We start from the raw sequence: 144,179 nt of genomic DNA on the forward strand, positions 1-144,179 counted from the left end.
TACTCCTTACTTGGTAAGATGAAACTTCAATTTAAAATTAGAAACTTTGAATTAATATTCAAGCTCAACATGTTAACAAAACTAACCGATCGTATACTTACTATTAAAAATATGCAATATATTATTTTGAAAATTAATAATGTTAGATAAAATGTTTCAAACAAAATTAATTATACTATAATTGCATACAATCAGTATAATTTTTGAAAACTATTAATAAATTAATTTGCCTTGAATTTTTAAACTGAATAAAATTGTAACAATAAAAAAAACACAATTATTTTATGCTTATTTTATTTCAATACGAATTTTAGCTTCATGACATAGTCATTCATCACAGTTTATTTAAAAAAACAAGATGATTAAATATATAAACGGGGTCATGGGTGTCTACCGGTATATCTCAAGCCATAATATAACATATTATATATGACTTCTCGGAACAAAGAGTTGATTTAAATAATAGTTTGTATGATATATCGTATTTGTATAACTCATGTTCAGTCCTAATACTAAGTTCCGTCTCGTCATAAAATGTCACATAAACATAATATTTAAGCTTTTAGTTAGGTGCATATTTGAACTTTGTTTCAAGCCGAGTGTAATATTATTTTTGTAGTATCGCTATGATAATACGTAACAGTCGTAACTCAATGTTCCACGGAAGTGATCCATACAAAACTCACAAACATTATTTTCATAAAATATATTTTATATTATTTCTAGATTTTAGTGGTATTAAAGCAGTTAAATCACTTAAAAATATAGAAAATATATTAAATGATAATCATGGTCGGTAAGCATTTTAAACAAACTTAAACAACACGTTGTGGTAAGTAGTGCTTTTCGTTTTAAATAGTATGATATACAATCATTAAAGTTCTCAAAGGCTTGGATGTCAAAATCTTTTCTTTTTTTTTTGTTATTCCACAAGAGTTGTTATATGTGTTAACTTAATCTGGTTTCGCATTCATAACCTTTGGGAACAGCTGTGTCATACAGGCGCGCATCGTAGAAAATAAAAAGGCTGACATTTTAGATTAACTATATTAGTGTAATACATTCAATAATGTTTTTCAGGTATATTTTTTATACACTAATTTCATAAAACACACTTTTAATATACGCACTCTTAAATGGATTGACTCGTCCCTTAATATTTTGCGAACTGGTTCAGAATCATTTGTTCGGCTCATCATTGTTTTCAAATCCCCAACACAATCATATTTGGACACTTCATTAAAAAGTACCTCTAAAAGCGAGTAGCCTGACAGAGTTGAATTTATCAGAAACCTTAACGATATTTCCGGATGCGCACACTATCCGATCTGCGATTATAATCATTCGCATTCTTTTCGTACTCATTATCTAACTTAATGAATCCCTTTATGGTACGGTTCGTATCATCTAGTATACGCTCGTCTTTTCATTCTTTTGTCTTGAATATTTGCAACCCAACGTTATTATTATTACTTTTTTTTTTTTTTTAGTGGTCCTTCTACCAATACTAGTTAATAACAACTAATAATAATATTATAAAAAATAATGTTATTATAATATTACAATTAAATCTCCGAGTACACGACATTTCATCAGTGAAATTTTTTCAAACGTGTACACAATAAATGTATAGGGCTCAGTTTTAAAGTTTGTAGTATATTCCAAAATTAACGTTCGCCATTTAGAGGTGGCCTCTAGGGAAGGGGGGTTTCACTTTGATATGAAATAAAGTATATTTAAAAGTATAAACTGACTGATATTCACTCAGAATTGTTTTTCATAATATACGATGATTCATAATTTAATTTAATCACATCCGTCATAGTAACCTAACTAATGAAGTGATATACTGAATTCCTATTATAATTATAAAGCAAAGCGAGTTTTTTTTTACCATAGAGTTGGAAGAATTAAAATTTGATATAAAATTAAAATAAAAGATAGTGATTGTTTTGATAATTACTACACCAAATTTAAGAATATTCAGACGATTAGAAATTAATTTAATTAAAACGTCATGTCTTGGTAATATAAAATTAATCTTAATATAGAAAAATTTAAATTAAATTTAAATGATTAATATTTAAATAAAAATTAATGAAGTTCAAATTATTTAAATATAATAATCTTTCATTGTTTAAAACTAATTATACATAATTTTAGTTAATAAAAAAAAAAAACACAGAAAAATAATAAATATAAAAACTTTCAGTAGAAATTATACAGTTATTTTTAGTGATGTTTTGTTTCAAACTTTTAAATAATTGAAATAATTTCGAAAATTATGTAGTTAAAAATAAAATTTGAATACATTATACGGATTACTTTTATAAACTTGAAAATTAAATAAAAAATATTTTACAGCACATACTTTTAAGTACAAAAAAATATTCTACGTATTATAATTTTAATCTGCTTTTTTCTAAACACGTAATAATAGTATTACAGTTATAATATCAACATAATTATTATTTATACAATTTAATATGATGATAAAAATGATTAGCAATAAAGTTGTATAATAAAATTAACAGATACGTAGCAGAAAGAAAAAAAACCATCATGACAATACTGTGCGTGTGTACCGTTCTCTGTAATATTATAATCACGTCGATCGTATTATACTAATATTGTTTTGTGGTCGTACGCGTCGACTGCGTAGAGATGTCACGATTTACTATAATATGGATCGGACTTTGAAAAATGTGTGATTGAAAAAAAAAAACCTTCCTTGAAAAAATGACTACCTGGTATATAATTTATGCAATTAATCACGGTACATAAATATTATTTCGAAGAACCCTCATTTATATATATATATATATACATGAAAAAAAATTAATAACCGTTATCTTCTTTAATGCTCTTCATCAATTCCAATCGCTATGGCCTTGTACCACAGCAGCTGTGACCGTGTACATGTGCCGGGTATACCCAAAAACTTTACGCCGTCTCGATCGTTACAATAATCATAATAATAATAATAATTATTATTACGATTTTCGAGCCACGAACCCATATGGTATATTCGCACGTAGTAATGACCCGGCGGTGTTGTCCGTGGTGTGTGTGCCCTAACCATCGCCACCGTCGCCCGTAGTCGTCGTCAATACGCGTTTTTCGCGCGACCGATCGCCTCCATCCGTCATCGTATCGGCTTTCACACACTGATTGACTGAGACGTTACGCTCGCACGACGGGTGGTTTTACGTGATGTAAGTCTACGGCGGCGTGCTGTCATGTTTTCACGTGTGTTACGCGTATTACGCGATTGGCTGCGGGTGAGGTTGAATACCGAGTGTGTGTGTGTGTGTGTGTGCGCGTAGAAAGCTGCACGGAAAATAGGGGTGTGAGTGTGGGTGAAGATGTGAGCCCCACACACACGAACCCACCACCACCATTCCACTCTTAGTCGTCGTCGTCGTCGTTGCCGTCGTGTCGTCGTCGTCGTCGTCGGTGCAAAGCCAATTTGTCAGACTCGAGTAACTCACGGGCACGTGTGCGTGCGTACGAGTATACGTGTCAAACCGATTGGCAACATCCTTTTCCGTTACTCCGCAGACCGGAAACACCCGGACGTAGAGAATTATTCGTATTTTTCTTCGTCTTTGTATCCGTTTGTATTTTTGTTTTCTTTTATCTTATTTCATTTCGTTTATCCGTCTTTGGTCGGATCACCACCCCGTTCCCACATACCGTAATATAATCATGGCGTAGTACACTCCACCGTGAATATAACCTGGGACCCGAAGAACCGGCTATAGTAAAATCCCATCTCAAGAGAAAGCCACGCACCCGCGATTTCATATAGACAATATTATTATAATGAAATTTTAATAAAATCAATAAGTAGTTTATTGAGTACGGTAAAAAAATAGAAGAGATATTTGAGGTGTCACGCATTGTAGTAGCACTTAAATCGATTTTTTTAAATTGTTTTAAATCTTAAATATTTGTTTATATTATATCACCTAATTTAATTTAACTTTCAGAACCTTACTCCACTCGACTTCTATCAGGATAGTTATTGGTTGTTGTGTTAAATGCAAGATTAAAATATTTAAAAAAAAAAACGGTTTGGCGGAAAAAATAACAAAGAACCCTATAAGTTAATATCATATTTTATTTCGTTCATAAATATGGAAAAATTCCAAAAACAATGGAGTCATTGTGAACAGTTAATTAATATACAAACTGGGTAAATATATATTTACAAATTAAAATTAAAAGAGGGTTGTTGTTAGTAGCACGCATTAGGCGAGTGATTGGAGAAATTTTAAAGTAGTTGGCTGAGCATACAACAATATGGCATGTAAATGGGTAGAGCGACAAGGTACTTTTAAATTAATGAAAACTTTTAGTGTAGGTTTTCGATTTTTTTGATTGGGAAATTATAGCAATGAAACCAAATATTGTCCGTAAAAAAGATAATTTTTAATGAGCAACTATCATTTAACATAACTCTTAAAAATAAAAATAATTTCTAACAAAATTCTCTTCTTTTAATACTGAAATTTTGGTTTTATTATGATGTTATAATTGTGCCTCATGAGTCCTTTCCCTCATAAAACTGATTTTAACAAATAATGGGTGTCCTTTAATTTTGTCAGCATTTTACGTGGAGACTACACCTTCGATGATAGTGACTTATTCCTTCAACTTTTACAATCCACACAACCTGTACATTTACGAACTTGTATGACAGCAAACGGTAGAACGAAAAACATCCGTTGCTTAAAAACAGGGTATTTTACATAATTTAATCTGTGGTAAAAAGGGGTGATTGCATTACCATCAAACACGTTTTATTTATTTAGTCGTTGTGCGTGTGACGCGTAAGACAGTATGTGCGAAAGTATTATACCAACTTAACGATATGGCCTATCGTTGAAGTTTCAATGCTGATAAACTGCACAAGAATGCATATGAATTATCCTAATTTGTAAAGATGTGAATCAGTAAAAGTTCTTGTGTGCAGTGATGTCGCGTGTTCTCCGTATCTTATCAAAACTATAATTTTGACATACCTAACAAACGAGAAACACAAACTTTGGGCAAATATAATGTATATATATATTAGATAAGTATAGGTACAACATGTGTAGGTATACAACAAATCGTTACATTTTTTGTTGTTGGAAGCTTTTAATATTTCGAAAGCCCCATTGAAACTTATTTGAGTTTACAATGTTGTCTTAACCATTATAAAATATTACAACTGTTGTTGAAACTTAGATGCAAACAAGTTATATTTTAGTGATATTGTTGTTTAACGGTGATATTACGATACTAATGGTTTTGATTAATCAAAAATTAAAATAATTATAATAACATAATACCTGTATAAAGTGTATACTTTTTAATTATATATTATTAAAATATATTTAGAATGCCAAATTAGTAGATTTGAACTTAAATCAAAACATATTTAAAACAAATCTCATTTTGGTGAATAATTATTAGACATATAACTTATTTTTTTAATTCTTTGTTTGAACAAACTAATAATATTATTCTAATACCTAATTTAAAAGTTAGCAAAATAAATTGTGTAAGTTGAAAAAAATTTATTTGCGATTGTATAACAATTTATAATAAACTCGTTTTTTTAGTCAAATAGATATATACAACAATTATGTAACTAAAATATGTAGAACGTAATATTTTATTAGTTTAGTATTAATGTCATTCGTTGGAAAATTTAATGATAGGTTGTGGTATTTAATGAATTGTTGGTGGTTCATTTACGAGAATTTAATGAATATGTATCACTGACAATAAATGTCAAACTTTAAAGTCCGCCCATGCCGGTTAGATTATGGCCATTAAGTTAAGTCAATATTAGTTTTTAGGTAAATTACTAAATGCTATGTCATCGAATATTAAAATCGTTGAACTACTTTTACTATGATATACGTATTATGTATAAAAATCACTAGTTATCAGAAGCTGCTTCTTACATTTATTTGATCAAGAAATCTGCTCTTATAATAATAATAATACAAATTTATTTTATAATTATTCAAACTTATTTAACCCCAATACTGGTTCGTATAAAATAATATATCCATATTCAACAAAACATTTTATAAAAATACGATGTACAATATTTTCAAGACAAATAGGATTACCAAACTCGCAACAACATAACATTTTAAAAGCCCACTTTCTTCACTTTCTCACCAGTCACCGTATATTATAGTAATGTTTGTATTAAATGCTAAGCCGGTGGATATAAGGTATCGTAGAAATTAACAACATTAACATAATATATAGTTCAGAACTACTTATCATGTATCAAGGAATGTCTCGGGCTTAATTATGACTATAACAATTTTACATAGCTACTATATACTTAAACATTTTGAAAAAAAAAAATGAAAAATGTGTAATGCTTACACTCCGTTTGAGAATAAACAGTTGAAATCAGTTTTTAGTTATTAAATCATATCTAAATTATATTCTATGGAGACTCATTTACAATTTCAGATTATGGAACTTGATAGATGTAAAGGTAATCGAATTATACTTTTAACCAAAATTAGGGGAATAATCGGCTATGATTATTCAAATAATAAGTTTCAATTGGTATATTATATTATGTTATCAATACACAATCCCAATAGTTAAATACTTAATTTAGTATTATGAAAGACTCGCTTAGTCCCGCAAAATTTTTTAATCAGCTAGTTGATGTTGATCAATAATTGTTGATACTGAATACTAACAAGCTGTGATGAACTATAAACACGACTAGTTATTATAGAAACAACACAACTTGTAATATATATAGTATTATGTACATTTTACATACTACATATTATCCAAATAAACTTACAATAGGTAATTATAAAGACAATAGGTAAATTAAAAAATTTAATTTACCATATATTCAATAAATATTTTAAATTAATTATTTAAACATGCACGTATGTTAATTATGACTATAATTATTTTATTTTATTTCTGTCAGACTTCTTAATAGTTCATGTTGCTACTTATTTAGTAATAAATAATAATAAAACTATGTTACAATAATATAATCCTAAAACTTCACAACCCCAGATAAATAACTCTTATCTACTAGAAACCAACAATATTCATTGGTAAGCATCCTTTTCAATGTCATTATCATACGTTAACCTAAAGCTTTATTAAACGAAAATCTGTTCTCAGAGCTCAGTGTCAAAGCCAGGCGTGATACGGATCTAACGGAATCATCAAATAGTCGCATTATCGAAGCAGATTTAATTAGAAAACTTAAAATAGAATACATCGATTTGCACTAACTAATTAAAAACCAGATTTTGTTAATAAATTTATTCACTAAAAAATACAAAAATCTATTATGCCAAGACGTCCAATATACTAAAATTTCTTAATTCGAAACTAATACTGTAAAATAGAAAAAACCGTACCTTTATTTTAAATGATGTAATGGGATCCCTGCAAAATGTGCATAACATTATTTAAATTTTATAATTAAATTAACACATAAAAAGTAATTATGTTAATTAAATCCACCTTTCACAACTTTGTTGGACTTAAAATTAATATTTTATAATATTTATATTTATCTGAGCTTATTCAAAAATAAACAATAGTATTTATTTTTACCCCAAAAAAATCGATTAAAAATATATTAAAAATGTACCAATTTTAGAAAATTGGTATAAAAGATATAACAATACAATCATCATTTTAGTAAAATATTTCAAAAAATAATGATCACTATCTTTAACTTATTAGTAGTTTCTGTAATTTATTTATATTAACAAATTTAACAATTTATAGCAAAACTTTTTCTTTTGCTTTTCTTCTCTATGGAAACTAAGTACATTTCATTTATTTACCAAGTGTAAAACAATCAATAACGTACCATTTAAAATCAACTAAAGTGTATGGAAAATATAGGTCTGATTCATATAAATTGTTTTAACTTTCATTTTTAAATTTATTTTTAAGGGACATAAATCTTTTTAACATGAAATATTTACGTTTATAAGATTATTGTGATTTGTTTAAGTTTCAATATTTCATTAGTAAACTAGCTATTCAAATTTAAACAACAAATGCACTTTTATACATACTATACAAAACAACTAAGTTCGTTTTAATCGAACATCATATCGTCTGGACAATATAATTTATTCGTTTGAATTTAAAATTAATTGCAACTTGTTAGTCACGTCAGTTTTCAAAAATATCACGTGCTCGTGTCTGAATTGAATAAGTCGTTAGGTCTGAGCTGACGAGAAAATATAATATATCTCTTTCTGTGTTACGAAAATATGAAATATTTCCCCTTCGAAAGTCTAATTTCCAGACGGGCCCCGATCCTGCGCTGAAAAAGCAAGCCCTCATACATCCGTCAAGAAATTGGCAACAGCAGAAAATCATTAATAATTCATAGTCCGCTGTCCAATCTTGGTGAAAAATATCACGAAGGGGGAAAGGAGGTACAACTATTTTTCTTAGATTTTGCCCCGTTTTTATGGTGGTGTTTTTTTTTTATTTTTCCAAACGAATTTCAAATTTAGTTAACGTTATAATACATCATTTATTCGATTTTTTTTATTAATAATAATAATAATAAGTTATATAATATCCACATGTAACAATAATAAAATAAAGAGGCCATACCTGATTGTTCGCTACTAAATCGATGTTACTTTTTAAATGTGTGCTTATGCTACTGCTAAGGAACCAAACTGATATTGTTAAAGCATATTATCTGATCACCTGTTGTCATACACGTACTGACGCCTACGCGTTGCTAAAGTTTTTTTTTTTACTGAATCCTAGACCATTTTAGGCTATAGCCATTTGTCTCATTCGCGTTTTTAATATTGTTTGGTCGTTGACCACAACACATCCTTTTTACTATTTGAGTTCGTTCCAGAATATAATATTAAATATTAAAATTTAAAAGGATGAAAATAATTTAATTTACCAATCAAGAAAATTTTAATTTTTTAAAATTATTACTATTATTGTTGTTGTTATTAATATTATGTGTGATAAAATAGTGGATGCTCTTTTATTTCCAATATCGCCTAGTTAGGAATTTAGGATCACATTCCGTCAGCGTGGTTTCTTTGTTAGGTATACGATAAAATTTGACTTTTCCTTCGTCTGGTACGTCGTTGTCATCGAACGTCTAATATGTGATACCGCCATTCACTCGGCCGTCTTTGGAAAATTATCTAATTTAATTGAAATTTAATAATTATTCAAAACAGTGTATACTTGGTCTGATATTTTTTTTATAGTCACTTCTGATTGGCAGGAATTTCTTACTAATATAATTAACCAATTCTTGTGTCTACAGAGTGGTACGTTTAATGTAAGGCACTCATTAATTCTAAATACATCATCGTTTTTAAAAATATTTTTATTACATAATTTTAAGTTATTATTAAACAACGTTTTCATAAAAAAAAATGATTATTAAAAATAAAAACATTTGATTTATTCGAAGTATTCCATTTTATAAAATTCAAATTTCAGACAAGTTGTTTATTAATTTTCAGTATTTACAGTTTAAACTAGCTGAGTAATGTTCGAATACTGTGTGGTATCCCTGTAAAATTCTACACCACTTATCTATACTCTAAATATTACTTACAACTTATAAAATATTTGTAAAAAAATTGATGGTTTTTGAAATAACGAATATTTAACGTTAAATTGTATACCTGAATATCTGACTAATTTTGTATTTGTTTTATTGCTTGCTTATTAAAATTATTTTACAATACATTGTAAATTATAAATTCTAACGCAGGACACTTCTAGGTACACTTTATTAAATTCTCGATAAAAAAGAATAATAATTATAATGGTATTTTCATAATTTAAATTCGTACCAGGAAAATCCGGAGTTGTATAAATCAGTCATTCGAGTTATTGACACTAGTGTAGCGGATATATGTATGACTGTATAAATTGGGGAGTACGACCAAAAGTCGTCATCAATAATAAACGTCAAAAAAATTATTTTATTTTTGTCAAACAAGTGTGTATTATATCAGAGTCAAAAGATTAGTATTACAAAATGTCATAAAAATATAAAATTTTAAGTAAAAATCATAATCGTCCAAATATGTACAAATCAGTGAAATGAAAACCGATAAATTTGATATGTTCATATTATTTTTGAATAATCATTGAACAATAATCTAATTTTGATTTAAATAGTGTTTTCATTCTCAAGTTAAATTAAATGTAATTAATTGTATTTCTATTTTTAAAATAATTTTATAATTGTTGTACTATTTCAAAATACAATTAAAAATAATGGAATTTATAAAAAATAAAATTATTTGAACCATTATTTTGACATAAATATTAAATGCTATATGTATTTTAAATTTAGAGTTATGTCATTAAAAAATAAAATATATGTCATTCACCAATCAGTACCTATAATAAAAAATTATTTAGTTATTTTTTTTCTTATTTTCTATAGTTATATATTTAAATTATCTATGCCAGATATCAAATTAGAACAAAATAATACATATTTATAAACCTTTAGGTATAACTGTACAAGACTGCATACAAATGTATTGATGTTTATTAGTTAGAAGGTTTGTAACGAAATAATAATAATTAATTTTCAATATTAAACTAACGAATTTTATTTTTTTGGCTAATTTCGATTTATCATTAATATAGCGCACAATTTAATAATTCTTAAGAAAAGTAGCTAATAATAATTTAGAATTTAGTGTATTCAATGTTGAGCTCTATTTACATAAAGGTTAGGCATACCAATACAAAATATTAAAACTATTTATCTACTTGTATTCAATCGGTCTTTTTAAATAATTGTTCTCTCTACTAAATTCAACGAAAGTATACCTATCTACCGAGTTTTATTTATAAAGTTTCATCTTCGACCAATCAATTTTTTAAGTATATGTGGAACGATCTTATAGACTTGGTTGCTGTTCGCACAGTTTTGGGTACAAGTGCAACATTATAAATCGCAAGATGGACCATGAAACTTTGAAACTCGAAAAACGACACTCGTCGTCTAGTCACTGGACCTGCCTAACCTCGTTATCAAGTCAATTCTAAATCTATACACGTAGTTCTTCACACGTCGTCTGTTCAATTAACATCAGAAGAAGGAAAACGCAATACGCCATGTTTGGTCACCTACAATAATAGAAAGTAACAAAAGATAAACAATTTTCTTTAGCGTATAAAATGGGTGGTGTGGGTACGTTGGATACTAATTACATGCCATTTGCTTAGTTAAAGTATATGCTATTTGCATGGGGTATTGTGTTATACATTTTAAAATTACAATATCAAACAATTTGACAGACATGTCATCGTATAAAAACACGTTTACAGATTTGTTCACAAGACATAATAATCATAACTGTAATAATATTATTTTGTTTGAAAAATACTTTTATTTTAATTTCATTATATGTACATGATAATAGTAAAATAATTTTAAATAACATGCAATATGTAATTATAAGAATTATAATATATTGAAAATGTTACTGTTTTAATGCATGAAACCATATTTGATACCAGTTCATGCATTATAAATATTATGTTGGAAAATAAATTATTCATACATAATCTAAAAAAACAATAATTGATGTTATATAATTAATAGGTACTACTATTTACATTAGACATTATATTTTTTTTTAACATAAACAAAACGATTAATTCAATTTTCATTATTATTTTGTTTTATAGCTGATTTATATTTACATAAAGTTAATATATTTTATGATATTAGATTTTTTAGTAATAGCATTATAAACTGATATATATTATGTAGATTTTTATGTTTTAAATTCCTATTTAAATTTATTTATTCTCATTAATACAGTAATGGTTAATATAAGTTTTAAGTGCTTTTAATATAGTATTTTGAAATATTAAAACATTATTTACTTCTACAATAATCTTGGGATTACAAAAAAGTAGTTCAAAGTATCTTTTAATTTGTAAAGTAGAATTATAATATAGTTTTAATGATTAATTAATATATAAGAAACTCAAACTATACTGAATGAGCTACCGCTATAAAAATATTGAACATTAGTTTTCAAATAATCTTTTAATATGAAAATAATTGATTTAAAAGCATAGACTCTTGAAAAATATTTAAGGAATAAAATCTTTTTTTTATTTAAGAAAAAAACAGTTTTAATTTAAAATAAACTCTATATTTAAAACATATATTTATATTCAACTATTATAGAAAACGTTTATTCATAAAAAACAATATATAGCTAAAAAATCGCAGAATTCATAATATAATTTAACTATTTATTAATAAAAAGTTACAACGTTAAGCACTGTGTGATTATTATACTTAAAAATAACAAACAATTAATTAAATCAAAGTGATGGAAAAATTTAACTATACTAATTAATTTCATATTTCGTGCATAGTTACTTTTTAATATCAAACACTATATAGGTTGGTGATATAATATAATATCGCTTTAATTTAATTAAAAATAACTTATATAAAATATAATCTAACTAAAAGATGATTTTTAAAAACATGCATGATTAAAATATTATTCCTAGAAATTTTTAAAATATTGATTTTAATTTCAATTTTTTTCTAATATTGAGTCAGTCAATAAATAAATAATGCCCGTTTTTAAAAATTTGTGTGATATAGAGAATAGTTGCTAAAAATAATGTATGAAATAACATTTTAATTATATATAATAAAATGTCGTAAATGAAAAATATCAGAAACGTAAATACTTAGTAGTGCTTGGTTTCGCAACGTAATTTTCAGAATTTAATTCGAAATGTATATTTGTTAAAATGCAGTGATACGCTTTAAATATAAAATAAATTGTTAGTTTGTTAACAACGTTAACGTGCTCTAAAAGTTTGACGTAACATATTTTATTATATAATAGTTACAGAAACTGGGATGGTATAATGATTTTGCTTTGGGTTGACATCAAAGTTGTGAAATTCCCATTATTTGTCTAAAAAAGAAAATTCAACAACTGAATTTATGGTTCAACCTTTAATAACATATTATATTTGACTTTTTTTATTCTGTTCGTACCATTGACTAATGCATTGAAAAAAAAATCGATCAAAAAAATATTTCCCTAACGTCATGACCGACAAGAACGAAGGTTACTCAACAACAGCGAATTTATTTTCTACTAATATTATCAATACACTTAACTTTATATTTATAATATGTGAGACGATTAATAATAATGTTTAGCAGTGATGTCTTAGTCAGGGAAGTTGAATGATGCATCTCCTTCTCCAAATAATTTGTATTATAATATTATGGACGCCATCCGCCAAGGCTTTGCGACTAATTTTAGAACCCCTCTGCATTACACAATTTTAAATCTTGTCCACGTTACCGATTTTCGAATTTAAACTAAACGTATTCACTCATTTAAACTTTTGATATATTTATATACTATATAATATATATAAAATGTGCCAACTTCCCAAAAAATTGAATCCTTTCTAAAAATCGGACAAAGTGACAGAAAGCTACTTATGATTCAAGAATATTAACTTAAATGTGAATGAATGGGAAAAAAGATAATATAACTAAAATATTATTAATGATTAATGAATGAACAAATTATTTAAAGTAAAATATAATGGATTATAACCACTACTGAGGATGTCTATTACAGGTAATTTCCCTAATTCGATTAAAGATAATTAGTGAGATAAATATTATATAAGCACCGTTGAAACAATGTAATTAATTAATTATAGAAGTATTATCAACTCGCAAATTAAAAATATCAGACTCTCGTTATTGTATCTATTCATTTTAACGACTAAAATAACTTTAATAAAAAAACTTGAAATTTAACAAAATTAAAATAAATGTTTTGTACTTTTATATATGCTTGTAAAAAGTGGTTAAATTGCAAATATTACACTGTAACAAAAAATTGTTAAAAAATATTGGTTTTTAATTTTTAAATTAGAAATATCATATTACTTTAGTGAGTCAAATTAAAAAAAAAGTTGATATTTTTATTTTTTATTCGCAATATCCGGCTAGAAAGATAACATAGGAAATTAATATAAACAATATATATATACATGTAATATGTATGTATAATATAACGACTTAAAAATTATTTTGCTACTTTTGATGTATGTATTATACTCTAATCTAATATAAACGAAGTGGATTACGAAACAGCACGTAAATGTAGTTTTATAAAATATCCGCTTTTAGAAACCGTAGAGTCGTAGCTATAATATATAATAGGTAACTATAAGGTTTAATAAATACAATATTGAACATAAAGTTCAAACCTTTTGGCATTATTGAAAATATAAATTGTATTTATTTCAAATATGTAGATGGTAAAAAGATGCAGAATTATTATTGTAATACTACATTGAATGTGAAAATCAAAAGTAAATAAAAAATTAATTTTAGCAATGAGCCATGATATTAATATTACTAAGAAATGTTAAGAAATAATATTGTAATATGTACGTTCATAAAATGTATTTAAAGTATTTAAATTAAAAATGCTTTTTATGGAAACAGTTTACTGCTATAAAATAGTAGTGATGCGTCTGCCATTTATACTACGTAGGTTTATATATGTATTTATGATTCTTGTTTAAGTATATAATATGTACCTACTTGAATGATTGAAAACTTATCAACATAAAATATAATAAACTTGGCCTGCTTCATTATAATGTAAAAATAGTTTACATACCTTCATTGTTTTTAATAGGATGAAATTAAAATTTCTTAAGATTTCACCATATTTTTAATGGGCACGTGTCTAGTACATAATAATTTAGATAAACTATTGAATAATCGTTAGTAGCTAAAAAAAAAAATAAAGTAAGTTTCAGGGTTCAGTTATGTATTCTAATATTTAAGACAGGTACTAATACGAATAATTTATGAAGAATACTGTTTCTTATCAATGGAAGTCAAATACTATTAAAAATACACTTGACAATTCTTAGCAAAACATATTACGTTAATGTTTATTTCAAAACATATTATAATATTGTTATTTATTTTCAACCACATAATATAACACGTATGACTTAAGTTAAGGAACACCGAAGTATTTTGCAATATGCCAATACAGGAAATACATACACATTATTAGCATTTGAAACCAAGGAAAGCAAAATATTGTTATAAAATAATTACCCCTAAATAATATTTTATACTAAAGTAATATTTAATGCATACTTACTAATAAAGTAGTTAACAAATTTTAGAATCTGTTAGCATAATATTAAGCCTTATAAATCTTTATTGAAATATATTTTAACAGAAATGTTTAAAAACATATATTAATGTACTTCAATGGACATAATTTGGCATCAAACTAATTCTAAATAGGTGAAAGTAGATTGAAACAAATTATGTATCTAATAAATATTGGCAAGAAAAAAATTACAAAAGTGCAATTATAGGTACATCATCATAATATTTTTTATAAAATATATTATGTTGATTGTTGATGAAAACATTGACAATTTTACATATTCACGGCATCAGCATGCTAAAATTATTAAGGATTATATAAATGACAAATTATCAGTGACACCCCTCCCCCGAGTAAAGTCTTGGCTATGCACCTGGATTTTATTATCGAATATTATTATAATAGATAAGAAAGAATAGAAATAGGTTCTTTGACAGTGATCGTGTGATGGAGTTATTATACATTAAAACAGTACCTAATCAAAATTGTTTTTAAAGTACGACAAGTACGAGTAGTCATATACAAAAAATAATTGACGTATATAACAACCTATAACTTATATGACTGCGAATTTTAAGTGTATTTCTTTCGCTTATTTTAAAATGTAGATTTGTTAACAGAAAGTTTAAATTATGTGTCAACAAATTCAATTTAGAAACTTTTATTTTGCATTTCTTTACTTTCTTTTTCTTTTTTTCTATTGCATTCAATATGTTTATTTTTGCATAACAGGCATATTACATAATATTATATCAATGGTTTTAACACAATCAATATTCTTTCTTTGTTCATAATTAGATTCTTATGTTAACGATAATAAATGAGAAAATCTCAAAACCACAGCATTGTGAGAACCATATCATGTTGACATGACTTATATCTAGTAACGTAGACCATCACTTCGTGAAATGCTTACATACTTAGCATTACTGGAAAGTGTAGTCTAACACATATAATGAAATTTATTTATTAGTTTGATGCATTAGGATCATTAGACTTACATAGTTATATAACTTAAAATTTAAACTTAGTATGTGGATAATACCTAAGCAACTCTAAAATAATTAAAAAACAAAAATAAAATATTTTACAAACCACTTATTTTGATAAAAACTATGAGATCAAATAACGATAATTTCCAGTTATCACAGTTACATACGTAGATTTATGTTGGAAAAACGATGCTAAATTAATTCAGCTAAATAAAATTAGTTGTTTGTATATTACGGTTTTTATTTCAATCTTTAGTTGAACAGAAAATCGCTTAAAAGTTTGAGTTTATACCTTCACAGGACAGATCAAAAAAATTAAATATATTTATGAGCGTGTAATATTGATATCTGGTCATTGGTAATGTCCTAGGTGTAATATGCGTGCCACCAATTCAAGTAAACAGTTGGACAACGTTTATAATATTATTTTCTATTGAAATGAGAAGAATATTTGTTTTTCTATTTCTAGGTAGAAGTTTTATGCCGGTTCAAACCTGTAATTAAAAAAATTGTTTTGTCGAAAGACGGATTCCTCAAAATAACAATTGTTTTGAATGTATTCTTCCCTCTAGAATATATTTTCTTTTGGAAATTAATACTTGACATTATGCATGACATCAATGCTTCCACATATAATTTTCCCTTTTTGACTTTAACAACAGCCATTAATAATATTTCTCTGTAATATTATATTAGTCAATATTAAGGTGATACACTTTTTTTTTGCCATTTGAAAAATTATATTTTTAAAACATTTATAAAAAAAATAAATATAAACCTTGTGACTATTTAAAAAAATTCTTATCTTCCGCAATACTTCGTTTAGATACTTGATCCACTTTGGGAAATTCAACAATTCATTATAAATTAAAAACATTTTTAAAAACTTTTTTTGATTATTATTTTATGTATGATTTAAAATCAAGTATAACATTATATTTATATTTTACATATATTTTTAATTTAAATACAAATAGAAAATATCAATATGTAAATACAAATACATATATTTATATAACTTTAAAATTAGATGTTTGTAAATTACGAGAATGTTCTAATAATAATGTATAATCATAGTAATTAGTAAATTCTTATAACACGGTAGTCACGATAGCGTAAATATTTGAATGAAAAATATTAAGATAGTCTTGAAACCAAATTCTGATATTATGAAAATCACAAAAAAATTAAAATACAAAATTAAAACAACAAAATATTTGAAATATTGCAGTGCTTACTGATTACTATTGATATGCAGTAATAATATTGTAAAAACAAGAACCGAGACAAGAAGATGGTTTAACATAGTATAACATCATATTACACTAGTATTTGTATTATGCAGTGTATTTTTACTTAACCTACCTTAACGTTAAATATAATCATCAACTTAAACATTATTTTTTTTTAAATATATGTCTGTATAAATATAAATGCTAACATAATATCCCATTAAATATGAACCAAACATTTAAGGATGTAAGTATTTTAATTTTTGGATTTCCAAGGAAATCAAAATTGTTTATTGTTATTATCGTTGAACAACAAAAATAGCTTTTATTAACGAAAAGTTAGTTAATCGAATTGGTGCTTGAGAATTGTTGTACATTAACATATTATAAAGATCTTTACTGTTAAATTTAAAATGGACCAATACAAATTGTCTACCAACCGTAATATATGTATATATATATATATAATTATTCGAAGTATATCATACATTAATGCTGTATATTCGAAAAGAATGTTAAGCACGAATAAAAACTATCCTAAATTTCGTTATTTCGTGTGCGTTATGAAATCATAAAATAATAATTATAATAAATGTTTCTTTATTAGTTAACCATTTAAATATCTATAATTTACCACCGAATGGCCACTACTGCCGCGGGTTTATTTAATAAAAAAAAAAAATAATAATAAATAAATACTGTTATGTAAACTCGACTTGTTCTTAGTTACGCTCAATTTTTCAATACAAACATGTTCGTCTTTTATAAATGTGATACTGATAAATATATTAAGCAAATACAATACTGGAAAAAAATTGTATTAAATAAATTCAATGCAAATTATTAAATTCTTTTTCAATCTTTCATCATTGAAAAATAATAAATATTAATATCACAGACTTTCGTACTAAGAGGTTTAAATGTATAGAAAATAAACTTTGCTTTATTTAAAATAAAATTAATAATTTCTAAAAAAAATTACTTTACAACATAGTTATGGTGCAATCTTACTATAATTTAAAATCGAAGAAAATAAAATAATAACCGAGAATAAAAAGTGAAGTAGTATCTTTAGAACTTTTAGGTCCTTTACTGAAAATGTTTACATCATCATTTTTTTTAATGTTCAGTTTTAATTAGAACAAACCTAAATTACAAGACTTGACGCAAAATATCTTTGTAAATTTTTAGATTTGACAATCATTAAAAACCATTCATTACGAAACATGATTTCTCAAGAGTATAAAATTCCTCTCCTAAATAATTTGATATTATGTGATGACATTTTTCGATCCGAGACCTCGTATTTCCATCTACTAATTTTTTTTTTTTTTATATTCACATATTCGATTCCCATTGCCACCAGATTGTCTACATCATTATCCATTCTGTCAATTCATTGGTGGTTAGATCTACCTCTTGACCTCTTTCAATTTGGCTAATTGATTATGTATTAACTAATCCTTTGCTTTTAAAGCGTGGTCAACCCATTTTAAACTTTTATTTTTCAAAGAATTTTGTATTCTTAATTAAAATAAAATACATGATCTACTCAATTAGGAAATTAATATTATATATTATCCCTATACGATATACCCACATAACTATATTTAAATGTATATAATATATGTATACTATGAATAAAAAACCAGAAATCTGCTCTATTAAAATAATAAGACATATTTTTTCTTCCCACTATGTTAATATTCCATGGTTATAATGCATTACATAAATGTATAGTAATATTAATAATAAAATAAAAACACGTACAACTTTGTTTATGTAATATATATATATACACACCATACGTGTTTTTTTTTCTGAGGAAACAAACTCATAAAATCGTCGTCACAGAGCCTAAATCGTAATTTATGTATGCACGACGAAAGGGAAATTATTCTTAATACCGGCAGAGCCTGAACAAGACCATGTATCATGAAACGGACGGTGGCTTTTTGGATCTCTGTATTATTGACATTCGGTCCAAGACTATTTGTTATAATAACACAGACCATATTTTACGAACTGACAACATCCAGTGCTTTTCCTCGACCCCTCTCGTTACTCAGTTCTCGAAACCTGCACACGCACAGCATCACATACACACTCGTGCACTTTTACTTTTCCTGGTGTTATTCGCTCTTTTTTATTATTATTATTATTTTTAAAGGAAATTAAACCATAAATAAAAAAAAAACTGAAGATTTATTTTTCCTCACCGTTTTTGTTATAGTTTTTAGGTATTGTTTATACGTCGCCGTATATTCGAGTGTAGTAAAATAATAATGTGAGCTGAACGTGTTCCCCCATAAAAGTAATAATTAATTACGATATGGTTAGGTACCTATACCTTAATCGCGATAGATAATATGTTTAATACAATCAATTCTGGTTGAATTTCATTCATGATACATGATTTATAAATATTTTAAATACTCATTGAACATATTTATTTTTTTTTTTTTATTCAATTCGTAAAAAAATATCTCGTCGACTTGTCGTTACTTCTTCGTAACTTACAGATATAAATGGTTAAGCGTAGAAGTTATATGACTTTTTTTTGTAAAGCTCAAAAATATTTAATATTTCAATAAAGAAATATGAATAATTTTAATGTACCTATACGTATTGGTGCAAAAACAACCGTTAAAAAAGTCATGTCTGCAATGTGTAAGCGATACGTATTGACTTACATTTTAGTACGAGGCACTACCTATGAGCTAGTCGGTATGTATTGAATTCTTCTTTTTTGAAACCCAATATATGTTTGTTTTAATTTAGTCCAAAATCAAGAAAGATTGCAGAAACTGTGCAGTGCCGACCTTGAAGAATTGATTATTGTATGCGCTCTTTCAGAAATTACTGTTTGATGGAAACGACCTTAACTAATTAGTATAGAATCTTAAGAACAATTTGTAGTGTTTTAAAGTTGAAAAATGTTTTTAACTTTCATACAATTTATATGTTTCTTGATTCTTCGTTAAAACTATGAAATGCGAGTATTATGGAATAAAAGAGATTTTACCGCTTATAGGGTACTCGATTATTTAGCTGAAAATAAAAAAAGTCGTGGTTAATTACAATATAAACTTTTTGCAACTTGTAATAGTTTAATGCGATAGTAAAAATCTTTTTAACGGTATTTTTAATCAACGACTTTTTTTTAGAATAAGTAAGTCTCAAATTGCTCCAGTTTTACAAAACAATACCGAATAGTTTATGGTAACAACAAGGTATGCATCTTGGTTTTTACAGCCAAAACATAAAAAAAAAATAGATATATTTCTGCTTCCTTTAGTGTTGTTATTTTCATTTAAATTAAGACATCAGATTAAACAACAAAGTACTCTTACTTTATATAATCAGCCAGGTACCTAATAAGTACGGCTTTTTTATTGTTATTATTCTGAAAATAGAACAGAGTTATTGGATATTTTATAACAATGACATATGTAATTATGAATATCAAAAAAAAAATATATGATAATTTCGCGTTTTACGAAGCATCTCTGTGATACAAACTTCGTAAAACAATCATAGGCCGTAAATATTATATTTTTTCTTGGATTTTTTCTATATGTTATTCGTCACTTCAATATTTCATATTTTATTTCTATTAGCTTACGGCCTTAATATATTACATTTTATTAATTTATTTGTGTGTGACAGCCCTCACATGTACAATGCTAAAATATATTATTAATTGTCATGTATAAACTAAGCAGGTACTTAAACAAATTGTGTCGAACTGTACAGTGAGTTAAATAGTAAAGCTTAAGCGATGTTCATTTTGTGTTACACGGAGTAAGATAGCAATCGGTTTAAAACACCAACAAAAATGAATTGAACACTAATGTAATTAAAATAATATTATGTTTTAATGGATGTACTATGATATTAATAAATAATCCAAAATAATGTTTATTTAACTAGAATATTAAAAATAAGCGCCATATTTGTTTTTAATCAACTAATGCGGTTAATATAATATTATAATATTTTATATAATATTTTACTTGTGTACTAACTACATATATATATATATATATATATATATATAGAGAGAGAGAGAGAGAGAGATAGTGAGAAAAGTGTTTTAGTTTTAATAATAACTTGTAAGTATTACTATCGTCTGGTATTTTTTAACAGACATCTCATTGAGAAAATAAGTATAGATTTTTGATTATACATAGTATAAATTATAGTACGTATTTTATGATAATTGTATACGTTTAATCCTTATATTTTTCATTATGATGATAGTACTGATAGAATGTTCTTATAATATTAACAACGATATTCGATGACGATAAAATAATTGTCCTTGAAATCATTATGACCACTGTGTGGTTTTCTGAATTTAAGACACGTTTTTATTTTTATTTTTATTGTAAGTAATATATAGACAGGTGTTGGGCTCAGTTTATCATAAATAGAATACAGCGCGATATTTATTTAATCAGAAAATATATCTAAGACCCTCGTGACTTTTACTATTATCGGGAACTATACTTTTGGAAAACTTTAGCAGACTAATCTTCGACAGCAAACGTGGTCTCAATACACAATGAAAATCAAGAGGCCTAACAAAATATTAATCTTTCGAACAATACAATTTCATTTATAAATAGAGACGTCATCTTCTTTGTATAGTTAGGTAGAATAAGACGATGAATAACATTCGTTAAGGAAATATTAACTTAATTCTATTGCGATCTTAAACATGTCAACGAGCTAAGAGAGAGAAATTGCGAAACACAAACACACTGCGAAATTTGGTAGAACAATACAATTTAAAATTTAAGCTACTATACGTAACACCCCTTGAGAAATATAAACTTCCCGAGAAGAAATTATTGCTAAAACTCTGGACTAGTCTACGAAGGACAATAAGGCACAACTAAAGCGAGCCAAATGTAAATTTTTGTAATGTCTATTGGAATAAAATTGGGTGCTAAAATTTCTTGAAAACCAACTTCGAATATCATAATATTGAGGTTATACTTTATTCTAAAACAACAAAATATGTAGCCATGTAACCATCCAAAATTGTCTATGTCCAATTTATTTTTAATTGTATATTTATTATTTATAACAACTAAATATGAAATCTCGTACGTTATTTTATTTTATTCACAATTGTCTGTTCAACTGACATAATTTATACGAAACTCTATGTTTTTGTTCCATCGTACATAAAATACATCGATAACAACATAAATTCCAAAAGCGTTTGTACGCATTTAAACCGTTATTTCTGAAAAAAACTGAAATATTACTTTTGTATTGTAATACCTTTAGAAAATAATTGTACCATTCTATTACAAGCACTACATTTTATCTATCTAAAGAACGTGATATTTGATTTTGGACAGCATAGATGTTAATCGTAGAATATCGTATGGTTTAATTCGTTACCTAATTGAACGTTTTTAACTGCGTGTTTCCTTATACATTACATTACTTATTATTATTATTATAATTGTTATTATTTATATAGGTAATACTATATTTTTATTTTAAATCATCCCTGCACGTCAATTACTGAATTCATACGAAAATTATTTTATTTATATATTTGTTTTATCAATCATTTGACACATTTCATATAATATACGCATTCGATAATGGTATTGGTGATGGTAGCACTCGTTATAGTATTATTATAATAACCATATTATATTCGAATATCTCTAGCTGCAAAGAGTATCGATTATTTCCGCCCATAAATGAGGAAAAACGGACGTTAGACATAAAACAGTAAAAATCAATTATATTACACAGATGAAACCATGATAATAATAAAAATATTATAATCTAATCCATACATGCTGTCAACTGCCGATTTCTTGAATATTATCTGAATATAATATGTTACTATCAATAATGTAATTTATAGATAATACCATAAGTAACAATATTCATTTTTATTGATTTATATGAATTTGTCATTCGACTTTTATACAATACAATATAAATATATATAAACAATTTATTAAATAGTATAATAATTAATAGCATTAGTAATTACAAATAAAAATTGATGTGGTCTTGGTGATTGATCGTTATTGACTGTGCACATCATTTTAGTTATTAGTGAATTTTTTGCAACATTTTTCTCTACGCATTTTTGGATAAAAAGAACCCTGTAACTCAGTATTACCTGGGACACAAATGTTGTTCTAGCAGACAAGAAGCGTCAATGTGCACTTCTAATAATTTCTTATTAAAGTTTACACAAGATTTATTACGCTGTTCTGATAGCGGTTCGAACCTAAGTATTTCGTTAATGGGCCCATAATCGTGCGGTGGGTAAGCAGTATTAAGACAGTGACCAGTGAAGCTGAGGAAACGATTCTGAACTTTATCAAGTCGTATTATATCCTTTTTGGTACAAGGAGAGAACCAGACAAATAACATTAATTCTTAAAATAAGTACTGGCGATTTCGTCTATATCTAAACATTAACAAATAATATAGGCGATGATGTAAAATCAAATATTTTTCTATATCATTTAGAACTGTGGCTAGAAAATTAGCATTATGTCTAATACTAGTAGACAATGTTAATAATATTGTTTAATATAATATTGAAAATGAGTTAGAAATTTAAAATTACGAAAATCGATCAATTATTATAAATATATAGGTAAGTACTACATTATATTATGCAATATGTTTATAAAAACAACCGTTATAACCGCTTTCACGATTTATATTGTATAGTCATTAAATAGATGTATCCGAAATATATATTCTGGGGGCTTAAAAGTATTGTACAATAGAATCTACTGACTAAATACATAGATTTTATACAACGGGACTGTTTTTAAATTCAATTAACATTTTAATAGGTTTGGTTAGGTTGATAAACGCCAGAACTATCGTCATTGCCTATGAAATATTACTAAATGCATCATTGCCTTAAAGTAAATGGACATTAACGTTATTTTCTAATCAATATCGTTCACAGTCTAATTTTATCGAATTACATCGGTATCAACATAATTTTATATGTACAATATATTTGTAAAAGACAATGTATGTATAGTTGTAATTAATAGAATTGATTAAAAAACTGTTGAAACGATTTGACGAATATTTCATTAATTGATTTTATAGATATACAAACAAATTTAGAGTAGTTTCAAGTACAATTAATATCGCTGACGGTAATCAACTTTTTTTAAAAAATATTTTTGTTAATTAAACGCCATATAATTTAATACATGTAATACATAATAAATACGTACATGGTATATTGCTACGAATAAACGAGTAGTTTTTTCACACGGGCTGATGGATACGTGCCGTCTGGGAGTTCGCGTTTTTTACGCTATGATAATTTATATATATTAATATATGTATTATTATTATTATTATTATTTTCTTAGAATTAAACAAATTTCATTTTTCGTTTTTATTTCGTACCTGAACTGTATAAAATATATAAACAACGCGGGGACAAGCGTTTAACTTACTGTGTATAGCTCTCTAGTGGCTTTACTATACTTTTTAATATGTACATATTAATATATCTTACTGCTGTTTACACGACTTTCATTTGGTGAAAATGAAAAAAAAATGAAACAAGACGAGGATTCAGAAAAGGTCGTTAAAGAAGGGTAGAAAACGCGTTTTTCTGTATAAAGACTCTTGTGTTCGGTCCGCGTCGAAACTAACGTTCGTTTTTTTTTTTTTTTTATTTTTTTTAGTTGAACATATACTATACCTGGTTAGTTCATTGTAAATTTTTAATTAACCGATTGTATTCCGTTAGTAATTATTATAATCTGACAGTATTTTCTTCCACTGTCCTTGCTCTTAACTCCTGTCATATTGTCTAAATTAAACGTCATCCCCGCAATAATGGCTCCGCGAATAAAATTATTATTATTTTTGTTTTGTTGTTTTTTGTATATATATCATAGTCAAGTCTTACAAGACATTAATGATAAATGGATGATAATTTTATAATTAATCGAAATTATTATTATCAACATCAAACAAATTAATTAATTTCTTGCATAATATGTGAACCTTCACCGTTATGACTGTTAAGTTTTCTGACATTAAACACATATACCTATATATATTATTATTAATTTAAAAACCTTTCAAAATTAACTCTATAAAACCCATATCAGTATAATTAAAACAATAGTGTTCAATTAAAATATAACTAAGCCAACAATAATTTATTTAGCGATAATCGTTTTCGAGTAATTTTATGTAGTTTTTTTTTGGTTTAGTGCATAACATTAATTTAACTGGACTAAAGTATTGATTCATCAATTAAAATTCTAGTTGAAAAAAAACATACTTCTTACTTATGTTATATAAACACTATGCAAGTAGATTAAATAAATAATAATAAATATGTATAATGTATCAAACACAAAAATGTACAAATAAAAATTATAGAGTTGTCGCCGAAAATCACTGACGCAATAATTTATACTAATTAATACATATTATGCTGAAAGATATTTTAATAAGAAAATCATATATTAGTATAGTAATAATCATTGTTGAATCAAATTATGTTCCATTAATCTTATTTCAATGTTTCATTTGTGTTTATTATTTTACTTACATAAAGTTACCATTAATTTATTCAACGTGTTACACTAAATTGTCTGTGCTAAATATTATGATTTTGATCAAAAAAAAAACCAATATTTTTTAAACTCATTTACTAATTACTATACATAAATAAATATATATATATATATACATATTAAACGGTGTATTGTATAATATAAGTATTATAAAAGGATATATTTGATTAATACATATACAGTAATTCATATATAATATCATAACCATAATAATAGTATGACATCCATATTATGTGGAAGATTGAAGCATGCAAAACGAATAGGTAACGTACTGAAAGTATAAACTGACAAAGCCAAAATAACAGTTTCAACATTAAAACCCCATTTAGATGGAGCATATTTATTTTTTGTTTATTCTTAAAGTAGATGAACAAATTTATAATCGAAAAATAATAATAAAAAAATCATTTTTTATTTGTTAACATTTGATTTGATTTACACTATAAAAACAAAAAATAATAATAATAATAATGAACTAAACAATAAAACTGATAAATGGGATAAATGATCGTGATTGGCAACAAATCGATATAGTCAAATACTTAAGTTTTAAGTTTTGTGAAAAAAGCAAAATTGCGTTCATAGAAATGAAAATCTCATTAAGATTATTTTTAACAACGGATCTTTGCTATAATTCAATTATCTGCGCCTTCTTGATATAACTCAATTTTATACTAAACCTGAGTGTAAAAATATATACATTTATTCTTAGTTATTATAAGTTACCTGCAATAATTTATAAATTAATCAGAAATAATCGAAATTAAAAATGTGCACACAAATAATTATTAGCGCATCAACCATTATAATTTTCGACGAGAAAGAAAGTGACATAGTCTTATTTCGAATGTTTTTTAATTTTAAACATTTATTATATTTTACGCTAATTGATTTTTTTCAAAAATATAAATGTCTACGAATGATAATAAGATTTAATAATTTATTTTTGATTATCTGAAAAACCTTTACGATATTGTATTTTTTTAAATTAACTCAATATGGAATGTACTAAACACTTACGATATTAGTAGACGTATAATGTGTGTTTTTAAGCCCAAGTAAACATTTTGCAGATCCATTTTTGGTTATCTTATAATGAATTAATTATAATAGTTAATATAATAGTTTAAACTAAAATGTTTTATTTTAACCAACTAGTTAAGTTTGTTCTTATTATAACAAATATATTAAACATTAAAACTTTTATTTCAGAAAATGTTTAATAATGAAAAGTAAAAGCAAAGTTATTATACTATTATGTATAATTTTAATAAATACATTTTTATTTTGTTTAAAAAATAAACTATACAAACTCAAGCAGCATTTTATTTCATTATTCGTTATGTATGTTAATCAGTATTTGTAACTTATTAAGGTTGTTAATTTCCAATAATCATAACTATGTAAATAAAATGTATATGTTTAATGTAAGGGCTCTACTAAATTAGAGTTTTAATTTATTTGTAATATTACCGTATTAAAATATTAAAACCATTATGCATATGGAGTGATCTGTAAATAATACAACATAATCTACTAAGTATTTCCTTTTCTGTATCATAAACAACCAATAAATGTTATACTGTTAAATATTTTTAATTATTTGGACAATTATCGTAAGTGGCGACAATTTTGCCAATGTTTGGTGTTCAACCTAAAATTATGAAAAATATGTTGGGTTATTTAATATCAGAAGTAATAAATTAAGTAAACAACGTTAAATAATTTCGGTTAGTATTAATAATCCCAGAAACACGAGCTATGACCAAAAAAAAAAAATAAAAATAAAGTTCAAGTTTTAATAAAAGTTATTATTTTAATCAACTATAATTAAAAATGATTATCTAAAAGCCTTGTCCTATATTAAATTCTTAAAACATTTTCGAGCGTTGAAAAAACGAACCACAGATATGTTACTTTGTTTGAGCTTATGTATACATTATAATCCTTAATTTTTTTCAACTTTTAAATAGCCACGTATAAACAAAAATAAAACGGTTCTTATTTAACATTATTTGTACATTTAAAAAGAAATAAAGTAATAATAGGTCAATTTAATTACATTCATTTTTCATATCTTCAATACTAGTAGTTCTATGTGTCGATTTTTTTTTATATCTAATTGTATTACTTTAAGTTTATTATGTTTCATTCATTCGGTATTTAATCAAACCGCATGCTGGTGGTACTTAAATGATATAAACAAGTGTTGTTGAATGAGTGTTATGGAAACACAGGTTGTGTAAACAATAAGTAGGTAGTCAAAAATTTTCTTTTTCTCTTTTCAAAAATAAAAGGCCATAGTTGTAAATGCAAATTTCATAAGAGAATGAAAACTCGAATTACAAAATACTCTAGTTTTAAATAATTCGTTTCGGTTCTTGAACAAGGATATCCGAACAAAAGATCCTAACAATCTTGATTTTCCTCTCAAGGCAGTAAATGACTTTGTACTGAATTTCCAAGTCTTCTTATCGGCACAAAAGAGTTTTCGTCATAAACGCCGGGAACAGGAAACTTGAATAATTAATTTTCTCCACCAAAATATCTCTTTTCCTTTGAATACGAAAAAAAAAGATACACTAAATAATAAAAGATGATTCAAAATATTGAGTATATATTATTGGCATGACTTACCAACAACTTTCGTTTACAAAAATGTACTTACTACGAACATTTAAAATATATTTTGATTCATAAACATAACTATTATATTCGCCAGGACCTATTATTCGAAATATTAATGTTAATCAAGCATAAGTGCTCTCTCTTTATTAAGGCAATAAACTAGGTAAAGGATTTTTAATAAAAAAAATATATACAATATTTATAAAGAATAATATGCGGAATAAAAAAATTACATCACGTTTTTAATTATAAGTAGTAAATTTTCAACTAAGGAAATGAGTTTTGTTTCATTTCAATAATTAAAAAAGGTGCCTTAAATATTTAATTTTTGAAGTTACATAGCAATGCAATTCGTTTTTCTTTAAAAATGTTTTTCAGATGAAGTAAAAATAAATTAATTTATATTTCCAAGATATTATATAAAATTGTGTTCGTGTAAAAAAATGTTAAGAATAAATTATTATCAGAGTATAAAAAATAAAAATAAGATAATTTGTAGTCGGATAATTATTTAAATTTAATATTATGTAATGATGATTATTTCTATTTATTTTATTTTATTTTATTTATAAAAAACCCTAGGGAACATGAACCAATAAATGTACAAAAAGGTTATGAAAAAAAAAAAAAGGTTATTACATGTAAATTGTATAAGACATTAATTAAACGTTGCGTCATATTATATTGTATACTTAAAATAAGGGTTTAAATAATTTAGTTTGAAATTGAAATAATTAAATTAATGATGTTAAAAATAAAATTGATTTAGAATGATTGTGTACCGTGTAGTGGTGTTTCAGTTATTGATTCGGAAAAATTGGAGTTTATTATGAAATTTATTAATAGTAAGTATGTATTTATTAGCTACTTGGACAGTGGACCCCGCAGGTGCTATTAATACGCATATTTTGTAGAGTAGTAAAATAGGAATAAAGATATTTCTCAGATTATGAGCGAAGCGATGAATATATATGACCTTTTAATGATATGTGTTTTTTTTTGTCTATAAATATCATCTGCCACACAAATTATAACAAAATTATTTCTTTGGTTTTTAACTGGGCGTGGTTTATGATAGCGAGTTGGATTTAGTTTTTACTTTTCAAAATAAGATTAAAAAAAAACAGGTAAAACAGTAATATTCAACAAAATCAATTTTATTTATTTTATTGTAATCTAAAAATAGAGAATCGTAGAAACTTTAAAATGAGAATATCGGATACAACCATTAAAAATATCATTCATAAAATATATAGATAATAGGATTTAATCTATCTACATAATATTCTTTGAAAGTAAGCTAAATATATTATTATGGATTTTTTTTCATTATTATTTATTTTTGATTATTTCACCGCATGTCTTTAATTAGTCGTTTAAAAATCAAAAAGAAAATAATTACAAATGATATGAATTTAACTGTTCAAAATTAAGATGGTGATGCACGGTAATGTCAGTGACAGCAGATAATTTTGGGGGAAGGCGTGGTTTCAATCAGGTTTTTATAATTTATTTCCTAATCTGATAGTAGATAGTCTTTGACTGATGATTGAGTTTTAAATTAAATTTGTTAAATTGATCTTTGATACAAATGTCCAAAAATTGGAGTTGCTTGTTACTCATGTTGCGTGGCTCATCTACAAGCTTTTAGAACTATTTTAAGAAAGTATTTGAATAAGAATACAATACTGAATAAAAAAAAAAAAAATTATAATTATATTTGATTATATATTACAATAATGTACTAAAACAAAATAATTAAAAATGTGATCAGATAAATCCACTGTTTTTCAAATTTTCATTTTTATATACTAACTCTATTCGAGTTTACCAAAGCAGCGTTTTAAAATCCTGTCCAACCTTTTTTGAAACATTTTATAAATTACAATTTCGCTAACCCAGCGTTTCTTAAATGTACAGCATTATCAATTATTACCATTTGTCTTGTGAGTTTCGACATTTACGGCAAACTCTACAGTAGTGTATTCGTTATCAATACGAAATTCAAAGTACACTTTGTACGGTATCTGAATATCGACTCGTACTGTTTGGACGGAGATGGAGGTTTTGATACGTAACCCGAACGATTTGAACGATAGCAGAGTCTTCTACTTTTGTACAAGTAGATTTGACTGGTCACGAGTAAGATCTAAACGGATCCAAGCTATCCGTTGAGTTTGGATGGACGCGTCTGTTCAGTAAAAATACGTAAAAAAAAATTTTCAAAATTTTCACATAGCCATTGTTCAGTTTGTAGTTCTAAGGTCACGAGGGGACCAGAACGATGTCTCCTATTGTGACAAAAGGTCAGCTATAAGCAAGTAACGGCACCAAGTTTAATCCTCCTTACCGGAAGATACCGTGGACCAATCCGACAAGGAATCGGCGTTGCGTCTCGTAGCGGAACGCGGATGAACGGAAGGACGAGAGGTGCGTTTACTCGGCGTTTTTAACCATCGGCGCCGTCAGCATCCGAGCTCCTTGCCGGCGATCCGTCTGGACCGGATATACGGGCGGCTGTACGGTCCCAGTGTAGTGTGGTTCCGGTCGGTTGCAGTATATGTATAACGGTCGGGTGCGTACGACTACTCGAAAAAGTGGGCGGTGACGACTGTCGTAAATTTATTATGAATAGTTAGGATTACGGATAGTTAGATAACGCGCGGTACGTGCGCACAATCAGTTTGCGGTGGAAGTATAATAATAATACAAGAGGGTATTGTAATAATACTCCTTTGAAAGTCTTAAACTCGACACCGCGATCCATTGTCAACGAGCTCGTGGCCGATGACGACTTTACAACGAAATAATACATCCAACTCTAAGCTTTGTCCGGATTCGATACGCGTATATATTTTTAGTATAATAATACCGGTACGTTTTTCCACACGACCGGACGATAAAATGGCAGTATTTTTGTTATCACCGCATCGATACGATGTCGGTTTTTCGCGTATGTTCGTTACATCAGCACAACCACGAACAATTTTCTTGTATCTTTATTTGTATATGTAAATAAATATTTTTTTTTTTTTTTTTGCAATTACCTAGTAAGTAAAATCAATTCGTATGAGTTTGTAGGGTTATCGATAATTTTCCAAATTTGTTCGCTTTTAGTTGTTATTGTCAGAAAAAAAAATTGTGGGTAGAAAAACACTTCACCAGTATCCACTCCGGCGATTCATAAACAACCAAAAGCAGAACCAGAGTCCATTTAAATAAACAATAATTTTTACGACTATTTTAGGTTTTTATCTGCTTTGTAAAACAAATGAACATCTATATCTATACTAATATGTATTATAGAAAGGTACATTTTGTGGATTTATTTATAAAAAGTAATAATCTCTGGAACTGCTGAACTGATTTTGAAAATTCTTTGTCCAGTAGAAAGCTATATTATTCCCGAGTGACATACCTAGGCTATATTTGATTGTGATTAATAATGTTTGCCAATCTATTCCGAGAAAACGGGCTGATGCGGAGATTTATCGGCGTGCGCTGACTATAAATTAATATAATGTTCTAGGTGAATGTTCAAAAATAATTTTCTTTAGTAGTTCTATACAAAATTTCGTGGCACTGCATATCTATCTTAAAAAAAAGCAACTATTATATATTAAATTTAAACGATTATTATGCAGTAGTAGAGTCGATGATATTTTATATTGAGTAAGCGCTAAAATTAACTTGTGTAATATAATAAAAGTTTATTGATAATGAAAATAATCGGAAAAACTATTTGTATTACGATCATTATCGATAGAAACTTTGATGAATACTTAAAAAAATATTTAATCCGACACCAATGAATCGAGCAAAAAATATTATTTCTTTTAGTTCTGCTTTTATACAGTCGAAATTTAAACGAGCAACTCTGTTCAAGACAGCAACGTGACGTTGATATGTCAAAAATATCATTTGTGACTACATGATATTTTACACTAAATCGGAAAATCAAAAATAGGTATGATATATCCATAAGTGTTACTCTTACGTTAAATATTAGCAACCAAATTTAACACAAATGCATTTTGTACAGACAACGAAGTGCTCGGGACAGCTAGTTTTAAATAAATTGAGTTTTATTTTAATCCAATAATAATTTTTCATATAAATATTTTTGTTTAATTATTTAGCTAGTATTTAACTCGGATAATAATCATATTGTACAACCGACAACGATTAATTTACCAACGGGTCGCATTATTCATTTGCAATATAGCAATAATAATAGAGCAACAATGATTAGTTTTCCTACGAGTTATTATGGACAATAATACTTAGTCGTGTATAGTTGTATATTCCATCTCTTTGTCTTTTGCCGCGGTATATATTTTTAGCGGTAATTCAATTTAGTCTAATTATACATTTTATTCGTTATCAAATGTTTAACATCAATATAATCAAATAATAATTACATTTAAATTAATGTTTTTATCATTCTTCGAAATTTTAATATTTCTATAACTATTGCCGATTATATTATATTATAATATTTACTTCTGTGTTGTTTCGTATTTTAATATTTTCAACATGAGCCAAGTTTCAACGCCCATCGTTAAAAAATATGTTCTGCTTTCTACAATCGTTTTATACAATTACTATTAAATAGGTACAGTTTATTTATTTTATTATTTTCTACAAGCCTATAAGTATTTATGATGATGCAGATTAATTTATTTTCAATATCTATACTACTATAGCATAAAATCAATATCTTATTTGTTGATAAAATAATATCTATTAGCTTAAATTAAATGTACGATAGTGATCTATCAAATATCTATCTACACCTTTGTAAAATTTTATGTGAAAATATACATTTTTAAGAATCAGTAAATACCGGTTTTAACGGAACCGGAACCCTTATTTAATAATTTTAAGAACCGGAATCGTAAAGTGAACATACTTATTTTTATTTTTAAAATTCCGACCGGAACCGGAATCGTAAAAATCATAAAGGTTCCACTCTCTGTGTCGAACTTGCAATATTTTAATATTTACACACCAAGTAAATAATTATTTCCAACGGTCATTGGATCGCGTTATTAAACTGTATGGGAAAATAAGATTTCATTCCACAAAAGTGACATTTGATTTCAATTTTCACGAAGTGGGACTTCATATAACTACCGTTTTATTTGACATCCAAGCGGTTTTGTAAATACGTATAACAATAATGTACTCCCGAAGGTATTTGCCCACAGCACTCGATTGTGAAATTCGTTCAATGAGAATTACCAAAAGCTTGATCGATTTCTTGTGTGACACGCAAACAAACACGGCACATAAAACGTGTCAATTTAACCAAAAAAAAAAAAAAAAGAAGAAGAAAGAAGAAAAGACATCGATTTCACGTCTGACAAAATTTTATGGGGTGTACATTAAAAACGGAGTAATAAATGTGAACGTCGAAAATAATAAAATGACAGCCAAATTATCTACAACGTCAACGTTGAAACGTTTCGCGTTATAATCAATTATATTTTTATTTTATCGGAATGTTAGTAAATGATTTACTTTTTCACATATATTTGTACCGACGATCAATTTACACTATCGATTTTATGCAACAATTTTTTACAGTGCCAAATAAAAACGCATAGCTGTGCGCAATATGAGTACTATCATCTCAAATCTAAAAAATTATAATCCAATTCCAAGACTTGACAAAATCATAAAACACACGAAAACATCTGTAGTCAAATATTTCACGATTAAACACAATAGTTACAATCGTAGACTCAAGATAATTAAAAAGTATTTGTCTTACAAGAAATAACATAAATTAAATCAATTTATTTTTGCACTCAAAATGTATGAAATATTTTTGAGGAGCCGTATATATTATTGTTCGTATAAGGTTCGAGTTAAAACCTTCAATTTCCATGTTTATATGAATTAAAATTTTACTGTAAAACAATAACAATATTGTACCTATGAGGCTGCAACATAATAATATATGCAAATATTTAAAAGAGGAAAAGTAGGTAACCACTCTTTTATACAGTAGGAGTCAAATGTAACTTGGCATTAAATATGTTAAATTTAATTTTAATGATAAATTATTGGATATAAAAACAATTCTAATCGGAAACGGTCTATATTTTAACGGAAATATTTTTATGTTAGTTATTATAGTAATTATTTTTACTCTATTATAGTAATATGATTTACTTAATAAATAACTAATGTCTACTAAGCAATAATACACAATCAATTTAAATATTTTGAAAATATTATTGTTAAATGTCATAAAAATGAATGTTAATACTAATACCTATTCACGATTAATATTTTTTAATTACAAAAAACAACTAAAATCGTCATTCTACATTTAAATAATACATAATTTCATTTAATATTTTGTTCATGTACCTATATGTTTTAGATTTTTTTAATTTCATTATTAAATACTTATGAGGGATCTAGAATTAAATTGCCAAGCTTCAGATATAAAAATAAAGCAAACAATACAAAATAATTTTCAAATTATTATTTTTCCAAAATCTATCAAAATTTAAAATATTATTTTGTAATAAAGTTTAAGTCATATTATTATATTGTATTTTTACTTACAACTATAAATTCGTTATCAACGTGAAGTATTTTTACATATTATATTTTAAATGAAACCATTCATTTACAAACATTACGTTACAACATTTTAATCGAAAAAAAAACTGTCAAAATCTAAAATACACAATGTTTATATAAAATATTCATGATGTAATTGTTTGGTAGTTAAAAAGTAATAATAAATATTTGGACACAAAAATTATTATTTTATTGTTAATTTGTACTCCTCAAAATATATCTATGAATTAAAATAATTTTTGGAAAATTGTAGATAATAATATTTATTCAAATTATCAAATTTTAAATCATCTCTTTTTATGTAAAAATATGAATATCTAATATGAACAGATAAAAATCTGTACAAAACTATCAAAAAATAAAAACTAACGATAGTCATCATATTTGTCTATTTTTAATGTTGAATATCTAACAAACTAATCAAATAACTTACTCACGACGGAAAAACAACAAACAATGGTTATTAACTATGAGTTTATTGCAATACAATACTGAAAACATATTTGTAGATAATATTCTACATTAATTGTTTTTGACGATTTAAACATTTTGTATTATAAAATTGAATTATAATAACCAAAAATATATGGACCAATAAATTAACGAATGCAAATAATATTGTGCAAGTACAAAATACTTATATCTAATAATGTAATAATCTAACCTGTATACAATTCCCTATACAAGGCAGTAGTATCCGTGTTAAATAAACATAATTGAACACTGCAAATTATAAAAATAATAAAGTGATTACCTATATTGCATAATTATATTGAAAAACTGCCTTAACATTATTCTAGTGGCATCATCCGATTTTATTGTATTAATAAGTTTATCAGAGGTATTTAAATATTCAACGCCGTCACTATTATATTATTTTAATCTTTATTAAAATAGTATAGCTAAATTTATTTTTACTAACTAATAATGAAAATATACCAGTATATTTTAATTTTTAGCGGTAATTCAATTTAGTCTTATTATACATTATATTCGTTATAAAATGTTTAACATCAATATAATCAAATAATAATTAGATTTAAATAAATGTTTTTATCATTCTTCGAAATTTTAATATTTCTATAACTATTACCGGTATTGTTGAAAAAATCTGACAGATTAACACACTTATTGTTAGTAATTTACAAATTAAATTAATTATTTTTTAATTTTACTAACAAATACATTCAATTTTATTGAATTTATTTGATTACTAGATAAAAGCTTTGTCGATTTAAAAAAAATATATTTATTATTCACAAACTGTTTTCATTGTTAGAAATATTTAATTTTCAAAAACTTAAAGTTTAAATTAAAAGGTACCTATTTATAGTTATAAATAATTTTAAAATAATCATGAGCAATAATGTTTATTTTTCTCAAATTTAAAAACCTAATACTTGGCGTTTATACAGATTATTTATTTATAATGTCATATTTTCGTCGCATATTATCTTAATAAAATATAAATATATGAGATTACCTTCGTTGTTATGATATTAAAGTGACTTAAAGATAAAATAAAATATTTATGATCATAAAGTACAAAACATCTATATTTGTACACAGCGTAAAATAAAATAAAATAAAACTATGAAAATACCTATATCATATGATTATATTATTATTTACTAAGTCGTTGTAGGAACGTATAGAGAAGTAAATATTCCTTTAAAATTGAAAAATTTAACATAATATAATCAGTATATAATGTGTTACATTAATATTATATATAATGAGCATTGGTTTTTTTTGTGCATGATTTTAAATTTAAAGTATTTTTAATAATAATAACCTTAGAATAAACTAACTAAGACACGCTTGAACATTTATTCCATGTTGGAACAATATTGGTATTAAAAGAAAAAAATACTTTATAACACGCATTGTATTCTGACTACGTGAAAAAAATTCAAGCCTGAAATTAATACTTAGGTATAGTTATTATCAATGTTAAAATAAGATCAGCGTTTTTTTAAGTAAATTTAAAATTTTTATGACATTTTTCAACGCTTTAATAGCTCTTTTAGCAAAATCATATAAATATAATAACTATAAATTTATATTAATAATTGACACAGTAAAATATATTATATACTAATATCATATTACTTACATGCAATCCTCAATATGCTCGTTAAACGTGCTGTTTTATGAAGTAAACTACGCACAAATAATATAAGTTACTTTAATTGCAATACTAATACATGTCTTATTTTTCATATAGTTTTATACACTTATATGAAATCATATAAGCCATATTATGACAATAAAGTTGTTTATATATTTCTTCAAAAACATACTCACGTTATTGAAAAAAGCATATATTTTTTTATTTTTTTTTCAGCAGTCATTTGTTTGCATTTACAAAAAATCAACAAAACAATACTATGCATAGTTTTTAAGTATTTTTTATTATTATATAATTTTATTTCAATAGCAATAAACAACAATAATATAACAACAATAATTTCAAACATAACTGATTACAAAAAAAAAAAAAAAAACGATGTCAATTTTTTTCAAGCGATATTTTAAATTACTAAAATTCCAAACTTGTCTTTTAAAAAAAAAAATGTACATAATATTATATTGTAAGGGGATATTTTTTTAACAAAAAGCTCGTCATTATGATTCAAGTATGCAATATTTATGATAATTATTTCAAGAAATAAAACGTCCAATTATTATTATTTTTGTTATTTTTTTGTCTATTGCGCGATTAAGGTTTATACGGTTTTAACATGTTTATCCTTAGAAATATTGATTGTCTCAGAAAGCCAATATTATATTTTGTTCGTATTTTAATAGATATATTTTTTTTTTTTTTCGTAATAGTTATTTGTTCATTTTGTATTGCTATTGTTTACACGAAATTGCAATATGTAAAACGCTTCATAACAATAAAAAAAAATATATTTTATAATAACAAGCTCCCCACAAGCCCCCCTGATTCCCCCAATTTTGAATAAATAGAACAGTGATTTTGTAATTTCAACTATAACACTTTAATTTATATATAACTATATATACTTTTTTTAATGAACTTCATTTTAAGTTCATACAAAAATTGCGTGTAAAAAAACTTTTAGTGCCGTTGTAGTGATTTTTGAAAATATTATTATGATTTTTAACAAGAATTCATAAACAGCCGCGATTTATGATGGTTATAATTATAATTATAATAATAATGATAAAAAATCGTACTAATTTAGTAGATGATAAAAAAAATATTTAAAATTAAGATATAGCTGCTCATGAACGAAATTTTTTTTTCTCAAAAATGATAACTTTCAGACTATTGAAATACAATTATAAATTCGGTAACGCAGTGTATAAAATAATGTTCGAAATTAATAATGTACAGTTATTCAACTTACACGCTAAAATTTTTTTTAACCACTTTACATTTGATATTTACAATTATAAAAAAAAAAAAAAATGACAATTTTGTTTTTATATATATATAGAATTTTCTAAAGAACATTGCTGTATATTAGGGTACAGCATATTCTGATACAATTTTTTTTTAGTTTTTCTTTTTTTCTTAAATATTTTTTTTTTGTAAATTGGCTCTCCTAAGGTTTTATCTTATAACTTTTTTTTGTATAATACATAGGCGATTATAATTTTAAACTACACTCTTGATAATAATAAAACATTATAGGGTACAACGAGCGTTATACATATTCATTTTAACTTTTGGTGTTCTACATAATACACATTATTATAATCAAATTTTACGATTACAAAACAATTATTATAGTATGAACAATAAAGTAGTTATTTAAGTAAACTATTACACGACGAGATTTTATACTGTACAGAAAAAGTTACCAACGGGTGTAGCGCTAACACGTTGTCCGTTTGTCGTCTAAATCGCAGCGGCGAGGCTCGAAAAGTGGGGCAACGCACACGTTGTGTCAACACGATCGAATAAAATGTAAAAAAAAAATTCGGCAGAAAAATATAGCGTAAAGATCGGAGATGAGGTACGTAAAAAGCGAACGTGAAAATGTATTTCCGGGCGACGTTGGTCATAGGGACAAACGATGTCATCCAGTGCGCTAATCGAAACGAAAGTCCAGATAGGACTTGACAGTACTTTTGATAAAGGAAATGAAAAATCCTGACTAACGCACGGGTCGTATTGTGTCCTCTTTCCTCAAAAAATATAGATTATCGAAAACGCGCAGAGCAATCTCCAAACCATTAATCTTTCAAACAACACGTACATACATAAGATTTTCAGGACGATGTACTTCAGGACTCACTCATACACTCATAAATACGCTAACATAATCACACACACACACACACACACACACACACATATATAAATACACATATGAATACCTTATGTGGTCGTTTACCGTATAAAATGAACGTATGTATACAAGATTGATACAATTTTACGTCTTAGGTTTGACCCTAAGTTGTACGTAAGATTTAAACAATCCATTATACACACGTACATCGTATAGGTGTGTGTGTATGTGTGTGTATATGCGAGTTAGTATAGATACTCGAGCGGGTGAGTGACAAACAATCCTTACATGACGATTGAGTGTATATTTTGTAGGATTTAACTTGGATTGACGACCACGTACGTCGATGCTTACCAAACCGGTGTCCGACATAAGGTCGACGATATCGGAACAAATAATTGAGTGGACAAACAACATAGCCGAAAGGCCTGTGGTTGACAAGTTTTCGTTCACGTTGTCGATTAACAGAAGTACAATATCAACGTTTGCTACAGAAAACGAAAAAAAGAGATGACACGAAGAAAATCGTCGTAGTGTCGCAACGTTCGGTGGAGGCGTAGGTGTCGGAGGTCGTGGTGGTTGTGGTTGTGGAGGTGGTGGTGGTGGTGGTGGTAGTGGTGATTGTGGCGATCGTGTTTGTAGTGTGTGGTTGCCGCGCAATCGAGTCCGGCCCCGTGCGATTTAGATGTACGAATACGGACCGTCTGTGAGAGCGCTACAAAGCAATAGTCAGGAGTTGTCGTCTTTGGCGCGTCCTCCGTTTCGGCTGGTGGGCTTGTACTCGAGCCCGGGATCAAATTGCATCAGCACAAATACCTGCGATGCATAAAAAATAAGAAATATTTTAAAAAAAAAAAAATGATTAAAAGTCAATAGTCGCGGCCCTATTAATCCTTGATGATATATAGCGATGTCGTTGTCGTCGTGAAAACATAACAATATTGTCGTTAAATTTCGAACGCCGATAAGAATAATAACAACCGTGTTTCGTCGGATTTCGAGATTTTTTTTTTTTCAATTTCGCCTGTTAGCCTCTCGCCCCCATCGCCCATAAATAATAATAATATACATTCCTATAATAATTATTATGATATTATACTATACGTCTGAACGCGCCACCGCAGCATTCACGGCATAATAACGGCTACCCCGCTTCCCCTCACTATGTGGCATTTAAAACGAACTATCCGAGCATGCCGCACTGCACTTGCGCACGCGGGCTTGATGTCGCGTTGACCGAGTGCCAAGTTTCGGGTAAAAGAGTACGCTGCGCATCGTTGAAAGCTGTGACCCGGTGTAGCGCGCGGACCAGAATAGAACGCGTTTTCGAATCGTATTGCCTGCGAAAGCCACCGCGACGGAAGGCTTATACATTTATACGTGCCCGAAACTATTAGATTGTGTGAATCTTAATCGACCGTCAGCAACGACGACAGAGCACAGACCTGTCTGACAGTCTGTCTGTCCGCATGTAGAGGATCGAAAAAATAATAACTAATGGACGCCGTTTCACGGTGGTTTCGATTCGAAGCGGATTACGCGATTCAACCACGCGTATAGACGATAATTTATTTTGACTTCCTACGGTTTAATTTCGGAACGGTGTTCGAGGATTCATGTCGACTTACCAGCAAAACATATTTTGTACGGTTCGCGTTTCGTTTACATAAATTCGAGCAATCGAGAAATAATCATTTACCAGCAAAATGTTTTGCGAAATCAATTTGCTTTTTACATAATATTGTAAAGAATTTTTACAACAAACTTTATAGAGTGTTATAAGTATAACAAGGGCATGTCGTATCAATATAATAACGATTGCGGACGGTCTGTTAAATCACACCTATCTGTAGTATTGGAATCGCCGCGCATACACTCGAAACGAAATAATAAATCTACGATAACAATAATTATATGTTATTATAAGGGTTACCTGATCCGTGGGCATCAGCGAGAAATCGTCCGGTGGGTTCGTGATGACGTATCGTTTCGACGACGCATCGCAAGACGAACTTCTGTCTCTGAATCTGTAACAACATCGAAGAGATCGGATGAGAATAGCGACGTTCCACCGCCAGCGTTGCAATACGCAAAAAAAGGACGACACACATCACAAACAGTATAATTTAAGAGTACACCGACACCACGGACATACAAACAGACACACAGTAATGCAACCAGGGACAAGGAGGGGTGAATTAAAAGGGGTCCGGTTTGAACAGAAAAACTACAAGCGGAAAATTTTGACGGTCGAGTCTTAGGCAATATAGTTTATAAATTGTATTTTAAATATTTAAAATATTAATGACAAGAGCCGAGTGATCAAAAAGGGTACTGCTCAACATTTTGGTCCATTACTTCACTCATTAAAACTTAATATAATTCTTAAAAAGTATAAACTTCTCGTCCAAATTGGTTTTAAAATATCAAAGTATATCAAGAACAATTTTTAAATACGAATAATTTGAAAAATTATTATGATAGGTAAAAATAAAAATGTATATTTTGAAGTCATTTTAAAACAACATATTCATAAAAAAAATATTTATAATAATATAACAATCATTTTTCTTCAATAAAATAACCACTTTTTTGAGAATAAAACTTCACACTTCCGTTTTTCTCTCACGTTATTAGTGAAAAAAGCATCAAATATTTGCATTAATTATATGGCACCAACACCTATTTTTGAAAATAAAACCACTGTTGTTTGTTCAAAAAATATTGTATATCTTCGAACGTGTTTAGATCATTGTTGACTCGGCCCTGACGAAAAAATAATATTTTTCATCTCCTCGACAGCATATGGTTATCGTAGATAAATCAATAAATTATCAAAACGATGATATTAAAACAACAATTTACATTTTGTACACACACGTGTGCACCACATCCATTGCCACCATTACGTCTATGAATAAGAATAATAAGTGTATTTGATGATTGATCGGACGCCCATATTTCGTGACGATTTCAACCGCAATTAAAAAAAAAAATTCTAGATTCTATAAAATCATAGGTCCATTCAAATTTCGTATATCGTGACCACAATAACATTTGTAAGTAAAACAATTACAACTTATTGTTGAACTATGCTCTAACTATACTTATTTAGTGAGACAAATAATCGTCGTTCTATCAGCTAAGCTTAAAAGTTATTCCGAATAATAATTATTGATATAATTTAACTTGGCAATTAGATTGCATTGCGCTTTTATACTTTTATTTTTTTTTTAACTTTTGATCCCCTCCTAAGTAAATCTATCTACTTCCATTCAACTATAGTATTCATGCTTCATATTAAAATTATAATTCACTTACAATTATCATTACTATTTTGTATCGACGTAGTTTATTATAAACTATAATACGTTGCAATTTCATTATTTTGATATAAAATCGTATGTTTGCATCTTAATTTTTAATTTAAACCACGTACTTAAGTCTTACAATAAATCAGATCTTTATTATTTTTCATCACATACTATTCATACAATAAATATTATTTTTAATTGACGTTAAATCTATCTACTTGTTTAAGAATTTAAGATTATCATTCTTCAGAATTAAATTCGATTTCTCCCGATCAATCTAAAATCTCGTAGTTACGAATTATTGCAGATGTGATTGCGATATCGTTATAAATATTATGACGTAGTAGCATTATGGCAGTTATGCTTGCCAGTAGTGATGTCACGTGTTCGTGTTTATATTATAATAAGATATAATAATACCTATGTATCTAATACTGTTTGCCGTCGAGTCGAAGAAACAAAATTACCGTCGTGATATCATATCTACAGAGGCGGCAATGTTTGCACATCACTAAAATCATTTTAAATTTAAAATATGTTTTTTTTTTTATTATTATCATTATCATTAATAACAGGACCCCTATTAATTCGTTATGGCACTTAATGTTAATAGCAAACTACAAAACATGTATAGTTAGTTGTTCATACCGGTACCTGTATAGACCAATGCACAACATCCCGTATGACTTGAGGGCGGACACGAACAGGTCGCCATACTTGCCGGCTTCGCCGAACTGTGCCAACGGACCGTCATACAGCGAGATCTGACCGACCCGGCACCGGTCTCGGTTGGCCAAGCTCTCGTCAGTGCTGAAAACCCATACAGCATTATTAAAATATGAAAAACTAAGACAGTGACAACGAAATCGACTTTATATAATATTTTAGATTTAAGATGTTGTTCATATTAAAACTACACCAATTACATAAATATTATAATATAAAATGTTTATTTTTAAATATTTTGTTTCATAAAATGTGTTGCGTATTTGGAATATTTGATAAGTCAATATTTAATTTTTTAATTCATTATACAACGTTTGTGGGAATGGGTCAAATTAATTTTATCTTGTAATGTTATATCTATGGATATGTAGGTACGTATAAGACATTTCAAGTGTAAAACTCTGTTTGCCCAAAATGACCTTTCGCTTTTCACCCAAATATTTTAAAATTACCTTTTACCCCAAGAACATTGTAGCACATTTTAACCACATTTTTATATTTATTTTAGATATATATTTTTTAATTTATAATATTTTTAACACAAATAATATACATTATTTAACACTATATATTGCAATAAACAAATAAATAAAACACAGTTACAAATTTACAAATACATAATATATTTTTGGAGAGTAATAAAAACCGCCTCCTCATGGTAATCTCTGGGTAATGCTTAATGACTGTATAAAACTAATTTACACAAATAAATAATAAAATGATTCCCAAAGTACCTACATATATTATAAAAATGTGGTTAAAAAGTGCTATAATATTTTTAGGTGAAAAGGTAAAGTAGTTTTAAAATATTTGGACGAAAAGAGTCTCGCCCGAAATTTCATATTTTAAATACATTATTTATAAAAATATAATTAAATAAACAATTTTGATTGCTTATTTAGGTTCTTTGTACCTTTTTTTTTTTTAGGTTTTTAGTGCTTTTTGAATAGAGCTACAATAAACATTCCAACACGAATAATATTATATTCTTACAAATTATATTATTTTTATCGACACTCGATTTCGATACCGCCATATCGTTATTATTTTCACTATAATAATAATGGCATAGCACTTAAAATATTCCGTGTATATTCTGCGAAAATCCAAAAAACACGATAACCGTCTGCTGACATGCGGCATTTTATCGATGGTGCAGTAAGTATAGTAATAACCTCTGTTATGTTATAATGCTTATAATAACGCTAGGCAGTTTGCGTGTTTGAACTACGTACTCATAAAAAGTCCCAGGAGTATATTTTAACTCAAAAACTTTACCACACGCGTAATTATTATGTATTACACTGGACCGGCATAGTTTGATTTGAGATCGAGACGCTTGATTGTTCAAAATTAAGTCGTCAAAATATAACAGTAAATATGATTCTACAGAGACAAATGAAAAAGTAATAACGACGTTTTTTATAGAAATTAAGAACTTATCGCTGGCCGCTGGGGTACCATTGATAACATGGCTTTGTTCAATTTCTTGCAACGAAAAAAACTACATTGAATTCACTATTTAAAATACAGAAAATGAGCTTATCAATATAAGAAAATATACCTACGGTAACTCCGTAACAATTTAAAAAATTAAAATAACCGTGTGTAATATGAATTCAACAAGCTGTAAATCCGCTAATTGTAAAAAAAAGCTATTTGGCTTATTTTATTAACTATCAACAATACTAATTCGAGTATTAAAATATAGATATTATTAAGTTAAATTAAGTTTCTATTACTTAATGAATAATGAATATACAGTAAATAGCCTGTTGCTTGTAAAAAAGTAATATAATGTTGCATAATTACTAAAATCGATGATTTTTATCTTATTTTCTAAAGAAAAAGGTTTATTTAAAATCTATACAATAAGCAAATTATATAATGATGCAATTATAAGAGTAGAAGAACAGAAGAGGGGGTCCATTGGTAACACCCTAGAATCCACGATTTAAATTTAGGTAATGTGATACAATTGGGTTTGTATTACCTATATAATAAAAATAATTTTTTATGTGTTATAATTTAGTAACTTAAATTAATTTAAGGTGGTTTTACTTTTCTAATACTTTAGTAAGGTGTAATTACAATTTTATCGTTTAGAATGTTTTGATCAACTATAATAAAATGACCAAGAGCTATATGTATTTTAAATCGTTAGATATAACATTACTTTTGTAGAACAAAACACTTAACGATATGCATAGGAGGTCCATCGCGTGGTTCAACCGTTAGTTGTTGGTTAAGAAACAAAATGCTTAAATATACTGTATGCACAAAGATAATTATTAAACTGACCTATAACCACCGCGGAGACCAGCTCCTTCAGCTAAAATGAGTTCAAGTTCAGGCGTCGCTCCACCGGTAATCAGCGATCGGATGAGCGTCAACGCGTTTTGATTGAAATACGTCTAAAAACAGAAACAAAATAATACTTTATTACAATATACACGTGGATTCACCGTTATCAAATATTAATGTCACACACCTATCATAACACGCTACTACAATAACAGAGTTTTAAGTACGGTAAACACGATCAACAGTTTATACAAATACAAATGTCCTACGTGTTTAAATATTGTCGACGGATGTTTTACATTAACATTTTTTCCTGGCGAGCGAACATCCTATGACGTAAGTTTTTGACCCCGATCGATAACTGATAAGGGGAATCACGGAAAGCGCAATGCGATAATGACCCACCTAGTCAGGGTAGGGTTGAAGGTGGCACAATAAGGTAAATTGGCAAAGTATAATGTGTTCTTAGATAATTTATAGTTACTATATTTATACAATCAAAGCAATATTTCTTATTAATTCATATATATACAATTTATATTGGTGGAAGGGTTAGTAAGTGAGAGGTCCATATTCAAATACATATTGTTTCGTTTAGATCGCAATCATGCATATTAATATTATTTTTTATGTTTGTGAAATTTTATTAAATTATTATATATTATATTATTACTTACCGTCGACATGAGCGAGTCCAAGACACTGACGGCGAAAGCCGTACCGCACGCAAACGGCTGGGTGAGGTACAACTCTGTGTCGGGGTCGTCGTCGTCGTCTTGGTCAAGAAACTGTACGTTGCTGTCGTTGACCAGTTCAGTAATCATCGGAACGTTGGCGCCGTACACTGACCCTCGTCTCTGCAACACTATGGGTCCACCAGCGCAATTCAGACCATCCGGATCAAATTGTTTGGTAACCGCGGTTTCGTCTGCGCAACAAATCAAAAGCAAATCAAATGTGTATTTATTTTATTTTTTTTTATGTACCTAATTAAATATTTTTATGTTTAGGTGATATATGAAAAAAAAAATAGATTTTTCAAAAACATTCAATTACAAAATCTTATATTATTATGTATTATATTAGGTATCATACATTCATACATACAATTTAGATACATACAATTTGTATTATTATATTATTAGATATATTTCCGAACACAGAGACATTGTATAGATGTTCTGCATCGAAAATTAACATGTTTAGATTTCGTTTTATTCAATGGCGTAATTGGGGGGGGGGTCGCAAGTGCGACCCCAAACATAATCTAAAGGTTGCAAAAGTACTATTTTGTAACCCCTGAAATTTCCATGTTTATGATTTATCACTAGATATTAAAAAAAAAATAATAATAATGAGTAAGTAATTATTTAGTTCAGTGGACGTAGTGCCCGCATGTGTTTGTCTCAGTTTTACACACTCAGGACATGGAAAAATTTCATTCACTAGTTTAAATATTGTACTGTTACTTTTGATATAAGAGTGAATTGACTTATTATAAAATGTAAAGATAAGATTATTATACAGGACGTTTTAAAATGATCATAACTTACTTAAAAATAAAAGGCTAAAAGGGGTCCTGGATAATAATCTTATCTTTACATTTTATAATAGGTCAGTTCACTCTTATATCAAAACTAACAGTACCTACAATATTGAAACTAGAGAACAAAAATTTGCTATGTCGTGAGTGTGTAAGACGGATACGACACATGCGGGTACTAAGTCCTCTTAATTTATTATGAAATGTTGAAGAATGAGAAAATTGAAATTAAATATTAGCAATACTCGAACAATAAAATAATACAATTGATTACAATTTACTATAATAAATTAAATACAAATTAAGGTAAATGTATCAATCATTACTATAAATACATTAAAATAGAAAACAATAATAAGACTGCTAAAGCCTAAAATTTTAAAACTGTAAACGATTGATATTATTTATTACATTATAATTATAAAATATTATGTGATTTAAAATTTAAATAAAACTAATGGTTTTGTACTATATATTAATTATAAAAATGTTAAATATATAGTTTTTAATAACATATATCTACAAGTATATAATATAAGAATAATTATATAGATTAATTATTATAATGTTTTTTATATTAATATAATATATTAAGACATTGTTTGTTTTTATAATGTTGGGGGTGTGGGGGCAAAGCCCCCACGTTTTTTGAGCATCTTGAATAATTTTTGCAACCCCTGATATATTTCACAAATTACGCCACTGGTTGTATTTAATAATGATTTATTATTTTAAACTTTAAGATTTATCAAAATCAAAAAAAAAAAATGTCTGAAATACAATATCTGTAGTAATAAAAACAACTTTGGTGTGATATTTATATCATTATTACTAATTTGGCCAATATTTTACTAAAAAAAATATACCATAACTAACTCTTATACTAATTTATGGGAATGTGGTCGAAATCAAGATCTCTACATTTTTAGTTTTGTGTATCTTAAAAAAGTTTAATTTATTTATATTTATATAATAAACAACGATGAGCGTAGTTACAAACTATGCACAGGAGAAAATTGTACATGTCGGGATAAATTACGCAATCTTTAATATAAAATTTGATCGAAATATAATATTATAATGTCAATTAGAGCTTAAATAATATCAATAGAAGTTAAGAATAGTGCAAATACACGAGTAATGTAGAATCATATCGGTTAAAAAGGTTTTGCAATCCAATCTTTGTCCCATAAACAGTTCCATTTATTTCATTCATGTGGTAAACAACTTAAAGTGGTGTCAAATACAGCTTCTATTTAGTCATTAAGCTCGTTCGGATGGTCTACATTGTCTACAACTTAATAAAACCATATTTATTATTAATTGAGAAAAATTAGTATAACCACTATAATACTGAACGAATTTAAAGAAAGAATGTGTAATGGGCACAGAGATAAATAGTAAAGACATTTTCAAATTTAATCGGAAATTGATTGTGAACTGTGAATTGTAAGTAGCCGATGCAATTTATATACAAAATATATTTTCATTTACATACAGATTAAATAAGTTTTACAGTAGTACGTATTATACTGCAAAAGATACTATAAAGGCGTTAACGGTAACATGAAATATTAAATGACGCTTCTTTATGTGTAAAAAATACAGTGTCAGCTGTATTTGATTTTCAATGAATATTTAACATACCTACGCCTTTTATAATTTTTTTTTTTTTACCTTGCGTGAGCACTCCGATGGTGTCGTCGAAAGTCATCGCTTTGATGTTCAACGACGCTAAAATGGCCTCTTTGTCAGCCAACGTAGGGTCGTCATTGCTAGGAACTTTTGCCGACAATATCACACACATATCGCACAGATTTACATTAACCGCTCGTAAGTCGGCTCGACTCAGTGGCGATCCCTGAAAATGTAAAAAAAAATTTATTGTTATTTGCAGTAAACTTTTTGCAGCCTGGTGAAAACGCAGTGAGGGTGTTGATATTATATTTGTGTTTTTATAATGTTATTTTATTTAAAAAATTATATACGACATACATTGAGCACAGAAATTTTCGGTAAATTTTGTAACATTTTCCACTCGCGGCGAATATAATCCACAGCGCCGACGATCACCACGTGCTTGAGCTCGTGGTAGTGGAAATTTGATGCACGTAGAGGCATAACTAAATTCCTAAGTCCGATCAACGGCGAATCCGGATCAGCAAACAGGCACACCACGACATGACCGTTCAATACGGTCATCGCGGCTTGGTTCCTGTCCTGAAAACATTGAAATTTCCAATATTAAAAAACGTTCATCAAATAATATAGAATTTTATGTTAATACTTACCAGGATGCATTCTTCAAGGCTTTTAGCCGAACTCCAATGAAACATACCAGTGGAGTCGTACTTCATTTCAGTCTTTTCAAAATCAAAGTCTTTCGCTTGGTCGTCTGCGATACCGATTTGAATACCGTTGCTATTTATGTTTGTGCCGGCCGATCCTCCTCTGGTCGTCGGTCTTTGATCACACATAGAAATAATGAAGATTTTATCAATTAATTTTGTCTTAAATACAAATCACTATGAGCGAGTTTAATAATAATAATGTCAACATAATATTTTACACAGTAAAATAATATTGCTGCTACAAAAAAAAAATTAAATAAAAATAAGTAAATAAATAATAATAAATATATATATTAAATATTAATGACCTATATAGAATAATAAATCAATTTTAACAAAATAGATTACATACAATAAAAAACAATACGTGTTGAAATTAGACGTAGGTAAAACGTATTTTGAAAATAACACGTTTTTAATTTTTCAAAATTTTGAAACGACTTTTCCAATATTGTATCTTACTCAAATTTAAGTTAATGATACAATCACACTTATTTAACTCAAGTTTTTCAGTTCTAAAAATTTACTATTAACTCGAATCGTATAAAAATCAATTGACATTCGTTAAATTAAAAATTAAAAAATTAAAAATATTTTTTAAAAGTAACTCAAATAATCTAAGTGCCAAACATTTAAGACCACTTGTTTGTCATAAAGGAAACATACGTCTAATGAAAAAAAAAACATATCGAGCTACAAACGTAAAATATATCTCTAAGGCAAGCGAATTAATATAAAGCAAACAACATAGGATTGAAAAAATAACAATATATAGAAACAAGCAGGACAAGATTGGTGGAATAGTATAATATTATATTAAGTAGAAAGCGTACAATAATTTTTTAACTTCGTATGCGAGTTGATATCCGGCGTAGCTTCCTTCTTCTTGTTGAGCTCTGCAATATATTCAAGACGACCACGATCAAACATTTAATTTACACCGAATAAAAAGGAGAGAAAATGGAAAATAATCATTAAAAAAGAAAATAATAATAAACCACATGTGGTTATATTGTATGTGTATATTAAATGTGTTAGAGGTTGGATTCGTGTGAGGAATTAATGCAATAGAATTTGTTAAGAGTTCGTTAGTGTAAAAACGAAAATGAAAAAAACAACAAATAAACAACAACAACAACAAAAGGCCGAATATATCGTTCGTATGTCATAGTATTAATTCATAATAATATCGTGTTCTTTAAAAATGCCATGTATCTCACCGGTTGTAATTTTGGTTAGGCGACCCTTTGTCCGCCGGACGGTTGATTGGCTTCACTTTGTTCACTTGTTTTGCCGCCGACATTATCGAATTAGGCATTGCCGTTGGTGTATTTTTGTTGCCCAACACTGAAAATATAAAGCATACATAACGTTGCAGAACTCGTGAACGATTTTATTTATTCTCTCTATTTTAGATGTTTTTCGTTTCTCTTTCGAAACATCCTATTTTTACCACCAACACAATAAAGTGATATATACCGACTCAAAACTTTTACCCGCGACTCTGAGCTCGATCTTCTCTCACCACTAAATTCGAATTAACAATGTACCAAACAAAGGCCGTTGCAAACGTCGAAACTATTCTCTGTTGCTGCTATTGTGCGTCGTTTCCCGGCTAAAACTGTCTGAACTAGAGCCGTTAATTTATCTCTCCCCTTAATCTTCTCCGTTTTATGCCCCTTAGTATTCCAACCAGCACCACTACCTACACCAACTAAAGTAGACGTATTACTCGCCAACGATTCATCTCAAATACCGTCACCCTGCCACCATCCCATACAAACGCACACACACACACAGTATTTCATTGTGAATTTCGTTCCTTTTTTGCTATTTCACGCCAACTCTGACATCAGCACATTTTTCTAGACACTCCTTATATTAAAATAAACTATATTATTCACCGTACGCCACCGATTTGCTATTTACATTATTATTATTATAATGCTATTTTTGGCCGAGCAAACTATAATGCGCTTTGCCGGCTCCCTTTAGTACACTAAACTATGAACATCTACGGTTTAAGTAACGGTAATCAAAACTGTTCCGCTTAATATCGCAAATAGTCTATGGACATAAGGTAGGGGCCTTATAAATAATCGATAGTAATTATCGAAAAATAAAATATTACCATAAAACTAACAAGTTAATGGAAGCCATCCTGAAATTCTAATGAGGATATAAAACGTTAGGACGACGATGGTATAAAGTATTGTTATTAATGCGTTATACAGCTGGCACAGCGGTTCTAGTTACAGTTGTATTTTAATATCCTATATAGTCTCTATGAAACAATGTTAGATAACCTAACTAAGGCATGGTGCGAATTTAATGGCGTAGGTAGCTGTTTTAGAAACACTATAGTTTAGAATTACGAAACAGCGATTAAATAGTAGTAGCGGTGAAAACAATTCGTGTTATAACACGTGGATAAAAAATCAAATACCTACTTGTGCAGCTTTTTTCAACTTTGTATACTCGACGATGGCTTACGCAGGAAATGAAATATTTCGTTAAGTATGTGTAAGCAACAAAATTACAATAATATTAGTTTAATAATCCAGTCTGCTCTCGTTTACACTAAAGGTAGGCACTTTGTATCGTACATGAAAACCTAAATATCGAAACAAAAATCCCAGTTAAATTTCCGCGTCAAACTTTTCCAATCACCCCTTTTAGAACGATAATTTTATATCGGTTATAAGTTGAAACAATGAGAAGATAATATAGAACACCGGTGTGTGAGAGAGATGGCAAAAGAGTAAATAATTGAACACGCGCAAACTGTAGTTCCAAAATATTAGTAAACATTTCGGTATCGATATCGTCGTCCTGCAGTTTATAAAAACCTCCCGGTGATTGAACAGCTCGCCACTGCACTTTTGAGCTTGATGTGATTCCACGTGACCGCCATCTATAGTGATCGAAGTGACCCCACGCAAAGTTTACGAATTAACTAAATAAGTGGAAACCCCTCTTCATCTCCCCGCTGACCGCTGATATTGATCCACTTTGACCACTGAACGCCTCGCAAAATTATACTACAACCTACTGTAAATTCATAATTTTATATCATGTACAACTGCAAACGAACATAATCTATTAAACGCGCGCCGGCAATGACCCACTCAGATGATTTTTGTTTTATTGCGCATTTTGGTATTTTAGTACGTCCATTATGTATTTGTTCGTGCGGTTTATTTCAATGATAATTTAATACGATATCGTCCTACACTAAAGACAAACATTTTTCGTGTACATTATCCCTGCCACGCACTACGGGTGATTTTCGGTTCCCATTAATGTTATAATATAACGGTCCATAAACTTTGCGACAACGGTCACTATGACAGCCGTTTACTTTTTTCAAGCGCGCGGCAAAGTGCATTGTGTGAACATTATTGGCTATATAAAAATGTAATTTACAGTGCTGTATGGTGACTTACGTGTTATTTCCTTTTCCTTTCCGACGTCACCTGAGAAAAGGTTGAACAAAAAAAATACAAAGACGATTAAAAAGCGTTAATATAGAAAGTAAGAGTTTTAGTAAACGTCAAATACACAAAATAAAAACACTTCAAAAAACCAAAAACAAAATTACAAACAAATGTCACGAAAGCGATATTAACAAAACCCAATAATAATAATAACAATAGAATTATAATATAGTTAAGGCCAGCGCATATCAAGCAATTGTAAATATTATGGCTTCAATAAACAACGTTCTCAAGAGCGATTAATATTGTAAATAATAAGTAATAATAATAAATTAGCGAGTGTAAAATATTTCGCCATACATTGTTAATTATTATGATGCATAACATTGCACACAGCATAGTTGACGTATAAATTAATATAATAAATCTACTGATTGATGAAATAAATACAAAAAAAAAAAAAATTAAAACAATGTTCAAACAAACGGGAAGATACATTTTACATTTCACACGGATAGGTAAATATGTAAACATAATATGTTGATGGAATCGAATAGATTAATTGACAATAATTTTAATCGTGAAAATTAGCAGAAAATTGTATTGTCGTGTCGCATAATGAGAGTTTGTATAATATATAACATGTGCTTATTTATTTTATGTTTTTTTTTTTTCATGTGAACAAAAACACGTGTAAGGATTAATGTATTATAATATGTAAGATAGATGAAGGGATGAAGGAACCATCAAGAGTGCCACGTCGAAGACACAATGCACTTAAGACAATATAAAGGCAAAAGCAACAGCAGTTTGTTTTGTTTTTATTGTTGTACCTCTGATATTATGTACTCTCTTTGGAAGAGTTGGTGGAGTTTCCGTGGGGGGAGGATGATCGTCTGAAAGAACATACATTCCAAAATTCACTAACCAACATAAAAGTTTTTATTTAAAAAAAAAAATTTAGAATGTTATATTCAAATATTTTATTATACTTTCATCATTTATCCCCAACAAACACACGTGAACAATTAATCATAGTATTTTCATACGCAATTTACAAAAACCACATAATTTGAGCATCGATATATTTGATAATTATTAAGAATTTAATTTCGATTCTTTATCGAACATTTTATTGTTTTTTTTTTTTTTTTTTTACTAAATCTGTTGTAGGTATACGTATATCTTGCTTGAAACCCTAACGTGACGTATATTTTCAAAGGATAGAAAAATAAATATTTAACTATATCAACGAATACTCTTAACTATAATAATATAGTAACATAATATTATTTGGTAAATGTAATTCAAATCTAGTTGAAATATATAGATAGTAACTGGGAAACTACAACTTTGTATTCATATTATAGTTTTAACTATGTAGTACTCAGTTTGCTTTTATCGATCCAAAATACAAAGATGTCGATATTTGTCTGCAATTTAAATTCAACAGAAATACCTTTAAGTTTTGTATTGCTGACTGTCAAAAAAATTGAATGAAAAAGTTTTTCGATCTGTACAGTTTTATACGTGAAAACTGAATATAACATTTATGTATTTTTTTTTTTTTTAACGCAAAATTTAATAAAATAATTAAACTGTGATTTTTTTATTCGATAAATCAGATGTTAACTGATATTTTTAAATAAATATAATGGAATAGTATAACGACGACACCCGACACAGATTACCCGGAAAAATAACTATTTTCAGCGCGAATCAACCCGGAAAAAAACTGCGCAGATACAACAATAAGAAAGCATATATACCTCTATTTCTGATTCGCGAAAACATCTTCGATAAAGAATCATATAATATTATCTGTTTGCCTGCACGTTGTCATATCGAGGTCAAGCCAACGCGCGTTCAGTTCTACCCACACCTAAATCTACGTTATTTTTCTTCGGTTTTCAATATATATTATTATTAACTTACTTCAAACCATCCAACTCTGTTCCGAAAATAATAACAATAATAATAATAATAATAATAATAATAAATATTTAAATAACAAAACGGAAACATAAACAGTAATCGATAAAGACCGCATGCAACTCTAATGCCAGGTTATCACAATATATAACATTATGCGTGCATATCTTCAGCAAACACGTAAAACCCATCATATAAGTTTTATATTATTTTATCGTTGAATAATAATAACGATAATAGTTATGGTAATGGTAAAAGTAATAGTAATCAATCTCCGGGGTGAATGTGAGTTCGGCAGCAATCGCATTCGTATAATAAAGGTACCTACAACAACTGCATATAATATAATATATGGCCGGCCGCCAAAAACTTTGTGCGCGCCGTATTCGTCGTTGTCGTCGTCGTCGCAACCGCCGCCGTCGGGATCTCCGTCCGCATTGTCTGATACACACACACACACACACGAAACGGCCTCGACAACTCGGTATTTTATACTGTGCACTTTAGCCGCAGCTCGATTCGATGTTACGACGACACTCGAAAGTGCCAATAAACGTCGTATGTGTACGTGTACCAATACACTACAGAAACAGTATTGTACGGAAACCAAGACGGTGTGAATCGGCTTTCGCGTTTCCATTTCGACCGACTAAATATAGGCGTAATGACCCGTGCCCGATTTAAGTCTCAGAAGGCCAGGGTGCAACTATACTAATATTGCAGGTCCCTTAAAAATTCCTATTTATAAGTCAACTGATGCATTAATTAAACATTTTTTTTTTTTTGTTTTAGTAAAAGTGAAGATGGGTTTAAAAAAGAAAACATTTTAATTGGGTAAACCTTTGCTCGTGTGTTTGAGTCACAAGTAGGGATAAAACTGAGTCCAGAACACTTAACAATAAGCGTTTGCGTGTAATTTCTTTAAATACTATCTTTTTTTTAACGTTATTCAATATTCTTAATAGGTTATTTATCACTTTACAAAATTAAAAAAAATCTAGGACATCAACCTGAGCTCCCTTAAACCAAACTCCTAAAACCGGCACTGATGATGATATTGAGTAGATACGTGATTTTCCCATCATGAACCTGTTCCACTGCTAACGGTAATTATTGTTTTATCAAAGAAATAACAATGTAGAATAATATTTTTTATACACCTACGTTAATAAATTATTAACGTGTCGGTATATTGTTTCCGTCATACGATAACGACGACTGACCGCCAGTGTAATATTAATTCGAGCACGGATATTATAATATGATAACCGATCAAGACAATAATATTATGATCTATACCGTGAAATTTCGTCAGTCAAGAGTATCCGTTGGTATTTTATAGTAGGAATACAAGGATAAAAGCAAAGTCAAAGAAGATAATAATATATTATGCTTTTACACGTCGTTGCGGACTTTTATAAGACACGTTGAATTTAATAAAATTTTCTGAGAACACATTATCCGATAAACACATAATACAATACAATCAATATTTGCGAAAAACTGTGACGTTGTGTTTGAAAATAATAATAAAAATAAAACTAGCAAATACGAATAATTATCTATACCGGTCGACCAATAATAGTAGAAAAACCAATATTAATCATAGTATTATAACTTTGTGAATGGTTTTCATTACTTAGGTACCTAAATATTACAACAACATGCTAATCCAAATCGACCCAACTAATATACCTACAGAATAATATTAATAAATAAATATGAACCTAATATGAAAACATGCAGCAGCCATCCCGAAACTAACTACGATAGTTGAGTCCAAAAATAAAAAAAAAAAAATAAAAAATGATGATTAATTTTTCATTTCGTAATGATACTTAACTACTCGTGTGAGTATAATATAATTTAGCCTGATTGCTTGTAATAATAACTATAAATTTCCTACTCGTTATGTAATCTTTTTTTTCTTTTTTTTTTTTTATTGAACAAAAATCATAAGTACAACAAAAAAAAAAAAAAAATTGCTCATTACGAATATGTAATCGTTATGTTATTATTATTATATACCTACGATAGGTTGTGTTGTATGAGGGTTAACTTGGTATTATTGGTTATTTCAGGTAGAAAGCGTAAAAAGGGAAAAAAACAAAAACCACACAAAGTAAAACGTTCAACAGCACAGAAAATACGAAAGAAAAATAAACCCACTGCCGATTAAAAACCAAGAGGAAAATACATTTTTATTAAATAAATATTATTAATAGGTATATATTATATTCATATATTGTACACATCAGATATACACACATAAGTAAATAAATATGAATATACCAAATATATATATATATGTATATATTATATATATATATATATAAACAATATTTTTGTTAACTAGAAAACCAGCTAAAAATTAATCAAAAAGGCATCAATTCGTAGACAAACAAGAAATTTGATTTAAGGAGAATTTGAACGTACTTGCCCGTCCGACCATTTGTATAGCGCGAACGCCTTTCCGGAATGTCGCCACTGTGTTAAAATTAGAAAAAAAAAACAAACAAAAATTGAAAACGTGAAAATTATTGTGTTTCATTGTCATTTATACGCTACTGAAAAACGTTTATTAGTTTCAGTCCAAATACACACAAAAATCTCACATTTTTAGTCACGTGTATATAAAACCAGAAAACCTCATTTAGTAAAAGAAAAAAAAAAGTATATATATATATATATAATGTATATTATTAACTAAATCGTCAATAATAAAAAAATAAAATATATAATAAAAATGGGATCGTAATTTAGTAGGTATTTCAATATTAGACTTGCAATAGACATTCGTACAAGATACACACACATACTCACGAATAAGGACCGGAGGTTGATCACATTGACTTAATTGGTACGTCCTTCAAATTTCAAAACATTTATTTTAAACACTCAAATTTATTAGTATATTTTATAACAAAAAAAAAAATATTATTCAGGAAGTGTTTCCAACTACAAATCAGATTAATATTACTATAAAAATTATTAATCATCGGTTTTATAAACAAACAATACAAATTTTCGATTTTGCTTGTTTTATCAACTTAAACAGAATTTTATTGATTTAAGTTGCATTATTACAATATATACAATTAATTTACATTTGAATAATATAAAATTTAAATAAACGAACTATAAAAGTAATTGCCACTTTTTAATAGAAATAATTATATGACATGTAATTTTCAATCGAATGCTTATAGTTATATACTGTACATTCGTGCATAATTTAATACGGAATAGATCATTAATACAATAGTGTAAATAGGCAAAATAAAATTGTATAATTTTATATATTTTTTTTAAAAACCTAGGATAAATAAATAATAAAAACATGTTAAAAAAACAATTTATTGGTTAATATCCCTAACAATCAATTTAGTGTCAATTCACTTGTACACAGATATAATAATTACGTGTATTGAAAATATGGGCGATATATTTACAAAAGTCTCAACAAAATTCAACTTAAGGTATAAATGAGATAAGGGGACTTTGGGGTGGTGGGATATATTATGTTAAATAAAATATTACAAATCTCTTTATAAAAGTATGTGTAACGCACATAATATTATCATATTTAATTAAAATAATAGCCACTTGATTCAACGGTATCGACATCCGGACCTTATCTCGATGATATTACGGCTAGTTAAAATTGTACAAAATTAATTCAGAACCCATCGATATCCGTACGGTTACGAAAAAAAACAATAATATTATATTATATACGGACGATACGCTGTAATTATTGGTTAAAATATTATATTAAATTGTTATTGACCAGGTATTTATGGACGTATTCAGGCAAGCGGACTTCAAAACACAAACACATGTAACTTTTTATTATTATTATTTTTTTTTTTTTTGAAACTTTTATAAGTACCCTCGAAATTATAATTATGTGCCAACATTCCAGTCTCCATCATAATCATACCGACATCTGTAACATGGTGTCTCTCTCTATAATACTCGAACGTAAAAGTAAATTATGTGATAAATAAATAAATAAAAAACATAACCAATATAATATTGTTAACTGGGGATTTTTTTTATGTGTACAAATCGTTTAATATTAGGTTTTTTTTTTTTAATTTTAGTTCAGAATATTTAGGATATTATCGTACCTATTTTATTTGATGATAATAATAACATGTGTTAAAAATGTAAACAAAAAACTATTACAGGTAGTGTAGTAGTCCTGTTGTTACATTACATGCAGCATATATTATTACATAGCTGTGTAATGGAAGAAAATAATAAAATTCTACGATATGTATAAAAATAAATAAAATATAAAGCTGCTTAAGCTCGTAAAACGTGTGATCGTCGTGAGCGGTATTCAGGTAGTGGACAAAAAAAAATAATATGTATATATATGGCTTATATTTAATATATTATATACACAACATACAATATACATGTATATAATATTATATACGTATATATTGTACATACGTGTAAAATGTATATATATTATATAGTTAAACAAATAATAATATGTGTATACATTTCGTTCTACATTGGAGTGCAAATGGGCAAAAGTGTTTTTGTTTTGTATTGAAAAACAAGTCAATTTAATATGCGCCCGAACTTTAAGTCTTAATACACACATAACAATACTGGTCGTAATTGTATGGTCACGTGATTCGAATTTATGAATTTAATAAGTTCGTGTTGCATTGTTCCGGCGCACATTAAATCGGTCTACAGCGGCGGGGGATGGGTGGGCTAAACAATAAACAAAAATAAATTTAAAATGAAAAAAATGTGTTTTTTTTTGTTTATTTGCAAGGTTGCATTAATATATATATATATATATATATATGTATATATATGTATATATACTAATACATATATAAATATACAGTAGGTATGCGAGTAAAGGTAGACAATGAAGATCATTTATGTCGCACGAAAATAAAGAAAAAATAGTACAGAAACCTTATACTTAGGTATATATATATAGTTTTGTCGACCAGTGCATTTGAAGATTCACATACACAATAGGATTGTAAAATAAAACTATCGCGAATAATACTCACAGTTTTTGCACTTGCATTTCTTGATCAGCGTTTCGTCTCTAATTTCTTCGTGACATGCCTTACAGTAATACCAAGCCCTAAACGCACATAAATAAAACATTTATAAAATTATACTATTTAAATATTGAAAAATTATATTAAAATATATATATCAATTAACCATACAAACCTTTTGACTTCGTCAGCTGATTGAGCGATAAAGAACCCCTGCGTGCTCGCCTGTATCTTGGAACCTCTGGGGTTTATTGATATCTTGCTGTCCCGTCCGTCCTCGCCTTTTATTTCAATAGCCAACAACAGAAGTTTCAGCTTCGTGAAGCACAACCTGCACGTTTAAACATGGACGAGCATTAGATGATTTATTTCGGAATCATAAAGAATTGTATGTGATTATTTTATGTATAATTTTTTGTCAGAATTTGTGTCGGCTGTTGAAAAATAAAAATAAAAATCATGCGCAAACCACACGAACACAAGCACGTACGACGACGATACAAAACGTTATGCACCATGCATTCATGCCGTTATATGCGTTTAATAAACAAAAAAATAATAAGCCATTTTTGTACATGCTGATTAATGTTTTCATCATGGAGTTCTTGACCGATTATTATAGTTATAAATAATAACAATTAAAACGTTAATGACGAGAATATTATATCCATCGAAATATGAATTTATCTATCATGCTGGGTTGTTTAAAGCTGTTAACCTCACGTACTTTGTTAGGGTTGGAAATCTTATTCGTGACCTGATATATACAATCATATATATAATATTAATATTATAATCAAACAATTTTCAGAGGTAATCAGCTAACCCGTAAAAAACTATATTAGTGTTATGATTATCGAACAAAAAACTAACAAACAACGAATTTTATAATATATATTTATTTTATTAAGTACGTAAAGTAACTAAAAGAATCATATTATTCGTTAGATTATTGTGTTTACGAATAATTTAAGTAGCGTGTGGATCAATGTCTAACGCGATATTGCCTATTTATAGAAATCGTAATAAATGTAGTTGTTTGTTTAATTAAATTTTTCATATTTTTCTTTTTCTTTCAACGAGTATCATAAAACATTAATAGTTTAATTTAATAGTGGTAAATATTGCAATAAATCATCGATTTAAACATGTTTAAGAGAAAACTTTTAAATATTTTTACAAGCAATTTAACGTAATCGAAAAACGTTTAATACTAAAATAAAATGCAGTAAAAAAAAATAATGATAACTATATAATATAATATTGTTTATTTTTTCACTATATTTACTGTATATTTTAATTAATATAATAATAGATATATAAATTATAATGTATGGCTAGAATAATGACATTGTTTTGGCTTAATATTCTACCGTATGACAGTATATTGTTATAAATTATCAACTATTTTTTTTCACATGCAAATACCGTGCTTTATATACACGTACACGGTACACGATATTATACGTAACATATATTTATAATATGGTATTGAATTTCATTGTCACATATATATCATATATATAAATATATACATACAGGGTATTTCACCAACCATGGTCACCATCCCTCCTTTATCCTTTAACGACGAATTTATACAAATTATATATAAATGTAGGAATTTTTAAGTATACCTACTTAAAGACCATATTTCGTCCTACTTATGATGATATAAATGTATTTCAATTGTAAAGGAGGATCAACCTTATTCACTATGGATTGTTAGAAGATTATTTGTTGAAAAAATGTTAATAAATTTAATTAAAAATGTAAACGAATAGTTTTTACATTATTTACCTTTTTATACCCACAATAATAATCATTATGATATAATGTTTTTACATAATATGTAAAATTTAGTTTAGTACGTCATGTTATGCACGACCAATTATTACAATCATAAAATGCTAATACATAGAATATCGAAATTAAAATCTATAATTTTCAATTTATCATATCTCCCATATCGTAAAGTGAACTATTATTATTAATATTATGATGTATAGAATTAAATAACTGAGAAACTACTGTTTAGATTTCGATTTGCGTAAAAATAAATATAAAAAAATCTTCATGGCAATTACAAAAAACTGTGGTTTTCATTTGAAGTTTTAGTTTGTTTAAACACAGGCTATTCATTAACTGGCGACTGAAATACAAATTACCAAAATGTTTGAAATGTTTGAAAATATGGTCTTTATTAATTGTGTATACTTAAAAATTCAAAACATCAGTGTTTTAATCAATTTATCATCAAAGGACAAAATTGGGATGAGCATGCTTGATGAATCACCGTGCATATAAAACAGCCTTTATTATATAGAATAAAAATCTAACAAGGCTACCGGCAGCAGAACTACCAACATCATGCTTCGTTACATCGAGAAGTAAAGAATAAAAAAATTTAAAAATGTTTTAGACTCTTAATAACCTGGATATTATTACGTCAGATATATATTATATATAAACATATATTATATATTATGTATATATATCATAAGTTATTTTAACTAATAAATTTTCACCACACGCTACTGACACACCGGACGCGGTATTAGCGGCTAATTACGCAGTTCACGAAAAAAATATTATTACGTTTAATATTCGAATGGTAAAAGCATAGTTTTTCAGCGTATAGATGAAAACTTGGTTAATAAATTGCGAAATATTAATAACAATAACTGAATAGGTATAATACCAAAATGGTGGTACCTACTCGAAAACTATATACATTTTATAATAAAAATTATAAAACAAAATTAATTTGTAATTTTAGATATTGTTATGCCGGATAAAAAGTTGAAAAATAAGGTCTTTAGAAGCCTGGGTTAAAAACTATAAATAAAATTCACTATTCAACTAGGTACCAGTATATACTCTATAGTGTATACTATAATCTACACATTTTACTTTTACTCTATGTTCGTTTACGAAAAGCCGTTTATTTATATTTTGGACAAACTTAGTATATATAGGTATATAACGTATATTTAAATAATATAGTAGTTCCAAAACGATTGTATGTGAAAATGAACGGTTCAAATTGTTATTTATATTGTGAGGAAGAAATGTCCACGTTGTGGGAGTATCGATAAGTATAACAATAACATATGGGTTTTGTTTTAACGCGAAGAAATTTGGGAACAAAAACGAGCGCAGATCGTTGGTAACATTTTATTTCCATTTATCACAATAATATCAATTATCAACTAGTAGACAGTTGTAGTACTGAGTAGGTATACCATTTAATTACTTCGCCGCGTGTATTTTTTATTCCTCCGTACATACAGTGTCGGGATGGAATGGTAAAAAATATGAATTCCAGTCATGAAACAAGCTTAAAATTATCATTTTTAATATTAACGCTAACGATAACGCGTTAAACCCCAGTTGTGTTTTCACAAATGGCGACGTTTCAAGTGGAAACAGTAAAAAAAAAAATGGCAGCCAATCGGATTTTTGCGCGTCTTGAAAATTTAAACGAAAAATAAAAACCACTCGTCCGATCTTTTCAAATGTATTTTTAGTTTTAACGCGACCCCAAGCACACTACACGTGTGTACACTTTCACTGTTTTTTAACCTTTGAATACTATGTTTACACTCGTCGGTCTACCGCATCCATACACGTTCTTATAACCTATACCTATCGAATATTACCGACGCAAAAATGTTTAGCTCGGAACCGCGTCAAACCGTTACCGCGTCCAATATAATAAATAATATTAAACTATTAATTGTATAATGTATATAGTATAACTAACTTCTAATCCAGTGTTACCCAACCTATGGAATTACCACAAAATTCAATTTATACGTCACGAAGATATTACTAGATTAAAAATGAAATGAAATAATTATACAATATAGTACCTATTACAGTAAAATAATACTACTAATAAGATTTTTTTTATTACGTATCACCTGACAAAAAAATTCTAACTTACAGTGGGTCAAACGGTTGGGGAACACTGGTCTAACCTACTGAAATAATAATGATAAATACTATAAAACAAAATATATATATATATATTTATAAAAAGTTCGTTATAAATTATAATAAATGTTAATATATTGTCTATAATTGTTATTATATTCAGACAAAATTAAAAAACAGCTCTGCAGGAAATCTAAGAGCATAATATATTTATATACGTATATTGTATAGAGTAATGTATGTGTAATGTATAATGTATATATATATATACACGTGGTGATCCAATTAATTACGGCTACATTCGGTCTGTGTATCAATTTTTTTTTATTTTTAAAAATAAAAATAAAATTGTATTAATATTATATTTAAAAAAATAATGATTTGTAGGTTTTATGTTTATTATCGGTAAATTTATATTCTTATTTTATAAACGAAAGAAGAATATATAATTTAATTTTGAAATAGACTGACAATTAATATATTTAAGTACGATATATCAATGACCGTTTAAATTTTAAACGAATAGTTTCGGACAGTTATTTTTTAAGATATAATTTGCAATTTTATTCCACCCATAATATAAACCTATTAATTTAATAAAAAATGTGTCTAATAATTGAACTTCAAGACTTTTGAGAATTTTAGATAGTTTTACAAACAATTTTTATAAGCTAAAAAATATCGATTGTCGTTTAAAAAAAATCTTAAAATAGTTATAATAATATTATAAATTATAATATATTTAAAAAAATGTTTTTCCTATATGATTAACGCATAAAAATAATATTTTTTTTCATATTAAAAAACCCATCTTCATAAATTATTTTTACCAGTTAAATGGATCAGCCTGTATATTATGTAATATGAATGTTCTATGAGATAACAGAAAGAGTGTTCTCTGATTAGAGCTGTGGTAATGTGTGTAAGTGTATGTATGTTCTTAAATGTATCTAATGTATGAATGTGTATATATGTATGTCTGTGTGGCACTAGGAGGGACTTACTCGCTGGCCTGCGGAAACGTCATGCCGGTGAATGACGGGGACAGGGTCTCCGTATACATCTCGCAGCCGGTCCCCTGCAGATAGTCGTTCTGCCACGCTTGCGTATCCGGAGACTGAAATACACCAAACTCCACACTCTTCACAGGAACTATACACGGTATCAAACGCTCTATCACATCTCTACTCTACATCACATTCATCGGGTCGCAGACCGAAAATAAAAAAAAATGATAGAAAAAAAAACAAACAAACAAAATCAAAATCAAAAAATCGTAGGTATAATAAAAAAAAAAAAAAAAAAAAAATGTGGAAAATAAAACAAAATATGTAAATCATATCATAACAATAATAATTTAAACAAAAAGTGTGGGATAAAAAAAAAAGTGTTTGGAGGTGGATATGTTACATTTTATTATTTATTTTTTGACCTATGACTTGATCTGAATTATGATACATTTATAATCATAACATAATTTAAATGATGTAAGCATATTTTTCATTAAGAAAAAGATGGATAATTATATTGTACTGATCGATTGTTTTTTTATTTATATTTCAAAGGTAAATAATAATATTTTCACGAGTTTCGTCAAGTATAAAAGAAACGTTCATAATACTCGTAATATTATAGATAAAGGTAACCGATGCAAGAAAAAATATCCCAGCACAAACATATTGTGCTGTGCGAGTCACGTTGCTATTCGTATAATATTGCTATGAATTTCACGGAATACACTACTACGTGCAATGAAAGTAGAAAAAAATGTTTTACCCCTTTATCTGCCGTGAATCGGAAACTAGGCACCTATCAATATAAATAAAACGTATAAAACGGGTAGATTTGGAATTTTCTACATTGTTATGCGGCGTGTCCTTATAAATATAATATCATCGAATGCAATGCTGATGTTGAATATTACTTATTCGATCGAACGTAAAACGATACTATGTTTCTGATCCGGTAAATATATAGTTTGTATTGTTGTATAGTTATACAGTTCTTTGGAACATTTAACACGGTCTTTCTATTCGTTGTCAAACCTATTGATTTTAATACGAATATAATAATAAGTCAGTGTAATATTATTATAAGCGGAATGTTGATATTTTATGGTGCAGCGTATAAGGTTATCAAGGTTTTTGGATAGAAACAAAACGATAAGTGAAATAAGTATATGAGTATATGCATAAAAAACCAAATAGATTAATAAAAACAATAATTAAAAAAAAAAAAAAAATTAAAAATTAAATAAAACCGAGAGGAACAGTCATGTATACGATGTGCTTCGAGTTTTGATAATATTATATACTAAAATCTATAGGTACACATATTATATTATCTACACTCTACTTAGAACAATCTATAGGTATGATATGTATACATATTAATATGTTTTGCGTTACGCTGTTTATTGATTCACAAAAGTACTATAAAACAGTCGTACCTATACAACGTGCATGGGCGCCCATTGACGGTTGGGGAGTAATACGAGGCACTTCCCCCCTTAAAAATAATATAAAGTATAATTTAATAAATACTACCATATGATATAAGTGATATTACATAATAACCTAGAATTTAGCTAGTATAAGATACATTTTTTTTCTTAATCACCTGAACTTGAACAAAGATAGTTTATTCAGGGTGTCATTAATATTTAATATGTTTAGATGAAACGAAGAAATTTGCTTGTTTTATTGAACAAAACTGAATAATAAATCTGTTTATATTTGATTTTTGATGTTTTTAAGAATTTATAAAAATTAATTTTCATTAACTATAAATGGCGAATGTATAATACAAATATGAATTATTTATACATTTAAATGTTGACAAAACATTAAACCTTTATTTAGCTACAATTTTAGAAATTTTTAATTTTGCTCCTCTCCTAAAATTGTACCTGTGACCTATGGGCGCCCATGAGTCAAAGTGTATTATAATTGTACACGCGCGCGTTACATAGTCTAATATAAATATTAAATTTAGTTTTCCCCTTTCATTTTGTTCGACAACGCATTCATTTTTTAAGTGGTCACGAAAATCCACCATGATAAAAAAAATAAAAAATCAGGACGTGAAACCGTCCACCATATCAGATGTAAAAATGACAAGCCAACGTACGCGCATACGTGTGGCGTGTACGACGCGCGTACGTACGTGCAATAATAATAATAATAATAATAATAATAATAATGGTAATAATAATAAATATTTTAAGACAACAACAACAACAACAACAACAATAACAATAATAATAATAATAATAATAATAATAATAATAATAATAATGTATTATAAATTTGCAAGCTGTATTTTTTTTAAAAGTCTCGCAAAACAGCAGTGTTTTTTGCGCGTTGCTTTTTTTTTTTTGCAAAACAGGTCCGTTTATCCTGATTTTTCAGCTGCGTGTCAAGATGAAAAAAGAGCCAAAAGCGAATCTAATCTTAGGTCGTTTTTAGTTTTTAGTTATTAATTTATTATTATTATTTCATTTGTATCACGTACGCAAAATAAATATAAACGTCGTTTTTAAAATGAAAAAGAAACATTCAAAGGATCTCTACTCGACCACAGAGTCAACCAATATTATACGTATTGGGTGACAACGATATGGGACTAAACAATGCCGCCTAGTATTCGTTGCATCTAAATAAGAATATTCACGAATTAAATTCCCGAAATAACACCCGGGAAAATATTTCTTAAGTAAATATGGTTGAAGAAAATATATTCAAGGTTTCAAGGTAAAAAATTAAATGATAAAAAATTACCACGGAAAATATATCTAAGGTAAAATAAGGGAAGTACCAACAACATTTCGGAAAAAATAATCTGTACGACAGAAAGAAAAATTGTACAAGAATTACAAGAATGGTATTGTTTATGCCATTGCTCTTGAAGAAAAACAAATTATAATCAATTAATTGATTATACTACTTGTTCTAAACAGTTCTTGAAAATTGCTAAATAAGATCCAGTAAGATCAATCACAAAAAAACTTTATTTGATTTATAGTGTACATTTATTGCTAAGATGTTATATTTTTTCTGAATTTTTTAATACTCGAATATATTTTTCTTGAAATTGTTGACTGGATACTGCTTTGACGTAGTTACGCAGCGTCACGCGTCGCTGGTTTTATGTATAAATCCTAATCATAAAGAGTAATCGGATTTATATTCTGTAAACGGCGAGCAACAACTACTAACAATATCGTATTAGTGCTATTATTGGGTATACGATTATTGTTTAATAGTACCACTTATAGAGGCACTGTTGTTGTGGTAATAATTTTATGATAATAAAAAATGTTGGTATGTTTTATGTACCTGTCGTGCTTGTACACAGTGTTAGGTAAATTCAATATATAAAAAAATATATTAATATTAAATATTATTTTATGTCACATACTCTTTTAATCAAGTGTCATTACTCTATAATTTAAAAAAAATAGCGACAAAGGGCGTTAATTATTTTTTCCAGTATGCAAAAAGTTTTTAAGGATACGAAAAATTTGGAAATTCTCTATAGAGCTATGGACTTAACATCTCTTAATTTCTCAAGTATCCTAGTTTCTTTTAACACATGCCTAATAAATAATAATTAATATTTTATATTGTTGAATAACGTGAAATATAATGTGTTATAATTCGTGGAAATTAAATTTTAAAAATAATGTCGCCATCTGCAGCGATGCGTCTATCAGAATGAAATTACTGCTGCAATACTGAAAAAGTAATTTATTCATGGTCATTATTTGTAAATTACATAACTATACCCAACACCATTTGTACAATATTACAGTATTCTGTGGTCCAAGTCGAACTCCTTTGAACGCCAATTTATTAAATATTATTGAAATATAGCGATATTGAATAAAATATCATAATTAGGCTGCAGATCGTGGATACATCTAATATTAGAGGCGCACGAAAAAATAAAAAATAAAAAATATATAAACACGTGGGCATAACAACAGACTTGAGATGCACAAAATCATGTACAATTTCCGAAGGATAAAAATTTGAAAAAATAAGTTTAAAAAAATAAAAAACAACAAAAACAACAACAAAAGTATCGGCCGCCGGTACAACATTTTGGACACGTTATTTAAGTCCACTTACTCAGTGGCATGCGCAAACGGCATGCCAATGAATGTCGGGCTCAGCGTTTCGGTATACATCTCCATGCCGGTACCGCGCAGATAGTCGTTCTGCCACGTTTGTATAGCATCCGGTGCCACGACGCACCTCGTGTTCTGCTAACAGACATCGTCTAACACGCTTATTCACCACAACCGATAAATTGGGTTCATTTTTTGTTTTAGTTTTTAATATGATTAGGTTCGTTTTTAAAATATTTGATCGCACACGCACAAAAACGTACAAACACACAGGAGAAGAACACCAAAAATACTTAATAATGTCAGTGCAGGTATAATAATATTATGCTATTACAACAAATACATAATTTGTATTATCATAATGATAATGATACGTAGGTTGGGACGATGACGACCGCTTAGCTTGAGTCCACAGAATTTAACGGATCGAAAACATATTATTGTTGCTATATCATGTGCATATTAATCTCGATAACTGAATGGTAACGATAATCATAATATTATAATTTTTCTTTTTCGTTTGAGATTTTTTTTTTTTTTTACATTTGGTTTCGCCTTTCTGGATGGACGTGAGCGCGTGCGCGCGACAAGAGTTAGAGAAGTGTTTTCTAATAAGCAGAAGCGTACTGGTTTAGAATGACTCACCGTTTTGAACGACCTCATGGCGAATAAATTCGCCATCATTGTGGAAAATCCTGGCGCTAGACAACTCTGTGCGATGAAACCAAGTTTCAACTCCGCCAAGCAAATCACGTCGTCTCCTTGTTTCCAGTCCCACGACGGAATGTTGAGTAAATACGCCTGCCAGCCAAATCATAAACACAATTATGTAAGTGTCACTCATTGACGAAAAAAATAAGTAAGCATTTCACGAAATAAAAATCCTAATGATATCGAATTGGTTATCAAGATCCTATACCGCTGTCCAAAATTGGTTTAATATCATATTTATTTTCATTCGGCCGTAAGCCGAATTGGTTCCCTTTTGATTTTTAGATCCATATCATGTATTATTAATATTAAAAGTAAAATAAACAAATAGATACATATAATATATATAAATCATAAAAATATAAGTTATCAAGATTCTGTTGAATAATATATGTTTAAGAAAAATATATTTTACTTTCTCAATATTTGTATTGAATAATAATAATACATAAATAAATATTATTTTTTACATAATATTGGCTATTGACCAACAAAAAAATCATTAACTCGAAATTATAATAAATATCAAATTAATTTAAATGATTGATATAAAAATGGATAAAATAGTATTCAAATATTAAATATTAGAATATTTCTATGTGAAAAGTGGGAACTAATTGAGCTAACCTTTTAAAATACCTAATTATAACGACAACCAATTCGGCAACATTCCAAAATCTGCTCTCAGCCTCTTAAATAATTTATACGTAGTATCAGGGGTGACCAAATTGCGGCTCGCGTCATAAACTCATGTGGCTCGGATTTTATCGTAAGATACAATACAAACATTTTTACAAAATATATAATATATATAATATAGATATATATGACCTTTTTTAATTTTGGCTCTTCCAAATTTATTAATATATTGGGCGACTCGCGGGTCTCTTCTCGCTAGCCACCCCTGCTATATATATTTTATTATATACCGATATTATGGAAAAGTCTAATATACGGTGACAACATAGTAAACGATAGATATCACTGAATTTTTCGAGCCTGTCGGATTCCAATATCTAATTTAAACAACCCTTTTATTTCGTATAATATTTTTATTTAATTCATAATAATTTTGTTCTGTGAAGTATACTCACTTTATTGTGATACTGCATGAGTTGTATAATGACCCTTATGTCGTCCGAGTAATTTTTGATAGAAATGACCCTCATTATGTTCGCAGCGTCTTCGGCGTCCGGGTCCTGGCAGTACTTGTTCGCCAACACCAAACAGGCATCAGCCTCGTGGACCTGAAACGTCATTATCGGGCGTTTTACACTGATCTCATGGCTTCGATACATATATATATTGTATATATTATACAGATTACAACAATAGCAACAACATTGTTCGCATATATCGAATATAGTTATTACTTTAAGTTTAACTTGTGTACGTTAAACTTAAACACTAAAGCTCATTTTCCAAATAATAGTATAATAATATTATTTAATATTATGATGAGTTCAGCTACAATAAAAACACACGCATGCATTATGTTATTATATTATACACACACAATACATAAAACAGATCAATATCATGCAGACAACAACAGACTACTATGATTACCGCAAAATATGTCTACAGCACTACACAACGCGTATTATTAATATTATTATTATTATTATTATTATCATAATCATCATCATCATCATTTAGTTTATAAGTAAACTATCAAATTTTCAATTTATGAACACGTTACGTTAGTACAACATAATTTTATGAGAACATAAATGAGAGTTAAGAGTATAATAATATTATAATATAACGCGTGTGAGAGACAATTTACACTACTATGTAACAAATATATAATTATATATTATCATATGTGTACAAATAATACAGCTAACTATGCGATGATTGTATGGTTTTAATTAATATTGATGAAATGAAATGATGCGTTTTCTGGGCAGTGAAAATGTCTTATTTTGTCGAGTACAGTAAGGTATAAGTATTAAGTATACGTTCTGATCGGTTGTCGACGGTTGTCGTACATGGTTTTTTTCTTCTCAATAGAATACAATATATAAAAGCATGCGCCGTTAAAACGAATTTTAGAAAAACATCATACTTATAAACAAAACAAAAAAAAAAAAAATCATATAAAACACAGTCGTCGTTTAGTGTTAAATATAATATATAAACAGTTCAGTTCGTTTGATTATTTCGAGCTATGTAAAATGTTTGTAAGTTAATATATATATACATATACACTTATATATACATCGAATATTATATATTATGTATAAATATGTATATATAAGTATACATGTATACATATTTATTTTTATGTATATATTTGTTTAAATCACAAAAATCCATCACCAGCGTCATACCAATCCAAAAATTGCAACCGTCATTCAATTTGTGCTAAAGCCATTTGTTTGGACATACCTTTACCCTTTGCAAATCAATAGGGTTCATTATAGAACCTTGGAAGAACTCGACAGTGGTAAAATGTCGCTTGAAAAGTCCTTCCAGTTCCAGGTCAGGTGGCTTCCTACGGTTTGGAAAATACCAAAAATAACTAAATTGAAGCACAACTAATACTGACATGTCTTCTATGTATTGCACACTTTATCGTAATTATTTATAATATAAAATATCATATAAATCAAGTATAAACAATATAAAATCTATGGTTCAGAAATCCGTTCAAAGTATCTAACTAGTCACTAGGTGGTAAAACAGGTACAATATTTATCAATAAACGGCTATAATATAAACGCTATATAAATTATATAATTATAACAAATCTTATTTTTCTTTTTCTAGTGGTTATAATAGCAGCCACAAACGGGTTGTTATATCTCTGCAAATTTAGACCTGCACACATGTATAATATACATATAAACTATATATATATATATATTATAAGGACAGTGTATCGATTTCAGAATAATCATTTTTCCAACACTAAACTACTTTCTTTTTGTATAAATTATATATAGGTGTAAAACAAAAAAACTCATCTACCTGGTTCAAATAATAATAATAATAATAATAATTAAAAAAAAAAAAAAACATTACCATCGTCAAGGTCTGTTCAAGTTCCCGTCTTAAGTGTTTAGTATTTGTATTTATATATAAATATATATATATATATATAGGTGTATATATATAAATATATAATAAATGACAGCTAAATACATGGTTCAAAGCAAAATACATTAACACTTTACAGTTTCAACGGCTTTGTTATAGCCTGTACTAATATGTAAATACTGTTTGATCAAGAGGCTTAACAAATCTAAATGACGATAATAGTTAATGTTCGGTGTAAATAAATAAAGGAATATTATTTAAAACAAAATTTATGAATAATAATATAATATACGTATCTATATATAGGTATATATTATGTATATATTTAAATACTGTACATACATACGTACGTATACATAGTATTTAATATAATACTTGGTAATTTTTTTAAAATTAAACATTCATTTTTTCGAAAAGCATTTGTTTTGGAAAAAAATGTATTTAAATAATTTAAAGTCATTTTTATCAATATTATTGTAGAACTGTTTATTACTATCATATTTTAAGTTTTTACTTTGTTGAAAGAATCTACATAATTTAATTTTCTATCCAAAATAGCATGTTTTCTGGAAATGTCAATACATAAAAATTTATTTTGTACGAGTTGTTAATCAATATAAGTTATGAGTATTTTAAAATATGTTAAACGGAGTAGTTGACAAAGCAACATATAGAAATATTCCACTCGTTTAAACTTTAAATATACTTATACTTAATTGTCTTAATTAACAACTGATTCGAAATTTGATTTTTAAACATCAACATTTTCAGAAAAATATTTTGTTTTGAAATACGATATTATCTATACCACCATTCGAAAAAAACAAAATACATTAAATGCATTAACGATGGGCAATAAAAAAATAAAAATTATAATTGTTTGTCAAAAATTGTGTTCTGTAATGACTTCAAATTATATAAAAAAAAATTCCAAAAACATTAATAGTTTTCAAGGAAAATAGTGTTAAACTTTAAGAAAATTAACTTGTATATAATATAATACCTATACACAATATATTATCTATCTCTAGAACTAATAAGAATTGTTTCTATTTCGTATCAGACTACATGTAGCTGTTATAATAATAATAATAATATTGATCTATGTATGGAAACTGAGCACAAATCGATAAGAAAAATGTCGACAGTAAGAATCAGGATGAGAGTGGGTATTTACCTTCACCCTCTCTAGATCTACTGCGTTCATCATTGTACCCTGAAAAAACTCGACAGTGGTGTAGTGACGTTTGAGCAGCCCTTCCAATTCTAAATCTGGCTCTTTTCTGCAAATTACATACAACGTCGTACCTAATTTTTCGACTTAAAAACGTTTATATAGGTATATATTATAATGATATACATGATCATGTATTATAGTTTGGCAGTAAAGATCTAAAACGTGATTTGAACAGATATATTAATTGTATCTCATATTTTTTTTACCATCGTTCAGTATAGATTATTTATTCTTTTGTCATTATAATTATTTTTAAATAAATATAATATTATATTGAATTGATTTTTCATACCTGTGTAAGAATACCACTTCCACGTCTACATCCTCTCTGTCTTCGTGTAAAAAATCTTTCAGAAAATGCGACACTGATTCGTAGGTGATGTGTCCGCAAACGACGATGTGCCTGTTTTTATAGGAATAAAATTATATTAATGTATATATTTACATAATTCTAAAATAAATAATAATGATTAAAATAAAAACTGATCAAAATAAAAATAAGAATTAAAAATATTGTATATGCACCGACGAGGGGCACTACGATCAAATCCTAAAAAAAACAGTCAGGATAAGACTACGTTATGTATTACGTTAATATTATGTATATAAGCATGATGATTACTCGGGTGAAGTGCATTTTTGATAAACAAATAATAATTAAAAACAGAATATAACTAAATTAAAAAATTACGAATTCGTTATATGTATTTTGTATAAATGTATCTTATATTGTGTGATCGTTACGTTCCGCAGAGATCACACAGTTTTTTTGAAAACAAATTGATAATAATATAGTAAATAATTTATCAAACTGCTTTAAAAATGTTATATTAGTTTATGCAATTTTTTCCTAAAAAATATAAATAAACATATAAACAATACATTTATTGATACATTAATTTTACTATTTTGCCATCGGTATAGACACTACGGATATAAGCGTGTTTACTGAATATGTTCAAGCTACATAGTAATAATAATAATAATATAGTTTGTATATTACAATCAATGATATTTACATTAATATTAATATTTTTGGTATAAAAATAGGGTTCAGGCAAAATTAATATTATTACGTGCAGTTATTTTAAATAAACAACAAAAATTAATACACTTTACTATATGTATACGTTTTTTTTCTTCAAATTTAACCTATTGATTTACGAATTTTTGTTATTCATGACGTTTTAGCCACACAACAGTTGAATTATATTTAATTTAGCAACTCGGCACGGTAGCTAAAGTTGCATGGTAATCCGTAAACAGTGTAAACATCGTACTTGGATCGTACAATACTCGTATTAGGTAATGTCCATGTACACATATATTACATGGATAATGTAAAACGATCGTATCGTATTAAATATTATAATATCATGTTGTGATGACAAAGAAGAAAACAATTTTAAAATATAGAAAAACGTGCTTTAGTTTAACTGACGCTGAATATCGTAGGCCTATAAATCCGTAGAAAAATATTGTTTAAAGCTTGAAGCTTAGTAAAAAAAAATAAAAAAATAAAATAAAGTACTTAATATTATATAAAGGTGTATAAATGCTAATAATATATATATATATATGTATGGTATGTAAAATATTACCTCCTTCCACGTTCATTCTTCAGGGTTCCTCCGTATTTTGGTCTAGTTCCGATCAGGTCAATTATCTCGGGTATACAACTCGCAAAAATCGCCTAAGGAACCCCAAATCATTCAAGGATAGTTCAAAATTTCAAGAAACATACATGAGAAAATTGCGCCACGTTATAATTATTATTAGAACGTACATTATTATCACATAAGAACCTATTTAATTTTTTTTTTATATGGTGTTTGTGTGAATGTTTACATTTGCTCGTACTAGTGTATATATTATTTTGTATTTATATGTAAATAAGTGTGTATGTGTAAATATGTGTCAATGTGTATGTGTATTTGTGTGGTTTTTGACAGCTTTAGACGAGTGCACGATGACAGACGCACACTGAACGAAATGAGAACAGTTAGTCGGAAACATTCGGGTAGGATCGTTAAAGTTATGTTCAGTATGCATCTGTTAAAAAGCCAGTATTTTATAATTATATTTTAATTTTTTTTTAAACTTTTTACGATTAAGTATTTTTTTGTTTTTTTTTTTTTTTTGAGATCATATTGTCAGTTTTTACCGCCAATAATAATACCCTACAGTTATTGTATTTTTTGAAATTAAAAAACAAAAATAATAAAAAAAACGTACATTTAAAAAATAATTTTAATTAATTTGTTTAAGGAATAAAACACCTAAAGAGAGCACACCTAAAGAAACGTGGCTTGTTAGCGATCAGCAGTAACACTTTGTTAGGTATTTACGTAAAGACAACTATAATACATCGTAATTTGAAATTATTTCTATACAATTTTGATATAATTTCAATAAATTCACGCTTACAAAACCTTACGAAATATTTTAGTCTTGTTAAAATAAAACGATTACATTCCAAAAAAAATTGTTCATGCTTTATTTTTTTATTTTTTGTAATAGCTATTCTATCCTAATTTTTTGGTTAGATCATGTGAGTGTATAATTATTATTGTTATGATTCATTCGGAAATCTACCAACGAGCCAATGTTTCTTGGTGTACAAACAAAATAAAATGCAAAAAACAAAATATGAAACACACAACAACTCATAATAATGCACCTGCTATTTTAATATTTTGAGTTAAATAATAATAATAATAATAATAATAATAACAAAAAAAATAATAAAAATAAAACTGTGTGGCGGAAAAAACTGTTATCTCATTTTAGGCACCTTACTTTTGTCAGCGTCTTAAAAATACGAAATAAAATATAAAAATTAAACTACCTTTATTTTTACTAGTAAAGCACCTTTGCCCCTGTGTTTCTTTTAAAATCTATCTAGTTATCAAATTTTACTATTTTTTTTTTTTCATGACGAAAATAAAATATTTTAAAAATATATATCCGCGCCGAGTTGTTTAAAAACAAAATTTATACTTTCATTTCATTTTAATTTTCAATTATTCAAAAAAATATTACAAAAATAATAATAAATAAATAATTAAATAAATAAAATATATATGGTTAGATATTTTCTACATTTTTTCATGGCACGTAATTTCGAAAAAATTAGATAATAATGCTTAAAAAAAACAAAAATGTTATTCATGAGGAAAAGTAATATCCTATGACAATAATATATTGATATTATGTATATTATGTTTTTATTACTGACAAAACTAATGAAGCTATTAAGTGCGAATTCTACATGTATTGGGCTTGCAAAAAAAATAGAAAATAAATAAATAAATAATAATAATAATAATAATAATATAACGAATCTAACATCTAAATTTTAGATATTGTTTACTATATATATATATTCTAAACTATTTTTTTTTCGACTATGTTAGGGAATATTTTGTTCATGCCACCAAGATAACTGATTTGGCTACGATGGTAGATGTCGCGTGATGTTTATGTGACAATGTATTTTCACGGCCTGGCTGAACAACAAACTAATATTATATTTTTAGCTTGAATCTCTTATACACGTGACGATTACACCTACTAGTCCACAGATTAACATCTGTTTTTACGCTTGGCCCTCAGAAAATCACATTTTATTCCGAAACGACCGTTACGGCAGCGGCACGGCGGCAGTCGTTTCGGAAAATACGTATCGCGCGTTTTACTATAATAACAGTCATAATAATAATAATAATAATAATAATAATACTAAGTATAATAGTTTTAGTAATAATAATAGACAGTAATAGTTATAGTAATAATAATAGTTATTATAATAATAGCATTAGCATTATCGTATTATCTATTGACCACGGAAATAATAAATGGATTTCCATTGGTTTTAATTAATTGGTCATATATTTTTTGTATATTGTAATAATAACAACAATAATAGAAATCAAATAATAATAATTCACATCGATTGATTGTATTATTATTGTAGCAGTTATTATTGTTGTAATCGTTTTAAAATACATAAAACACGCTCCAAAATATTTAGTATAGGTATACAAACCATAACAATATTATTGTCAAACCGTAACACTTGATAAAGGGCGTAATTTTGGCATCATAAATGGAAACACCCTAAGGACGACCGAGCCCAACGTTTTTTAACACGATTGTCGTTTAAAAAAAACATTAAAAAAATACATGTTCATAAAATCGTATCGTAGAAAAAATACTCCGTGAAAATACATTGTTTCCATTTTGCGTTATACTCCAAATTTAAAAAAATTATATATATAATATATATATATATAATATGTATAAAATTATAATATATTATGTAGCGTTAAGCGAACAAAATGCAATCTAATCGATCGTGAAAGACTAAAGGAAAATATTATTAACCCCATCGAAGCGTATAACAAATGCGGTCCGAGTTATTTCAGAAGATTACTTTTTTTTTTTTGTAAATAACAAATTAAAAAATAAAAAAATAAAATGATAAACATATACTATATTATATAATATATATTTATATATATTATATAAAATATGTAATGTACGAAATACGAAAAAAAAAATAATAGTTCATTGGCGATTCTTGCCTTCGCCTTTCTCGCTTGTACTCCCCACCATATCGCTTCCTGTTGCCAGCGAGCTCGGTGATTTCGGGTATCCAGCTTGCCATCACAGCCTATCACCGTTCGGTTAACAATACAATATTAACATGATATTAAAAAAAACCCCAAACAAAAATAAAAACAAAACAAAACAATAACCAACAAAAAAGAAAAACAAATAATAATAATAATAATAATAATAATAATAAAAACACTATAATTATAACAAATCGTGAACATTTTTCTCTAAGTTCGTGTGAGTAAGTGAGTGTACATTATTTTTATTTTTATTTTTTTGCGCCCATGGTCCGTCCGATTACGTCGAAAACGAAGAAACATCATCTATCGACGTGACCGATATAATATATTAATTTATATCGTAACAATCGTGCAGCTGATGGGATCGACGAAATGAGTTGTCCGTCGCTGTACTGAGTCCCGCTCGAAAAGCCATTAATATCTTTTAAACGCGATCGTGTTAAGTCTTGGCCAGTTCACGACGTTAGGCTGTATAGAATTTTAAAGGATGATGAAGAAATAAAGAGGGGGGTAGAATAAGAAAGAAATAGAGGGTGACTAGGGGTGGGGACTAGAGATAGAGAATAATGGAATGGCGAAATAAAGAAGATTAATTCCGACGTAACCGAAAGAACCGATTAATTATTATTATGAGTGTACGTTGTAAGACAAGTATCGTATCGGCTAAACTTCAGGTCTACAACTAGTATAATATAGTATAGTATATAGCCAAATAACCATAAAACATTTAACATGAAAACGACATTGCAATCATTTATCAGTGACGCGCCAAAGACGTTTTGTCGTCGGTATCGCCCCGGCTCGCGGCTGGTACGACGACCGCGCAGCAAACCCCGGTGACCCATTTTTTCTTTTTCTTTTTTTTTTTTTTTTAATAAAAGTTTAAAAGGTTAATCGCACGTGGAGTTATACAATATATTTAAACTTTGTTCATTGTGTATACAGACATACAAATATATGTTATATTGTTATTGTTGTACATAGTATATAATATTCGGTGTATATAAAAAAAATGTAATAGTATTAGCGTAGTTAGTGTTCTATTAGTGCATCTATACTTAGTAACTTATTTTTCGTGAAAACCCACGGTTAGTACTTGATCAATTCGCACAAAATAATATGCGATTTTCAAATCTTGTTTGTGTATTAAAAAAAAAAAAATATAGTAATAACAATAATAATTTATTTAAAAAAATAACATTAATGACTCCAAATAATATATTACACTGCTCTTTATTTAAAGCAATAATAACTAGAAAGTAGTATTATGATTTTGTGTTTATGTTTATGTTCAATAATCAAAATCACGTTTAAAAACGTGATTCTGATGATCTATACCTGTGCACAGAGTAAAAGGTCATTGATAGCTATTTTATTATTATACAGTTTTTGCATTGCTTAACGAAAATCAATAATAATTGCATTTAATTCTTTGTAAATTATTATACATCGATTATTTACATTATATTTGTACATTTCTAAAATCAAATTTTATCAATGATGATACTTTAATTTAAATTCTCATCACAATATTATCATGATATATTACCTTTTATTGTATATTAGTCCACATTTTGTGTTATTATACCTCAATGTTTTATGATCTTCGTGTTTAACTATATATATATACATATGTATGAGGTTCAAATATATGGGGGTTAATGCATCAGACAAAAATCATACTGTGAGATAGAAAAATAAAATAAACAGGGCATAACCAAGAGTAAGAAAAAAATTAAAATTATATGAATTACATGCAAATAGAGGTTTTTCCATTATATTAATTGTATATGCAATAAATGGACGTCGATCGAAAATAATAAAAATTCCATGAATAGTTATAATAATAATTATAATATTATCGGTTAGTTAAAAAAAAAAAAAATCAAACAAAAATAAAATTTTTAAAATAACTGTCTTCATTAAAATATAGGTCATTGGCGAACCAACGGTGAAATTAAAAATGTAATTGATATGATAAAAAATATCTAAATAGGTGGCAGACAAAATTAAATAAATATAAAATTATACATCAGTATAATACTATATTAGGTTCCATTTAAGGTGTTTATATTGTATATACCTCTTTCCATGTTCACGTCTGAACTCTCCACCATACTTGGATCTACTTCCTACGAGTTCTATAATTTCTGGTATGCTACTAGCAAATATTGCCTAAGTGATAATAAAACAAAATAGATATAAAAAAAAAATAAAATAATAATGTATGTATATGTATTATAATAATAATTCATGTTAAAATATGTATGTAATATATAATATATAGTTATAATATCTATAGTCTAAACGATAAATAATCGAAATGTAATATACAAACTCGTCAAGCACAATAATATGCAATAATAAAAATATGTAGTCAACGATCATCGTATAACAAATTATAACATAATTTATGTAATATAAGTTATTATAGTATATAATTATAATATAAAATAATAACTTTTTTTTAGCAAATATTAGTTATTACTTATAATAATTATACAAAAAACATTTAAGAATAATACAATAACGTATAAATGCACACACTTCTGTGCGTATATATATATATATGTTTATATATATTATATATTATATTACATTATTACATATTATGTATTATGAGTTTTTATGAATGTATATAAACAGACATCACCTTATTCTCCTAGAATATATCGTTCTACTATGGTATAATAACATTAAAAAATATGATTGAATAAACTTCATGCATTGTAATAATAATATTATGTAATTTCAAAATGTTATATTTCAACTGCAGTCGTGTTCCATAATAAATGTGATAAAAAATAATTGATTTGGAGCGCTGTAACCGCCCTTGGCATTATAAACGACCCTGCAGTCCATGCAAATTCAAAGCTAAACAGCGCGTACAATTTTAAACGAATATTATTGTATAGTGAAATAGTTTAATGATTCATATATGTTCAATAAGCTGCCAAGCATTTTAGCGGTTACCTTGACATGTCAATGTTATAGATATAAATATAAATTATTTATAATAATAAAAAGCACCCAAAAAAAGAAAAGGCCTCAAGTATTTAAACAAAGCTAAACTATGTCAATAAATAAAAAAAATACATATACATATTATTATGTATAGGTAATAAACTATGTATAATTTAATAATAGTCTATTGGTCTGCATTATGAACTATTATAATAACTATAGTGGATATTTGTATAGTGAAATAATAATAATAAAAATAAAATTATGTATGACCTTTTACTCCAATTTGTCTCTCAGAGGCAAATACCGTACGGGTGGGGAGGGTTAAACTGGATCTTTTGTTGATGCTCATACTTTGTAATGCTAATGTGTGTGTAAAAAAAAAAATAACAGCTAGCTTTTTAGAGCTTTTTAAAAAAAAATAATAGTAATAATAAATCTAACTAAAAAATACGTGTATTATAGCGTTTTACCTGCTGAAAGCTTCTGCCACAAAAATATTATTTGTTTGTTCTTAGATTAAAAATTAAATCTTTAAGTATGAGTAAATATTAAATAATTTTGTATTTAGCGCAAAAAAAAACATATTTTCTTATGATTATAATATATTATTTATTGTGCGTAAAAATTCCATAACATACTATTTAGTAATTTTTATAAAATAAAATGCATCTATTTGTTGGTTGTATTTTTTTTATATTATCAATGCTAAATTCGAATAGTATTAATGCGAACTTAGACGAATAGCACTCATACGCCGCCAAAACATACAACGGAAGATAGTATTACATTTGTTTTTTTTTTTTTAATTATTTTTGATTTATTTTTATAAATACATTTTATTTAATTATATTATTTTTTATACTTTATTTACAAGTACCACAATATTATCGTCCCCGATTGTGTAATAAAGTCATGATTTAACCAAAAAATAACGACCTATCATATATATACATATTTATATATATTATACGTCCCTATATTCACGTGGCACGTGACATTGTATTTTACGTGATTCTACTATTACATTTATTTAACACTTAATGTAAACAAGAGGCAAAATATAAGAAATTAAAATATAATGTAATTAAAAAAGAAACATATCACTTACGAGGCCGACGAGTAGGAAAAATACTAGAAAAGTTCTGCCCAAAATAGTCTGGCAAAACACATCTCCATATCCGACCGTGGACATGGTGACAATCAAAAAGTACACACAAGTCCAGTATGATAACCGTTGCTGGTTTTGGAACTCAAATGGATCTCCTGAGTTTTCCAGCTAAAATATTACAAAAATCATTTTAATTTAATAATATATTTTAAAATCAGAATGGTAATCTAAGAATGTGTATCTAATAGGAGTTCAAGTAGGTGGATTTTAATTTCCACAACTTATACGTAATCGTATAAATTATCCGTATACGTAATAATGTGTAATGTGTAAATCTACAAACCTTATTGATAAAATCAACATAAATTAGGAAATTCAAATTAGTAAATCATTGAAGTTAAACCAATTAATACATACACAACATATCGTTATATTATTCCAATTATTTTAAATAATTTGAAACGTTATTTTTATGTGCTCATAATAAATAATATTAATTATACTATGAAAAAAATTGGCAAAGAGAAAAGAATACAGTGTCTAAATATCATAACACTCTTCTAAGATATGACCTTTATTCGATGTTTATTTCAGAAGAAATTGTAATATAGGACTATAGAAAGACAATTTTATTGTAGCTTCTCTAGTGACTTTTATGGGGTGATTTATTATTTTTACAACTCAAAAAAAAATGAATTAAATAATGCAGATTGAGTAGGTAGTACTTACAAGATGGATGATTCCGGCGGCGGTCAACCACACGGATATAAAAATAGACACAAGTTGAGCAAGTCGAATTGAACTCGACGTTTTTAGAATGTTTAAATATTGCAAAATATCAGGCACTGTCATTAGGCGCAGAGCTCGGAGGAACCTTAGACCTAGAAAAAATGGATTAACCTATGTATATTCTAAAGGTTAAAATGATAATATTAAATAATATATCTTCCTCTGATATATATTTAGTAATAAAACTGCATTTGTAAAATATTATCGTTTTTCTTAAATTTTTCATTGCACTTACCGATCCAAGTTCGACCCAAGTATATCGATAGAAACGACGGTGGAATCGTGAAGTAGTCTACAAACGAGTACATTTCTAACATAAACCATAACTTATCACTGGCGGCTATAAACTATAAACAAAATAGGAAACATTTTTAAGATCCAAAGATGAGAATATTATTAAACATGTGTAAATATAGTTACTTTGATAAAGTTTAATATTAATGATTTCTATAAATTTCTGAGTAGTTTAAATTGACATTTAATGTAGAATAATTTTATTTATTAATTTAAAACTTTAAAATTCAATGTATAGTGATGTATTGCACTTTTTCAGTTTTTAATTAAATTTTAAATTACTGTGATCTTGATGCAATCACTTTTATTACTATTCTAGTCCATGTTAAACAAGAAAAGACGATAACTCTAGTCGTCTAATAATCTAAAAATATTCTATTAACCGGCTTATAAACTCTCATAAGCATTTTATGTTATTTAAATGTGTACTCATCTAAGGAATTTCCTATTATATGATGACTAAATAATGCAAATTTTTTTAATTTTTCTAACAACCATAAAAGCCAACAGGAAATTGCATTGTAATAATTTTTACTATCGTTCTAGATAATATTAATTTAATTTTCTTTTGCTCATTTTCGCATTTCTTTATGTAAATTTTTCAATTATTATAGAACTCGATGTGAATATAAAAAAGAAATGTATTCCCTATTCTTAAATTTTATCTTATACTGTATGTATGAAAATACGATGACAGCCATTTGACTACATTTAATACATTTTTTTTAAATATCAATGAACAACATTTACTTCCTAAACATTAAAATACAATTAAAAGACCTCGAGAATACTACATTTTAAGGATAATTTTATAGGCAACAATATTTGCATTTCGAATACTTACTCTTATAAAATAATAAACCATAAAAAAAATATTGAACGCTAAATCTACTTGTTGAGTAACATTGTGACTCCACTTTTGGCATCGTTCAACCTCCTCGCTGGAAAAAAAAACCCGTTATTTAAATTGATGAGAAACTCTGGAAACTGCTGTACATAACTTGTGTTTTCAACTTACTTGGAGGCGTCGATAAAATATATAATTAGAGATGCTATACTTAAAATGAACACAAGCACCACCTGAAAAAAAAATACAATTCATTAATGACAAAAAAGTCTATTTTGTATGATATATAATTTTACATTTTTACTGTTATTTCTGGCTCGTGTGCGATACAAGTTTCGAATTCATTTTATTTTAATTGGATTATTAAAACGGATGTTTTATCAGTTTCCAGAGTATGATAGTTTATTAAAATTTAAATATACAGTGAAAACTAAATTTGTGAAATAGAACTCTGTTACATAACATGCAAATTAGTTGAATCCAATTTCCGGTGATCCGACACGAAATCGAGTAAAACCATATATTGTTTAAATACAATTTTGTTATTGGATTTACCCTGTAATTTCCTATATTGTTATAATAATTATAGCAATGCTATAACATTCGCCCCACTCGACGCCTGATTTGAGCACGAAGTCTAAATACGTGTTAAAGGTTGCGTCCGGCATGATAACTTACACCGAAGTTATATACGTGCATTCAATTTCGCAGGCCGGCGGTATGTTTAATACGAGCGGTAATAATGCCAACATTCATATGCGACGCGATAAATTGTTGCTCGCAAGCCGTTCAAAATTTCCGCGAAAACAAACATATATTAACAGTCGATTAGTTATTTTCAATTTCTACACAGTTGTGTGTGGCAGGTGTGATTTATTGATTCATTTACGAGTTCAGTGAGTTATCCGAAATTGTTTCGTCTCGTCGAGCGGACGCAATACTGTTATATTTATAATCATACGTAATTACTATAATTATGTGATATACGACGGTATGGTCACCGTCATCGTCCATCACGACGTTTCACGTTTTTATATTCGACGTGTTTTTTTTTTTTTTTGTACCGTCTGCGACGTGAAAACATCGAAGGGCTCATTATAGACAAGCGACATCTGGCCGTAAAAACAAACAAATGAACGAACGTGCATTCGTCCACTTAAATACTACGCGTCTAATTCCAGGGGATGACACATCATCACTGTAAAGCACACCTTGTCGTCGTGCCATAAACATAATAACGTAAAGAGACATTGGACGGAAATCTAATTTTTTTATACACTGACAAACGAGAGTACGTATTTTTGAATGATCACGAACGTATCTTGAAATCGAAAACTTTGTATTCGTTCATCGTTTTACAGAAATTATATTGCTCTCTGAATGAAATACTACGAGAAAAAATATCCTATATTTAAAAAAATGTGCAACTGAAAACATTAGTCTTTAAAATACTAAAAATTAATTTCAAATAAAAAAGAATTAGGTATTCAGCTGTACAGCAAAACAAAATATACTGTTAAACTGCGGCTACTGAATATATAATAATAATGAATGTATAGAAATCGTTGATGAATAGTACAATGAATATTAGGTACAAATAGTACATAATAACAACACTGTCGTAAAAATTCAAATATTGTAATATCCGAAATTTCACTAAAATCAAATTGTTTTTTTTTTTACTAATTGTGATATTTTTTAATAAAACGATTAATGGTAATATCTACACTCATAAAAATATGTAAAATAATAAAATTTATACAACGTATAGGTGCAAGATGTTGTATTTATCAGAACGTCACCTGTATGTACCTACTACCTACGTGACTTTTTGAATATTGAAAAAAATGTGATACTTATCGGCTATCATTAACGAAACAAAAAAAATCGTATTTCATTTTATTGTGTACTGCAGTGTACTGATAATATTATATAACTTTTTTAATTCAAACAACGATTAGTTTTCTTCTCATAATTTATACGGTTTTTATTCAACTTTGATTATATATATATATATATGCGTATATAAATGATCATGTACATGATAAACTGCTAAGTTCAAGGTAAGTTCGTGTATTATAATATAGGTTTACGATGATTTAAATTGAACTCCCCCACATCCCACAGTCATCGTCGTATATATTTATATAATATACCGGCTGCCGACAAAATTACAAGAATTTTTTTTTTATTTATTTACAACGCGAAACCGCCGACTTGTAACCACGTGGTGACCGTAATTTCGTTCCAAGAGAAAAAAATAAATAGATAACAAAAAAAAAAAAAACGTTTCGAGTATGAGTTATATTTATACAACTACGACCAAGCCGTCTACCCCCCTCTCGTTCTACCCTGTCATGCGCTACGCAGTAGTTTCCGGGGGACACGACACTGCTGCAATAACTTAATGACCATACCATTACATTTATTTTATTTTTTATACACACGTTTTTTCTTCTTTTTGATAATGACACGTTTTATATATATTATAAAGATATATTCTTTGATGATTCGGCTCATGCGTTTATTTGTTTTATTTTATTTATTTATTTATTTTTTTTTTTTTTAGGATCTACCGACGGCTGACCTAGAGGGCTAAATATTTCACCGCGTCGAAATTGTATCGCTGCCAAACCCATATGGCCTAATAGAAATTGATTATTTTCCGCACCATTCGACTGCAGTGACGACAATATTTAGGCCCTTCATTTATTTATGGACCGTGGTATTAAAATTGAAAAAAATATATAATACCATTTGACCCCCAATAAAAAGTAACAATAATAGTTGACGTCAGTGACCGTTTCTATATTTTTGTTTTATTATTATTATTTTGTTCAGCGTGCGCGCTACTACAATTGCACGCATATTGAAATCGAAATTAAAACCACGAGCGAAAAAATAGGATATTATAATAGAAAGAACACAGCACTCAGTTGTTCATCTGTAATATACCCATTTAAATTTCTTGTTCCAAAAATTAATGAATCAATACCTAACAAATTATTGCTAATAACTTATAACATTTTTTTTTCTTCATACTTGTATAAACAACTAATTAAATGGAATAAACAAACTACATATTACACATGTATAATATATTGCCTGCGTTTTAATTTATAATGTAGTATGAGATTAGTGTAATCATATTAGTATTAACTCCAACATTGTGGTAGTAAATGTAAGAATAGGTAAGTCACATCAAATATTGTCATATTGATAGTATATACGCACTTAGTAGTATGTACAATTAATTTAATAATATTATATAGCAAACTAATATATATTAATTTTTGTTAAAATGTATAGTTAAATTGTAACTATTAGCTCTAAACACAAGAGCTACTCAAAATACAAAAACAAATTACCCATTAAAATCCCATAAATATTCCAGTTGGGCCATCAGAGTAATTTTGGGAGTACAATATTTTTAAAAAAAACGTCTAATATAAACGCTATTGTAAATGATTTAGTTTACTTTTATAAAAACATACTGATGTTAATTAAGCATTAACAAATAGCCATGTTTGTTATGTATAACATTATTAAAATTAAAAATAGAACATAGGATGCTTCATTTAACATATTAGGATAAAAACAAAAATGCATAAATACTGCTTCATGGTATAAAAAAAATGTTAGCTAAATAATATATTATAATTATATTATGGGATGTATATACCAGACATGAATTTTATAACGCAAGTACTGAGGTACGTACTTATTTCAATAAACTGAATAAACTATAGTAATTTTTGTATAATTTTTTTTTAGCCCAGATGATGAAATTTGGTACAGACAATTATATAACATAATAATATAATATATGATCATGGAATACAAACGTAGATACAATTTAAGAAAGTTTTTATTTCGAATAACACATTTATGATCAATGTATTATTTAATATTATTGATCCACGTTTGAATATAATTTTTTTTACACACATTGAAAGCTAAATATTGTATTATAGAACAATATTGTTACTATGTTTTCTGTTAAAGAGAGTTTGAATGTATTTTATTCCTTATTTCTACAATGACGTGACAAGATAGTCATGACAGTCATATCATGGAGAATTACAGTCATAATACAATTCAAATATTCTTGTAATTCGTCTTTTTATTTGACAATGCTCGTTCATCATCAATAATATAATTCTTACATCAAGAGAAATACCAAAATAATTTTAATGTGTACGACAAATAATGGAATAATTAAGGATAACAGTAATTATAGAAAAGGGATGGAGATAGCTGAATGACATTATTTTAATTATTATACGCTCACTTAAGCAAGATACGTTCCGTAAACTAGTTGTTAATCAATTGTAACGAAGCAAATTTTGTATCATGTTATTCGTTGTTTATATTTAATTATTGATTTTTCAATTCATTGTAAAAAGGTTTATAAAAAAAATAAAAATAAAATGGTTGAACGTTTATGCTTTAACTCGCCTCGCCAATAAAAGTCTCTCGGGAATCGCGTTTCGGGGTAAGTCATTTAGTCGCTTGGGAGGATGGTTGTTAATAAATAATAAATATGTGTTGTTAGCTTTTTAAGCCCAAAAGTGATTAATCATAGCGTAGTAAAAACGATTTCAAACTGACATCCATTCATTATAAGTTTGACCGTAAATTTTAGTATATTTTGCACTTTGTATGATCTCTTGAAAAGTTTAATCACAACTTTCATTATCCAATTTATTTCACTATACATTGCAGTTAATACATATGTTAGGAAATATTCATTGTAAATTGTAATAATCTATCCTAAAAACTATTAACTGGAAAAATAAACCCGAAAATCTTTACTTATAAAAGGCTCAGAATTCTAAATGATTTTGTATACATAATATATAATAATAAAATCAAATCACTGCACGCAGGGAGCAGTTTTAAAATAATTTTAATCAAAAATTGCTCAAAATATTTGAGATACAAATAAACTTAATTAGATATGACAAACCATTAAATATTAATACGCGGCATGAAGATATATTAAATAATAAACTGATAGTTGTGTTCATGAAAATAATTGTTTTAATTGGTATGTACATACCTACTATTTAGTGATTACATGTATTATATTTATTATATTTATTATATTATCTTTATTCTTTATACGATTAGGGAGCTGGATAGTTGGAAGGCCAATTACGGTTTTAAATAATGTAAAGTCAAAGCAGAAGAAATATTATATACAAATACAATTGTCATTACTGCTGAAAATTATAATATAATTTAATATTTACCTATAATTTATATTAATGGAATATTGAAAAGGTTTTTACAGAATAATAATCTAAAAATTGTCGCAAAACATAATAGATGCGTTAATATCGTGTTATGTTTCCATCTATTTGATATAATAATATTATATTAATGTATTGCCCAGCTGATGTCTGGAAGTGTCTTTTAAATGTATCTACAAATCATACGAATAAAATTCACAATACACCTACTGAATTTGTAAAGTTAATTTGATTCTTTAATTTTAATTTGTGAGTAGTATTTTATTTATTAAATTTTATATCATATATTAAACTTAAGTTGAAAAGAAAAAAGATAGTAACAAATAATTACAACGAAATACGGTACTGTTTGTTAGCTTTTTTTTAAAAGCCACACAAACACACAAACAAAAGCGGAGTTATGAGATGGGCACTTTGTGTGTGTGTGTGTATCAAATAAAATGTATATTGTGTATCTAGTATCTATATTGTTATCAGAAAAATAGTACGCCACTGTTCTAAAAGTGCTAACAATGTGCGCACGCGAACACTCAGACCATCCTGCACGTCGATAGACTCGTATTTATATACACGCATCACGCACAAACACACAAATACAATTAATATATTATGTGTATCGTAAATATTTTATTTTTTTATTCTTAAGTTTCATAAGTTATGATTGTGAAAAATACAGCGAAAACTAACACAACGTGTCGAGTACGAATAAGATACGGTTAACAGAAAACCATTGTCGTGACAACTTTGGCACAACTTCGCCAACGGTGCATTATCGTTACACACCCGTTACTAAAACATCAGCGTACACCGCATGCCTGAACATTGTCAGCCTCAGCCGTCGCCGGTTTTAATGTGTGGAACTATAAAACCGAACGATAACACAGTTGTTTCATTTTATTATTAATAATTATTACTATCTACTTTTAAGTGTACTGCAGCAGTACATGCGATGAAAAAAATATCATATTTATATAATTACAAACTCCGCAAGTACCTACAGTAATGCGTACAAAAAATAAAAACTTAAACGAGAATAAGACACACCGCGATAAATGCTTTTTATAAATAACCCGCGAGTAGGAGGTAGCAGCCCCGTGTATTTAATCGCGATAAAAAAAAGTAGAAAAATAACGGGCTAAGGTCGGCGTGCAATAGATCGCATGTGCACGTCCGTCGGCAACGAAAATAAAACACAATTTAACCGACTCGCAGGTTAATTCGGTCTCTTCGACGACACAATATCAACCGTACAAGGTTAATAATATTATAATGTTATTATTACGATGCACGTTATATTATTAACGTGTACCTACCTATTGTACGCATACGTTTCGTGGAAAGTTTTTAACGATAAGGTGTCCCAAAGTTTCTAATAATACAACAAGCGCATAGTGAGCGTACACAATTTCGAGAAACAGTACCCACGGCAATAATATTACGTGGGTATACGTATATTATCATTATTATATAACTTTTATCGCGTATTTCGTCGAGAGTGTCACACTCCGGTGTATATTATATGATAACATTATAATAGTCACTCGCACTCCATAATATTATTATTATAGTAGTCGTGTACGCATATAACGTTGTATATTGTGAATAGAAAATGTCGGTTTGCACGCGTAATATTACTTTCAACGCGGCCCGGAAGTGGTGAGAAGAAAATGTATCACAGTAAATGCGCGTGCGTGGTAACACTATTTTTTCGTCGCACCAAGTTTTCATAAAATCTACACAAAATACATTTGATTGCTGCCAAATACCCGTAAAACGAGCGCGAAACCCACAATGACGTGTTTTACGAACTGTACTTGAACTATTAAGGGTGCAGGGCATAGAGTCATCATCGACAAATCGTTACTAAATATATATATAAAGTACAATACGGAAATTCATCTCGTGTCAGGTGCAGATGCAGACATTGGCGTTCTCATTTCAGGTCTTGCTAGACTTTAGGTGTAATATTTCGACTTGTTGACAAAGAACTAAATAATATGTTTTTCCTCGTGTAATTGTTCTCAGTTTTTTCTTTTCGATTCTTCCACACCGTTTATTTAACTGGCGAGGTAGTGACCGTCATTATTTGGTATTTCTCCGTCTGTTTGGGCGAATAGTATCACATTTATACGAGTACATATATATATATATATATAGTTATAAAGTTATAGTAGAATACTAGTTTGACGAGTGCTTTTTCCATTAAAAACACTGTTTAGTTCAAGTGTAAGTGTGAATAGGTTTATCGACAAATTAATGTATACACTACACTGTATAGCAATGGCCCTACTTTGGTATAATGCACTTAATAAAGGACTCTATTTTACTCACCCGTGAATCACCCCCAAATGGTAAAGTTAGGTTAATAGTCCTATATTGGTATTTTTTTTAAAATCGTTTCACACATTCTAACCACCATCACCCTATAACAACTATCACCCTCAGAGCCATATTATTATAAATATTTATGAAATTTTAAATCTGTCGATAAAATAACTATAAAGTAAGCCTTCTACTATGTACAGTCTCAACAAAACTTAATGTAAAGAATATACATTTTTTAATTAACAGTAATAAAAATGTTAAACTATAGCAAGTATAAACATAATATATTATTATTGAGATTTTTTTTAATGTTTTGAGAAGCCACAACAGCAGATATTAAAAATCTCATGTATTGATACGCAGTTGTAGTCCTTTAAAAATAATAAAACAGACAGACCAGGATAAATGCTCATTTCCTTCAAACGCGCAGCATTCGATAGAAAAATAGTATTATTATTAGTTATATTGTACAAAAACGTTATAGTTATTAAAATACAAGAAATCGCAGTGTATGTGGGTGGCCGACAATCAGTCATTTTCGTGCATGCGTATTACAAATGCGAGAGGGTACCTTGAAAAATAAATTTAAATATTTAAAATCTAAAACAATTATCTGCACGACGTGTCCAGTGTTTAACATCCAAACGTATAATACGTGTGTGTTCGTGTGTTCCAATCGGCACGCTGTTAGGTATTGTTTTAAAGAATAATTTTTGGCGATTCATATTGAACAATATACGCTGCAGTGACATTCGTGTCCAATTGCTAGGTAATCGCGTATCGAATCGCCTAATGCCGGTATATAAATTATTTTCTAAATATCCATTTGGTGAATATGACCAGGGGAGACATTTGAAAGGGCGTTGCCGGACGGCAAACGTGCTAGTATTTTCATAAAAAAAACAAACCAGCAACCAGCTTGGTTAAAAATATTACATAATAATATGGTAGATTATTTGACCGAATATACGGTTGTCTAGGAGACCTAACAAATATAATATTATGTATTATCGTTTGATTAATAGTGCCATAATTGAAAATCACAATATTTATCACCAACCTACAAGTATAAAAATACTTAATATTTATATAATAAAAACGATAGTTAGGTACGTTCTTACCATGAAAAATATATATAAACAATTTAATGAATACCCTAAGATATTATATAATAATTATGATAATATTTTAAATAAGATATTTCTGTAACTACACACACAAACACTGTCCAAAAAAAATACCGTCTTGGCACATATATTTTCTCGTAGTTTATAGATAAATAATGAAACAAATAGAAGTTGTGAAATTTTTGATAGACTACGTAAAGAGGGTTTCATTATACATTAATTTATTATTTTTAAATACCTTAGGTGGTAAAAACCGAACAACAATTACTGGTGTAATGTTGAAATCGGTACACTTAAATAGTATACACTCTGAACGAACTTACTCTGGATACTAATATGAAACCAATAATTTATTTCAAAAATAAACTTTTGACGAATTCAACTTATAATTGGACACATATTTGCGTGGACGAAAACACGCTTACTGTGCAATCTTCTTTTAAAACGCATTGGAGTTTTATTTATTATATATATATATATATATATATATATATATATATATATATATATATATACAGTGCTCAAATTGTGAAAAATAAGTTAAGGAGCTCAATCCAACGATTTAAAAACTGCGTTCCAAGTGCACAATTACTTAACACAGACCCATGGGGGGCTTTACCCCTCGTCTCCAACCTTACTTATATTTTGAATACCACTTTTCAGCTATGCAGATATTTAAATTCCAAATATAATATATTTTGTTAGTAATACTTACGTCCTACATTTCCCAGTAGAAAATAAAAAAAATTATAATAATCAATAACATACATAATTAATATACCGAATAGATAACAAAATTAATAATTATTGTTTTTGATATTAAAAATCGTAAAATTTATTATATAACTGACATAGATTGAAATCCACATTTCAATAAAAATTATTTTGGGCATAAGTTTGTGCCATCCCTTTGTTCTAGTGTAAAAATATAATAGGGGTACGCAAAAAAAAAGAAAATAGCAGAGAAGCTCCGTCTCCCTGCGCACCCTCCAATTCGAGCACTGATTTATACACGTACAATTCTAAGCGAAAAATGATTACTTGGCGGCGAGCTTTTTCACCGAGGGAATCGTATTAATTGTATTTTGATTATGGTCGAAATAAAATCAGAAATTTGATCTCTGACACAAAACGGCCACGGCTTGTCGAGCATTGGCTACAACGAGTCAATATAATATTATAGTCACCATGCCCGAAAATAGAAACGCACGCAATATTATTTTACGATAATAATAATAATAAAAATAATAATATACCTAATAGAAGTGATGCTTTTATATACCGTACCTACACGCCAGCGATGACTTGACCATAATAAAACGAAATGTTTTCCACTGGCAAGACACGTCTGTATTAATATTATGTACAGAGAAATCGGGTTGGTAAAACGACCGTAGGAAGAACATGTATAGGTGGAGCGTATAGGTACATAGATATACCTATGTACCTCTATAACGACCCAATAAAACGCTCACGATATTGTTATACACGGGCCGTAATTGACACGGTATCGTCGTTTTTAACAACTCGATATTTCGAGCTGTACTATAATAATATAAGCGTAACGTTTTATATCTGTGCCCGAATGCTGCGGTTGATTTGAATATTTCGAGTTTTGTTTTATTATTTTTTTTTTTTGCAAATATTAATCTTCAGTGAAATAGTACAAAAAAAGTGTATCGCGAAGGCAACATTTGTAACGCGTTTATTATTTTAGTGTCAATTTGGTATAGACCTCGTGGCGGTTCGTGCATAAATAACCACTACACGATATTATTATTAGATTTGTTTACCTGGAAACACACACCCACACGGAATGCGAACGGTTCGTAACGTTTTATTACGATATTAATTTATCAACGGGGTTACACCGACTTAATTAAATAACTCGAATGCACCAAGCGAAATCATTTGTGGAACTCGGCAACAATATCGCATATTCCACATAATTCCGTAAAACCATAATAATATAATTTTCGACATTGGTTAGTATTCGGACATATTTCAGAAACATACTAGGAACCGACGTTTTTGCCTGTTTCTTAACGTCATGCACACAAAGAATAAACATATTTTATATTACATTCATTATTGTGCGGCTAAATATTGCTTAAAATAATTTACGATACCTATAATAAAACTCTACCGTTATTCAAAAAACATCATATTTTAAATATGTGCTTTTTTTTTATGTGCTTAATTCGATGTTTGCATAAAAAAATTTAAACTGTAGAAAAAATAAAAAAATTTTTTAGCGTAAAAAATCATAACTGTTTTATATTATCTTATTAATTGGAACATAAATGAGCTGAGAGATTATAATATAATATTTATGACAATATTATTTACCTAGTATATATTTTACTACCATCTACCTTGATAAATTGTGTACAGTCCACTCCATGTATAATACAAGCAATAGAGAGGTTGGAAGTATTAGGTATCTTGAATAAAAATAAAATAGACTACAGAAAATAATTTTCATCAAATACAAAATAATATATAAATTATGGTTATTAAAATTCTTATAAAATAGTAATAATTTTTGGTTAATTATAGAACGACTATAATCGCTCACGGCCAAAAAACCATAAACGATGATAATGATAACACGTAATTACTAAATACATACGTAGCCAAGAAAGACACACAACTTAATTCATAAAGTTAAAACTAAGTAGCTGATATACAGGGAGAATATCAAAGTATCAAAATATAATACCATACACAATGCGCATCTACAAAAATATACTATTCACGTTGACAGGGGTGGAGTTTTTTGAATTTCGAATAGATATGTTATCCGTGTCGTTCAGGACGTTAAGTATAGTATTATCGCTACCACGAGTACACAACTATGATGCTCTATCATCTATACATTTCATTAAACATTTTTTTTCAGGTTTTCCGCCACCGATTTTTCTTCAATGTTTTCAACCATAGTATGACATCGTCATCGATCATCATGACATCGGAGATACCCAGATATATGGAGCTTATTTTGGTATAGGGGAGTGTACGAAATGAAAACAAATCACGTAAATACCTAAAACAATATTTTATTATATTAATCAATCGGTACTCGATTGTCGGCGTACGCAATAGACAGCTGGGTTTAAGTCGTATGATATAGAGGCAATAGAAGTAGGAAGGATTTCCTAATCACGGGGCCTAATAGACAATATATATATAATATTATATAATAATAAACGCAACCAACAGTCTTCGTACTTTTCCAATGCGTGTGCGCGAATACAAACAGTTCGAGCAATTTTCAACGTTTGATTAATAACCCTCAAATAACCACGACAAGAAAATTAATTATGGTAATTTGTCATAATCAACGTCGACAGCGCTGTCAGATGGTTTTTTTTTTCAATTATTTTATTATAAATTATAAAATTACATTATTATAAGTAATATATAAGAAACTTAATGCGATAGCAAAACATTATTTTACTGTGTGCAGCAGAAAATTAAGAAAATTGTATATTATTTCGAAGTGATCAAATGCTTGAAATGGTCGTCACATTTATTTTTGACTATAAACAAACATTATTATTTCAGCTGCTATATATTTTCAGTCACAAATGATAAGCAGATGGTTCCTTGTTTTGTTAAAATGTACATTAAACTTACATTATGAACCACTCTAAAGCTATATACAACTCTGTTAAACTTACAAAACATATATTTTGATTAATGTGGAAAAAAATACATGATATATTAATTATGAAGTTAAAAATTGCAATATATTGTTAGGTACGTAATTTAAATTAAAAATTACTATTCTGCAATAGTAAAATTTGTATAATATTTTAAATATTATTATAAATATTTCTATTTATTCACATTTTTAATTTAACATAATGTTTAATTTAGTATCTATTCTGTAAAATTATTTTATAATATATACTACATATAGAAAGTTAATATTAAGTACTCGTATAAATCAATGTAAAATACACTAAAGGTAACCAAAAAATGATATACAACATATTAAATTCGTATTCATCAGAACAAATAATTGGTTGTTAACTTAAATATATCAGAGGAAATTACTCATTATCATACTTAAAGTTAAAAATATTATTTGCGTTTGTAAACTTCCTTTTTGATATTTCAATTTTATATATCTACTAAATTATTAGTATTTTTAAACAATTTGTAATATTTCTAATAAATATAAGATATAACTAATAAGGGCAATGTAAAAATTGAAACATTATCAATAGCTGTTATAGAATTACTAATAATGTTCTTGACTTAGAATTTTAATAATATGTTAATTCTTTCTAATATTGTATTGAATAATACAACAATGATTTTGATAAAATCAAATTCACTGTTATCCGAGATCGCATGGTTCGAGAGAAAGAATACAAATAGCCATCTTATTGATACAGAATGAGTAAAACTTTGAGAAACGACACCACCTTAATGCATTAATTTGTTTCGTTCGAAAAAGTTTTGAATTTCGAAAAAAAGATAAGATTATTTCGGCCGAAATGGATACCGCCCTGCTCAAATAAAAACGTTTTCCGCATTTCGTAATCCGTCCTTCCTCCACACTGCACTCCTTAAAATCCAACCAGTATTGTTATAAGCGTATTATAATTTAAAAGCTTCGTCTTTGTGTATTAAAATATAATAATGGACATTCCGTGTCAGTTGGTGATTTTGTTTTGTTTTGCGCATTATATTTACGTGTTGTCAGCGTGGGTGCGCGTGTGGTGGCACCGATAGTTATTTGTTTTCCAGTCGAACACTCTTAAGCTGTTTTTGCTCAATTACGCTGTTTGGTGCCGAAACGGTATTGTACTACTCGGACAGAAAACGGGCATAAAGGAAATTGTTGTACAGTTAAATTTTGTTTGTAATCACCAATAAATCTTAGAAAAAATAGATGACTGAAAATTACAATATTAATACAATAAGAAACCCACGGCATTGTAAATTTTGTCTATTTGGTTCTAAGAGTATAATTAATTTCTTAGTTAAAAAATATTTTTATATATTATAATAGGTTTCTTTTTTGATCAATTTGCCATTGTTTATTATCACGATGATAATATAATTCAATAAAAAAAAAAAAAATACATACTTAATATTTTTATTTATTAAAACGGGTTATTATATTATGTACAGCTATTTGTATACTATGGACCTGAAACAAATTTGGATTTCCGGTCTTCTTGTGCCTGGGGCCTTTAAAATCCTAGTAACTACAAAGCGGATGGTATGCGGGGAGGAGTTTCTTGGTTGAGGCAAAATAAAAACCGCCCAAAAAGACGTTTAATCGATAAGTCCAATATACAATGGGCAGAGTGCGAACGGATACGACCTTATTGTCGTTTTCTTTCGTGGGGCATAAAAAAAAACAACGTATATACGCATTTTACACTATAAAAGGGTCACGACAATGTTCCGTGGCAGTACGTCTATCTCTATTATCATATTATTATATTACATATATTATTATTATTATTATATATAGTGTCGTCGTTGTTCGTTCGTCAGGCACCCCACGGAATTTGTACTTTGACACAAGCACAAGCGCACACACATGTACAAACAAGAGTACATGTACAGCTGCAAATATAATGCATACTATAGTGTGTGACGATTTGCAAACTAGGGAGGAAAAAATAAACGTACAATGCGCGCTCGCGACTCGGCAGAGGCCGCTAAAAAACCGATCGATCGATTTGAGCGGGCGAGGGTGGTGCCCCGCCCCACCCACCAAACTACCCCTCGTTACTGGAACAAGTGTAACCTACATTCAGAATGCGCACACGCGAGCCCGCGCATCTGTGTATATGTGTATGTATGTCATTGGGTGTGTGTGTGCGTACGTAGGCGAGTGGGCGAATGTGTGCGGATTATGTAAAACCAAATGCGGTACTTAAACATGACAGCCTTCGAGCGCGTTTAACTTCCCCGAGACGTGTTCCCACTATCCTAACTCTTTCTCCTAATCTTTCTCTTCCTTCTCATCCTTTCCTCGTCTTCTTTATTCACGGTCGATCGACGTCGTTCGATTTGTATTTTTAATTTCTTCCCCTCGACCCATGTGTCGGTAAAACGGCCGACTGGTAGGAAGACCCATCGTCTTTAAATGATAACGCACGTTTGTCTATCAAATCTATCACACACACGTTGCATTTTTCTCTCTCTATGACGTGTCTTATCGATTTAGAATTTTTTATGGAAATAATACAGAAGATGCTTTCACCAGTTGTCGTTTTTATGTATAATATATTATGTTTTCTCCATTGTATTATATATATATATGTGTGTGTGTATGTGTGTATTTCGTTCTATGCTTTCGCATATTATTATTATTTGTTTACGACACTCCCCTCAAAATAGAGGTGTTACTATTTTTATATAAACATAATATACCAACATTTATCCATAATGGTAAGTATTGTATTCTAAATTATTGCATTGTTCTCCATTTTTATTAAATCTAAATCTTTCAATAAGTACGTTTTTTTCTTATATTAATTATTAATTTACCAGATAATTTTAATTCAAAACATTTACAATTTTCATTCTTCAATATGAACTTGCAATATTCATTATATTATTTAAATGATAATGTTCCCGAAAAAAATCTAGAAAAAATATTCGATTACAATTTAACACATTATTAGATATTAGTCATTAATATTATTATTTGATTGGTGCATCATTTTTCTGGCGATTTGTTATTTAATATTATTACCTTCTAAATAAAAATAACTCTAAACACCACTATATTTTATACTCAACGTTTTAAAATGTATTACTGTACTATGCATCATATTTAGTTTAAAAATAATGTATAAATGTAAGTTTCTATATCCTAAATTTTATGAGGTGTTTAAACTATATTAAGAATTAAATAGTAAATTTACATATTATATACACAAATGTGTTGTGTATTAATTTTTGAATTGGAATCATCATGTTATATAAATATATAATTCCTATTATATTACTCTTATTGTGAAGAAATATATGACATTCAGTTAGTCAACTTTGAAGTATTTAAATTGTGATCAAGAACTGTTTTGAGTTTATAATGTTTATATTACATTGTTTATGAAATTTTTTATATAAAACACTATGTTTAAGTACTATAATAAAAAAAATATGAAAAAAATTATATTTTCTATCCATGTTAATAAAATCTTTTTTTCATAAGAAATATAAAATAAAGAAAATTAAACAAATGATAATTTTAGTGTACAATTTATTGAACCAAACGAGGAAATAATATGTCATTATTAAATATATTTTATAACCAAGCATTTACAATATAAAATACTTTATAACGGAAAGGAAATTAATTATTATTTATTATATATACACACGGACTGATCGTTGATTTTTTTATGTATACATTTACTGTAAAATATAATGATTCGACACAATAGTAATCAACCAATAACCATAATATAACACGTAACAATAATATTCAATTTTGTTATTTTATATCTTTCATGTGATGAATGATAAACTCAAGATCCAATCGAACTCTGATTATAGAAATTCAATTTCAACTTAAGAATTTTTGACTTAAGAAAATCTAAATTTCAATTAATCAACGGGATGTTACGAATGATTCAGATATTTCGTCTGGACTCAATATTTACATATGTGGATTGTAAGTAAATACAAAATCACAAGCGGCTACCAAAATTTGATGATGAAGTCTAAACAGAGTTATAAATATTGCGTAAAAGTTGAATGCGCTTTGTCGCACCGTATTATATACTATAGAGCGAACCAAAGGTCTAGCATACACCACTTAAGTGTCTTTTAAAAATACTCTAGATGATGGCATCGCTCCGGGGTTGAAATCATCAAACCGTTTGTTCGTGAACAATGGATACCTGTACGAGTTATATTTAAATATACTCGGGACTTTTTACTACAATGGCTACCAAACAAACGTTTTAACGAATGTGAACTGCGTCGGTTTCGAATTTTTTTTTTCAAGAGATCATCGGTTTTGTTCGATTCCGTTATTTGTATAGTAATTATGCACCAGTTAAACCATGACGTTGCTACATATTTCATATCATTCCTAAACTGGGACATACATTTTTCATATTGATTTCTCATGTAATTGAAAACGACTTGCACTACTCCCAGAAACAATGGCATAAATCCATAACACTACTGTTTAGAGTGTACCAACCGTGATTTTAACGTAAACAGTCTTCACTATTTATACTAATTCCCGGGCTAAAACATTTCTAATCATAGTAAAAAAAAAAAAAAAAATGCTTGATAAAATGAATGATAATGAACACCTTTTTATAAAATATAATATACACATTATGATATTATTTTTTAAACTATCGTGTTTCACCGTGATCGAATTGATTAGGATTTTTTACACTGCCAAGCGATTAGTATTATTTGAAAACAAAAAACAAATCGAAATCTTTACATCAGTAATTTGACCTAGTTTACACATAGATATAAATATTTTCGGTTAATAATTAACTGTAACTTAATTATTTATTGTTTAATCTCCTAACTGTCGAGCATAAAAAAGCTCATTTAAATAAAAGTTCATGTTTGCGATACAGTTCGTAATCATGATTTATAAATTAATAACTATTATTTTTCTGCACTAAAAAAAAAAAAAAAATACAAATAGAGTTTTATCATTCTGTGCACGATACATGTTTCGTAGTTGCCAAGTTACGACTGTAGGTTGTTATTTTGGTATTCAGACAACAAAAATAAATATTCAATATTCAATCGACCGTTCATGACAACTTTATTTGTACGCCCCAAATCAATTAATCATCTGTTAATAGTTATTCAATATTGTATTGTTTTAAGAGAAGTCGAATGTAATAAAACCTTAATATATGTACCCAAGAATCAAGATAGTATATATGATGTAAAATATGCGAATCATGGAATATTTGATTTTTACACATATTTGTACACCAACACTTACATCATTTTTAATCGGAAGTTTCTTTACAATTTGTAAAATAAATTGAAAATAAAAGAAATAAAATATTTTTAAAAGCGCCTACTTAAATTTGAAAACTTTTGTGTGATTTTAAATTAATTATAAAAAGTTAATAAAAACAACTATATTTTTAGTAATATTTTAAAATCAAACAGTATTATATAAAATGGATTATTGTTTTTAATTATATGTTGTACTAACTGTTAAATGGCCTAATAAATGTATATTGTGTATATTTTTAATTCAGTATATATATTATATAATTATATAATGATTTCGTCACGTCAGTAAATTCGAAGACTTTTTGAATATTAGTATACTTTAAATTTTTGATTCATATTTGTTTTTAATGATGATTATTTAGTATAGTATTTATAATTGAACTATTTTATTTTCTGGCAAGTATAGCTAGAATGATTTAAACGTTTTACGAAACAGAAAACAAATTAACTCCCTTGTCGGTGTGTATTATTTTAAAAAGTGTTTTAATATTTTGTTATATTAGGTATACTTCTTATTATTAAGAACTAAGAAGTATTTGTAATCATTATTTAAGTCACATAGATAACAGTGGTATAAAACCGTTAAATACTATTTGAACATTATTTCTCATAGAAACTTTAATCAGTTTAATCTCACTAAGTTAAAATATTGAAATATTTTATTAACGATTCGATATTTGAACGACATACTACAAAAATTATACATTATAACTAAATTAAAAACCATTAAAAATAAGTAACATTTTCAATTAAAATATCTTGTATAACATATTATATTATATTTTATATATATTAATGTATAATGTATATAGTTAAAATTAAAAGAGACAAATCTAAAAATAAAATCAGAGCATGAAAAATGTCTAAGCACCTTGAATTTTGGATATGCGCCGAGAACTTTATAATTATTGTTTTTAATCCAGCATCATGCTAAGATTTTCTTCGATTGTAAACTTTTAAATCATTTTGTATAAAATTTTATATTGCAAGAGTTTTGACTCATAATATTATATCGTTTATTTTATTATGCTCTATAATTTAATGAAAGCCTTCGAATACCAATCGTGAACAATATTGTCCATTACGTTGAATAAGATAATATCGCACTGTCGATAAGGTACTAATTAAATACTAACGTATACCTTAAATTAAGATTGAAAAAAAAGTATATATACTTATTACGATATTCTTCTATAACACGTGAATGATATTATACACGTAATAGTATTTGCGCATTATAAACCTTAATAATTGCGGTCTACGGACATGTTTTATGGTATCCTGCCGAGTCGGTAGGTATTGTGTTAATGTGTCTGTTATTACGCGATAATAGTCGCGTATAATAATAGATCTTGATTTATTTCCAGTTATAAAGTACGTGGGTAGTTCAACAAGAATGAAATTTGAATAATCGCGCACAGTACACGAATTTCACAAACATAATAATTACGCGCGTTTAACTCGTTGAAATGTATCGGATACAATTTGAAATTAAACGACCGTTGTACCTAGGTAAATGTGTACACTGCACAGGCAGGTACATGAATATTAATGTATAGAACTTGTATTATAGTAACGAACGGTTAATTAATCGAACGGTTTATACTCGTAGAACATTAAAACCGGAATAGCGTTTTTAACTGTTCATTATCATTCCGCTGAATGACTAAACGATATTCTACCTATAGTGCGAATAAACGTAATAGGATAAAAATTGTTCATTTTGAACGCATTTAATTAAAAAGGGTTAATCGATAGTGTCCGCCGTTTGGAAAATTGCATACCTATCAATTCAAATAATTTTTTATTTGTTGTCATACCTTTTATTTTTATTGAGCGGTAAAATACAATTCTCCATTCATCGAAAACACACAATGAAAACTCATAAATTCAAACCGACGGATGTGAAAAATATACATAAAACACAATACCCATATCATTGAAAAAAACACATATTTTATTATCCATTAAGAATTCAAACTATTGACTAATTTATCAACACCCCTATCGTCCTACAAATACCTGATATATATTATTATATTATAGCATTGTGTATTTAAGCGAAGGAGGTATATAAAATAAATAATGAATATAAATGTATTTTGTATAAATGTAAGATTAGTATTATTTTCAGCTATTATTATTTATTTTTTTTAGGTCGTATCTAATAAATTTAAAAACAGTTCATTAGAAAAAGTAACTTTTACAAATCATTATGTATATTAATGATCTCATTACTCTTTGTATACTATTTATAATATAAAAAAAAACACATAGATACTTGAGTAATAAATAATTAACGCCGCAAACCATTTAATACAATTTTGTAAATAATTTAAGCGTTCGTAGAATTATGATATACATTTTATACATTATATAGTTTTACGATCGCTACATTGTTTAAAATATTTATAACAGTTTTAAATTAGGACTTTAATAATTTGGTGTTTAATCTTCGTTATCTGTAAACTTTTGTAATCGAAAAACAAACAAAATAAATTGTCATGTACCTATCAGTGCCAACGGAACAAACCTGTGTAATACCCATATTATAATTAAAATACACCAGTTTTTCGTAGAAAATATTTTTAAATAATAAATCGAATAAAAAGGGATATATTATAATCCGATTCATATTCTTAAAAAATTAAAAACGATTAAAAATACAAATCTGTTCATTTAACCTATTTCGTATATTATTGATTATCTTTTATAAAAGTCCTAAACTCACATTTCTAATTTATGGTACTAGATTATTCGTTTATAAATCACGCTTTTATAATATTATCATGTAAGAGTATATTATGAGACGTAGTCGAATAGCGTTTTGATTTTAACAAAATACATAATACTAAACCAGCTACCTACTTTTAGTAGTTGGAAAACTTGAAATAATATTATTATCTATATTTTGTATATACTTTATAAAGATAAATAAAATTAAAAGTTTCGACAGTCCAAAAACACAAACACTACATTTAATCTTTAGCCGTTATTGTGTGCGTTCGAGTAACGTTGTGTTATAATCATAACTCAACTTTTACGAGTATTCTTAAAACCGAAACTTTTAAGCGTCTACGCATTTTGTCAAAAAAAATAAAAAACAAAACAATGAAAAAAAATCTCGGTAAACGATACGGCGGAATTACTTCAAACACGTTATCCCAGACATCTGCACGCGACATTATAGAGTTTTATTTTTTCCGTGATGATTTAGTTTTTTTCGTCAAAAAAAAAAGTTCACATAATGTAATATATGTAATAGTCATAATTGTTTTTCAGACCACATATTATCATACATCGCTGTATATTATACCAGGCATTCAATAAGTTCGGAAACTCGTGATTACTGTACGCATATGAAACACCTACATGGAACAATAACAGATAAAATGGCTGTGTATTATATTTTATAATGTGGAATATTTAATAACTTCATTATTTATATCATATTATTATCGATTGTCAGTCCCAATATAAGTCTAATGACCTTTTCCAAACTTATTGAAAACTCTCTATTATTATGTTATATAGTAATGTTTAATTTCATCAATTATACACACACACACACACACATACATTGTTATTATTTAATCGAATTCTATTTTATTTTTTCTCATTTCGTTTGTGACGTACAAAACCGAGTTTTGTAAGAATTATTTTTATGTAGTACAGACCGTCACCGCGGGTTTTTCGAATAAAATATTGTTTTGTCAAACGCCATTTTTTCTTAGTCATTGTCACAATAATACGCCATTTCAAACACGATGTCGGTTGATGAAATCATGCAGGTCACAGTCGTTAAAACATGGTTTGCACACTTAGAAGTGACTTACGGTTTATAAAACATAGACTATAGACATATAACTTCCTTGGACGTACCTCATTCTCTGTCAACGGGGTGTTTGAATAATTTGTTTGCTCAAGTACGAACGGACTAAAATATTTCCTCTTAAAAGGTACGTGTGTACGGGTCATCGGCAATATAGTAGACAATGAAAACAATAGAGGACCAGTGTGAACATTTGTTTCATCCTGGATATATTTAATCACTGAATAGGGTATAATTTAGGTAATATATTTATGCTTATTTTGAAGTTTTAAAATTATATGTTGGCCAGAATTTAGTAATTACTAAACAAATAACTCATGTTTTGCAGTTATTATAAAAAAAGAGAATATCAAAACATTAAATTTAAAAATATTTACATCGTTTTTTATTTGACAAATCATTTTTATTTTTAATACAGTCAATAATTTCGTCAACATCAATGTTATTTAATTTAACCTAATTAATCATATTATTATAGCCATAAAGCAAAAATGTCTCTAATAATTATCACTTATATCTAACAACTAAATAACATTAGCTGTCCGCTGGAAAAAGTTTCGATATCCCACAAATACAGTCTACCTCTGGTTTGCCGGCCAATAATTGTCTGCAAAAGTCTGAATGAGGACTATTATGACGGCGTTAGTAAAGATATGACGAACTTTACTTTTATACGCTTTTACAAGATTTCGTTATGACCTCTTCGAAGTTACGAATTACGATATATATATATATATCAACAGGAGCGATCGTAATTGCATCACTCAAAGTTTTGAAAACCTGGTGTATACTATAATTATTACCTACAGAACTTTTACACACAAACTCGGTAACATAATATTGGTATATTGGCATGTTTACCGATAAAATAACACATAATTTTCCCCGTGTAAAATGCCATATACGACGATTGAGGTGAAACTAGCCGAGGGATAATATCAATAATTAGGTTATTCAAATAATAGTGTTATGACGATATTATAATAATAGCACGACTGTTTCTATTGCTATTGCTATAATATACGCATTCCAATCATCACACGACCAGCGTTCAGAAGTATTCGAGGCACGTGGTTTTCCCACAGAATACGTTTTGTGGGGTCAACTCTTGACTCCAACCGCTCCAAAAACCCTTTCCACACAATCATAATAACGGTACATCATTTACACAACATATTATATTATTAATGGTAGTTACTCATCAACATGACATAAAATATATATTAAACAATACGATTTTACAAAATAGTTTGGAAACGTGTAAGTGTATTATACTGGTGACAGTATAATAATATTATTATTGTAGCAACGATAACTGTTTGATGACGATTTTAATGATAACATGTTAAAATATATAATGATTCTCACCAATATCCGCCCGGTAGTGGTCTGTCCGGATATCAGTTCGCCCGCCCAGTCTTTGGCCTCTGTCATGAACGTTCCCTCGAACTCCTGTTTGCCCTGCCGCTTTGGCTCCTTTTTGGGCTCGCTGTTCGGGCAACCGGGTGCCGCGAGCTCGGCGGGCTGCTTGCGCGTGAACAGGAACGCGAAGAACCGCCACAGGAGCACGATGAGCAGCCCAGCGAGAAACGTGAACACGCTGGACAGCAGGAAGCACCACCACTTGCGGTCCTGCAGGCACTCGGTCTTCGGCGGCATCGTGGTCGTCTGTACCGGGCATAGCTGCGCGCAGCATTGCCTTTCCGGAAGCATTGTACCTCGCCGGGGCCGTCCGATCCGGAAACATCAAATACCACGGCGTGGCCGACGTCTCGTCGCCGCGTACCACACCAGTGGTATCCAGCCGGCGTGCTCGCGCTGTTACCTTGCGGCCATGGCCGGTCGGTTATTCCGGTGTTGGCGGCGCTGCGGGTGTTGCCGCGACGGGATCAGCGGACAGGCGCGACGGGATGCTAGCGGTGGCCGGCCGCGCGACTGGACGCGCGCCGTGCGTGCCGATGAGCCCTGTGCCACGGTATAGTGACCGATCGTTGCAGAGTGTGCACCTGATCCGACGACGGTGGCTCGCACACAAGACGAAAACTTTCGCCGCGGGTGTAGTTGTCGTCGTCGTCGTATATCTACTATACGCACTGATATACGGTAGTATTATGACGTTCTTACGCAGTGAACACCTCGCGGTTGCAGTGTAAATTAAAATCAAGTTCGCGAGTGCACTAAAGTCCGTGTGCGTATATATATATATATATATATATATGTGTGTATATCAAAGAGGCATCGCTTGTACGTAATACATATTATCGCGACTGTATAATATTATTACCGTATTACGCGTGTTTCAAAAGTTACTTTGTGTGTGTGCACATTTTTTTTTTTTTAGAAAAAATGCCGATGTCGTTACTATATTATCTTATAGAACCCAACGTCGAGCGGCCACGTACGGTTACACACTCGCACACACACATCACACACACGCCACACACACACACACGCACACACACACGCACACACACACGCACGCACACACGGTGTATTCTGCGCGCGACACCGTCGATGGGTAACGAGCGACTGCCGTGGATCGGCTGCTTGTCCCCGGAACTTGCATGTATATAAGCCTCCGGCCGCCCGCCCACCGCCAGCCATCGCGCGCGCCGTCCCGTCGCCGCGCGCGCGCGTAAGAAAACCGACAACCGTGCGACGACAGCGGCTGTGGCGCGCGCGCGGGTCGCTTCTGTGTGTGCAGTCACACGGGCCGCGCGCCGCCGGGATCAATACTGACCTCTAATACCGGACCGGCGCGCTCGCTCGCTCGCTGCTCACTGTCTCGCCCGCCCCTTATGCTGTTGGCGTCGGCTAAACGGCTCCTCGACGGAGCGACGGCGGCCTGTGTTGTTTGCTGTGGTTTTACTCGCATACGCGTATTTTTCAAATTTTTTTTTTTTTTTAGTTAAACCTCCCCTAACAGACGCCTTTGAGTATAGCGGACACCTCCGAATAGCGGAAAAAAATTTCAGCGACAGGCGGTATCTGGCATATTTAGAGGTTTTACCGCAACGTATTATATATAATAACGGTACTATCCTTCTCTCCCCCTCCTCTCCCCCCCAAAAAAAAAGGTTCATATTTTTACATCGGCGCCGCGGACTACATTTAAGTACACAAAATGGTCGATCCACTGTGAAAATATAAATCCCGCGTCCAAATAACACGGGGATGGCCTTAATCCCGGTGTATGCGTTCAGGTGAGTGGTCTTCGAGTTGGAGGAGTTGGGCGGTCGTGTGGCGTATGTGGGGTAGTGGGATGATAACGGATGTGCCTGTACATGAATATACTACCCCTGTTCGAAGGAAAGGGTCGGTCGGGATTTTCTACTACAGTATATACTACGTCGTATCATAGTATAGTCGTCGCCGCCGCCGATGCCCGGGCAAAACGTTTCGGGGTCACGGAGAGGCGCTCCAGCGACGGCGGCGGCGTTCCAGTTCCGCCCTCGCCGCTGCGTATTTGGATTTTCCGCGTGGTTCAATAGGCTGGACGCGTTTCTGCACCGGGTGCGGGGTCGACGCGTAGGGAGGCGGTAGCTGCCGGTTGTGTGCGAGAAAGGGCGGCCCCTCGGGGTAACGGCGTAGAGTCGGTTGGGTTTTGTATGAGTGTGGGTGAGTGTGGGTGTGTGTGGGTGTGTGTATGTGCGTGTGTATCGAGTGATAGGTAGGGGGAGGGGGTTCAGGAGAGCGGTATACTTTTGCTGCTGGTCGAGGTGGTGCAGACGACGGTGGTGCCCCCGCTATGATACCGTGAGCTGGTGGTCGGTGGCGGGGACAATTGGATTTTCACTCTCAAAGTTCACGCGCGCGTTTATTATATATTATACGCCACGCCGAAACGATATCGTCCGGTCCGGTCCTATATATACATGTATTATAAAATATATTATGTATATGATATACGCACGTATCGAACGGATGGGATTTCTTTTTACGTTTTGACATTTTATTCATACATATTATACTCGCATAATATATCTACATCAATGTATTTCTTTTTACTTTCAGTGCGACGACGACGCGCGTGTATATCCCGATAGAGATAACTGCAACGTACGCGCATCTCATAATAAAGGGTACCATAATAATATAATTTTATTATATGAATATAGTGAACGAATCATAATATTATATTATGTATTGGTATATTAACACGTTTGCGGTTGATTATACTGCACCGGTTAATGATATGCGATAAATATTTTAACTGCACTAACATCGACAACGTTATATTATGTCTACATAGATATATTTACATGACACGATTGCAGCGCCATATTTATGTTATATTTAAGTATACATAATATACATGCGAAAATACACGATATCGAGGTCGGTGCAGGCGAGGAACAAAATAGTTCTATAGCCGTTTTGATAACGACCCTGTGTTTTGGGGTCGACCCACATTCGCGCGAAGTGATTTCGCCGGCGAAACGGTGTTCTCGCCACGGCCACAGTTGGGCTACGTCGCACGTTTATATTAAATAAATTATACGATGTACATGTATACACGGACCTCTACGTAAGAGTGAAAAAAAGAAAACTTGAGTTTTAAACTTTACGCGCCTATCATCGTACAATGTATGTGCATCGGATGTGTGTTTATGTACATTGTAACGGAGTTTCCACTCCGATAAATTCATTTCGCGTCCCGTATTACACGGTTGAAACAACGAGAAAATGAAACATTTTCCAATAATAGACATAAACATCCCTTCAATAAATTCTTAACAATCTATAATCTATATAAACTCATATTATAAAACTTTCAAGAATATAAACAGAGGATAAAGTGAATATTTTTATGATAACCGGTGAAAAAATGACTTCAGCGGAAAACGAATATCTCGTGTCTCTTAAACTGAAATAACTTATCAATATATATAAGACTTGAATACTTGATTGAATGACTTACTGATCTAATAAACCGTTCAATTAGAGGTTAAACGTGACTATAGTAATATGATAACCAAAAATTATCTCATAATATTATTATTATTATTATTATCTATACATTTAAACTTTATAACAAAATATAATTTACACAGTTTCTATAAAAAATTGCTTATTTCATTATTCTAATCATATATTATACGATAAATTTCATTTTATAAAGCTTTTAGTTATTTTTATAAAATACATTTCATTTTTTTTATTTAAAAATCTATAAACACTTTAAAAATATCCATAGCTCAAAATGTTCAATGATTTTTTTGAATACAGTTTCTTTTCTTTAACCATGCTTAGCGTGGCAAAAATTTAAATTAGATACATACAAGTATGAAGTGAATTTAATTTGTTTTCAAGTTTTAACTGAAACTTCAATAGCTCTTCTCTTTTATGTCAAAAAATACTTTATTAAAATTAATTGAAGTGGAATTGGTAATAAAATAATTACACATAACATAATTATGTACTGTATTATATTATAGTGCATGCAATCAGATTTTCCCACAAAAAAAAAATATGATAAAGGCTTGAGATATAAAAATGTTGTTAAAATTAAATAATATTATCAATACAATACGTATCTGGTTTGATTTAAAATAATCAGGTTGGATAGGGTTTTTAATATTCCATACTAATACTATAATAAATGATTAAAAAATATTCACAAAATTATAGGTATCATAATATTATGTGGATAATGCTTGTTGAAAAGCTTGTTAAAGTTACCATAATCGATATAAAATGTAAAAAACTTAATTATAATGTTCTTCCGATTATAATTTTAATTATCATAAATAATATGTCATTTGAATTCGATACTTATCGCAAATTTATTTTTATTCAATGAAAGACTATACTTAATCTATTATGGTTTCACTTGTTTTGCAATTTGATACCTATAATTATTATTTCATTAGTGTGACAAGAATATTTTCTATTCAATGAAAAATAAAATATAGAAAATATAGTAAACATCGCCACAACAAGCAATGCTTTAAAGTAGTATTAGTATTATTGAAATGTCAATACATTTCAATTAATAAAAAAAATATGTTTAAACAATAGAAAAAAAATATTAAAATTTAAACTTAGTGTTTTAAAAATGGAAAATATCTAAAGTTCTTGTACTTGATATATATTTGTGTTCGGGAAAATGCAAAAATACTTTATCATATGGTTTAACTCAACAATATAGTAAATTTTTTTTACCTGTTGTATTTTTCAATTTTTAGTTTTTTATCTTGCTTTATTTTTTAAATTAGTTTGTTTGTTTATTGTTGTAACAATTCTGCACAACAATGTGTCCGCAAACACACTTAAGGAAATACATTTCCAGATACTACACTAGAGCACTTCAATGAAGAACTAACGTTAACTACCTTTTATGGACTTAGTAAATAATAATCCCATACCTGTGTGAATATTATTTTTGTATTATTTGAAATACATTAAAAAAATACTTTCTGATGGCTATAATTTATTATCTACTGATTTCATACATCTCTTGGGATACTTTCTATAATTAAAAAAGAATGTAAGAGTTGTCAAATTTATAAAATGGCAAATAATTTTAGTAAAAATAGATCATGAAACATACATATATTTTATATTTCTTTAAATATTCTTGAAGTATAACATAATATCTTATGATACTGTTTGAAAAATACCAAATAAAGCAATTATTGTTATTTAGAAAAAAAAAGAATCACCAAATATTGAAATAAAAAATAGAATTTTATTTTGCCCTAATTCATTCACTTTGTTATTTGATTCGTTGCACAATAAAATCTTACGATATTGATTATTGACGATGTGAATGAAATCCACGCCCAATATTTTCTAGTTGATACAACATTATACCATACAGTTATTTACATTAATAATGAAATTTACAATGGATATCAAAAATTAAGAATTTATTGATGCTTGTAATTTGTTTGTAAATTAATAATAGTATTGAATGCAATTAATCATATTATGATACAAACATTTTAAATTACTACACATATTCAATACTTGAATTAATTTATCTGTGTTATAACAACCTACATAATTAAAGTATACTATAACCGTTAAATAGGATTGTTCGGACTTTATTTTATTTTTCACCTACCATAAATGCGCATATTGCTGCTGCTGAAATGTTATTATTAAAATACCCAAACTTGTTTAATAACTAAACAGAAAACAATATAGGTACGGGTTAAACCTTTAAATAAATAATTCGTTCATCAAATATTTAGATATAATTACACAGTTTGTGAATCAGTTATTTTTGGTTGGGCAAGATAAAACAATTGAAAAACAAATTTAAAACGTACTGTGTTAAATATCTTACTTAATTTCATTATTTTATTATTGGCTATCATAATATTAATGTGATAAAATCGATCAGTATTAACGTCGTTTTAAATTTTATTAAAATTGATTTTTTTCTTTATTAATATCAAATTATTTATCAAAACATTTTTTTTATATACAATTCATATTATCTATTAAATATATATATGTATATTTACTACATAAATAAATAAGCGATATTATTAAATTTTAATAAAAAATATTAAACACAAAACGCTCATGTAATTAGTTAGTTTAAATTTATATTATTCTGGTGATTCTTATAGTTATATTTTGAATGAAAATTGAACGTGATTACAGCATATAAATAGATCTATTCTATAATATATAGTTAAGCATATAATCAAATATAATATGATTGTATATCTATATCTATTTTTTTTTATAATGTTATAACCATTAACATAACTATATTTGCATATTTATTACTTTTTATTTTTATGTTTTTTTTTTTTAAATTTAAACCTTAAGACATTGTATTTATAATATTAGTATACTAAAATTAGTATAGTTACTAAACTTTGTTTTTATTGTATTTGTATTTTACGAATTATCAAAATTGTTTATCTAAAGTTGAGTTTATTTTTATTCGTCATACGCTATCTTATATTCTGATAAGTAATGAAAGCAGTATTGGTATTTCAATTTTTTTTTTATTTTTTTCGCAAACACTTTTTAGTGCTCTAAAAGTTTCACATAGCATGTCTATTGATCTAAAATTTAACACAGAAAAAATACTTCATAGAATTAACAATAATTTTTTTTTTTTTTTTAATGAAATTTATCAATAAGTTTGTTATATTTTTTTTAATTTAAATTTATCTATATCTAAAAAATAAGAATAAGGTTTTTAAAAAAATTGTATGTTTTAAAAAGTTTAATTTATTTTTTCAAATTTTTAAATTGATCATAAATTCGTAAGTATATAGTTTTTAAAAATAAGATTGCCTATAATGTTGTAAATTTGTACAAAAGAAAATAATTCGGACAAATCGATTATTCCACTTTGAAGTGATTATTGTTATCTAGTTGTGAACAAGTTTACTTATTTTATTTATACAAATATTTTTATTCATTATATAATTTATAAAACAATATTATTCACTATAATAACCTTAGTCATATCAATAATGATTAATTTAGGTAAGCATTGGTGTTCAATGTAATACAATACCTTAGAAAATATATTTTTAAATCTGAAATGTTCAAAATTATGTCAAACTTATATTACCTATAAAAAGGTGCTTGTCAACGGTCGGAAAAACGGATTACAGACGATACATCATAAAAGCGATATAGATGAATAATTTGTTCCCATATAAGGAGAATTTCAAATTACCCATTTTGACACGGATTATACCTATACCTAATCTCAAAATGACAGCTCGAGTGTATTTTGATATCACAGCATATAAAAAGGTTTATAACCTATAAACAGAATCACTTGTATGTATGTATGTATGTATGTAGTTGTAGACTTTATTGTACAAAACCAGCTTTCCAAAAAATATTCTAACCTAAATAAAGGACAAATCGTAAAATCCAAGCAATAATATAAAAATACATTTTTTTGTTTTTACAAAACGATATACACTTTATAGTATTTACAACATTGTAAAATCACAATTTAAATTCGGAAATTTATCGTTACACTTTCCACGAGCTCTGTGAAATTCGAACAGTTTTATTAAAATTAATGCATTATTATTTTCTAGCAAATAGTAATAAATGTTTTAAAAACAATAATAAAATTGATTAAAAAATAATTTAATTAAGTTATAGCAGAAAAACATAGTTTGTAGACGTGAATGATCAAATAAATAAATTAAAATATTGACAGATACTAATGTTTACCAATTTCCCGTGATATATTATTTATTAATGACAATACAAATGTTTTTCAATACAATTAACTGATTCATAAACATACATTTTATATAATTTGTTAGTTACATTCTTTATTTATAAACTATTTTAGGTCAAACAAACTATAGTATACGAACTACATATTACACCGAGCTTATGTAGTTAATAACTAAGATTAAATTGAGTTTTTTCACAAAATGTACATTAGTTTCAATCAAATTTTAAATAATCAATATTATTCAAGTTTTCATTAAGAATTAAAATACATTATTCTTGCTACAAAAATGCTATGTAATATATAGGTACTTGCTGCGGATTATGACTCGACACATTTTAATACTTATAAAATCATCCACAATACCACAATATCTTATAATTCAACTTAAAAATTAAAGAACAATAAATGTTCAAATAAAATTCTTAAGAAACTGAAAATAATTTATTAATAAAATTAAATATAATAATATTTACTTTAAAATTATCAAATGAAATGCACCTGCTCATTATTTGTATCAGCTACTTGTCATTAATATTTTTATTTTTGATCTTACACGTTTTATTCGCTAGATAATTGTTGGTCAGTTTTCTATGATAATATACACATATTTTTCATGTAATATATTATATAATATACAAATAAAAATCTTCAAGCATATTCGCCCCTATTATTTAATTTAAAAAATAATTCATCCAAATTTTGATTTTTTTGTATCTTAAACTATATTTAAGGTCTATACTGAGAGTAACCTTTTTTACAGTACATTTTTAAATAAAGTTGTTTTTATTTTAAGTTGACTAATGTACCTAAATAAAAACGTACATACTAAAAATAATGTCCTTAAAAATTATTTTACAATGATATAAAATAAATATTATATTTGTAATAGTACTTATTACAGACAGATGATATTTACATATTATATAATCTTATAGATTAATATGAACTATCTTCATTTTAAAACTATCATAGATTCCAAACCTTCAAAATCAGTAGCGGATTCAGACCAACATCACAGTTGATGACATAGTGGACTGTAAGCACGAATAAAGGGGTTAAAGCCATGGTATTTTCTTTGGGCTTATGCAATATACATAAATATAACTTTTTTAAGAATAAAGGAGGGGGGAGAAGATCGACCCAATCTATTATCACAAGCTATTATTTTTAATAAAAAAAATATAAAGTACTCAAAAACTATTTGTTTGAATTTCTATTGAGATAAATAACAATTTTTAAAAATAACATCCACTTAAAAATTTCTAGGGAAAACATTGATTCTCATTTAAAAAAAATATATATCATATCAGACCTAACTGATACAATCAAACTACTCAAATTCATACAAATGGTCAATACCTACCAAGAAATATAAAACAATAATTTAATCTACTATTTTAATTTTAAACAGATCTCTGTACATTTTCTGATTTACTCAATGATTGTTTCTGCTCTACATATATGTTTAACATAACAAAAATAATATTATTTCGATGTTTTTTACAACAACCATTCAATACTTTTGTTGTGACAATTTCCATACTCAAGGAGGTGAAAATTTTAATACCGTTACCAATTTTAGGACCAGCACACTCAAAAAGAAGTTACCTATAGTATAAATTTCTACGTTATATCTACATATTATTATATCATGTATGAACCAATATACATTTTATATAGGTATATTAAATTCATATAGCCGGTTCATAAATCATAATTTACCGTTATATATGATATAAATATTATAAATTATATTATAAAGTCATGATTATGTTTTCTTTTTATTTATGTGCAAATAATGAGTACAATGATTTATCATAATTTTCAAACACCGAAAAAAGCAACGACGTATTATATTTTACATTTTAATGCTTTTTGACTTATTATTTCACCTTTTAACCGCTGTTAGTAGTATTATATTTTTAAAATCTTATTTTTTATTTAAGAATAATTAAATCATTATCAAAATGTAACTTTGTTGTAGTAATAAATTATAATATTTAGATAACTAAAGTGATGTTTAATATAATATTAGAATATCATTACATATTAAGAAGTATTTGTGGTAGGATTAAAACCAAAAAAAGTGTGTTTTGAACAAATCTTATAAAATGTTTTTTATTTATTAAAAATTAACTCAGCTTATGATGAAAATATAAAAATATGCTTGTTGTGTGTGTTTTATATTCTGTATTCATACTATTTTTAAGTTATAAAATTGTAAAAGAACACATAACAATTATTTATCATGTAAAAAATATATACAATTTATTTAAAATTAAATAATTTGTATAAACATAAAAAAAAAATTTTACTAAATACATTTTGTTCCCAAGAATAATTGCTTGAAACAACAATATATAGTATAAAATAGCATAATTTTGTTGGGTTTCAAATTGCTTTTGTTCATTCTCTAATAAAGACACAACAGATGCTGCATGTTTATGCAAATATATTATATTATAATAAATCATCAAATAATATTAATCATATAAATGTTATACAGTGCTTAATCATAACATTTTTCTCTGTCAATTTCACATGCAAGAAAGTTTATATCGAAAGTGTGTTAAAAGCTTTTTGCTTTGAAAACGGATAACTAATTCAGCGTGTAATCGCATAAAGGATCATATCATATATTAGCATTAGACAAGCTTGTATAAATTAACCCAAAAGTTTAAATTTCTCTTGTTTGTTTGTGATGTAATATTTTATTACAAAACATTGTCGACAAAGTTTGCCCTAAATTTGAAAAAATGTTTACCTGTACTTTCAAGGATACCATACATCATTCCCTCTAACATATTATTAAATGGTAGATTCAGAGAAAACGAGTAACCAAATTGTATGTTATAGCCTAGAACATCGTAATGTATGAATATAAGGTATCATCCTTTCATTATAATGCATAATCATTATTTTTAATAAGCAATATCAAAAAACAAATTAAATACTATCTTCTTTCATCGATCGATATTATTTGATGTACACTTTAAACATACTTTTTTAAGAACTAGCTAATATTCTCCGGTGTTTCCCATGACAAATTAAATAATGCCAATGGATTTATCCTGTATTCAACTTAGTCAAATTAATCTATACTTATTTTAAATACAGACATAGATGGTTTAGACCAAAATAAATATAAAATACAGGTATAAAGTAATATCCAATTATAATAAATATTTTATTTTCTGAAACCAAAAGCAACCTAACATACAAACAAAAATATATTCGGTTTTTGGGAGCAAATTCCTAAATGAGCTACATTTTAAAATACAAAATTTAGACTTCGGGGTGCACATCCTTGGGTATATAATACAGTTACCTATAAGCACAATTTTAGAACGATTTAAGTTATGTACTTGGATATAAATATCACAATCATACACATATTCACGCACACACAAGCATTGATTTTTATTAATATAGATTATCTATCTATCTAGCCCGTGTCTTACAAAATAGCTGAAAAATAAAAACATGGCCGATATGTACCTAAATTGCCTATTTATGACGCCGTCCTATAATAATATTGTTGTAACACAATATATTATTATGTTTCATGAGACGCCTGGAAAATGGATCCAATACAACTAAATAATGCATTCAAGTTTACTAAAATTGTTTGTAATACGTCATTACAGATTACAGAGGTTTCCATAAAATGTTAATACATTATTCAACTCATCTAAGCTTTAAACAATTATAATTAATTAGACAGTTTCTAACTCGTTGAAAATTTGATTTTCATAATTTATATCAATTTGTATTCTAAAAAATATTTTGTTGCAGAATAATTTGAAACTAAGATGTAGGTAAGTTTTTATTCAAAAAAGTCAAAACACATACAACAATAAAATGAAATAAAACAAAAATACATTTTCCCTAATTTTCTAGTTTTTTTTTTTTTTACTAAATTAAGAAAAAAAATATTTTGAAAATATAAATATAAGCACTTAAGTAGACCCCTATGCTTATTATATAATATTATATATTTTAATCGGTAAAATTAAAATGATAATCTTAGTTACCTTATTCATGTTTAAAGTACGGTGGTTTCATTAAACTTTTTACTTTTCAGAACAATTACAAAGTAAATTATTTAAAAAGTTTTTAAACATATAATATTTACAGTTTATATATCTTATAAATTATACATAATATTATGATTTATGGATTTCCTTTTAATCTATTTTGAGTAAAATTATATAACTAATACATTTACTTAAAAAGTTGATATTCCAATTCCATAACTATATAAAAATCACACGTATATAATATTATATTTTAAAACTTTAATTTGATATTCTTGTTTATTAAATAAACATTAAAACAATATTTCTATAAATAGTTTATTTATAATTACTCAATTACAATAACTAAATCTAAAGTAATAGCTCCAAATAATAGAAGAAAAAAATTGCATAGTAAATATTTTGAGTTAATTATGTAAGTTAAATTTTAAACGCATATGATAATATGAAGCACAAATAAATTAAACAAAGTACAATTGTATTGAGCAATTTACAAAAGCTGATTAATATTTAATATAATTCAAACAGAATCATTTATGATTGTATAATATTAAGTTTTAACCTCTGTAATACTATTAATTCTTAAATAATAAATTTCCTACCAAATTACCTGCGGTAATAAAAGCTATGTAATCAAAAAAATAATCATAGTAAGTAACAACTTGGTCGTTAATTCTACTTTGTATTGCAACTATTTATTTACATTTTCTCAATAGCTCTTTATATAGCACTCATGAATTACGATAATAAATTGGAAAAATATCAAGCAATGAAGCAATCATATCCATTCAACTTCATCGTAGTTCGCTGTTTAATTATAATTTTTAGTACTTACCAACGACAACGGGTAAACCAATAATACTATTATATATTATCATAATTAAAGTCATACAATTTTGGCGATTATGGTAGTTCTCATTTCAGTTTACTCAGTGGACTATACTGTCTATACTATACCACGCAATTGAACGATGCATTGTAGTTGGTATTACATGATATTATATTATAATAAGAATGTATAAACTACGTTACCACAATTTAAAAAGTCTACAAATCTACAGTTTTACAATTTGGACAAAAATATTATGTTAAATACCAGCAGTACTTACAGTACGAACGTTGTACTGTCATAGAGTTTTCGGCTATCGATCATTAATTGAACGGTTTTATAAAAGAATCTCTCGAAATAGTTTAAAAACAACACATAAGTGAATAATTGTTATTGTTTGTTACTTAAGCAAAATAAAGTTTTAAACCAGTACAGGATAAAAATATCTATTTTCTCTATAAAACTACTATGACTTTAATTTTTATCTAAACAATTGTTATTTTTACATGGAATAATCAACTAGATCGTTATTTGTACTTAAAATCTATTTATATTTGAAATAACTTGTATTAATATTTCGATATTGTATAATGTATAATTGAATTGAATGTTTCGTTAAGTGGGGACTAAATTTTTATCCTTTTTTTGTTTTGAACGAGGTGAGAAAAGTCTTAAAACTTAATTAAATCTAATTAAAAATAAATTAAAAATATAAGTGTTCCTTAAAAACTATTAATTCATTAAAAGTTTGGCATGACGAAAATCTCAGAAAAAGATAAAACGCACGCACAAATATTTGGATTAACGCCGCTATCAAATAATAAACATGTTGGGCATTAATTTAGTTTCCTTTAAATTTGATATTCTTTGTTATCGTTTTTAACTTAAATAAAAATAAAAATAAATGTTATTTCTATTTAAATTTTTTAAATCTTATAAAATATCTAATAATATACTGATTATTTAACAGCATAGTTAATGTAAAATATAATATACTCTATACGATGAGAAAAATAATATAGGTACTTAATATGATTATACATTTATTCAAGAACCATTATTCTATTTGGAAAACATTATGTATATTGATATATCAAAGTAAATTCGTTTAATTTGATGTAGCTGGTTTTACATTTTTTTAATCATGAAACTGACTAAGCATGAATAGATAGCAAATTTAATTTTTACAAAGTATAAGAACATATCATATGAATCAAAATTTAATTGATAATATTTTACTCATACATTAAATTGCATATACATTTTGTATTTTTTTTTTTTTACAAGTGTTGCACGTAGATATCTCCTATTCCTACGTATTATCTTTTTTCATAAACCTTCTCTCAAACTGGCATTAACGTCGTATATTTTACCTGTGATAATTACCTTTGAATATTTCAATTATTTTAAGAAGTTTACTATTCTTGTCTAGTATTATAACTATTTCTGGCATAAGATCATTAAAAATATGTCCATTTTCTATTGTATTATTTGTTATAACATTTTGTAAACATATCGGCAGATAAAAAAAAACTTCTCTCAAAACGCTTTTTGCACCTAATCGCGTGTAAAAGACTTGGCACGTGAATATTATTCGAGTGAGGTTGGACGCCAAGTAAACAAGTATACACCAATATACTATGTATATTATACTTTTCTAAAGTATGGAAACAAATATTGCCAAAATAAAATAACAAAGTACAGTTTCACGTCGTCTTATTTACATCGTACAATTCATCAAAATGATTTATGAATCATCATAAAAATCGTTGTTTTTTGTAGTTTAAATAAAATGTTTCATCCAAAAATTTTTATACCAAAAATATTTTAAATTTATATTTCTTGAGAGTAGGTTAGTTTCAGTTAACTTTATGTTATAATTGTATCATATATAAAATGTATATTTAATATTAAAAAGTTATCTAATCAACTAAAGCCACATGATTGAAAAATAAAATACTTAGAATAAGTATTTGTTTTTACTAATATTCTATAATAGCCAGACTTATTTATAAACTAAAATAAATAATTTGTTTACAGTTAATTTTTACACTTTTTTAATAAAATGCAATAAATAAAAAGTTGTTTCAGTAATTTTGGTTTTTTAAAAAAAATAATCATCTTAGATAACATACAAATTATAAAATTTTACAATATTAATATATTATTTATTTACTAGAATTTATTAGACGATATTACCAATAGTAAAGTCTTATATATATTACCTAAATGGTGACTCAGCTATCGTTGATATAGTCAGTGAAACGAGACCACAAATCTTACAACAAAGTTTCAGATTTTCTATCACACACACTTTTAAAAAAATCGTGTACAGGTCATGCATGCTAACCAAAATGTTATCTTTTAATAATAAATTTATTCAAATTTTGATTTTTAGAATTAAAGACCAAATTTTTAAATTCTTTAAAATGTATTATACTTACTTACTTAATTAATTCTTTAAAAATGGTTTTACAAAAGTATAAAATAGATATAATATCGGATCTAGTGTTTATTATACTTGGACATTTTTTTTAAATGTTAAATATTTTTAAAACTACTAACTTGATTTTTGATGTTGATACATTGGAATTTTCAAAACAACTATTTAATAAGAAATGTACTGTTCAAAAAAGGTGTTGTCGTTTGAAAAACTAAAGCATCCGCAAAACTCCGCATATTTCCTTAAAATAATTTTTAAATAGTATAAAAAATCTCAAGAATTTTAAAATATGGTCTTTCTGTATAATTAAAAATTCCAAAAATTAGAAATTAGAAAAACTAGAAACTTTGTTGGAGAAAAATTGGGTGAAAATACTTAAAAATCACCTTATATAATAATTTATTAATACAAAAATAACAAAACTTAATCATGACTTTTTACAATGTAATATTATTATCAAATATTATTATTAGGTATACTTATTGTTTGTTCAAAATTTCGAGTATAGTTCGATAAAAATCAAATAATTATACCTACATGAATCTATAATAGTAAACTAAGTGCCGTAGCCAGGATTTAGCTTTTAAGGGAGGCAGATTATTTATAATATAGAGGTTTAACTAGAATCCCTCATAACTTTGTTATACTGAAGCTGTGGTTATATTAAATTTTAGACTTTTACTGTGACCTATTCATACAAATAACAATTTTAATACATGGTTGCGTCTTACGTAATACGTTCACGGAACACTGAAAGCATTTTACTGTTCATTGTTCAGCTATTTCCCTTATATTATGGGTCACTTCTATTTGCATCCTGTGCCTATGTTGACGGGGTACAGACTTTTAAAGATATTTTCGCATTGGTAAATCAGAATTATATTTATAGTATTAGTCGAATATTTATTATACAATATATATTATCAACATGAATATAGATTGGTATCTAATCAATAGGTTTTGCCTAAAATAAAAATAGATAGAATTTAATATTTTAAATATAAGCTAAGGCATGTAATTTATTTATTTTTCACAAGCAATATACAATCATTTAATATAGTAAAATTATAAGAAAAAAGTAACAATTATGACTTGTTAAAATTATTTAATGAAAGGAGCCACCTATTGATAACACTTCCTATGATTACTTAATTATTATTATTACGAGCCACAACACCACTTGCGTTTCAGACGTTTTAGGGGAATACCAGGTAGGTAGCGGAGACAAAACTTTTAATTTGAGGGGATTCAAATAAATACTTAGGTGGTTGTGGAATCTTTTATAGAAACATTTAGATTCGTAATTTATTGTTTTTAGTTTTAGGTCTGAATGTAGAATAAAATTTAAGACGTAGAGAGATACATTTAATAATTTTGTTAGAGCTTTTTTAAATGCTTGAATTTTGTTAATGTTTAATTTCTTCGCATTACTCCATTGCTGCCGATTGTATGTCCATATTGGTCTCAATAGACTTTTGTAAATAAGAAGTTTGCTACTTGGAGGTGTATTTATTATTGTATAATACATTTTAGCATATGTAGGCAAGTATGTAGAATTAGTCTTTTAGTCCTTATTTGGTAGGCCAAAGTTAGTCGTTGATCGAGTGTTGGGCGAAGATAACAGTAAAAGAGCAAGGAATAGTACCTTATAGAGAAACATTTGGACACGGAGCCTGTCTAAGGGTGACTATAAGATAAAACAGAAATAATATGTGAATGAACAATATATTTTGTTTGGTATGGTATTTTAAAACACGATTAATATAAAATCATTCAGATAAAATTATAATAAAGTAAAAATAATTATCGCTTTTACTGCACAGGCGTTTTTTAACTAACGACAGTTTATTATTTATATTTTTAGTAGAACAAAGATGTTATTTTCACTAAATGACTCTAACTATTGCAGTCGCTAATGACATTTTTATGTAAATTACTTAATTAATAAAAGTATAAAATGTAATTTAAAAATGAATTAAAATAGTATGAGAAAAATTGTGATTCCCTCTGAGTGTGAACATCTGACAATTCACAAAATGGACATTTTATTGACAATAAAATAAAATGAAAAGATTTAATATTATTTTGATTTTTGAGTTGAAAACTAATTAATTACTCCCAAAACTAGAAACTATAATCATATTCAAGTTTTGCTTTAAAATTAATCCATTTTCAAGTATAGGTACTTCCATTAAAAATGTTAACCACAGATAATGAAAAAATATGATAATATTAGACATTAGTTAACTATTATAATTATTTAAGCCTTAAGAGCGTTAAAACTAATGTCGTCATTAACATAACTATGCTATAAGACTTACTTGTAGGTAGTTTAAATAGCGTGAAACTTGTTACCCACTATTCTCATTTTAATAGGTTAACTTAATCAAATTTAATCCGCAATTTTATCATTACTTATTGAACTTACTATTACTATTATTAATAAGGCATACTATTATTTTTGTGGTGTTTAATGTTTTATTTTTTTTACATAAACTTTAATATAAACTAAAATATTATAATTTTAATAAGATGCTTAAAGTTCGAACCATTATTTTATTCTTAGTATTATTATATAATATATTGATATTCTCGATATCAAAACACAATAGCTAGGTACACATGTATATTTATACCAATGTATAAAACTAATATTATTAAAAGTGTGTGAAGAGTATTTTATAAATTACAAAAAATCTTTTGCTTAGATAATTGTATTTAATAAAAATATAATAATCACAGTTTTTTAGTGTAAAAAAAATTATTAATTAAATTAATATATGCAATTTTGGGTCTCTTATTATTAGATGAAGACATAAAGTATAGATAATATTATTGTGTCAGTTTATTGAAATTCTTGTCACAATAATAGGTAAATTGATAGCATTATTGATTTTTATCCATTCTAGAATTTTTCTCTTATGGACGATGTTTGAAAATACTATACGAATATAACAGTATGAATATTTTTTATTATCCATCCCATACATTAGTATTTACATAGGTATATGCATCGTTAGCTGGATGTGTAAATCGTCTTTAATAAATTGTTTTATTGTTGCTATATCAAGTGTTTATATATATTGCATTTATGTATAAATATCCTATACAGGGTACAGAGTCTCAGTGTTTTCTGTTTTCCCTTAAAATCGACGCAATAAAAAAGGAAAGTACGATGTATAAAAACACTACCCTATATTCATAAATATTATAATATTATATATACTATGTTATAGAGGAACTGACACAGTATATTATTCTATCCTCATTTTGTGTTTCGCTTATCCCACACATATTATCATCGTTAAAGCTATTAGTTTTCTAAGCGTGCCTAACGCATGCACGACGTCACAATATTATAATATAAGCTATGCCATACAAACACTATCATACTATGCTTTTTAAAATCTACAGAATTGACTGTCATATGCCCGCATACGTTGTGTCAGTATTCGTATAACGATATACGGAAATAATATATTTATCTATATTGATAGGTAATCGTAACTGACTGTATCTTCAAAAAGCTCAGGTCATTGTACTGTTTTTTAATAAAAAGCTTAATTTTGATTATTTGAATAAATAAAAGTAATTATCCTTTTTTATTCTAAATTCATTCTGTACACATTATTTATTATTATTATCATCATCATTATTTATTTATTTATTTTTTTATTATTATTATTATTATTATTTTAAAACATTAAACATTTTAAGTTTAAACTCACCTACAATTATTATTCAATCAGACTTTATCTTCATCTTATTACCTAATGTAGGTACTAGGTATGGCGTTTTTCTATTTTCTATTTCATAAAATACTAATTATTTTACAATTATTATTACTATTGCATGTTATTGCTTGCAAGAGTTAAGTTATTTCAATTCAAATAATCTGATATATATTAAATGTTTTGAATCAATACAACATTTTCATAAAATAATAACTATTAGTCACACAACAATATTATATTTTGAAAATATTTTCAACATTTTGCAAGAAAAGTTTAAATATTAATATAATAATATGTTAAGTTTGTGTCCAGAATGTTTTTATCGAATATTGTTGAAAGTATAAGATAAGCATTTCCATGGACCCGACTGAGTGTAAAATTTAAAATTAATAATTAAAAAATGTTACAATTTTTAACATATCTCGTCTTATAATATTACAAATAGTGGTATAAAAGTAAAAACTTTGTAATGAGACGTAAGATAGTACCTGTATAATATTAAAATGTACTCCATTATAAATTTGCAATGCTATACAAAGAAGTTTAAAATTTATCACTTTAAATTTTTTGGAATTTTTATTAATATACTTGGTGTGTTGAGTTGATTGTTTTAAATTTATAATGGACAGTTCAGAGTCATAAAGATTGTATTTCGAAATTCAATGATGTGTGAAAGAGCTAATATATAACAAATTATATTATATAAATCAATCTAGATGACTAGATACATGATTGATTATGATTATTGATGCATTATAAGTCAACCACTGCCTACACTGATAACATATTATGTTGGAAATAATGGAAATAATACAGATATTAAATTGTTTTAAGGATAGCATAATTTAATTTATTTGATAATATATAGTATGTACAAGTGTAATAGTGCATATTTCATACAGACTATAACAGAGTAACAGACTCATTAATTAATCAGATTCTAGCACTGTTTAAAGCGTTTAAAATATAAACAAAATATAACTGTTTAAAAAATGTACTCTATAAGAATAGTTTTATTAAACGTTATATATACTTGCATATAGGAAACATATAATACAATTACATAATCTAACTTTAATATTTTTAAATGTATGTTTTTAAAATATATTTACGAAATTCCATAATAGATATTTGGAAACCTGAGCACTTAAAGCTTATTTTTGTTCGTTATTAGCACCATTTATTCATCAATTCGTTACCTATCAATGAAACTGTTACATTTTTAATTGTAACTTGTATGTAATCGAATAATGCAACTTTCAAAGGAAATACTATTTTTTTTAATAATAATATTGTTGTAATACTTATTATGTTTTGTATTTTTGTATTTTTTGAATTTGCAAATAGAGCTTCAGAATTATTTATTACTATTACTATACTTTAACTGTTGAATTTTTAATAATCTTTTAAATATTCTCAAACAAAATTTATTTTTGACAATCTATGATAAAAAAAAAAAATTAACGTCGGGTTTTATTACTGGATAATCTCCCTTCCCAAGCACATTTTTTTATAAATCGTAACAGTGTTCTATAAAATATGAATTAGGTTTAGAACCAAGAAAGTTGGTGTTTTTATATACATGTTTAATTTTGTTTATTATTTTTTTACTTCAATAGTAGATATTTTAGAGCCTAAAAATAGTAAAAATATAATTATTTTACATTGTATATTTTTACCTAACTATTATAGAACATTTTAAGAATTATTAAATAAATAAATATTATGCATTTGTGCCAATGTGTGTAAATGGTAAGTTATTGCATTTTTTAAGGATTTTATTTTGACTTCAATAAAATACAATTATTATAGTTAAAATTAAATAAGTATTTGTTTTTCAATTTTAGTTTATATTTTAATTCAAATTTGAGATCTTCGGATATTTTTCTTTACCAATGTTATTGGCTTTTCGACAGCCTCAAAATTAAAATACCTACTTAATATATTTTAATATATCTCAAACGATTCTACATCGTATACCTGTATACATAATACTTATATATTATCCAGTTAAATTGGACACAGTAAAAAAACAATTTAAAAGTCAGTAATAAATAATTAAAATGCAGGTATATTTATTCAACCCAATTAAGTTTTAAATTTCATTATTTATTTTTTTCCAATATTAGCAAGCAGTTTTATAATAATTTCTTTTCACAGACCTACTGGGATGAAAAAAGTGAAATAGGTAATTAAATAATATAGTTATTAGTAATAGTAATATTAGGGTTTGTGTATAACTGTATTAGGAATAGAAAAATTATGTTATTAAGAGTTAAACTTGGAATAAACCAACAATTTTTCTTATCAGAAAATATAAAATTAATTTCAGAAAATTGAAATTTCAACAATTCTATATTTTTATAAAAATTAGGCTATGTTGAATAAATTTGAAAAATGTTAGTCATTTTATATTGGTTTCATCCTATAAACGTTGCTAGTAGGTACTTTCATATTTTCTCTTCAATAATAGTCGCTTGTCAGTCTACAATATTTAATCATATAAGGTAGATACTTTCCTAGTCTTCTGAATATAAAAATGTTATAGCATCGTTTATAGAGTTTGTTCACCAAACACAAGCAGTATAATATATTTGACACTGTTTTCTAAAAAATATTGGTGGATAATTATCTTTTTCGTTTAACTGAATAATAATCAAACAAAAATCAGAAAATCCATAAAAATTCACTACCTACCTATATTCAACTACTTAAATTTATACAAATTAAATATTAAATAAGCTCATTATTGTTATTCCTAGATGGCTACACGTTTTTTGTACAAGACTACATAGTTTAACTTCTATCATTGTGTATATTAAAATATTTTAAAATGCATTCAAAATCTTAGAAGTATTAAGACTCTGGTCCAGCTTAAACTATGGGTGGAGAATTGGAGTAAAGATGTTCGCTAGTTTTGTTCGGAGAAAAAATGTTCGCCCTTGTTGTCTGGGAAAATAAAAATACAAACCTCATCTGTGCGTTTGCAAGATAATATATTACATATATCGTATTATATATATATATATGTATGTACACGTTTATACAGTATACATATATAACGCTCTTTTCGTTTTCGTCAGACTTTTATATAACATCTTATATTTAAGGATAAATAAAAACATAAATCGCAGAAGAAGTTTCGTAAGGAGTTTTTAATCGTCAACATTTTTCATTTGCTACACAGATACGTATAAATATCTGTAAGTTTTGCAAACCCCGCGTTTAATGGCTTTTGTACCTATACACCATGTAATCGATTACGTCACTTGCACATTAAACATTTATGTATCAATCATCAATGCATAGATAAAAGTTTAGTCGTGTATGTAAATAAATAGGTAATGTAAACACTAAACGCGTATTTAATATTCTTATTCGAAATTAATAATTATACAAAAATAAATACAAACATACACAAGTATGAAATTATTATTAGGAAAAGTTAAATCGCCGTTTTTTTTTTTTATTAATTAAAACATATAACATAATATGCTTTTAACGTTGACCACATAGTTATTAGTACATCCGGATGAAGCGAACAGAGCGGGTACTTTCCCCGAGAGCAAGTCTATTAAGACTACTTAAAATTTTATAGCACCTATATAGTAAAATGCTTATGTATAATATTTAACCAGATTACATCTAAACAGTGGCGTAGTCAGGATTTTGAAATGAGGAGAAACCCAAAATACTAAAAAAACATAATCAACAATTAACTATAACAGTTCATTTTTATATTAAGTGGATACAGCCGATGCGGGGAGACCACTGTCGGTGGGGGGGGGGGCATGGCTACATCACTGCATCTAAATAAGTCTAAAACAAAAATACAAAATCCTGTTTCTTTTATAAAATGTAATTGGTTGTTTAGCGTTGTTGTTAATTGTTTTTTTTTTTTTTTTTATAGTTGCGAGGATTTCTTGTCGGTACCTATATTTTTTACCGAGGTGATAATGTACGATATTGTGACCACTTGGAAATTTTAATGTGTTTGACGGTACTAAACCTACTTCAAAAAAATTCTAACCTAAGGGAAGATTTTCCGTCTATATGCAAAGATGATGGTTTATTAGTTTATATTATTATTTCATCTTTTTGAAGAATTATGTATGATTTAGGTAATGGCTTGATGTCTGCGTGTATAGGTCTGTTGTGTTTGAGATTATGTTGTATATTGTATATTATGTAACTATTAATTTCAGTATTTTACAATATCTGTATATAATGTAAATTAGATCTAATACAATTTCGTTAATCGATATCTGATATAAAGTTAATACAATTCTAAGTCTATTCTAACTACAGTTTCTATAGTTTTTTTCCTCTCCTTCGTTTAAATTTATGTCGAAAACGAACTATTAAAAATACAATCATTGAGATAATATATAGATATTATTACAATACGAGTTTGGAGGATATAGTGAATAAAATAAAATAATGTAGAGCCACAGTCGCGCGTAGTCACAGATACAATCGTTCGTCGTACAACAAAGTTCTATCGAACAACCGAGAAATATTACGTTCTTGATGTCTATATAGATATATTATTATATAGCCGACGTCTAGTCGTTTGCATCTTTTCCGTAAGACTGAAAGGGTCGCTGGCAACAATGAAAATATTTATAATGGTACATATTATTCAGACAGATTTTTAGTGCCATGGTACTATATTGCACACTTCCCCCGACCGCCCTTTTAAGTTTTGTCAAAACCACTACTGTCAGACGAAAGACGATAAACACCCAGTGGTGTTCAGTGAGCATTTATAACAATGACATATTTTTTTAAGATAGACCATAGTGATATATTACAATTTTTATTATGTTGTATAAACTACTTGGCGATAAACAAACAAACAAAATTAATTATACATAATAATATTATTATTTGATTGATAATACTGCAGTCGAGACGCTATAACAATATACGAATATACCACGTCGTTATATATATATACCTAATAATATTATATAAAATAAATAATAAGTAATTTTTCTGTTCTATCACCGTGTACCTACGACAAAATATTACGTACGTATCGTTATTGGAGACATTTAGGGAGGCGATTCTTTGAGGTGCACTCAAGCAATTTATGGAAATTGGGCACCTCATACGACTTAATATGCCATTTATGCATTTTATGATTAATTATTAATTCTAATTTAATATTGTATACCTGCCACAGTACAAATCTGTTATAAATTATATTAAATCATTGATTTAAATAAATAATATAAATAATAACAATTGGATTTGCCTATTTTTTAAAAATCAATGATTATAACATGTTGAATGACTATAGTTTTGTATTGGATTTGAGGTTGCTCATTGAACAATCTATGGTATTTATTCATAAGTAAATAGTGTGTAGTGTGAATTCATGCCAACCGTGTGCTAAATGTTGACATAAAAAAATTTCAAAATTGTTTAATGGGTGCGGCTTGCGCAATGCACGTAAATAGTTCGATGCATATAATGGTTTCGTTTGGCGATTGGAGGTCTGAAAAATAAATGACGGGAAACGTATACATCAATGACATCTACCGTCGTCAGTACGTAGTAGAGGTCGCGGACGGTTCTTCGCGCAATCGCACAAGAGTACGAGACACCGCTGGAAGATGGCGCTGCCACTATCACTCGGACCATGGATAAAAAACATTTCACACCGGAAAAATATTTATAAGAAACGATTATCTGATAAGTCTTAATTTGTTTACCAGCGTATCTTTATTCTTTAAAAGCGTTTTCTAGTGATTATAATTTTCTACTTGCGTTTTGCCGACTTCTGACTAGTGAATTGTGACTTAAAAATTTAAAGATTTCATTCGGCAATTTTTATTAGTAGGTACCTTATAGAATATTGTTGCTCTTAAAAATAATTTCTTTTGTTCGATTGTTAGTTTTTAAACAGACGACTTTTCGTTGATTTATTTGTCGATATTTCAACAGTGTTCAGTTTTCAATTATAAATCAATATTAAGTAGGTGCATACTATACAATATACACCTACGGCAGCAGTCATGAGCGACGATGATATTTGGCGTACTTCGAGTTTTCGACACAATGTGGTCAATAAAATGTATGTGTATAACTTCTGTGAACTACTGTACATTTGTAATAGACATCTCTCAAAATATTGTTTATTTGTATTTATAGTGATGAAGCTATTGCTCAATCAGGAATGCCCACGTCAAAGAACAGTTTGGAAATGGAAAATCATGTATTCTTGAAAGCCAAAAGTAAAGTAAGTAATACGTTTTATAATTCAATCATATCTATTTTTAGGTATTCTTAGGAGCAATATAGTCGTATAACAAAGAGTAAATTTAAACATTTTCATATTAAAAATGTATCATGTCAACAATGTTGTATTCAATATTACATTATATACATAGTATAATATAATGATGATGGCTGTGCTTAAAAGACAAAACTTCTGTATCCATTTTTTGTAATTTCAGGATTTTTATATAACACAAAAATAATATAAAATCAACTTTTAACTATAGGTTATAACGAGTTGATATTAATCATTATTGCCATACAAACATTAATATACCATATAAATTTATTTTAACTTATAAATGTCTATGTGTAAATTTCATGTTTAAATCATACCTAGTAATCTCAATCAAATTTATTACAACATAATACTTAATATATATCTCATAATAATAATTATTATTTGAAATAATGTATATTGATGTATTGTTTGATATTATAATGGTGTAAATAAATTATTTTTTATTACTAGATTATAGTGCTTAATTTAATAATATGTCATTTACCAATAAAGCAAAATAATCGATGTTACAGTAAATGTAAAATTATTGTTAAAATATCACAAATCCTTATTTTTTTTTTAAGAGAAAAATATTGTGTATTGTGGAAAACCACAGTTTAAAATATTTAAAAACTTTAAAAATCATAATTTCAGTTAAATATATTTATCTAACAGTGCTTGCTGACTAAATACAGTGTTCTTATTTATTATGTAAAGCTTATTCATGGTGCATTGATCACGCCAAACATATTTTGCTTAATAATTGTATTGCTCTTAAATTGAATTTGATCTAAATGCCCTGTAATCACTGAAACATAAATATATATTCTTTCATTATATCATAATATATATTTTATAATGATTCATTAATATGTATTTCCAATTACCATAAAATGTTATAAATTAATTTTGGTTAATATTTTCCATGTACATTTTCATATGTAATTATTATAAAATCAATCAATAATGTAGTTCTATTAAAGATTATTATCTTTTTATACAATCATACAATATTCTAATTATTTTGCGAGTACGTGTTCATCAATAACTGATAATAAAATGTAGTATCTTTTATTCTTTAATTTTCATTTTTAAAACATTTATTAAAACAATTTATTATGATATGATATAATTTTGTAATTTATAACTAAATAATATTTTTTTTACTTATACAGTTTGTACCTACTTAATTTTAGTTTTTAATTATTAATTTATAACAAAGTGTTTTGAACATTGTATAGTTAAATATTTACAATTGATAAAATCCCATTACATATTTAAACTAGGTATGTGCTATATTTTTATTCTTAAAAATCTTATATCAAATAAACAATTATAAAAATTGTGTTTTTATTTTTCAAAGTATTTATGTTTAATATATATGATATTATTAATATACATGTTTTATGTATTTATATAATATATATTAATGTGTTTTTGGTCTCATACCATGATTATGAAAAAAATTAGATAATTTAAAAACTTTTTTTTAATTGTTATTCATTCCCTTTATTTCTTATTACTATCATAATTATTAATCTTAATTCTTAACATGCATTCTTTAAAAAATATTGTAATCTATTACACTAGTAAGTTTTTTTGATACCATTCCATTTGTAGCAAATATTAAATTAAAAATGAACCATTACTTTTTATTCTATGTTTAAATATTTAAATATAATATTATATATTCTTTTTTAATGTTCTAGGATGAGTACTTAAGCTTTGTTGCACGTTTGCTGTTACATGTAGGTGGAAGAGATATGAGTAAGTGTTATAATAACATTGGAGTATTATTATTTCAAATTTAAAAACAAATAACTACAACTATGTTTTGGTTTACAGGAGGTGGTAATCAGATGATGAATATGAACCAAAACCCTGGTCCTGTAAATGCAACAACATGTAAGAAGTTAAAATCAAATATAATTGAATAATTATAGCATATAAAGCTTAATATTAATTTCAGTATTGCAAACATTAAACAATCGACCACAAACTCAAAATAAATTACCTGGCCAAATGACAATGGGACCTGGTCCAATGAACCAAGGTCCAATGAGCCAAGGTCCAATGAACCAAGGTCCGCCATTAAGACCTAGTGGACCTATGGGTCAAGGACCAATGATGCAAAATCCTAATGCAGGTCCTATGGGCAATCAGATGGGTCAAGGGCCTCCTATGCCTATGTCTTCAGTCATGGGTGGTCCACCAATGCAGAATATGCCTGTTCAAATGCCTGTACAAGGAATGCCTGTACAAGGTATGCCTGTACAAGGTATGCCAGTGCAGGGTATGCCTGGTGTTGTTCCAAATAATATGCCATCAAATGCTATGGGTCGTATGCAACCAAGAAAAGTAATAATGTATTATAATTAAAAATGCAAAATTGTATTATGACTTATAAAAATACTAAATAATAACAATATATAAATAAATACTTAATTGCTATTAAAAAAAAAAATATATTATAAAACCAATTATATGTCTGTTGCTTAGCTCAAAATCAAAAATTTGATTTTTATATTTTATTTTAAGTATTTTAGATAATTAATTATTATTTTTATGGTTTTATAACTAATTTTTTCTTTTGTTTTGTTAGTATTTTTAAACTAAGGAATAGGTAAATTGCCTGTAAGAAACTATACATATTTTATTTTGATTATTTTGATATGAGGAAAGTCTAGATTGGTCATAACTCATTTAGAGATTAGGTTTACACATCATGCTTCCAAATGCTATGCTTATATTTATTTAATGATAAGAGCAAGCACTTGTAGACTATAGTTAATTAATGTTTTGTAGTGTTCTTAGAATATGTTTAAAATATTTAATTTGATAATTTATTTTTCTTATAATTAAAAAAAAAAATATGATTCGTTATTTGAAAATGTTATGATTACAACTTACCAATTGTTACATGCTAATCTAAATAAGTGATTTAAGTATTAAAGACTCATTGATGACTAATTTTTATTATTATATATTGTATTTCAATTAGATGGCTGTTGGCCCAGAAAATGTGATGATGATTCCTAATCAACCAGTCGTTGGAGGATATCCAGCTGGACCACCAAGATCTGTAGGGAGTAATCAATTTCTTAGTCACAATAGTCCTTCATCACCTCAACAATCACCTGTTAATGTTCTTCCATCTAGGTAAATATTTATATTTTATTAAAAATGTATTGATCTTAAATGGCTAACACTTTCGGTCATATGATTATATTAGGTATATTTATATATATATATATGCATATACATTTTAATGTAATAGTGATTTGACATAAATTTTAATTTCAGGCTATAAAAAACAAAACATAAATTTTTCAAAATCTGATTATTTTTACAGATAGAAAAATTATAATATGCAAATTTATATTAGATCATTTTTGCATAAAAATCTTAAGATTGTTAGAGAAAAATATATTTGTATGAGTTGTTTTTGTATTTATGAATTTATTGATTGAATATTAATATTTAAGTAAGATAATAAGATGATGATGAAAGTTCTATCCCCTTGTTTCTTAGAATAGATAATGATAGTAGGTGTATGACTATATAAAACCTAATCTTATATAGTTGAGTCGCGATTAACTTGACAACTCAAATTTTTTTATTCCCCTAGAAATATAAATTGTAAATAAATTATTATTAATTATAATAAATTTGAATTAGATATCTCGAATAATACATAATATCTTAAAGGGAATTTTTATCTCCCTTCAACTTTGAGTATCGCACCTCAACCAAATATTTGAAATTTATAAAATAATTTTTCACGCACAGTACAAAGGCTAAAGAGGTCCCACTGGTCTGTATAATAACAGTACAGTAAATTGTAAACTGTGGAAAAAATTATTTTGTAATTGATTAACTTATATGCAGGATTAGGCTGTAATTAGTTACACATATCAAATTTACTTAACAGAGATTTGCAATTTGTAAATATGATTAAATCAAAATTACTATCCCAACATTATGAATCTTAAATTATTAAATCTTAAAAAGAAATTACTCAGCAAATATACCTATTTTTACTAAAACAATATATCAATATTTCAAAAATACAATATCATAAAGGTAACAGTACTTAGGCCACAGGGAAAAGAGTAAAAGTAAAATAGTTGTATTTTTCAATAAAATTTTACTGGTTAATTTTTAAATGATATATTATATTAATCTTGTAGAAAATTGTAATTACTAATTTGTGAAAATCTTGAGAAAAGAGTTAACAGCATATCTCCTAGTGAGCCCAAACTTATAAAAACAAACTTGTACTAAATAAAAATTCAATGGCCCTAAGCATCTCAATTATACACAGTATTTACAATTTATATTATTTTTGAAATAAATTATTTATTTTATACTGTTTACTGTTAGTTTTACAAACTATATGTATTACAACTATTTATATTTTATTTATTTCTGGATAATTATTCTGATACTTATGATTGTTATTATTCATTTGGCATTTTATATATTACGTTTACTTTAATATTTAAATTTAATTTATATTGTAAATATGTCATTGCAATTATTATGTTTTATTTTTTATTTGATGTATTTGATGCCAGTAAGTTTCTTATTAGTTTTTCAATCATACAAATATATTTTATTTATTATAAAAAATGTTTAGTTATAAAATGTAATGAATTTGTTATAAATATATATGAAATATCTTAAGTCCAAGTTTCAAAATTTAAAATCTGAGTTAACTAACATCACTAAAATGTAGTGTATATTCTTGTGATGTATAATTTATTAAATTGTAATTTTAATAATAGATATTTTTATGCTTTAAATTATTCAGTTTATTATTATTAATTAATATTTTCTTTAATTAAAATTATATATTTTAGTAATCAAATGATTGGTTCACCAAGTGGTCCTCAACTAACTCCTAGTGGTCAAATGAGTGGGCCGATTAGATCAATTGGTATGCCTATTTAAATTAAAGTAATTAAATATATATGTATATATATTTCTTTGAACAAATAAGATAAGTATTTTAACAAAATATAAATTACTGTTATTTTGAGTATCTGATAACAAGATACATTCATTTTTTTTAATTTCATTATAAATTATAATTCTGACACTGTACTGTATTATTAAGTAAATGTTAAACATTTTATGATCACATAGCACAATGTGATATTAACATTATTCATAGAAAGTGAACTTATTTATCATGAGTTTGAATAAGTATAAATAAATACACTAAGTAAATTTATAAATATATTTTTGATAATAATTGTATAGTTTACTTTTTAATATTTAAAAAAAAATGTTCAAGAATGATTTACATAACTTTGATATCAATATAAATGTATGAACTATGTATAACACCATATGTGAATTACATTTTTAGGTAATGTGCCATCTCCAGGTAGTTCAGTTCCATCATTAAATACTCCTATGAACCCATCATCTAATGCAGGTCCAAGTCCTCTTGCACAAGAAGACATAGCATATAGAGAAAAAGTTAGGCAACTGAGCAAATACATTGAACCTTTACGAAAAATGATTGCACATATGGGGAATGAAGGTAAAATATTGTTTAAAGATTAAATACATCATCCTTATATTGATTTCTGTTATTATTTCTAATATATTTTTATAATAATTATTAATTATAGATGTTGAAAAATTAAGTAAGATGAAAAAGCTTCTAGAAATACTATCAACTCCCACCCAACGGATGCCGTTGGAAACTTTATTGAAATGTGAAACTGCTTTGGAAAGATTAGACTTAAGCAGAGTAATTACTTGTTATTTACTTCAAAGTTTATTCTACTGTTTCTTTTAATAATTACGATTGTCATTATTATTAGGGAGAAGGTGGTAGTGTTCCTCCGCCACAATCATCTACCATGAGAGAGGTGCATCCATTAATTGAAGTGATTGGGTCAATGATACAATCACCAAACTTTAATCATACGCTTCACAGAACATTTGCACCTTGCATAGAATTTATGGTGGGCCAAAGACGACCTTTGTAAGTTCAAAGTTGTATTTATAAATTTGAAAAATGTTATTGATTATTTAATTTATAATTAATTGCATATTTAAGATCACCACCACCATATACAGGAAATGAAAATTCCAATGAAGTTCAAAGTATCATACCTAAAGCATTAGAAGGTGAAATTGCAAGACTCGATCAACGTTTCAAGGTATAATAAAGTTTAGATATTTTAGAACAATTTTATATATTTTTGAAGTGTGGCATATGTTATTTAACCAACCATTTAATTTTAGGTTTCTTTAGATCCTGTTCGTCCAAGTGGAGTTTCTTGTATCCGTCTCTTATGTTGGTTGGATGATAAAAATTTGCCTTGTGTACCCCCAATTAATATCATTGTTTATGAGAATTATCCCCCTGCAAATCCCGCATGTATAATTTCGTCCAATGACTATGGTGGCACATCATTTCTCATGTGTGTTAAAGATGTGTTTGAGTCAAGGATGATGTTGATGCCAGTCCGTTTTACAGTGTCTCATATACTTGACTCGTGGGAAATGAGTGTTAGGCAAGCAGTAGCTCTTTTACTTGATAACAAAGATTCAATAGCCAATAATTGAATGTGGTAAAATTCATATCTCCTGAACTCCATAAAATTATGCTCATTTTATTTTATTGTTGTTATTATTATTATTATTATTATTATTATTATTATTACTTTTATTTGTGTAAGCAACAATCCTTTGTATTAAGTATTTTTTAACAATTAATCATTTTCTTTAATTTATTTTTAATTTATATAGCAAAAAAAACAAATATGGGTAAAAATATAACAATCTTATGATCAAAATATGTTTTAACATGAATAATAATTAAATATTAAAATTCAACACAGTTTTTATAAAACCATTAGTGCTGGTGAAGTATCTTAAAATTTATTATCATCAAAATTTTCTTTTATATATATAATTTGTTTTCCTTCAATAAAAGTCATCTATTTTCATATTTAATTTTAGTTAAGAGCAAAACAAGTGAATTTTATGATTTCACTATATTTCAAGTAACATACAAAATTATAGTTGTATTGTTTTGCATTTTTACATTTTTTTTAAAACTACCCTCATGTGTTATCTTTATCTTACTAACACACATCATAGCAAATGTTCATTGAGCAGAACACATTTTGTTATAGTTTTAATATTAAAGTAAATTTACCTAATATCAAATTTAAATGTTAAAATATTATCTAGGAAATGTCTTATGATTTTATTGATATTATCATTTTAAAATGAGTTAAAGCTATTTAAAATATTACAACTTTAATATTATAAAATGATAATATTAATAAAAGCCTATGACATTTCCCAGATAATATTTTAACATTTAAATTTGATATTAGATAAATTTACTCTAATATTAAACTAACATTACAAAATTAATTCTGCTAAACAAAAATTTTCCCTATTGTATACATGTAAGACAGAGATAATACATGCGGGTATAACGTCTTCTTACTATGAGCTATTTCATAATATTTTTACCCATACTTGGATCTCCTATAATTATTTATTTATTTGTTTTTCAAAAAAGTGTATTATTAAATTGTTAATTTACTGTAAAAAGTAAATAATTGTTTCAAAATAAAATATATAAATTTTGATACTTACATTATTACCTTACAATATCATACCTGCCTTACTCTTCCATCAAAGAATTCTTAAAAATTCCTAATTTTTCTTTTCAATTCCATTTTTTTTAAATTTAAAACTAGGTACATCAAATTATAACTCAGTAAGTTATAACCCATAAACATAAACTAGTGTTCTATAATTTATATTTCTGAATATTTTGTGTGAATTAGTTAGTTTCTGGATGAGTGTTTTATTTATCCCAATTTAATCACTTTACTAGCTTCTTAATTAGAAACTAGAGATCTGACCAACAAATATTTTATTACATATTTTCATGTCAAAATAAATCTATATGGTATAGCTTAAAAAAAAATTATAAATCTAGAAAATAATATAGGTTAGGTTAGTAGAATCTATACTTTTTATAATATGTATATATAAGGATAAGGATAATGTACGCAGTGTAGGAACTTATACGTACCTATCTTTTTTTATCGTGTAGGAACTAACATATGTATTTTTACCTGCTAGGTCTCGTGTAGGAACTTACATTCGCCCGAGCCCCTCAACCTGCATTCCCCGTTAGAACACCTTTAAAGGAAATGTATATCGAGATCGAATGCTTATCAACAACTGCACCTTACATGGAGTATTGAAGTGACCGTTAAATCATACGTTCATTATTCGTATCGTTCATTACTCTTAAGATTTATACACACGCGGTTATGCAAGTATGAAGATATTCGTGTAACGGTACACTTATTCCACGCCTATTCGAATGGGTTTCGACAACATGTCAACATACAATCATACAAGCGGTTGCAGTGTGAAATAATATCTGATTACATCCGTGGTGATTTTATATAATCCACTGTATTATTCTAAGACCGTGGTCCACTGTCTGTGCGAGACGGCTCACTCATGAAATCGTGAACGCCACGGCTTACAACGACCGCATCCCGCCGCGCTCGGTAGCATAAAAACGAATTAAAGGCCGCGTGTCGCTACCACTGAAAACAAAACCATTGGATGTCGATGGCCTATCTATTATTTACATGGCCAGTCTAAACTAATGTAAATTATGGAATGATTGGGTAATTATAAAAAAGTGTGTAGTTCATACGTTTACAGGTATACTATAATAAAAAAAATAGTAAAATGATAAAATAATCTACTATTTATAACAATATTTATGACTCACATAATTTGTTCATTGTTTACGATGTTTAGTGGTGACAAAGAATAGTTTTTAAGAAATATTGTTCGAAAACGATTACAGATTAGACTCATACACACTTATGTTCCTTTACATTGCACACACTTACAAGTCACTTTAATGTCATCATGTTATATTGCCTATATTAATTTCCTTAGAACACGACCGTGTTAAAATGTTTAAATCTATATCTTCACTACTTATATTTTTAAGATTATTAGGTTGAAGAAAATTACATTGATTGAATTGACTTAAAATCCTGTTCGAGTTATTAACTCGCTAATTATATTGCCACAAGCCTAATAAATCCCTAATTATTGAGGCTTGTCATGACTGAAAAGTAAAAAGTATAGAATCTTTTAATAAATACATACTGGACATTCATTTTATTTTTCGGATTAGTGATTATTTTTTTTTTAGACATTTGAAGTTCAAATTTGTACGAAATTAGATATTTAAACAAAGAAAGGAAGATTTTAATTGTTTTATTGTAATAATTCAAAAATACAATTTGTGAATTTTACGTATACTATTATAATTTATACACAAGATGAATTGAATATTTAAAAAATATTTAGATTGATTTTATTTTTTTCACGTAGATATAAATATTAATATATTGCTTAATAAAAGCAAGTTTTTCGACAAAAAATAATTTTATTTATCATAATTCATAATACAAATAGTAAAATAAACAAAAATATATAAATATATCATTAAATATTCTCATTTATACTATATACGCTGACAGAATCAATTTCGTATGCAATTATTTAGCATTGAATAATTCACATACATATATGTGCGTTTATGATGATAAATAGATTAAAGACCAAGGCTGGGCAAGTTAACTAATTATTTTAACTCGTTAAGTTAATACAGAAAAATGTAAGTTAAGTTAAAAGTTACTTTATTAATTTATTTAACTCGTTAAAAGTTAATTTGAAAAAAAAGTAACTTACCTTAGTTAAAAATTAGATGGTTTTGTTTTTTCATGTAAAATTAATTACATAAAGTATACCAAAAACAATACGAACACAAATTTTTATGAACAAATAATAATTGTTGACGACATAACGAATGTATTGCTTATAATAGTTAATATGTTAAAATTATTCTGGGTTTTCTCGTTAAGTTAGAAGTTATTTATGAAAATAAAAGTAACTCGTTAAGTAACTTAACTTTTTAACTCGTTAATGCTCAGCCTTGTTAAAGACTTTAAAAACTTTAAAAATTATACTTATAGTATTGTAACGAGTACGGAGTAAAGCGCACTCAGGTTAGCAGTTTCGTTTCGACTATACGTGTCGTTTATTATCCTGGAAGGAGAATAAAATTTAATTCTATGTTTCCGAATAAATGGTGCTTTTTTATTATTTCATAAACGTTCATTCACTTAAATACGGCTTAAATAAAAAGAATAAATATTGATTACATTAATAACCGTTGCTATTTAAAAAATATATCAATATAGTGTCTATTAAAATATTGTCATTATAGTATATTAGAATTCACTGGACCATATTTTCTTGACAAAAACCGTGTTCACAGAATTTAATCAGTTTGTTATTATAATAATTATTAATTTTTATACTTTCTGATTGAAAGCTATTTATTGTTTTTACTGAATAAAAGTAAAGTTTTACGTATCGCCGCTAGTTTACGAAAAGCTTAATCAAATGGACGGAAAACATGAAGCAGTAATCGAATTAGATGAATGTGAAATTGTTTTTGAAACAAGCACGTCATATGAAACACCAGAACAAAAAGAAAATGATTCGCAAACGAAGAATCATGCACAAGACGCGAACATAATTGGTAACGTGTTGCAGGTACGTTCATAATCTATATATTATATTCATTACATTATTACTAATAATAATATGAGGTTAAAACGAAAGCATAAATGATATAGAGGGCCGGATCTAGAGGGAAAGCAAATTTTACAGGGAAGTCTTTTGTCGAGGGGCGCCAAATAACCAAACAATAAATGGATGTATTAACAGTTTTTATTTATTATATAAAAATAATTATAATACAAATATCAGTTTTCATTTGATTTTTGGCTATGAATATCTCCATTTTCCATACCAACAATGGAAAAAAGTCAATGGGAATTATATGCGAATATAAGTCATGCTAATAGCAATACAATTTATAGTCTGTATACCTACAGACTACAAATTATACGATATAGAGTCTATATTATAGACGACAGGCACTAATTTTACACTTTTCTTCAGGTAAAAAATATACTAGATCCGGCACTGTGTAAATGATAGAATATTCAATATATTACAATTAGAATAATCGTATGAATAATAAAAAATAGATATCCAGTATCCCTGTCTATTGTCCCGTGGTTTTCTACTTAAGTC

The 144,179-nt window shown here is 27.6% G+C and overlaps 2 protein-coding genes across 7 annotated transcripts; one reads left to right on the forward strand and one right to left on the reverse strand.

Annotated features, from left to right (window-relative positions):
* Window positions 1-38,971: 38,971 nt before the first annotated feature.
* On the reverse strand, window positions 38,972-108,988 carry LOC113551121 (calcium-activated potassium channel slowpoke). Of its 5 annotated transcripts, none has more exons than XM_026953164.1 (28): window positions 107,845-108,988; window positions 85,121-85,182; window positions 84,947-85,043; window positions 84,044-84,155; window positions 83,749-83,900; window positions 83,020-83,187; window positions 75,906-75,997; window positions 74,597-74,707; window positions 72,417-72,522; window positions 71,117-71,269; window positions 69,957-70,112; window positions 65,185-65,297; window positions 60,420-60,575; window positions 60,251-60,327; window positions 59,092-59,148; window positions 57,636-57,686; window positions 54,101-54,163; window positions 53,277-53,306; window positions 51,051-51,177; window positions 50,664-50,726; window positions 49,771-49,942; window positions 49,475-49,699; window positions 49,157-49,340; window positions 46,614-46,864; window positions 45,934-46,046; window positions 43,555-43,716; window positions 41,526-41,619; window positions 38,972-40,408 (listed from the first exon to the last, which is right to left on the reverse strand). In XM_026953164.1, exons 1-28 carry the CDS (start codon window positions 108,187-108,189, stop codon window positions 40,322-40,324), a joined length of 3,579 nt encoding a protein of 1,192 aa, XP_026808965.1. In that variant the 5' UTR covers window positions 108,190-108,988; the 3' UTR covers window positions 38,972-40,321. The 5 variants fall into 5 exon arrangements, with proteins under 5 accessions (XP_026808965.1, XP_026808963.1, XP_026808962.1 ...); XM_026953162.1 differs by having other exon boundaries at window positions 43,561-43,716; window positions 65,185-65,369; XM_026953161.1 differs by lacking the exon at window positions 72,417-72,522 and adding an exon at window positions 74,245-74,350 and having other exon boundaries at window positions 65,185-65,369; window positions 107,845-108,189.
* Window positions 108,989-132,416: 23,428 nt separating this feature from the next.
* LOC113553047 (mediator of RNA polymerase II transcription subunit 15-like) lies at window positions 132,417-139,694 on the forward strand. 2 transcript variants are annotated; one of them, XM_026956170.1, is made up of 13 exons: window positions 132,417-132,544; window positions 132,653-132,782; window positions 132,860-132,947; window positions 134,696-134,753; window positions 134,832-134,891; window positions 134,956-135,344; window positions 135,988-136,145; window positions 137,849-137,925; window positions 138,361-138,537; window positions 138,629-138,750; window positions 138,824-138,987; window positions 139,063-139,165; window positions 139,251-139,694. In XM_026956170.1, exons 2-13 carry the CDS (start codon window positions 132,724-132,726, stop codon window positions 139,572-139,574), a joined length of 1,779 nt encoding a protein of 592 aa, XP_026811971.1. In that variant the 5' UTR covers window positions 132,417-132,544; window positions 132,653-132,723; the 3' UTR covers window positions 139,575-139,694. The 2 variants fall into 2 exon arrangements, with proteins under 2 accessions (XP_026811971.1, XP_026811970.1); XM_026956169.1 differs by having other exon boundaries at window positions 132,459-132,782.
* The last annotated feature ends 4,485 nt before the right edge of the window (window positions 139,695-144,179 follow it).

The sequence above is a fragment of the Rhopalosiphum maidis genome, chromosome 2, assembly GCF_003676215.2.
Source record: "Rhopalosiphum maidis isolate BTI-1 chromosome 2, ASM367621v3, whole genome shotgun sequence".
NCBI classification, from domain to species: domain Eukaryota; kingdom Metazoa; phylum Arthropoda; class Insecta; order Hemiptera; family Aphididae; genus Rhopalosiphum; species Rhopalosiphum maidis.

What these genes read in the sequence shown, in the direction of transcription:
- LOC113553047 (XM_026956170.1), top strand. Translation starts at nt 132,724, where the DNA reads ATGAGCGACGATGATATTTGGCGTACTTCGAGTTTTCGACACAATGTG. An exon ending in TGCACATATGGGGAATGAAG is followed by an intron (nt 138,538 to 138,628) that starts GTAAAATATTGT and finishes TATTAATTATAG; the next exon opens with ATGTTGAAAAATTAAGTAAG. An exon ending in AAAGATTAGACTTAAGCAGA is followed by an intron (nt 138,751 to 138,823) that starts GTAATTACTTGT and finishes CATTATTATTAG; the next exon opens with GGAGAAGGTGGTAGTGTTCC.
- LOC113551121 (XM_026953161.1), bottom strand. Translation starts at nt 108,189, where the DNA reads ATGCTTCCGGAAAGGCAATGCTGCGCGCAGCTATGCCCGGTACAGACG. An exon ending in GAAGTGGTATTCTTACACAG is followed by an intron (nt 74,351 to 74,596) that starts GTATGAAAAATC and finishes TGTAATTTGCAG; the next exon opens with AAAAGAGCCAGATTTAGAAT. An exon ending in GAAATGCAAGTGCAAAAACT is followed by an intron (nt 59,149 to 60,250) that starts GTGAGTATTATT and finishes ACCATGTTACAG; the next exon opens with ATGTCGGTATGATTATGATG.